This window comes from Phacochoerus africanus, unplaced genomic scaffold (assembly GCF_016906955.1).
Source record: "Phacochoerus africanus isolate WHEZ1 unplaced genomic scaffold, ROS_Pafr_v1 Scaffold_5, whole genome shotgun sequence".
Classification (NCBI taxonomy): Eukaryota; Metazoa; Chordata; class Mammalia; order Artiodactyla; family Suidae; genus Phacochoerus; species Phacochoerus africanus.
The window spans coordinates 321,317-463,877 of record NW_025927421.1 but is presented as its reverse complement, the minus strand read 5'-3'; the positions used below and the strand labels follow the sequence as shown (position 1 = coordinate 463,877).

Below are 142,561 nucleotides of genomic sequence, written 5' to 3'. Positions count from 1 at the left end.
CTCTAGGGTTGCTCTGGCCCCTACCAACCCACTGAGGCTGAAATCTGGTCCCTTTCCTCCCCCTGGGTTAGCTGAATGACCTTATTTCCTTTGACCTCCTGAGCACCTGATGCCACTGTCCACTCCTACTTTCTAGATGCCCTCTACTTCCCTGGCATCCTGATGCTGCTCTGCTTCTGACAGCTCTTTGCCCATTTCCCTCATGGATATCTTTTGTTCCTCAGGTCTGTACACTCTAGACTTCCTTCGGGCATCTTTCACAAGAACTCACTCCTTCTCTGTGTTTTCATGCCCTATGTAGGTTCCTGTCTTTCCTGACTCCAGGCTGCTATGTCTAGTCTGACCAAGATTCTGGGCTCCCAGGGCACGTTGGCAACTACTTCTAGACACCTTGGAAGAGATGCCTCTCTCTTGGGGCACATTCAGTACCATCCCTACAGTCAGCTCCCTTCCACTACCTCATTTCTGCCCGTGCTTTTGCCATTTTTCCAAGCTCCCAGGTCAGAAAACTTAGAGTCATCATTGTCTCTTCTATCATTTAGCAGTTTTGAAATATCCCCCGGCTTCTGTCTTTCCTGCTCCTCCCTCATCCCAGCCTACCATGACCCGGCTCTTATGCCTGGATTCCTGCCAAAGCCCCCCAGGTCCCCCCTGCCCCCAGTCTACCCAACGCTGACTCATCTTCACAAAACAGCATTTCTGCCAAGTCATTTGACAGAGGCTGGTCACCACCTCCTCAGTGGAGTCCAGATTCCCAGCACGGCGCTCACCCCGCCTCAAAGGCGACTCAGGCCCAGGGGACATCATCATGCACTGGTCAGAACCGGGAGGGTACCCCAGACCCCAGCCTCCTTGTGGAAGAAAAAGCGAAGAAATTGAGAGTTTCCCTACCTGAAGAAGGGAAGTTAAACATTTGAGCTTAATTTGAAAATCTAAAGAGTGACTCTGCAGACATGCAGGATCAGAAGCTGATTGACCCAGTGGGATATATGTCTAGAACCAGTGGACACAAGAAATCATAGGCTAGATTTTAGCAGAGAGAGACATCTAAAGATGAAATTGTCAGGAGTTCCTGTTGTGGTTCAGCAGAAATGAATCCGACTAGTATCCATTAAGATGCGGGTTCAGTCCCTGGCCTGGCTCGGTTGGTTAACGCTCCAGTGTTGCCATGAGCTGTGGTATAGGTCATAGATGCAGCTCAGATCCCAAGTTGCTGTGGCTGTGCCATAGGCCAGAGGCTGTAGGATCTGACCCTTAGCCTGGGAACTTCCATATGCGTGGGTGGGGTCCTAAAAAGCAAAATAAAAAAATTAAAATTAAAATTAAAATTAAAAAAGTAAATAAAGATGAAATTGCCTACACCTGTCTTTATATATATTCCAACAAAGACTGACAAACACAGGTAGGGACATTATAGCAGAGACCCACATATGGGGGTTGGTAGGACAGGAAAAATTTTCCTAGAAGGGCTTTAAAAAGTTCTCCCCACCCAGGGGTCCTATGCTGTTCTACCTGACTTCAAGACCCTGACCTTATGTCTGTATCCATCTTCCTTCTCCATGTCGTCAGCATGTGTCCAGGCAGGACAGGTTCTTCACTGCCCAAACACGCTCAGTGCAAGTCTCCAGGTGGCTTCCTGAATGAAGAAGGGCCTCCTGTTGATCCTTCAGACCCACTCACACTGCTCTGCTCTCTCCTGCCTTCGACTCAAGGCCCTCCAACCAATGACTTTGTACTGTCCTCCTCCTCCTCTCCCTCAAATTCTAAGTGTGACTCCCTTGTGACCTCATGATCTGATCATGATGCTTCTTTTGCAGTTTCACAGTATCTAACACAGACCCTTGTGCACACTAGCCATTAATAAATATTTGATCAGTTGATTGATTAAAAACTAGGACATACACATGTTCACTGCTCACCCTGATTCTTGCTCTGTTAGCCTCGCCAGATGAAAATTGTCCTTGAAAGAAAGACCCTGTCTGTGGATTTCCATCGCATACTGAATAAAAGCACGGTATCCAGACCCCGTCCCATTACACCCTGATCATAAGTTATCTTTTCAAACTGTTTCTTCAGCCCTCGCCACCATGCCACACTCTTTGCTCTGGCCATGATTAATTCCCACTGTTCCCCTCGCCTGGAATACACCCTTCCCATCTTAGTTCATCTGGAAAATTCCTACTCAACTCTTCACCTTCTCGGTGAAGCTATCCCTGATGACCTCTAAGGTGGCTCCTTCACCCCCTCCTCTGTGCTCCCACGACACTTTGGGCAGAACTCCATTACATCACTCACCATATTTCATTATAGTTAATTGTGTACACATCTGCCTTCCCCATCATATGATGTGCTTGCCCTTCAAGGGCAAGGACAATGTCTTACCCATCTCTCATCCCTCTAGTGCCCAGCAGAGTATAAGGTATACAATAAATATTTAATTAATAAGGGTAGCGGGAAGAGATAGAAAGAAAGGGAGACATGGAGAAAGGGATACAGAGAAGGAAGAAAAGGAGAGGAAAAATCATGAGTAGTGAGGGGGTTATGACAAGAAGATGATGAAGGACATAATGACTGGCCCACAAGTAATACGTGACTGAGAAGGTACTTTGTGAGACTTCATGGATCTGGAAAAAAAAAAAAGAGAGAGAGAGAGAGGAGAGAGAGAGGGATCTTGGCCTTCTCTTAGGAGCATCCACTGGTTACAGCTTCCTTGTATTATGGTCAATGTTGGAGCAAATCTCTCTCTCTTCTGGAACCCTGAGTTCCCTCTGTATAGAAGACTATAAACTCTTCCGGGGTTGAAACTTTAATGATTAACATGAGTACATGGGTTACATTTTCCTGGGCCTTTTTAAAAAAATTTTAAATAAAGTATGGTTGATCTACAATGTTATGTCACTTTCTGCTGTACAGCAAAGTGACCTAGTCATGTATATATGACACTTTTCCCCATATTTTCTTCCATCATGCTCTACCACAAGAGACTGGATATAGTTCCCTGTGCTATACAGTAGGACTTCATTGCTTATCCATTCTAAACATAATAGAATGTTATAGTTTGCATCTACTTTGAAGTCGCCAAGGCAGGATATTTCTACTCCAGTCATTGATGTTAGGAGATACTGGAAGCACGCTCATTTCATTTCTGGGAAAAGCACCATGACCAAGCTTCTGGGGGACCTGAGCCCCCGAGAGACACCCCACACCTAGTCCACACCTTTCGTGTTCTGTTCTGGTCCATCTCAGGTATGGGTCAGTGTCCCAGCCTCACTGCTCCTGGGAGGTTTCTGCACTGGGGACAGTTAGCAGCCACATAAGCCTTTGTCTCAAACCCGTAGTGGCTGATAGCTCCGGTTACATTAGCCATAAAGGAAACTTACTTATTTGCCCACTCCATCTCTCTCTCTCTCTCTCTCTCTCTCTCTCTCTCTCTCTCTCTCTCTCTCAATCTCTCTCTCTCTCTCGTAGTTGCTCATCCATGTTTACCTACCTCTAAAGTAGTTCCATGGATTTTTTTTTCAAAGTTAAAGCTAGAAAGACGTTAAAAGGTCCTATCTTGGGGCTGCAATGAAATAAGGGAAATTTCATCCCTCTGGATGACACTTGAGACAGTTATAAATAACTAAAATTAGAAATTTGGGATGGAAAGAGTTTGCCAGCTGTTATTCTCAAAGCCAAGAGTGGAAACAGGCCCTTTGCAAAGGGAGCAGTCAGGGAGGGTGATGGGGGTGGGGGGCACTGAGAAAATGGAGGTGTTGAATAAAGCTTGCTGGACTAGGAAATGAGACCTGGAGATAGAAACACTACCCAAACCTTCCTGAGGCCATAAAGACTCCCTCACATGCCTCCCCCAAGGGCACGTCCCACGCATGTGTAAATAACAGAAGGGGTTCCAGCGGGCTAAGTGGGCACAGGAGGAAGGGAGGCCGTTCAGACTGCACTCCAAGTATCTCAGGGCAAAGTCTGCTCAAGCACCTCTTTCCAAGGTTAGGATCTGGAGAAAATGTGCTCAGCTTCCCCATTGTTAAGCCTAAATAATTAAAGTGGGAAAAAGAAAGTCTATTCAGCAAGCATTGCTGGGAAACCTGGACAGCTGCATGCAAAGCAATGAGACTAGAACACACCCTCACACCATGCACAAAAATAAACTCCAAATGGCTGAAAGACTTAAATATAAGACAGGGCACCATCAAACTCCTAGAAGAGAACATAGGCAAAACACTCTCTGACATCCACATCATGAATATTTTCTCAGGTCAGTCTCCCAAAGCAATAGAAATCAGAGCAAAAATAAACCCATGGGACCTCATCAAACTGAAAAGCTTTTGCACAGCAAAGGAAACCCAAAAGAAAACAAAAAGACAACTTTCAGAATGGGAGAAAATCGTTTCAAATGATGCAACCACAAGGGCCTAATCTCTAGAATATATAAACAACTTATACAACCCAACAGCAAAAAAGCCAATCAATCAATGGAAAAATGGGCAAAAGACCTGAATAGACTGTTCTCCAAGGAAGATACAGATGGCCAGCAAACACATGAAAAAATGCTCAACATCACTGATTATAAGAGAAATGCAAATCAAAACTACCATGAGATACCACCTCACACCAGTCAGAATGGCCATCATTAATAAGTCCACAAATAACAAGTGCTGGAGGGGCTGTGGAGAAAAGGGAACCCTCCTGCACTGTTGGTGGGAATGTCAACTGGTACAGCCACTATGGAGAACAGTTTGGAGATACCTTAGACATCTATACATAGAACTTCCACATGACACCGCAATCCCACTCTTGGGCATCTATCCGGACAAAACTCTACTTAAAAGAGACACATGCACCCGCACGCTCATTGCAGCACTATTCACAATAGCCAGGACATGGAAACAACCCAAATGTCCATCAACAGAGGACTGGATTAGGAAAAAGTGGTATATATACACAGTGGAACACTACTCAGCCATAAAAAAGAATGACATAATGCCATTTGCAGCAACATGGATGGAACTAGAGAATTTCATCCTGAGTGAAATGAGCCAGAAAGACAAAGACAAATACCATATGATATCACTTATAACCGGAATCTAATATCCAGCACAAATGAACATCTCCTCAGAAAAGAAAACCATGGACTTGGAGAAAAGACTTGTGGATGCCTAATGGGAGAGGAAGGGAGTGGGAGGGATCGGGAGCTTGGGGTTATCAGACACAACTTAGAATAGATTTACAAGGAGATCCTGCTGAGTAGCATTGAGAACTTTGTCTAGATACTCATGTTGCAACAGAACAAAGGGTGGGGAAAAAAAACGTAATTGTAATGTATACATGTAAGGTTAACTTGATCCCCTTGCTGTACAGTGGGAAAATAAAATAAAATATAAAAAAAAGAAGTAGAAGTAAACAAACCAAAAAATAATAATAATAATAACTAAAAGTAACCGCCGCTGAGGGCTTTCTCTATGTCAGACGCTGCAAAGTTCTTGACATGCATTTACATACTCCTCAAACAAACAAATGAGGCAGGTCTTATTGTAGATCCCAATATAAAGATGAAAAAACTGAGGCGTGGGGAGATTAATAGATTTCAGCGCACCTGTATTTCAAACCTGAGTTTGTCTGTCTTTCTACATGGGCTGTCTGAAGACTCAGTAGCAGCCTTCACATCTTATTGTTCCCTGGGACTGCAGACATGACCGTGGGCTTTCTCCCCTTCATGGTTCATTCTCCCCCTCATCAGACTGGGGCAGAAAGACCAACCATCTTAGGATGGTCAACTAGAAAGTTAGCCAACTACCCATGCCCATGGACAACACCTCTGATTCGTAAGGTTTTCTTACGTGTGTTCTCTTTCGGCTATCACAGGCGACTAAATATCTAACCAGAGGGAGGTTTCCTTGTCTCTAAAATGAGCATAAAATCACCTGCCTTGCAATCATCAAAGATAAGACGATTATGGGAAAGCCTCTGGAACAGCATCAGGCAAAGAATTTACTTTTTCAACAAATATGAGGTCCCTTCCAACTCTCTCCAAGTGGATGGATGCAGCAAGGACTTCGGTCTCACAACTGCATTTCCACCTGGCCAAGCTTCCTCTCTGGAAACAAGCACATCTTGGCACCCTATGCCTCTTCTCTGGCTTACCTTCCTCCCTTCTCCCTTAGCTTCCCCTCTTCCACCCCAAATGCCTTGTAACTGCAAGTCCTAAATGGATTTACAATGCGGTACTGTGTTTTAGGGCAAGAATCTAAAAGAAAGTGTTCCCGAAGGTCCTGTTGTGGCTTAGCAGGTTACATACTGGACTAGTATCCATGAGGATGCAGTTTGATCCCTGGCCCCACTCAGTGGGTTAAGGATCTGGCATTGCAGTGGCTACAGTGTAGGATGTCAGCTGCACTCCACTTCAACCCCTAGCTTGGAAACTTCCATATGCCACAGGTGCATCCCTAAAAAGCAAAATAAATAAATAAATAAATGAAAATAAAAGAAAGGGTTCCCATGGTGGCTTAGTAGGTTATGAATCTGATGCTTCCTCTCTTGAGGATGCAGGTTTGATCCCTGGCCCCACTCAGTGAGTTAAGGATCCAGCACTGCCAAAGCTGTTGTGTAGGTGACAAATGAGGCTTGGATCCCACATTGCTGTGGCTGTGGTGTAGGCCAACAGCTGCAGCTCCAATTTGACCCCTAGTCTGGGAACTTCCGTGTGCCACGGGTGTGGCCCTAAAAAGAAAAAAAAAAATCTAAAAGAAGATCCAGGTTGGGATTGGGCAAGGGATATTTTGGGGTGACAGCTTACAGAGGTCTTTGGGGAGGGAAGGGCTCAGGTCACTAAGAAAAGGCACACAGCACTGAGAGTCTGACAGGTGAGTGCACACAAGTAAATCAGGGATGAGTATGTACACAGATGCACGCACACACACGCACACACAAACACACCAGCAAGGGCCTGGGTAGAGCTCACTTCCAACAGTAGTAGTCTCAGCAAATGAGCAGCTTCTCAGGCAACCTGATTTCTAGGAAACACTCATTCTTTTTCAGGGCCTGCATCAAATATGATCATATATGATTTCTTATGTGGCCAAATGTGTCTGAGGACCTCCAGTCCCCTCAGCTGCCCCTAAGGGAGTTCCACAGGTCCTTAGGGCTCTATGACTTACACTCTGAAAAACACAGCCTTAAACCAGAGAAAAAAGAAATGCAGCGTCTCAAGGTCGGGAGGCAGAGGGACCATGGTTGACCTTCAGATCACACAGTACGGGCAGTTGCCAATCTGGCTTTGGAGGGGTGGGTTGCCTGGGTCTTTAGTGACTCGGTGGAGTCCCTGCACCAGTGCTTGACTGTTGTGTCCACAATTCTTGTTTGGGGAGAGACTGATAAACCCCTGTTTATTTGAGCTACTTCATTTCGATTTCCTGTTACATGCAGGTCAACTTGGGTCCTAACTGATCCGTCATTGCTATCCATTCCTCTCCTAGCCTCCCACATCCCAGGCTTACCTCCCTGTCTGATGCTCACTCTGTCACCCTGGACCTCACATCTCTTATTCTCTCCCCCTGCACAAATCATTCAAAAATGGCTTCACTGCCATATTCCTCGCAGTATCCCTGGGTCTCCGATCCATGCTTGGCACAGAGTAGGCACCCAATGAACATTTCTTAAGCAGACAAATGAATTGTCTAGGCAACCCTGCCCTGCTCCCATTATCCTGTTCAACCTCCATCTCAAACCCTGACCCCTTGGCCCTCTCCTATCTCGTATTTCTTATTGCCTATGGAAGACTTCTATTTGGTTGACCTTCCAACCCCTGCAACAAAACTTGTCTAAAGCAGAGCTTGTTATTTTTCCTTCTAAACCAGAGCCCCTTTCCACTTTCCCTATTACTGCTAGCAGCTCAATTAGCCTTAGGACCGCACAGTCATCGCTCTTCATTTTTCTCTTTCCTTGGCATTCACTCCCTGCCTGCTCTTTCTCAGCAAGGTCTTCCAGGCCCCGGGTTCTCCCTTTTCACAGCCCACTCCTGATCCAGGCACATGCTCCATGCTGGGAGCCCCAGGAGGTTTTGTTCAGGATACCACCAGGCATGGCTATTTCCAGTTCCCTGGTACAGATGTGCTCGATAGTGAGTGCTGGGTTCAGGTCCAGTCACAAAGAGCGCTCAGCAAGTGTGTGATGAGGGGACGAGGGAATGGATGGATGATCCCCTCACTGACTTCTTCTTGGGGAAGGGGGTCATCTATGCCCTATCTTCCCAAGGTGAACACAGTCATTTCAAGGATGGACTGGAGGCATTTCTTAATTCTTCAAGTTTCTTTCATCCTCAAAACCAATGTGACAACTTATCCCCTTGCCTCTACCTTCACACTCTCTGTCCCTTTCTCCTGATTCTGGACCACTGCCCTTGATGGAGTGGCATCCACATAACAGCTGCAGGGAAGGGGCCATGATAGGGAGTCTATAGTGATCTCAACAGTCTGTTTGTGGCAACAGGTGGTGCAATCCATCCACCTTCTCCTGCTGTTGTCTTTCCCAGCTTTTTTCTTCACCTCTGTCTAAAAAGCACTTCCAAGTTCCTCTTCCCTTCAACGGTCACCTTATAATTCTATATTCCAAATAAATAGATAAATAAAAAAAGAAAAAAGAAAGAAAAAATTTTCTCCATAGGCAAGGCCAGCTGACTCTCTTCACCACCCATCTGTAAATTCCAACCCCATACCCACTTAAAGTTGTCTTCACAGGAAGAATGGGGGAGAGGATTTTGCCCACCTTAGCATACTTTCTGGGTATAACTATGTGTCTAGGATGAGATTTTGGGTTCCCTGCACCCCCTACCTCCACACTGCTCAGCCCATCTTTGTTGACCAATGTGTACAGGGCTAAGACTCTTCCTAAGAAAACAAGTTGGGATTGGGATGTACACAGGTGACATTTATGGGGTCATTATGGAAGCCAGACTGCTGTGAGTAACTCCAGTCACTGTTCTGAGTCAATCTGGACATGGGACATAAGCAGAAGATGGAAATAGTTCTGCAGAGGATGAGGCCACCACTATGTGCACCCAGCTGGATCAGCCCTCTGGTGGCCAGCATGTTCTTCTGCAGAGGAAAGACTGTGTGTATGCATTGTTAAATGAGCTGCAAAGTTTCAGGGTTTAAGCAACTCTCCTTGCGTGCCCAGTAAAGGTGTCCCAGAGGAAGAGAAGAGACAAAACTCTCCCATTTCACAGATGCTCAGCCAACAGTCGTCTGGAGCAAGTTGTGGTGGCCACCCTTCAACAGGCCACTTAAGCAGAGTGATGCTGGGAACGCAGCCAAAAAGCAAGTGGCATCCACAGAGGAGGAGAGCAAAGAGATTCATGAGAGCACCAGTCGTGACACCCCAGCGCTGCCTGAGATGGATGAGAGGAGCCACGGGTGGATGAAGCACTGGAGGAAGCAGGATCACGGCCTCAAGTTCCCAGGAGTGACCTCTCCAGTACCAGGAACCAAGCACAGAGATGGCTGTGACCTCATTATACCCACACACAGTGAGGTGAAGGAGCATTCAGATTGTATAAGGACTCCTCCAGGTCAAGGTACATCAAACAAGCCCAAACTAGGGAGACAAGTAGGGAGAAAAGAAAAACAAGACCATGGGCTTCCAAAGCATGGAGCACTTTTGAGATGGCTGAGTGCTTGGATGGAGGCTTGGTTTGGTCGGGGTTGGATGGGAGAGGAAGGACACATCAGGAAGTGAGTCACTGGTTCCTACCCAGGCTACCCTGAGCCATCACAGTCCTCAGAGTTGTGGGGACATCAGGGTGGTCCAAAAACTGGAAGACTTGGAGACTGGTGACTCCAATTTCTCCTCCTTGTAACTGATGAGGCAAATGGACTTTGCACAAAAGGAAATAATTAAAAGTAGCATTGGGATGACGCGTCATGCAAGGCCCCCATTAGCCCATAACAATTCTCACTATATCCTCATGAGATATGGCGGTCCTCATTTTAAAGCTAAGAAATAAAAGTTCAGCTACATTAAATAATACCCAACAATGCATGCCTTGGTTTCCCTACACACCTTGCTCTGATGAAGAAGAATGTGTTGCAGGGGGGGTGGTTAATTATAAGAACTTGGTAGAATTCTAAGCCAGTCCTTTTATCATTAAGTATGATGCATATAAAAACATACACTATTTTTTTAAATCATCAAGTAGAGGGAGTTCCCCAGTGGCCTGGCAGTTAAGGACTTGGTGTTGTCATTGCAGTGGGGCATGGGTTCGATCCCTGGCCTAGGAACTTCTGCATGCTGAGGGTACTGCCAAAAAAAATCATTCCATACAAATTGTGCAGATTTTTTTTCCTTTTTTTAAACTTTTTTTTGGCTGCAGCTGCAGCATACAAAAATTCCCTGGTCAGGGATCGAACAAAAGCCATAGCAGTGACCATACAGAACCTTAACCCACTGAACCACCATGGAACTCTACAAATTGGGAAGATTTTTAAGGGCCGGAAAGTCACATAAAAGAGTGAGAAAATGTGAGTCAGAAAAATTCAGGAATGATCCAGTGCTTAGAGTGTGTTAGAATTCATCTAAAATTGTATATGTGTGTGAATCCCACCCATAAACTACTGAATCAAAATTCCTGGGGAACTGCCTGTATACACCAAGCTGTCCAAGTGATTCTGCTATATGTGAAAATTTGAGAAAAAATGACCTAGGTTACAGTTTCCCTTAATTTATAATTATCAAGACAAATGACTAACTAGTTCGTAAAAACCCACATTTCTTGATTGCTGTCATGTTTCTCTCTGATAATAACTGTGGAACTTCATGAGGACTTACTCCCTGCCATGTGGGTATAACCTGACTTAATTTTCACAAACGCCCCAGGGTGAGTATTATATCCTCACTTTATAAAACTAGGACCTAAAGTTCAGTGAGATGGGGTGTTTTGGTTGACATTAAGCATCCTGTTAACATGTGGCAAAGCTGAGCTCTGCCTCCACGCCCCGGTTCAGTCCACTGTACCCACCATCATCCCTCCTCCTTTGCAGGAGGCTGGGTTAGGATAGGTGGGAAGAGTGTCATGTGACTCACCCACTGCCTCAAAAAAAAATGAGCTCCATTCTTGGCACAGGTGTGGACATTTCTTGCAGCCTCAAAGAAAGGTTTTTGAGAAGAACCTGGTGAAGAGATGAGGAGCATATATGGCCTCGAAAAATGCCAGAAGGAACAGTGAGCTTGTCTGAGAAAAAATGATGAGAAATTAGAGAGGGAGTTTGAGGTGAAAGAGATAAGAGCAGAGTAGATGGAGAAAGGGAGGCGGGCTTGAGGAATGTCAGTAGTTTGGACCCAGAAACTGTGGAAAGTGAACGAGTGAGGTTCTGTGAAAGGGAAATTGGGTAGAAGGGAGAGGAAGGAATTGTCCTTACTGAGGGGAAGGGTTCAAGGATAGGGCTGCTGCAAATGAAGGGGGAAGTATTAGAGCAAGAGAGAGCTGAGGGGGTGGGGAAGGGGGAGCAAGAGGTAGACCCTTTGGAATTCCCATCATGGCACAGGGGAAATAAATCTGACTAGGAACCATGAGGTTGTAGGTTCAATCCCTGGCCTTTCTCAGTGGATTAAAGATCTGGTGTTGCCGTGAGTTGTGGTGCAGGTTGAAGATGCGGTTTGGATCTGATGTTGTGGCTGTGGTGTAGGCCGGCAGCTGTAGCTCCAACTGGACCCCTAGACTGGGAACCTCCATATGCCACAGGTGCAGCCCTAAAAAGCAAAAAAAAAAAAGAGAGAGAGAGAGAGAAGAAGAAGAAGAAGAAGAGGTAGACCCATTACATCTAAGCCAAACTCAATCAAACCTATAATTGATAAATTTTAGAGACATACTCTAGTCCCATAGTTCTCAAAAGTTTGATCTCAGGATCTCTACATTCTAAAAAATTAGCAAGCAGCCCAAGAGCATTGTTTGTGTGGGTTACAGGTATCAATTTTTATTATATTATAAATCAAAACTGACACCTTTTATATATATTTATTCATTTAAAAGTAATAATGAGCTCAATCATGTTCATATAAATAACACATTTTATGGAAAATATTTTCCAAAACGAGTGAGCCAAGGGCCATTACTACACATTTGCAGATCTCTTTAATGTGTGGCTTAAGAGAAAACAGCTGGCTTTTCACACTTGCTTTTACAATTAGTGTGTATTGGCTGAGGTGTATCAAAAAAACTCTGGTCTCTTAATGTGGTGTATCACACTGACGGGTTTGCAGATATTGAAGAAACCTTGCCTCCCTGGGGTAAATCCCGCTTGATCATTTTAATGTATTGTTGGATGCAGTTTGCTAGTATTTTGTTGAGGATTTTTGCACCAATGTTCATCAGTGAAATTGGCCTGTAGTTTTCTTTTTTTGTGGTATCTTTGTCTGGTTTTGGTATCAGGGTGATGGTGGCCTCATAGAATGAGTTTGGGAGTATCCCTTCCTCTGCAATTTTTTGAAATAGTTTCAGAAGGAGAGGTGTTAGCTCTTCTCTAAATGTTTGATAGAATTCACCTGTGAAGACATCTGGTCCTGGACTTTTGTTTGTTGGAAGGTTTTTAATCCCAGTTTCCATTTCAGTTCTTGTGATGCGTCCTTCATCTTTTCTATTTCATCTTGGTTTAGTCTTGGAAGATTGTACTTTTCTAAGAATTTGTCCATTTCTTCTAGGTTTCCCGTTTTATTGGTGTAGAGTTGCATATAGTAGTCTCTTATGATCCTTTGTATTTCTGTGATGTCTGTTGTTACTTCTCCTTTTCCATTTTTAATAGATTTGAGTCCTCTCTCTTTTTTTTTCTTGATAAGTCTGGCTAAGGGTTTATCAATTTTGTTGATATTTTCAAAGAACCAGCTTTTCATTTCATTGATCTTTTCTATGATTTTCTTGGTTTCTATTTCATTGATTTCTGCTCTGATCTTTATGATTACTTTCCTTCTACTAACTTTAGGTCTTGTCTGTTCTTCTCTCTTGAGATGCTTTAAACGTAAAGTTAGCTTGTTTATTTGAGCTTTTTCTTGTTTTCTGAGGTGGGCTTGTATTGCTATAAACTTTCCTCTTAGCAAAGCTTTTGCTCCATCCCATAGGTTTTGGAGTGATGTATCTTTGTTGTCATTTGCTTCTAGGTATTTTTTAATGTCCTCTTTGATTTCTTCAGCTCATTGAAGCACTATTTGCAACAGCCAAGACATAGAAACAACCTAAATATCCATCGACAGAGGAGTGGATTAAGAAGGTGTGGTACATATACACAATGGAATATTACTCAGCCATTAAAAGGAATGAAATACCAGCATTTTTAGCAACATGGATGGACCTAGAAATTATCATGCTAAGTGAAGTCAGCCATACAATGAGACACCAACATCAAATGTTTTCACTGATATGTGGAATCTGAAAAAAGGACAGACTGAACTTCTTTGCAGAACAGATGCTAACTCACAGACATTGAAAAACTTGTAGTCTATGGAGGAGACAGTTTGTGGGGTGGGGGGATGTGCTTGGGTTATGGGATGGAAATCCTGTGAACTTGGATTGTTATGATCATTATACAACTACAGATGTAATAAATTCATTTGAGTAATAAAAAAAAGCTGAGTTTGGATATGGATCAAGATGTTATTTTATTAGAACTTTAGCAGGACTGTGTGATTATTGCATGATGAACAAGTGGTGGACAGCAGATTAAGCAGAGGGAAGCGTGGGAGATTTGGCCAGTCCCTTTAAACAGCCTGATTCTGGTCATGCATAATTTCCTGCCCCATCCAGCAGGGGACCCTCAGTTGTGGTTGAATGAATTAAATTGGGAATTTGTCACATTGCAAAAAAGCAAAAAACAAAACAACAACAACAAAAAACCTCTAGTCTCACGGATACGTAATTGGAAAAAGGAGGAGCATATTTAATCTCCTTTTCCAAGAATTATGGGCACTTTTCTTTTACATGACCTCACTCTGACCCTACACAACAACGGTAGTTTTTTAAAAGTTATTTCGATGTGGAATCCAAAACCACAGGAACAAGATTTTTGTACTTTCTTACTTTATTTATTGCTTTTTTTTTTTTGCTTTTTAGGGCCGCACCTGTGGCATATGGACGTTCCGAGGCCAGGGGTCAAATAGGAGCTGTAGCTGCTGGCCTATGCCACAGCCACAGCAACACCAGATCCAAGCCGCATCTTCGACCTACATCATAGCTCATGGCAACGTGGGATCCTTAACCCACTGAGTGAGGTCAGGGATTGAACCTGCCACCTCTTGGTTCCTAGCTGGATTCATTTCCACTGAACCACGCCGGGAACTCCACCTTCTTACTTTGAAATGCATTGACCTAGTTTGCACCCTGAGTGGATGTTTCACCCAAACGTGATTTGTATCACACATCGGTCATTTGGAACATGTTGGCTCGGGGACCTTGCAGATCTTCAAAATGTACAATAGAAAGCCCACTGGACACTCGTGAGCAAGTGAGAAAAGCAGGAGCAAATGATTTTGAAATAGCATTGTCCTCAGAGACCCCCTGAGAGGGCCTCAGGTAGTCCAGGGGTCCTAGACCGCACTTTGAAAATCATTGCTCTTGTACATGGAAAAGTGTCCTGAGAGTTGCCCCTGAGGCAGAGTGGGTTAACAGTTGTGGCATAAGTTGCATCTGTGACTTGGATTCAGTTCTTGGCCCAGGAACTCCATATGCCCCAGGTAAAGCCAAAAAAAGAGAGAAAGAGAGAGAGAGCAAAAGAGAGGGAGAGAAAGAGAGAGACAGAAAGATAAAGAGAGAGGGAGGGAGGAGGAAGTAAGGAAGGGAGGAAGTAAGGAAGGAAGGAAGGAAGGAGGAAAAGAAGGAAGGAAGGAAGGAGAGTCCTGAATTAGGAATCAGACAACCTGAGTACTTGATCAGATTCTGCTTCTCATTAGCTTGGCCATAGCCCTGAACTTCTCTAAGCCTCTTCGGTCAAACCAGATGACATTGTTTCTTAAAAACGCCCCATGAATCCCCTCCACCAAGCCTATACCTCATTCTGTCTGAAATATACTCTTCTCCACCCAGTTCTCCAGTTGCCACCTGTCACCCTCATTCCGTCTGGAGGCCCAGCCCCTTAGCTGCCCCTTCTGTGACACATTTCTGTTTTTCCCTCCCAAGGCCTCTGCTGCCTTCTTTTGGACCTCTCTTGGGGATCGTACCCCCCTCCACTCCGAGTGAAAATGGCCAGAGTGCTTATCCTGCACCTCCACCTCTACTCCCCCCCACCCACGCTGTGAGTCCCTGAAAAGTGGAGACCACTGGTCTCATTCACGTTCGTGTCCCCTTCGGCTACGAGCCCTGTGCCTGATGTGGAGGTAGGCATCCTGCGCAAGTGAAATTAATTGGTTAGCATGTTTCAGAAAGATCTATCTGTAAGGCTGAATGGATATTTATGGGAGAAGAGGCAGGGAAGAGGTGACTGGGAGGTGAAGGAAGAGGAATGACAGTGAATGGAAATAATGAGAAGGATGCCGAGAGGAGAGGTCAATGTACCAGCCCATAGGTCTCACAGCGAAATAAAGACCTGGGACAGGATCGGGGTGTGGTGAGAAGATAAGAAGGACGTTTTTATGATGGATTTGAAGGGTAGAGATGGGTGGGATGCTTGGGAAATGGCATTCTGTTAGATTAAGAAAACCAAAGGCTACTTTGCATGACAATCCTGAGAGGCTAGTGGGCTGAGAGGGCTGAGACCTGGGGCAGCACCGGGGTGGATACTTTCATGAGTGAGGGGCAGGGACAGTGGTCAGAGGAAGCAGGTCCATGTGGCCATGTTTCTCATTCTCTCTGCAGTTTCAAGGATGCTGCTGGCTCCCAGGCACCCAGAAATCTCTGCCAGCTCCCACTCATCTGGTGAGGAATGAGCCCACACAGGGCAGAATTAGAAAAGAGCTAGACACTCAAAACCTCTATTTTTTTTCTCCTCAAATATTTGCGGAGAGGGAGTGTGGCATGCGTACAGGAAACGCAGTGCTTATTGCTCATACTACATTAAAATTCAGATTGGCTGGTGCAATATCCCCAGCATAACTGCTCTGTACTGATATTTTTATAACTCTTAATATCAAACAAATTGCCTCTTCACTGAGACAGTTTAATGTGACGGGGGCTGTGCCCGCCAGCTTCCTCATGCCGGCCCCATAAAGATCACCGTTCTGTTACTGGGGACAGAGGAGCCATGAATTTCTTATAAAAAATATGGCTGGATTATGCAGAGTAAATCTTGGACCGTATTAAAGGAATCACGGTGTTTTAATTTCTTTTCTCTCCCCACCACATCCCCCGCCGCATCTTTTCCTACTAATAAAATGAAGTGAGGAGCCTCCAGATTGAATCAGCTGTGAATCATCTTTTTTGGCAGAGGTCCCTATTCTTGTCATATTCATGCCTCTTCCCCAGTCATCAATGGATGCTTTCTGCCCCACCCACCCTCAACAGATGTCACCTCTCTCCCTCGTGATCTGAGGGGGAAAGAGATTTGCATGGATTTTCCTAGGAAACCCCTACCAAGCTGTCAACTTCAGGGTCAAGAGAGTCTTTCTGTTTGGTCAGGTTTTGCCTCAATGAAAATGGCACAGTAGAAAGGGAACCACAGATGACATTCTAGTCTGCTTCCCAAGCTCATTCCATCAGAAACCCCCTTTACTACCACCATGAACTCTTACACCATCTCAAAAAAACAGACTTATTAAACAGTTGGCTCTCCCTTTCATGTATTCATCCAAGACCTATTCAAATGTCAATCAGAGCAATCCATTTGGGATAATAAGTATTCACCAACCCAGCTGGTATATCAACCCAAAGCAAAGAAATAGACATTGTATTAGCCCAAGATGCTTTATGAGAGGTAATCCCCATATTTTTCAAATATTGAAAATAGTTCATGGACTCCCCCCTCCCCACATTACAGCCTCAGAAAGCCGCTCAGGACACAGAGGTTTACAACAAGTGATGTAAGGTGTCTGCAAAGGCCCAAGACATAGATTGACTGGAAGGGTTAGGTCACAGAGATCTCAGGACAGGGCATGCAAATTGCCATTTGTTTATAACAAAAAGTGCTGATGTCAGCAAGAACCCAAAGAGCAAATAATGAGATTGTTTTGCCTCGTCTTTCAGCCCTCCTAAGACCAACACGCTCCAGACTGACAGACAAACATAAAGACGGACACCTTGTTTTTCAAAGAAGGGAGGTGAATCTCTACCTCAAAAATACCTGGTTACTATGGTTACCTGTATAGGGTCCCTGAATTCTAAATTTTTCTGCAACATCTTTATGCCTCTAATCCCCTAATCCCTTTCTTCTTTTCCGTTCATATGCTACTGGACCCTTTTCATACTAGACTCCTAGGATGATCCCCCCCTTTTCAAATGTAATTTTAGGACATTGAAATTAGCATAATTATATAATTATAATTTGGCTCAATTTAATAATAATCAAAATGAACAAAAGGTATGCCTTGTTCAAGAAATAGTACACAGAACATTCATAAATAAACTGTGTCCAGTTAAAATTATATCTTAGAAGAATATTTAATATCATAAAAAAGGTATGCACAATAAAATACTCCGTGGACATAGAGGATCAAAAGTTGTTGTACCATATGACACTTTTTCTTTTCAAACTCAGAGAAATACCAAACTATAGAATTAACAGATGATATTTATTTTGTTATTCGTGTTTATTTTCTTAATGTTCAACAACAACAAAAAATAAAGTATTTATTTTATATATTTATCTTTTGGCCATGCATGTGGATGTTCCTGGGCCAGGGATCGAACCCGCACCACAGCAGGAATCCGAGCCACCAATGCCGAATCCTCAACCTGCTGAGCCACAGAACTTCAAATGTATTGTTTTTATTTATTCTTTTTTTTTTTACTTTTTTTTTCTTTTGTTGTTGTTGTTGTTGTTGTTGTTGCTATTTCTTGGGCCGCTCCCGCGGCATATGGAGGTTCCCAGGCTAGGGGTTGAATCGGAGCTGTAGCCACCGGCCTACGCCAGAGCCACAGCAACGCGGGATCCGAGCCGCGTCTGCAACCTACACCACAGCTCACGGCAACGCCGGATCATTAACCCACTGAGCAAGGGCAGGGACCGAACCCGCAACCTCATGGTTCCTAGTCGGATTCGTTCACCACTGCGCCACGATGGGAACTCCTATTTATTCTTTTTTTTAAATTGTTTTTAAATTAAGGAAAAATATAGCTTGAAAAACTGGCTCCAGTGCACATCTCATTGGAGCTGAAAATGGAGTCTGGAGTTTGCAAGCCAGTCTTGTGTTCCTGCAAGTACTCCCTTCACAAATAGTACCAAGGCCCTGTGGTGAGGCAGCCCCAAGGTACCAGGTACTGCAAGAAAACCCAAGACCTACCACCTGCCGTCAGGGAGCTTACAGTTAAACCCCTCCCTGCCTTAGAGGTGAGACCTGGATGAGCCGGTAGGTCCTGAGTGCGCCTGTGACCAGGACACAAACCTAGTTGAGCTCCCCTGGGATCTGGGTATGGCTGAAGTAGCCTGGACCTCAGATGGGGCCTGGAGCGACTCCCCCGCATGCACCCACCCACCGCAGCCCGGGTCCAGGACCTTGAGACACCCGCCCACTCACCCCTACTTCGGTCCCCTCCCCGCCCCTCCTCCCTCTCTCGTGTTGGTTTCTAGGGAGCACCTCCAAAGAGACCTGCAGCTCCACCCCCAATCTGTTGCTGGTGCCCTTCTCCAAAGGTTTCTGCGCTTTTCAGCGCCAAGTCCTGGGGAAGAAAGAAAGGCGGCCCTGGGGCTGGAAGTTCTTCTGTTGGTGGGAGGGGGGGGTTCCCTGGAGTCTGCGGCAGATGGGGGAGGTCCCAGTGGGGCGCACGTGGATGAATTTCTGGGAGGAAACCATGTACCATCCGCTCTCGCTCGCTGCCATCCAGTGTTTTCTTCCCCCAGTGAGTCTCTTAATTTTGCTCATTTATCTTAAAGAGCTCCGTAAGCGCCGTGGGCTCTGGTGGGGGGGCCCGTATGGGGGCTCCGACACCCGACCCCCACGCCTGGCTCCCAGAGGAGCCATCCAGCGCGGACTAAATCTCATTTTCCTACAAATAGTTTGTCAGAAGCAGCAGGGCAAGTAATAAATCACCGAGAGCGAGAGCGGAGAGGGAAAAGGGGGAGGCCGGGCGAGGGGAGGGCGGGGCCGAGGGCGGAGGGAGGGCTGCGAGCCCAGATGCCGGCGGCCAGGAGGGAGGGGGCGAGAGGGAGGGGAGGGGAGGGGGCGAGAGGGAGGGGAGGGTGCGGAGAGGGGCACTGGGGAAGAAAAACACACAGAAAAGGAGGGAAGGAGATAAAGAGACAAAGAGTGGAAAACCAGGGAGGATGAGGAACGGAGAAGGGGCGAGCACTTGGAGAGAAAGCAGGGGGAGAGGGAGAAGGGGCGGGAAGGAAGAGAAACTGGGCAAGAAAAGGAGGGAGCAAGGTAACAAGGGAGAGGAAGGAAAATGAGATAAGAAAATGAATCCACAAGGGTCTTGAGATGTCTGGTCAAGAGGCAGACATGAAAAAAGATGGTGAGCAGAGATGCCCCAGTTCCTCTGCCACCTTCCGGGTCCTGGGCTGTTGGGGAACCTGCCATCTGACTCCCAGTCCTTCTCCCCACCTCTGTCCTGGCTCCCTGCTCCAGGTGGATAAATGCAGGATGGAGGGGTCATCCTGGTCCAGCCTGGAGAGAAAAGCTCCAGTCACTGCAGGTGTGTGTGTGCACACACGCATATTACAGGGAGAGAGGAAAATCTACATCCTCATTATTATAATGAAGCTGTGTGGCCTGAGCAAGCCACCTGACTCCTTATGTGCCTTAGCTTCCTCATCTAGAAAATGGGAATGATAATCCCTATTTCCAGGCTCTGGAGGACTTGGAAAAGGTAACCCACAGGGAAAACCATCCAGCACACAGGGCGGGCTGTTGATTAGGAAAAGGAGCCTCCTTTGAGTGTCTGTGGTCAGTGAACTTGGCCTGGCAGCCCTGGAGCTGGGACCTTCGGAATCTGCACTGCCTGGCCACCCCTACAGCCTGTGATCGCCAGCCAGGCACTCTGATCCTTCAGCTGTCAACGCAAGCACACTCCAGTGCTTTCTGCACTGCCTTTGGTCTCCCCCAGGAAGCTTTGAACGCTGGTGAGATCATCATTGTCAAGCTCTCTGGGCTTCTGCTGCAAGAGCAACCAGATAAGGGGGACCACGAGCTGCCCGCCTTCCACTCCATCCCCAAGCCCAGTTTCGGCTTCTCCTGCTGTTCACCTCCCCCTCCTCCCTAGCTGCTGAGATGGAGCTCACTTTCTAGGGGATAACTTGGATACCTTTATAGGAGGAAAGAGGGAAAGGGTGCCTGTGGGAGCCCAGGTCGTGAAGGCTAGACTCTTGTCTGTGTGGGTCACAGAACTATCCCCAACACCTAGCACAGCAGTGGCACATAGTGGCCTCAGAAACAATGGAATTCATTTAATATCATGAATATGTATTCACTCATTCATGCTTTATGGCAGTAAAGAAGCTGTTGTGATTGCATTTTGTGGGATGGGCAACCAAGATACAAAATCACCAGTCAAGGAAGGGGAAAGGCTGGGATTTGACACACATGCCCTCCCCCGCAAAGTGTGTGTTCCTTCCACTGCAGGCCAGGGCTCAGCACCCTGCCCATCTACATTACTCTTCAGGGGGTTCCCATTGTGGTTCAGCAGTAATGAACCTGACTAGCATCCGTGAGAAAGTGGGTTCAATCCCTGGCCTTGCTCAGTGGGTTAAGGATCCAGTGTCGCTGTGAGCATCGGTGTAGGTCACAGACAAGGCTCAGATCCCCGTGTTGCTGTGGCTGTGGCCGGCAGCTGCAGCTCTAATTCTATCCCTAAGCTGGGAGCTTACAAATGCCATACCTGTGGGATGGCCCTAAAAAGTCAATAAAAATAAAAAAAAAATTACTCTTCAAACAGCCTGTGTTGATCTAGGGCCTCCTGATGCCCAGGGTTAGAGATGGCATAAGGTCCCAAACCTGCGGTCCCCACCCTGCCTTCTCTTTACCCACTGGATCTGGACACCAGACGCTACAGGGGGCTCATTTAGGGGGAATCCTTCCTTTCTGGACTCTGCGCCATTGGCATCATCCTCTAGCCCTGATCTGCAGACTATGCCACTGTCATACAGACCCTGAGCCCCCAGCCACTGCCCAGTTTGGAGCTTGGAGGATGAGGTCACATGCCCCAGATCCTCTCTCCCCTCAGGGTTTTGGACTTCGTCCATGCCTGCTCTGCTCCTGTGCCTTCTGACCCTCCAGTGAAGTGAGCTTCCTCTAGGGACCCCACATCCAACCCTGGCAAGGAGCAAAGCCCAGGGGAAAAGAGAACTCAGGTCTTCTCTCTGCCATTTACCAGCTAGATGACCCTGGTCAATTGTTTTCACCTCTCCAGGCCTCAGGTTCCTCAACTGGAAAATGGGGATAGAAATAAAATCTGTGCCTAACTCCCAGAGCTGTTGTGAGAATCAATTAAGGCAAAATCTGGAAAGCACTTTACAAATGGGAAGGCCTAGGACTCTGCACCTCCTCGTCATGGCAGACCCCCAGCTCTCTGCCTGACGGCCCTGCGCTCCCAGCCCCACGTGCACATGACCCTGAGGCCTACAGATGACAGCCCACCCCTCATGAGGAATAATTACACAGCACCATTTAAAATCCAGATGGAGCTTCATTAGTGAGTCAATTTAGAAAAGGTAGATTAAAGCAGTGGCTAGGATCCCTGGTAGGATTAAAGAATCGAGTTTTAAAATGCCAGCTCTACCACTTAGTAACAGTATTAGGAGTTCTCTTTGTGGCTCAGAGGTAACAAACCCGACTAGCATCCATGACGACTCGGGTTCAATCCCTGGCCTTGCTCAGTGGGTTAAGGATCAGGCGTTGCCATGAGCTGTGGTGTAGGTTGCAGATGTGGCTCAGGTTCGGCATTGCTGTGGCTGTGGTGTAGGCTAGCAGCTGCAGCTGTTTCAACCCCTAGCCTGGGAACTTCCACATGCCTGTGGAAAAAAAAAGAAAGAAAAAAACTATATTAACCTTGGACACTCATTGTACCTCTCTAAACCTCAGCTTCTCCAACTGTAAAATGGGATGATAATAGTACCCACCATACAAGATAGACAATGTATATAAAATAAGCACCCAATAAATGGCTACTACCATTATTTCCCCTTATTTTTTCTTTTTATTATTTTTTAAATTAACATATAGTTGATTTATAAAGATGTACCACTTTCTTCTGTATAGCAAAGTGATAGTCATATATATATATATATATATATATATATATACACACACACACACTCCCTTTCTTATCCCCTTATTTTTGTTTTGACTCCTCAACAATAAATCAGTAAACAAACTATGTAGCTTCCAGCCTCTTTCTCAGCTGTCCCAGTGCTGGTACCTTGGTGCCCGTCCTTATCCTCTCCTCTTTCAGCTGCAGCCTCTCCTCCCAGCCTGCAAACCACCCACTCAGCTCTGGTCTGGCCTCATGACCAAGGTGAAAACCCGCTTGGTGTTCCCAGGATGCCAGACAACAGAAAAAAGAAGAGGTGACTATAACAGCCATTCACAATGATGGGGTGGTGAGCAAGGTTGGAGAGGTAATGTGACCTGCTCAAGGGCATGGGGATGCCACAGTCAGAACCACGGCTAGACTCCTGGACTCCTGGGCCCATCCTTTCCATTATCCCACCCAAAGCCCTTGTGGGATGTTAAATTCCTCACAGCCCAGACCTGGCTTCCAATCTAACAGCACCTGCTGCCTCAAAGCCCTTGGCAAGGTGCCCACAAAACCCTGCTCTCTCCCAGTCCATCATCTTAGCCCCTTTCCCTCACCCTAACTCTTCCCTCTACCATCCTTCCAGCCTTCAATTCTCACCCACACAATCCGTTTAGGACTCACCCATGGCCGCACCAGGCTTCCCACTGGCTGTAGGAACCAGAAACAGGTGCACGGTCTCTGCCTTCCAGGAGCCCCAGTGTAGTGAGTGCCCGGCCTTCTGGCCCTAGCCAGCTCCTTTAGTCCCTAAAGCCCACTTCCTCCAGGAAGCTCTCCCAGATTGACACCCTGGTGGTGGAAGACTGCTACCTAAGTCTTTGCCAATCGTGCTGTTCCTCTCTGGAAATTCTTTTTGTTTTTGTTTTTGTTTTTTATCTTTTTGTCTTTTTAGGGCTGCACCTGTGGCATATGGAGGTTCCCAGGCTAGGGGTCGAATCAGAGCTGCAGCTGCCAGCCTACAACACAGCCACAGCAACACCAGATCCGAGCCACATCTGCAACCTACACCACAGCTCATCACAAAGCTGGATCCTTAACCCACTGAAAGAGGCTAGGGATCGAACCTGCATCCTCATGGTTCTTAGATTTGTTTCTGCCATGCCACAATGGGAATTCCTGTAAATTCTTTATATGGGGGGTATTCCTATCTCCTTTTGAAAATTGAACTTTTCTCCCTGTTGTATGGCTCACAGTTTTTAAAAATTAAAGTTTTGAAAACAAAGACTCTCTTGTCTCAGGTTCCTGGATCTAGAAGCCCACATCGCTGTTAGACTGCATTTTAAGAGCTGAGGTCAACCTTGGTTCCCTGCAACTCACCAGGAATTAAGGCTCAGAAGGCTACCAGCAGGAGGGGGTAGCCAGCCCCACCTAGGGGAGGAGGAGAAAGGCACAGAACCTCGCTGACACCATCCAAGAGGAGACAAAGCAACAGCAAAGGAGGAAAAAAACGTTTCTGGATGTGGAGAATCTGGGGAGAAACCACCTCTGATTCTGCTCACCTTCAACACGCCCTTCCTTGGAGGAGCAGCTAAAATGGCCCACCCCTCACCATAGTGCTCTGATTCTTACCTGCCCAGGGGCTCCTTCTATGGGAACACCCTACTCTGCATGCACCTGCCAGGGAGGCTTCGTGGATTCTGTGTAGGAGTTTTGCACACTTACATCTGTGCACAGCTTTGCTTCTTCTTCTCTGTGGTTCAGCTTTGCGGTTCAGCTTCCAGAAGAGAAGCCAGGCTCTATCAACCTCTGTATCCCCTCCCTCCACAACTTCCTCCCTGATTTATTGCCTGTTACTTAGTAGGTGCTCACTAAATGTTTGGAAGGGAGAGAGGGGGGAGAGGAAAGAGAGAAAGGAAGAAAGAAGAGAGAAGGAGAGAAAGAAAGAGGAGAAGGAGAGGGGAAAGCAGGAAGGAGGATCAGGATATGCTCTCAGGTGGAAAAAAAAAAAATATTCTGTCAACAAAGCCGGCTCTGTCTGTGCGTCTCCTCTCTGCCTCCGCTGCCCCACCCCCCTACCCCGGCCCCAAGCATGGATAAGGGGACTTGGGAATTTTCTATCATCACCCTGGGTGTAGATCCCCACCTCCCCAGCACCCTGGGTAGAACCCAGCACTTTATGGGTCACACTGAAAATGTGTTTTTGATGAGAATTAACAGCTGCAAACTCCTTTGGATGATTCAGAGTCTCAGGTCAGCAACCTTGAGTAGGATCCAGTAAGATAGAAGAAATCCATCAGCACCCAGCATCATTCCTCCTTTTGGGTACAGAGGTTGCTGAGCTAAGAGGGAATGCCGGCAGCCAGGCAGACCCGGATGATGGCTGGAGGGCAGGGAGCTCTGAGCTGGGGTATTAAGACTGGAGTCTGCTGAAGTGCCAATTGATGCAAATGCCCTCCTCTATTTCTCTTTTTTTTCAGGGAACTGGGGGAATCTCAGCTCCCCGTGGTCATTTCTCCCCAGCAGAGGAGGAATTAGCTACAGAATGCCCTGGTGAGAAGGGCCCAGGAAAGGGCTACACCAGAGCCTTAAATGCTCGGGCCAGAGCTGCTGAAAGCTGGCAGCATGGCCCTGGACCATTTCAGTTAGCTGAACTTGTCCTCAGCTCGAAAACCTCTTTTCCCGCTCAAGGGGGTCCCATGTCCCATGTTCAGTCTTTACATACTGTTTTGTGAGGTAAGAAGTTTCAATGAGATATGGAAAGATGGATGGTTTTGTTTTGTTTTGTTTTGTGTGTTTTCCAGAAAAAAAAACCTTAGGCTGTGATTTTTTTTTTTTTTTTGTCTTTTTAAGGCCGTACCCGCAGCATATGGAGGCTCCCAGGCTAGGGGTCTAATTGGAACTGTTGCTGCCAGCCTACGCCAGAGACACAGCAATGCCAGATCCAAGCCATGTCCGCTACCTACATTGCAGCTCACGGCAACACTGGATCCTTAACCCACTGAGTGAGGCCAGGGATTGAACCTGAACCTCATGGTTCCTAGTTGGATTCCTTTCCACTGTTAGGCTGTGATTTTTATTTAAATTCAAAACTAATTTTTGGAGTTCCTCCTGTGGCTCTGCGAGTTAAGAACCTGACTAGGGTCCATGAGGATGCAGATTTGATCCCTGGATTTGCTCAGCGGGTTATGGATCTGGTGTTGCCACATGCTGCAGTGTAGTTCACTGATGACTTGGATCAGGCGTGGCTGTGTTGTAGGCTGGCAGCTGCAGCCCTGATTCAACCCCTAGCCACAGGTGCTGACATAAGATGAAAAGGAAAAAAAAAGAAAAAACGAATTCTTCTTCCACTTCTCATACTTCTGGTTTTTCCTCAAGTGTTGCCAACCGCATGATAGTCTACTCTGCTCTCAAACTCACTCAAGAACCTGGTTACTCTTTGTCACACATGTTCAAACATTCTCCACCTGTTCAATCATTCAGCAAAGGTCTCACTGGGCACATACCATAAGCAAAGCTACAAGGGAAACAAAGCTGAGTGACACAGCACTGCCTTTAAGAAGCTTCTTTATAGGAGAAAGACATTAAGCAAATCAATTATTGTATTATGACATCATTCATTCCATACAAAATAATGCCCTAGAATATCAGAGTTGATCAAAACTTTAGAGGTCATCCAGCCTTTAAAATACCCAGTTCCAGAGTTCCCGTAGTGAATCAGAGGTTAATGAACCCAGCTAGAATCGATGAGGACACGAATTCGATCCCTGGCCCCTCTCAGTGGGTTAAGGATCCAGCGTTGCAATTCTGAAAAAAAACAAAACAAAACAAAAAAAAACACAGTTCCTTCTCTATCAGTCTTACAAATCCAATCAGAGCACCATCTTTGCCTTGCCACTGGCATTTGGAAGACCTATGTTCTGTGGCTATGGGAAAGACATCAGAGCCTCTTTATGAATCCTCTAAGAGAAAAGTCTGCCCTTCCATGGGCTTCCAAGTCCCTCTCTATCCTGCTGTCCTATTTAAGCCAGAGTTGAACTCACCAGTCCTCAGCTCCTTCCCCTGCTAAATGAGAGGGTTGGACAACATGACCCTTCCAGCTCTAACATTTTACAACCTATGATTAAGACCGAGATGACACTGCTCAACCTGCTGTCCAGAGTGTGACCCGCCAACTTTCATAAAAACAATCATCATTAACCTATGTTAATTGGTCAATAAAACCATCACAGTTTTACAGCATGAAACTTGGGACCTGCCAAGACTGGTACTACTGAGGAGCCAAGTGGAAGTTCAGCTTTAGACACAGAAAGAGCTAAGGGTGGAGTTCCCAACGTGGCGCAGTAGTTAACAAATCCGACTAGAAACCATGAGGTTGCGGGTTCAATCCCTGGCCTTGCTCAGTGGGTTAACGATCTGGTTTTGCTGTGAGCTGTGGTGTAGGTCGCAGATGTGGCTCAGATCCCATGTTGCTGTGGCTGTGACATAGGCCAGCGGCTACAGCTCTGATTCGACCCCCAGCCTGGGAACCTCCATATGCCACGGGAGCGGCCCTAGAAAGGCAAAAAGACAAAAAAAAAAAAAGGAAAAAAAAAGGAAAGAGAGAAAGAGATAAGTGTAACCGCCAGAGCCATGCTAAGACTCAAATTTATTTGGGCCGAGATGAGAACAGCTGAGGGAGAAACTAAACCAACATGTAAAGCCATCTCAGTGTTAGAAGAACATGGGCCGGTCAAAGGAGGTTTTCTGGGTGGGTAGTTACCAGAAGACGAATCCAGAGGGCTATTCTCCCATCCCCAACACTATGCCCAACCAATGCCTTATCATGAAACTCCATTCCAAGCCTCTGTATTCAAAGAAAATTAGTAATCATTGATGGTTTTACATTGTTGTCATTTTCTTTTTAATTTAAGCCCTGCCCCAAGAGAGCTATTTATTTTTAATTTTTTTATTCACTTATTTTTTTATGTTTGCTTTTTAGGACTGCTCCTGTGGCACATGGATGTTCCCAGGCTAGGGGGTGGAATCGGAGCTCACAGATGTCAGCCTACACCAGAGCTCACAGCAATGCCGGATCCCCAACCCACGCTGAGGATCAAACCCGCATCCTCATGGATACTAGTCAGATTTGTTTCCACTGTGCCACGACTGGAACTCCAGGAAATAGTTCTTCAAATAGAGGATAATTTTAGTTTGTCCTAGAGCTTGCTGGCTTGACTGCCGGGGAAGGGACATGGCACATGGATAATATCACAGAAGTATCTTCCTACTGACTATTCCTGGGTCCTTCAAAGACCAGCACTGTCACCTCTGGGGCAGGGAAGTTTGTGATCAGTGAATAGGGGCTGGGGTCTGCCTTCCAGCCTCATCTGACAGCTTCTCCCCACCCTCCCCTCAAGTGTCTTAAATCTGCTCATTATCTGCCCTACTTACGTTTGAGGACTCTCTCTCATGCCTGACTCTTCATTTGCCCCTTGGACTTGACAGAATTCTGCTGAACTCTCAGCTCACCCTCAAAACTATCCTCTTTGGTGCCGCTCTGTTGATAATCAAAGAGAGCTGTTTAATGTCACCAACCCCTACAGATGTCATACTGAATCTTGCTGAATTCTGACAATTCCAAGAGATCAGAACTGTCCTCACCATTGTATAGCTAAGGAAACTGAGATCCAGAGAGTTGAAATACCTTGCCAGGGTCATCTACAGGTAATTGGTGGAGCCAGGATCATAAAAAATGGGCTTGCTTCCAAAGCACTTTCTCCATCTTTAGACCCCACCCCATTCACACCCTGGCCAGGTCTACCTTGGCTCTCCCTCAAGGAGGAAGGAGATAGTTACATTCACTGTAAATTATCAGCAATTTCACCTTGCCAATGGAGAGAGGAAAATGGAGGTTGAGAACTGTGAGAGGCAACCATGCCAGTCACGAGCCAAAGGATCCAGGGAAAAAAACCACAAGAGGACAGCAGTGGGTTTGGAGGTCATGGAGGTAAGGAGTCAGAGTGGTGCAGATGAAAGTAGGCAACTCAAGCAAATGTAAGACATTGGAAGCTGCGGTGAGAGGCGGCTTTTAGCACAAGGCACATCCTGCCATGGGGAGGGCAGTTCATTATGGATGCTGCATGTGGCCAGACAGGAGGAGACCTCGAAGGTCAGCCATCCAGCTTCCATCATCCTGTGTTATCTCTGCCAAGAAGCCTCCCAGCCTAGTACAGAAAGCCAAAGTCACTGAACTTGTATGGATCATTAGACAAAGCCCCTGTATGGTGACTACCAGGTTACAGAAGGAAAATGTACATGCTTAGACCTGCAACTCTACATCTACCATTTTCCCCCCGAACATGGCAGAAATGTGGCTGCCCTGGAATAGTCAAGGCAGGCTCCACTTTGCTGAATCTTCATTCTGAAAAAAAGAGATTCTTCAGGTTACCTGCAGGTTGCTCAAGTTCAACTTGGAGGTGAGTTTTCCAGAATATGTCCACTGGATAAAATGAGGATGCCTGCAAATGTGCAACCAGATAAAATGAAGATGCCTGCATATGTGCAACCAGATAAAATGAGGATGCCTGCAAATGTGCAACCCAATGAAGCCTGGCAGACAGTGGCTACAGGTCATCTGCCCAGGCACCTGGAGGCGTACTTTTCACTTAACAGAACCCTGCTTATTCCTCTATTGCGGTATCACTAGCCCCAAAATTTCCAGAAACTTATGTTTGAAAGTTAAACAAGAATGTGACTGGTTGTATGTACATATTTAATTAATGCTTATGTAAGTATAAGACATTAAACACTGTCATATGTGTATTCTAGATGCTCAGCTAACAATACATAATATTTTTGGTGCTTTTTTAATTAATTTTTTTTTTGGCCATGCCCACAGGACATGGATGTTCCCAGACCAGGGATAGCACCTGAGCCACAGCACTGACCCAAGCAGCTGCAGTGACAAACAGATACTTAACAAAAGGGAAGTCCAACTGCTGTTAGTGTTTTAATGGAGTAATAAACAGTCTTCCCCAAGTACTCACAATGAACAAAGTACCTGATATGTGAAAAACATTGACAGGGCGCATTGAATATCCAAGCCATGAGGATGGATCTAGTTCTGCTGAGTTGTGATATTGTTCAAACCACTTACTCTCTCTGAGCCTTGGTTTTCCCACCTGTAACTCCGGGAAATTAAGGCCACTTCCTAAGCCCCACCCTCCCCAGCCTCTCCCTCCTGTATCGCCCCGCAGCACTGACTTTCTTGGGGAGCTTTGTCCCCACCAGGATCCCTCCCAGCACATGGCTGCTGCATTTCTCCACCTGCTCGCTTTTTCTCAATTCTCAGCCCACTTGGCATCCGTCGTCCTTCAGATCTCTGTTCAAGCGTCATTTCTTAGAGAAGCCTCACTGAGAACCAGCCAGGTCAAATCCTTCCATTAAAGACCATGCTGCACCACATTTATCACTAATGGAGATGTACGTGCATGTGTGTAATTATTTCATTTGTGCTTATCTCCTCCACTGGACTCTGCTCCTGAGAAGAGAGGCTATCTGTACTCATAACGGAACCCCAATAAGTAGAACATAGTGGGGGCTCAATTAATGCGTGTTGAGTGAAGGAATAAAAGGAATTAATCAATTGATATAAAACAGGATGACATCCACCTAATAATCATAATCATAATAGAACGGCTTACTCCCACCACCATACGCCCTCCCCCAACACAAGACTCTTACTTTCAGGTACATATAATCTCAAATTATAAATACCCGACCTTGTAAATATTTCATTCCTTCTGCCGGTGCCACCACCCACTATTCTTCTACCCAACCATGGTGTCCTGAGTGGACAGTGCCCTTAACGTCAGGTGTGAATAACTGTCCACCTCCCGCTAGTTCTCCACCACTCCCTTTCTCTCCATAAGTGTGGTGTGATCCTTCCCTCTTGGCTCCTCTCCCTCAGGAGAGAGACCTGTGCAGAAGGCCCTAAGTCACTTTGCTTATCGAATCAGCTGTGGTTTAGAGTCTTTAAAGAAATCTGTGTTTCCCTCTTTCCCTCTCCTGTCTGTCTTTCCTCCTCTTCATACCTCTCTTTCTTACCCTCTTCTTCCTCTAGCCATTCTATTTGTGAGGCAGAACTTGACCTTAATCGTGACTGATAAATGCCAGAGCAGTGCCCCAGTGATCCATCTGAATCAATGAGAAGGAGAGAGGAGTTAGATATAAAGAAACCAACTTCAAAAGTCCTCGAGCATGCCCCTCATCCTTCCCTGGAATTCCCACAAAAGTCTACCCCTTTGGCTTCCCCCAGTCTGTTCTATCTCTTCCAGAGTTCAGTATGCAGGGCCATGGCAGACACAGCATATTCAGCTTTCAGACGCATTGTTTAATGACTAAAGCAGCAAGACTATGATATTGTAGATGTGCAGGATCTCAGCTACACTGTAATTGGCCAATGCAGGGATGCTAAAAGTTTTAACATGGTTTCTATGCAAAAGGTCCAGACTCCCAAAATCCTTCATAACTTTCACCCTCCCTTCAGAGAAGTTGGATGCAATCATGCAGACGATCTGTTGCAGTTAAGGCCACCTAAACTGTAAAAGAATGATGGCAATATTAGGGCTTCAGCCTGGCATCAACATGGAGCTCCTAGAAGCACAGGTCCTGAGGTCCATGACCAATGAGGCTCATGCAAAGACTCCAGCAGCAATAGCAACAGCAGTGATACTTCTAAAATTCTGTCTCCACCCCCCTGAGGGTCTCCTTGTGCCTGGACCCTCCGTCTCTGGTAGAGCTCGCTTCCTCTCTCTCATCACCTCTCCTTACCACCCAGCGCTCAAGGGAGCCTGCAGTCAAGGCCAAGTTCCCCTGTGGTGCAATGGGATTGGTGGCATCTTTGCAATGCCAGGACACAAGTTCGATCCCTCACCCAGCACAGCTGGTTAAAGGATCCAGCGTTACCGCAGTTGAGGCGTAGGTCAAAACTGCAGCTCAGATCTGATCCCTGGCCCAGAAGCAGGGCAGGCCAAAAAAGAAAAAAAATTCACAACCCAATGGAGCACCAGCAGCCATCTTTCATGAAGCATCTCCTAAGGGTGTGTCATGCCCTTTTGCAAACACTGCCAAGCAATCCATAAGGCAGCAATGACTGTTCCCACTTTACAGAGGTGGAGACTCAAGTTAAGTGACAGAGGCTGGATGGGGGAGCAGAGGGCTAAACGTCACCAGCGGCCCTCTTCCCTCTATAGGCCTATACCTCCTGCCCCTCCCAGTCCTGGGAGCTGATGTGCATGCATCTGGGTCCCTTCCACGGGGGCGCTTTACAGAGAGTCCAGGGCAGACAAAGCCCAAATGGCGAGCCCAGCATATGCACACAGAGGGAAACCTGAGAAGAGCCCTAGAGAAAAACTCTCAGGAGTCCAATCAGAGGGGTGACGGCTTAGAGCCAGGGAACCAAAGAATAGATCCAGAGCCAAAAGCCAGGAAAGGTGAGCAGTAAAGAGCAGGAATCTCTAGGTGAAAGAATCAGATCTTGGCTGAGAAGTCTGGAGCTCTAGCAGAGCACAGATGTTCAGTCATGTCACCAATTTCAGTGCAACTGGGGCATCTAAGGAGGCAGGGCCCACAGCCCCTCCCAAGAAGGAGCAGCCCCTTTCAGAGCATGGAGGCGCACACCCCCTTCCTACAGTAGGTGGGGCTCTGAGATGTTATATCAATGACTTGAGTCCAAATTTAATGTGCTAGGAAGATTCACCTGTGAAAGATCCATGAGAGGTTCTAAAGGAGTTGAAGATGACTGAATAACCAGCCACGCACCTCCCCAGCCATTTCTGGACTGCAAGCTCATGTTCTGGCAAAGCAGGCCTTCCGGAAGCCGGATGGCTGGGCTGACTCTGGCCCATATTTTATCAGCCCACCCTGGTTTCTGTTGAGCAGCTAACCACTGATTATTGCCACTGACAGCCACTGTGGCCTATTTGTCATGGTCTCCAGAGAAGGAGAGCCACAACCTTCTTCACAAACTTATTTCAGCTTCTATGCCTCTTCTCTTCAGCCCCTCTTCCTGCACCCCCACTTCAGGAGGGGGTCACCAGCCCCAATAGTTCCTTCGTGGGCTAACAAGCCATTTTAACTTTTCACAATCCCGCCTTTTCTTTTTCTGCAGAATATCCAGATGTGCCTTCTTTTCCCCTCCAAACAGGGAACCTCTGGCTAAAGAGCAAGGCATTGGAGCACAGTGATGACAACTAGTGGGGGGCTGGTCTGGTGGCTTGACCGCTCTGAGTCATGGGCTCCTCATCTATATAAGGTAGTGAGAAATAGTGCCCACCACATAGGGGATAGGTTCCCAGAAGGAGGGAGACAGACCATCTCCTCCAACCCCCAAATGTGTCTGTTACTTTAGAGACCTGCTGTGGACACCTTTTCCCAGAACGTGGAGGCTCAAGTTGGGCAGTGAGAAACAATGGCCTGTGGAAAACAACTGCCTGCATAGATTAACCACTTACAAGGATTAACTGCCCCGTGTTATGGGACTCGACCCCCTACCCCTCCCTTGACCTTCCCCTCCTCCTTCTTCATCGTTCTTGCCACACATTCCTGCCATGAACTCCATCCAGCTGCAGATTCCCATCATGCATCCTTTATAAGCCTAGCACCTCCATGCAGTCAGAGTTGGAGCCATCCTGAGCTCAGCCCATGCCCTTCTGATGCCTTAGTAAATCTCTCTTGCTTTACCAACTTGGCCTTGTGCATTCCTCCCTCAGCAAACCTAACATAGGAGGTTTGGAGAATCGAGTACATCACACATACTACCTGGCACCAGGTAGCTGTGACCATCACCGCATCAACCTCCATCCACCGACTATAACAATGTCCTCCATATGGTTCATGCTTCACAATTGCCTGAGGGCTCTCAGGAGACTCTACTTGGCCCCAGTTTGCCTGATGCTTATGTAGGTGTGGCTACAGCGAGGTCTTAAAATACCTGTGTTGGTCTTCAATCCACCATCCAACTCTTTCTCTTAAATATGTATGCTGTGCAGCAGGTTCTAAAGCAGATAAAGAACAAACAGATTTAAATCTTGTTAACAAATATCCATTGTGACTTCCAACACTAAGCAAAGGAGCTATTATTTGGGAAATGCAAATAATGATAGACATGGTTCTTGTCCTGGGAGCTTATAAGTGATTTGGCAGAGATACCCAGTCACGAGACATGCACACACACACTCACATGCAAATGCACATGCATGCACATACACAAGTATACACACACACACACACACACACACACGCTTCCATGTCCCATAGCAAGAAGGCCAGACCAGGTTGTTGAATAAAAGCAGGTTTTCCAGTGAGGTTCCTGCCCTCTGATTCTCTGAGTTGTATGCAAGGTCTGTGGCTTCTGCCTCTAGTAGATTTCCCTGGAAGATAGGCAGTTTCCTTAACCAAGAGAAAGAGGTCAGGGGAAGAGAAAGGACCTGATGTCAAGGGGACACCTCTGTTCTTGTTCCCCGTGCTCTATATGCATTCCACTTATTTCATTCAGTCCTAGAACAGCACTGCAAAGCACTGCATCACCCCGATCCCTCTTCAAGCCTGAAGGACTTGTTCACCAGATTTCAGATCTCTCTGTATCTGCATTTGGCTGAAGAGAGCCAGCTCACCCAATGTCAAGCCCCTTATCCAGTGCGTGGTCAATATGGGGCTTTAAAGGCCTGGACTCTTCACTCCAACTCAGGGCAACTCTGTAGGTCTAGCCCGGCTTCAGAGCCCTGCTTGCCATGTAGCACAGTCAGCTTCTGCCTCTGCCTAGTCCTGCTTCCTTCCCTTCCTCTTCCCGTGCTGATCCCAGATGCTCTCGGCAATAAACTTCCCACACGCTAATTTCTATATGAAGAAATAGAGGCTCAGAGAGGTTCAATAACTTCCCCCATGTTACACAGCTCTTAAGTGGCAGAGCTGGCCCCAACCCCAAGTTAGTGTGCCAATAAGACTCTTATTTTCAGTGCATAAGATGAAACACTTTCCATTTGTCCTTAAACTCTAAAACTCTCTGAAAAGAACAGGATGTCTATTTCAGGCCAGTAAGAGTCCAAACGAGATCAAGTCTTAAGTCTTAATACAGATTTTAGGGAGTTCCCGTTGTGGCTCAGCTGGTTAAGAACCCGACTAGTGTCCATGGTGGTTCTATCCCTGGCCTCACTCAATAGGTTAAGGATCTGGTGTTGCTGTGGATGTGATGTAAGCTGGCAGCTGCAACTCTGATTTGACCCTAGCCTGGGAACTTCCACATGCCACAGGTGCCGCCCTAAAAAGAAGAAAAGTATAATAAGAACAAAGCAGATTATGGAGGTCCTGTCATGGCGCAGAGGAAAAAGAATCCGACTAGGAACCATGAGGTTGCGGGTTCGATCCCTGGCCTCTCCCAGTGGGTTAAGGATCCGGCATCACCAAGAACAAGTAGGTCACAGATGCAGCTCGGATCCCGTGTTGCTGTGGCTGTGGCAAAGGCCAGCGGCTGTAGCTCTGATTCGACCCCTAGCCTGGGAACCTCCATATGCTGTGGTTGCAGCCCTAAAAAGCAATAATAATAATAAAAATAATAAACAGATTATAACCACTCTGCCCCTCCCCCATTGAGAAGCCATCATTGACCATCTGTATAGGAGGCTTCATGAAAATGACAAGTGCAGGAAGACCTCACGGGAATTCCTGCAAGAGAAGAGCAAGCCTCCAGCACTGGGACCCACCTAGCCTCTTATGTTTGGTGTGACTTTAAACAAGTTACTCACCACATTTGGGCTTAGGTTTTCTCATCTATAAAATAGAAGTAGTAACTCTCCCCCAAAATTGTTTGGGGGATTAAATGGCATGATAAGTACTTTAAAACTATTTTGAAAGGCACAAAATATTCCAGTTCAGTAGGGATGCAGAGCCTAGAAAATGTGATGATAATGGGCATTTACCAAGAAACCCAAGGCCAATTCTATCCGCTTTGCAGTCTGCCTGGCCCAATTTGAGGCTCCCACGTTTCATAAGAGGCTGCTGATACTCTCAGGGCAACCTCAAAATGACTTTCCCTGTCCATCCTGAGCAGCAGGAGACGCTGGAACAAGCAGGGGGCTGGGTGTCAGGAGACCTGGATAGTAGTCCTGGCTTTCTTTTTCTTTTCGATTTTTTTTTTCTGTCTTTTTGTCCTTTTAGGACCTCACCAGCGACGTATGGAGGTTCCTAGGCTAGGAGTCTAATTGGAGCTGTAGCCACCAGCCTACACCAGAGCCACAGCAATGCCAGATCTGAGCCACACCTGCAACCTGCCAGGGATCAAACCCGCAACCTCATGGTTCCTAGTCGGATTTGTTTCTGCTGCACCATGATGGGAAATCCAGTCCTGGTTTTCTTAAAAATGAGCTATGTAACTTCAAAAGCCACCTCCGTTCCATCTGGGTCTGGTTTCCTCTTTTTTTTTTTTTTTTGGTCCTTTTGCCTTTTCTAGGGCCACTCCTGCGGCATATGGAGGTTCCCAGGCTAGGGGTCGAATTGGAGCTGCAGCCGCCGATCTACACCAGAGCCACAGCAACGTGGGATCCGAGCCGCGTCTTTGACCCACACCACAGCTCACGGCAACGCCGGATCCTTAACCCACTGAGCAAGGCCAGGGATTGAACCCGAAACCTCATGGCTCCTAGTCGGATTCGTTAACCACTGCGCCATGACGGGAACTCCATTCCTCTTTTTTTGATATGAGGAGATTGGACTAGATGTTCCTTAGTATCCCCTCCCTCTGAGGCATGAGGAATTCTATGATATCCAAGGTCTTTTATTTATTTTTTTTCATTAACTTAATTTTTTCTTGATTAATTTTATTACATTTATAGTTGTACAATGATCATCATAACCAAATTTTATAGCATCTCCAGTGTCTTTTAAAAGAAATGTTTTCCTCCACCACTCCACCCCTATTCCTAGCAACCACCACTTCCAGCCTTCACCCTGGGGGATGACATCTTTGCAGCCTAGGTCAGGGACCAGGGATGGCAGGAAAGGGACAACAAGACTGCCCACAAACTTAGGGTCACTCAGAGTCCCTGGAACTCCTGGGCAACATTAGCCAACACTGGTGGCTGTTTCTCAGTGGATATATGACTACCAAACCCTCACCAGGCGGGTCCGAGTGTGCACCAAGGCTGTTGGCTTCCATGTGCCAGCTGGTAGTTCATTTGCATCAAGCCTAATAACATGCTTAATGTTTCATCCAGCATCTCAAGAGCTGCACCCTAATCTTACGATGTCAAAGCAAACCCAACTGGAAGAGGAAAAGTGCTGGAAAAGAGTCGAGTGAGCACACATCAAAGTGATAGACGACAATTGTTTCAAAAGTCAGGTTGCAAAGTTAACGACCCAGGCGTTCTGCCTAGGTTCTGCCCACCTCGTCCCCGTGCACCTTGGCATGTGGGGCAACAGGGAGATGGAGCAGCTGTAACTCTCACCTGGTGGAGGGCTGGTACCCTTCTCCCAAAGGCCCACGCTGCAAGAGATGTGCTCCCAGAAAAAGAGGGTGGGTGTCTTGGTTTGCAGAGATGGAAAATGTCCCCATGACTGAAAAATCATCACCTACATGTTTCAGATTATATAGAAGGTTTTCAAAGTGATACCAGGGTTTCAGAAAGAAATACAGTGTATGTTTGAGAAAAATTGGAAGAGCTCTATTTCATTAATTTTTCCTTCATTTCTGTATTCTTTCACTCAAAATTCTTTGATAAGTACCTGCCACGTGCCATTTACTTGACTGTCAACTGAACTCATGGGAATCCCCATATGATTGGGAAATTAAACAGAAGGGTGATAATGAGTAACTTTTTGTAATCAATTTATAAAGAGCATTTTGCAAATTTACTTTGGTGCAGGTATTGTGGCAAAGGGACCATCAGATGCTTTGTCTTATCTATGCTGCTACCACCTTCCCGCACAGGTGACATTTATAAAAGATTCTGTGCGACTGCCAGAGGAAACGTATCCTATAAGTAGACCCAAAGTCATTTACAAGTGTCAGGATTAACTCCCTAGTTCAGAGACGGTCAAGGGGTCATTGAACACAGCAACCCAATTGACTGGGGCCCTGTGATAAGACGTAGTCTAGGGCCAATGTGGAGCAGTAGGAAAGGATGCCTTGGAGGAGAGAGGGGGTATTTGGCATCCTGGCTTTTCCATCTTTTTTTTTTTTTTCTTTTTATGGTCACAACCACAGCATCTGGAAGTTCCTGAGCCAGAAATTGAATTTGAGCTGCACCTGTGGTGCCAGGTGGGGATCAAACCTACACCTCCTCAGCAACCTGAGCCACAGCAGTCAGTTTCTTAACCTACTTCACCACAGCAGGAACTCCCTAGTTTTTCCATCTTGAAGGCTGAATCCCAGCATCCTTCAGGTCCACTGATCAGAAAGCTTCTCAAGCTGTTCATTTTCTCCTAAGAATGTATTTATGCCAAGGTCCAGGCTCTTTTTTAGGGGTGAAGATCTGAGCTGGAGAGATGAGCACACATCCTGAGCCGAGTGCAGAAGTGCTGAAGCCCAGATTGTCTGTTGCCTCCCTCCCTGGGCAATGGACCCAACAAAGGAAGCAAGCTCTTTCCTCCTAGGAGAGAGTAATGGTTACATGTAATATGGAGTAGACAGGAACCATTCCCCTGGGACTTGAAAAACCTGCCCCCACATTTGTCCAGGAGCTGACTGCAGAGGCTGCAGCTCTTCATGAGTTGGCTCCAAAGACATCTGTGCTCCTCACCTCGTGTCCGTGTAATTAACCACCAGTTGTTCCCACTATGTGGAACACGGGCCAGGCCACCTCTGCAACGTCCTGTGGGGATGGTCCAAGTCTGATTGGCAGACAATTGGCAGGCAGGTGAAACTCCTGCAATGCTTGGCTGAAAAGACTGAGGACAATCCAATGTTTTCTTCCCCACCTCATATCATCCCAATTGTCCTCTTCTGTCTCCTTCACAGCACTCCCCGGCCGGAATACTTGTGGCCAGCAGTACTCCTATACACTGACTCCACAACTCCTCTGAGGTGGTCCAGTTCAGCCCAAATTTCCACTTCTGGATGGAAAAATTTGGTCTGAATCCCTAATGCCATTGAATTCTAGTGTATCTAAGCTAGAAGAAAACTTTAAATATCTTGAGGGAAATCTCACTGTCATGCAGAAGAGGAAGCTTACCCTTGGTATAGCCAAGGACACACACCTGGCCCAGGCAAGACTGCCTGACTCCCTGGGCTGGTCATGGTCACATGCCACTCCCAGTTGATCCGCCCCCAGACCCTCTAAGACATTCAATTCACAGCAGTGTGGACCCTCATGATCTGCTTAGAAAGCCTCACTGCTACTTTAACTCTCATTTCTGTATCTTCAATACCAATCTCCTTTTTTTTAAATTGAAATATAATTGATTTACAATATTGTGTTAGTTTCAGGTGTACAGCAAAGTGACTTTTTTTTATTCTTTTCCATTATAGGTTATTACAACATACTGAATATAGTTGCCTGTGCTATGGCAGTAAATCCTTGTTGTTTATCTACTTTATATATGTACATTTTAGTCCCATGTTCCTAATTTACCCTCCGCCCCCCCCCACCATTGGTAACCCTATGTTTGTTTTCTATGTCTACGAGTCTGTATGTTTTGTAAATAAGTTCATTTGTACTATTCTTTGGATACCACATATAAGTGATATCATATAATATTTGCCTTTCTCTGTCTGACTTCATTTAGCATGATAAACTCTAGGTCCATCCATGTTGCTGCAAATGGCATTATTTCATTCTTTTTTTACACCTAATATTCCATTATATATATGTATAAACCCCATCTTCTTTATCCCTTCCTCTGTCATAAACATTTAGGTTACTTCCACGTCTTGGCTTTTGTAAATAGTACTACAATGAACACTGGGGTGGATGTATCTCTTCAAATTAGAGTTTTCACCTTTTTCTGGATATATGCCCAAGAGTGAGATTGCTGGATCATATCATAACTCTATTTTTGTTTTTTTGAGGAATATCCATACTGTTTTCCATAGTGACTACACCAATTTGTATTCCCATCAATAGTGTAGGTGGGCTTAACTTTTCTCTACACCCTCTCCAGCATTTATTATTTGTATATTTTTTATGATGGCAATTTTGGCTGGCATGAGGGGATACCTCATTGTAGTTTTTTATTTGCTTTTCTCTAATAACTAGTGATCCTGAGCATCTTTTCATGTGCTTGTTGGCCATTGGTATGTCTTCTTTGGAGAAATGTCTATTTAGGACTTCTGCTCTTTTTTTTTTGGATAGTTGTATGAGCTGTTTCTATATTTTGGAAATTAAGCCTTTGTCAGTCACATCATTTGCAAATATTTTCTCTAACCCTGTGGGTTGTCTTTTTGATTTGTCTATGGTTTCCTTTACTGTTATAAGCTTATAAGTTTGAGCAGGTCCCATTTGTTCATTTTTGCATTTATTTCTTTTGCCTTGGGAGACTGACCTAAGAAAATATTGGTATGATTTGTGTCAGAGAATATTTTGTCTATGTTCTCCTCTAGAAGTTTTATGGTGTCATGTCTTATATTTAAGTCTTTAAGGCATTTTGAGTTTATTTTTGTGTGTGGTGTGAGAAAGTGTTCTCACTTCATTGATTTACATTCAGAGCTCCATATTGCCCAATACCACTTGCTAAAGAGACTGACTTTTCTCCATTGTATATTATTGCCACCTTCATTGAAGATTAATTGACATTAAGTGCTTAGCTTTATTTCTGGGCTCTCGATTCTGTTCCACTGATCTATATCTCTGATTTTTGTGCCAATACCATGCTGTTTTGATTGCTATAGCTTTGTAGAATTGTCTAAAGTCCAAAAGGGTTATGCCTCAAGCCTTGGGGGTTTTTTCAATCAGGATCAGCACAACCTCTTATTTAAAGTCCAGACCTATTTTTTTCAGATATCAAAAGATTCCACAGACACACATGACAGAACTCTGTTGTCCTCCTTTTTCCTACAGCTATGCTGTCATCTGTGTCCCTGACTGTAACAATTCAATTCTGGGTATGGATCTATTCTGGGAGAAAATATGTACCTGCCACTTTGGTCTCAGCCAGGTAGCCACAGGTAAATTGCTGTGTGGGCTTCAAGTCAGACAGGAAAATAGATGGAAGACAACCAAGATGACTGGCATCCTCTGGTTGCCACATTCAGGGACTGAAAATCCCTTTCTCCCCAGATGACTCCATCTATCTTGGGGGAGGGGTGTTACAACCTAGTTCTGCCCAAAGGTGAAGTGTAAAGTCTCTGTAAAGTCCATACTACTAATTAATTCTATGTGACAATCTCACTAATGTTTAAACACGACCTCAGTTCCCCCAGACCAAACATCTCCTCTTCTCTTGTTCTGGTATCTCCAGGTCCCGGTACTCACGGGATCTAATCCCCAGACCACTGCAGCAACACACCCTGGTTATGCTCCCAGAGATGAAACCCCATGTACAGGACTCAGAAGGAACCTGGATGGGAAGAAGGAGTGTCACCTCCCATGTTCCAGCAGTGATGACCATCCCGGCAGCCCGAGGTTTTGTCAGCTTTCAGGGCAGCAAGTTCTGCAGGACCTCTTTCCAATTTTCTGAGAAAATGGGGCTCAGTCTCCATCAGCAACATCTCCTTCCTGTCCTCGGCCGGAACATCTTACTGTGTCTTCTCACAGCCTCTCCTACACTTTTATCAAAGTCCTTCTCAAATCCTTCCTCTTTTGTGGGTTCTCCTTGCTAGGATGAGGGGTGGATGGCTTCGCCTAAATACAATCTATAAAATAAGGGGACTGAGTTGGGTGATGAATAAGGTCTCTTCCAGCCCATCTATCCTGCCAAGTTAACTGAACCTCTGCTTCCTGTTTATTCTTCTCCTCAAATTATGATCAGGCCTGGCCCAGCACTATTGCTTAGTAAACCCTTGCTCATTAAATTGAATGGATGAACACTGAGCGATGGAATGGAATGGGGAAGGCAGGTGTTGATAAGGAGGGGGCCAATCATGCAAAAAGAGGCAGAGGCTTTTTCCCCAGAAAGTGACTCAAGGGGTCTAGGGCAGATGGGAGTGGCCAGAAGGGATGACAGATCTCAAAAGGAAAGAGGAGAGAGCAGTGCCTCATGGCTGTGCCTCTTGTTTGGGATTCTAGATTCTGGTAGAGATAAAAAAGAGGGATTGGAGGATAAAGGGCGTGATTGTCCTTAGGCCAGGAGCTTCAAGACCACAGTTTGAGAGGCACCCACTTCTGTGCTCTAAACCTCAGTTCCCTCACCTGAAAAATGAAAGACTTGGAAACCAGAGTTCCCATCATGACACAGTAGAAATGAATCTGACTAGGAAACATGAGTTGTGGGTTCGATCCCTGGCCTCACTCAATGGGTTAAGGATCCGGCATTGCCAGGAGCTGTGGTGTAGATCGTAGACATGGCTCGGATCTGGCGTTGCTGTGGCTGTGGCATAGGCCAGCAGCTACAGCTCTGACTGGACCCCTAGCCTGGGAATATCCATGTGCTGCCGGTGCAGCCCTAAAAAGACAAAAAAAAAAAAAAGACTTGGAACCAAAGTCTCAAACTGTGGTCTGAACTTCTTAGGAATGCAGAGTCCCAGGCCCCCAGGACCAAATCAGCCTTTAACCAGACTCCCAAGTGATGCCCTTTGTGCTAAAGCATGAGTGTGGTTATCCTGGACAAGCTCCCTGGGACCCCAAACCTGGCAACGGTCAGAACTGAGCATTGGGTCCCCAACAGAGTTCAAACCCTGCTGCACCCCCAAATCATCTGGGAAATTTTAAAATTTCATGTCCTCAAGGGGCCTTTGTGGGAGGACAGCTTATCCTGTATCTTGATTGGAGCAGTGGTTCTACATATGTACAAATTTGTTCAAATCCATGAAATGCATGCTTTGAATGAGTATATTTTGTTGTATTCAAATGATAGCTCAGTAAACTTGACTTAAAAATAGCACTAGATCTTTTACTGAACAGTAAAGCTGCAAGAAGGAATGTTGTCTTCAAAGATATCAAGGGAGTTCCCATTGTGGCTCAGCAGTAGTGAGCCTGACTAGTATCCAGGAGGACACAGGTTCAATCCCTGATCTCGTTCAGTGGGTTAAGGATCCAACATTGCCATGAGCTGTGGTGTAGGTCGTAGATGCAGATCGGATCTCGAATTGCTGTGGCCATGATGTAAGCCAGTAGCTGCAGCTCCGATTCAATCCCTAGCCTGGGAACTTCCATGTGCCACAGGTGCAGCTCTAAAAAGAAAAAAAAAAATATTAAGAATGTCTTAAGACATCGTCCTTTTCTCCCCTTTGAGAAGGGCTGTGCTCAAACATGAACGTGAGGTAGAGTTTTCCAAGGGGTCCAATCAGTGTTTCTTTACCTGTTTTTAAAAATGTTCCAGAGTTCCCTAGTGGGGCAGTAGGTTAAGGATCCAGCATTGTCACTGTTGTGGCTATAGTCACTGCTGTGGTGTGGGTTCAGTCCCTGGCCCAGGAACTTCCCCATACCGCAGACATGGCCAAAAAATAGATAAAATAAAATAAAAATATTCTCACCTATCTCCCCCCCCACCACACACACACACACTCCCAATGCCACAGCCCATACAAATAAGGTTAAAATTGTAGGTGTCTTTTAAACCTCTCCAAGTCATTCCAGTGGACAGCCAGGATGAGAACTACTTAGCACCTCTTGCAAGTGTCAGCCATCAATTTGGGGGGTTTCTCTGGGACTCTTGAGTACCCAGAACTGTGCCAAGGACAGGAGAGGGCAAGATGGAGGAACAGCATGGGGACACATCATGTCCCTGAGTAATTTACCATCTGATCTGGGATGCAAGACAGGAGCCTGCATCAAAAAGAAGTGAAATTCTCGGCGTTCCCTTCTTGGCTCAGTGGAAACGAATATAACTTGTAACTATGAGGGTGCAAGTTTCGATCCCTAGCCTCATTCAGGGGGTTAAGGATCTGGCGTTGCTCTGAGCTGTGGTGTAGGTAACAGACATGTCTCAGATCTGGTATTGCTGTGGCTGTGGCATAGGTTGGCAGCTGCAGCTCCAACTGGACCCCTAGCCTGGGGACCTCCATATGCCATGGGTGCAGCCCCCTCAAGAAAGACCAAAAAAAAAAAAAAATGAAATTGTAACAGAGGCAGGGCCACTGCCACAACCAGAGGAGCCCATAACCTCATGGGGGCGAGACAAGGGTGGAGCATTCCCTGGATCAGGCAGATACTCACCTGTAAGGTAGCTTGCAAGAGCCCTCCCCCTGCCTCCCATGCCACTCCTACTTTTAGAGATGAATAAGTGGAGACTCAGAAAAGTTAAGCAGCTTCTCCAAGGTCATGCAGCCAGGAAGGGAGGAGGTAGACCTTGAACCCATGCCAGCTGGCACAGGCAGAGATCTCCCCAATTTTATCAATATGCCAGAACCAATCAATTGCTCAACACTGTGATGCTCCAATCTGGGACATGGAAGGGAAAAGCAAGCCACAGCAGTGTGGGGCGTGTGTCTTGGGGTGTCTCTGGGTGACATCTACCCAGCTGGCACTCACAGGGAGAGGTGACAGAGAAGCTGGCACAGGTGCCTGGTGCCTCCTTGGAAAGAGGAACCACCACGTGCAAGGGGAATAATTCAGCTCCAGGAGGTGCGGGCAGGGTGAGCCCCACGGCCCCACCTCCTTTGCCAGGGCAACGTAGGACGTCAGACAACACTGCAGCCGCCTCATTATTGGGCTGCTCGGGCATTGTTCCTGGGACAATGGTTTCCGGCCAGGGCTTTGTGTGGGGCTGCCAGCCAAAGTTATTAACCACAGGAGCTGCCTTTGAGGGACATCCAAGGGAGGGGTGAAAGGTCACCCAGAGCAGCGAGGGGAGCGGAAGTGGGAGGGAGAGGCAGCACAAAAGAGAGGGATGAGCCCCTGTCCCCCTCCCCCTCCTCTTGAAGGAACCCGGAACAGAGCTGGGCCCAGGGGAGGCACTGGGAAGGCAGGGGATTGTCAGAAGGAAGTTCCCGCTGCTGCCTGGGGTGGTTGGCCATCCCCACGGGTCTTGGAGGTGGGAGCAGAGATGGGGACAGACTGCCCTGAACTGGGGTGATCAGACACAGGAGGTGGTCACAGCGGCTGGGCATAGGGTTTCTCCACTCCCTCCTGACCTGGGAATTAGGCCCTAGAGAGAGCTGGTGACCACCTGCCTTTAGTCAGACAGGGGAACTGGTGACCAGACAGGAAGAGGACTCCATGTAGGGCCAAGCCCCCATAATGGGCAGCACTGGAGACCCTGCCACAGGGAGGAGGCCAGAATCATCTGGAGGATGGCAATCATCTGGAGCCTCCATCTTCCCCTCAGGCCCCCTCCCACACAGTGTCCCGAGTTCCCATGACCCCAGCTTCCCAGAGATGCCAAGAGGCAGCACCACCCCGCAACCTGCCAAGCGCAGGGAAGGCAGTCTTTTCCTGCTTCTCAAAGGTAAGAAAGCTGGACTGCTCTTCCGGGGAGGCCACCACCCACTCGAGGCCTCTCCTCTTCTCTCCTGTCCCAAGAGAAGATGCATGGACCCGAATTTGCCACCCAGAGTAGGACCAGAAGGTCCAGAGCTTCAGGTCATGAGGCCGAAAGAGGTCCATGTCTTGTCCAAGGTCAGTGGGGTCAGAGATGGCGTGGCGGCAATCAGTTGAATTATAAGAGAAGCATTTGGAGTCCCTGTTGTGGCTCAGCAGGTTAAGAACCTCATGGATGCAGGTTGAATCCCTGGTCCCACTCAGTGGGTTAAGGATCTGGCCTCGCTGTGAGCTGCGGTATAGTTTGCAGACACAGCTCAGATCTGGTATGGCTATGGCTGTGGCGTAGGCCAGCAGTTGTAGCTCCAATTGGACCCCTTGCTTGGGAACTTCCATACTCTGGAGGCATGCCCATAAATAAATGAGTAAAATAAATAAATAAAATTTAAAAAATAAAAGAAGCTTTTACAGCTCTTTCTAAGTTTGGATAGGTCAGAGTTATGACAGGAAAGCATATATTATTCCACTCAACTTTTATCTTTAAGGTTATTCCTTTTTTTTTTTTTTTTAGGGCCACTCCTACAACATGCAGAAGTTCCCAGGCTAAGGGTCGAATCGGAGCTAACAGCTGCTGGCCTACACCACAGCCACAGCAACATAGGATCCGAGCCACGTCTGCCACCTACACTGTAGCTCACAGCAATGCCAGATCCTTAACCCACCAAGCGAGGCCAGAGATCAAACCCACACCCTCATGGACCCTAGTTCATTAACCGCTGAGCCACGAAGGGAACTCCTATCCCTTTCATAAAACTAAAAAGAATGTTTTGGTTCCATGATATGGAGGCTTGGAAGAGAGAACAAAAGAAAACCATCTAAGAGTGTGAGGAATCCGTGTGTTGCTGGGAGGGACTGGGGCACAGCAGGTTTGAGGGGCTGCAGTTGGAACAACCCTGGGAAATCCTACATCCCATCCCTGCTCTCCAGTTCCTTGTCCCAGATCCTGTTCCTGTTCCCCTGAGTCACACAGGTCCCTCCTCTTCTTCCCTCACTGTGTGCCCCCAACACCCCCATCAGCATCTCTCAGCCTTCCTCCTCCCTAGCTCCTGCTCCCCGCATGCCACACCCTGATTCGAGACTTCTGCATGGCGCCCCCTCCCCTCAGACCTGGTAGCTTGTCCCCCAACTCCCCTCTCCCACCCAGCACGTTCCAAGGAAGCCCCACAGGGATCACCCAGCTCTCCCCAGACTCACCCTAATTCCAGACACCCTCCACAGCTTTGCTCAGCTCTAGCCATCTCTTCCTGCCCTGCTCTGGGGGCTTCTTCTGGCTGAGGGATGGCTGCCCCTCATACCCCACAACTGCTCTTTCAGAAGCCAGACAGCTGACCTTAGTGGGGTAAATAGCCAGGGAGAGGCCTTCATTTTAACAAACCCATAGTGAGCAGATCAAACTAAGGTAAACGTGGAGTCTGTCTCTCTCTCTCTCCCTCCCTCCCTCTCTTCTTTGTCTTATGCACATGCCTTTAAACACACACACACACACACACATACACACACACACACACACGCATGATCATACACATACACATAAAGTCTCACACCACCATGCCACAACCCCCGCAAATGTTGCCTATGTTCCCGCAGTCGTTCTGGCCACCGTCCTTGTCTCTCCAGAGCCAAGGACACTAGGCCCCTGCCCTCAATCCTCTGTCCTGAAGACCGCAAACACTGCAACCCTGACCCAAAGCATATGGCTACCCCAAACTGCAGCAGGAAATACAAAAGGCTTTAGTTTTCCCCTCGGGAGGCTCCATCCTTGTGGCACCCTGACACTATGGGCCCACATGTCATGGGATGAACGGCTCATAGGGACAGGACTTAGTCCAGCTCATGCCCTGGGCCCACTCCAGCCCTCTCCTCACCACCCCAAAAGCCCAAACTTCCCAGAACCTGGCAATAGAGGAAAAGCCAACAACAACAGGAGGAAGTTGAGATGGGGAAAGGGTTTGGGGGAGTAGAAAGCAAATGAAATGTTAAAAAAAAAAAATTAAGCAATACTTGCATTCTCATTAGTAGGAACATGTGAGATGAAGCACGTTATGTTATTAGGCATTCTCTCGATTCAGTAAACACAAGCTGAATAAATTTATAAATATCAGCATTAAGTGAGATTTAACGGGGAGCTGTTTATCTTCTGCCTGTCAGGAAGGAGGCGATGCTCTCCGTGTAGGCTCAGCAGCAGTGCAGTCTCCACTTGCCTGCCCAGGGCTCCTCCAACAGCACAGTGAGAGTCTGGGTGACTTGAGGACTCTTCACTTCTCTGAGCGCAACCTCCTTAAATGCAGCCTTAATGTGACCTCCCAAGTCTGTTGGAGGGTCAAATGAGTTACTGTTTGGCAAGTGCCTGGCCTGTGGTAGGTCCACGGGGCTGGAGGAAAAAATCCCTAAGGCCATGGGCACTGCCAACCTAGTTGGAAGGAGACAGGCAGCAGGTGCAGGGCTGGCAAATTGGCCCAGCAGAGGATAAGCATTTGGGGAGCCTGGCTGTGTAGTATCCTGCTAACTGCAGCCACGAAGGGGAATTTGTGCAGGTGCCTCCATCTGGCTAACCCTCTGTCTCCTCCTGCTGTGTCCTGAACATCCCTCTGATGCCCCAGCCTATGTGACCATGGCCCAGGGAGGCCACATGCAGTGAGTACCAAGTGGTCAGAGAACAAGATCCCTGAGATCAAGGGGACTTCATGTGATGGCGGAGACCTGAACATTGGGGAGATGGGGGCCTCCACGCCTCTGCCATGCCTGAAATCTGCCCCTACCCCTTGCTTGCACCCATGCGCAATCTGAGCCTGTTCCCCAGCTCTGTGAATAAACAGCCCAGATTCCAAAGGCCTTCCTGGGCCACACAACATCTCCTGGAGCCATCAGCAACCTGTGCCAAGCCTGGACCTTGGGCTATATGTAGGCAACCATCTTACACACACACACACACAGTGTCTCTCTTTTGCTCTCTTTCTCTCTCTCCCTCATAAAATAAATTATATTACATATGACATAAAACAAACGTGCCCTCCTGGTCCATCTTGCTGTATATGATCTTCTACATGAAGACAAGGCGCAGCAACAGAGAGATGTTGACTATGTGATGGACACCAATTGTCAGCTATCCAGGGAGGTTCCTTTATTGAAAGAAGCCGTAACTTCCCAGCAGAGTCCTTGGGAACAGAACACACACTTGGGCTACATGTGAATGAGGAGATACACCCAAAATTTCATATCACCATGCACGACAACCCCTGAACTCTTCTTCTCTTCTCTCCTTCCTGTATGGGGCCCTCCAGGCCCCAAGAACCCACCCCTAAAGTTATCCTGAGATGCTGTGTGGCCAGGCAGTATTTCCACAGCACAGAGGGTGGATATCACGCATAAAAATGTGCAATGGGGAGTTCCAATTGTAGTTCAGTGGGTTAAGAACCCAACTAGCATTCATGAGGATACAGGCCTCACTTGGTGGGCTAAGGATCCAGTATTGCCACAAGCTGTGGTGTAGGTCGAAAAATGTAGCTCAGATCTGGGATGGCTCTGTCCGTCATGTAGGCCTCATTTGCTCCTCTGATTCTACCCCTAGCCTGGGAACTTCTGTATGTCACAGGTGTGGCCCTAAATAGACAAAAAAAATGAGCAATGGGATGGCACCACCCCTGAAACACACACACACACACACACACACACATACACACACACACACTCAAGGCAGGCAGGTCAGCTCGAGGAAGGCCACCTCTACCCATCCTAGGAATGGCCATCAGAGCCCCATGCTATCATTTCTAAAGAGAAATCGGAGCAGCTAGCATGCATGGGGACCACACAGGGGCCCCTGGGGAAGTCCCTGGAAGTCTCAGAATGTCTGCCTCCTCATCAATGGAGTGAAGGGTCATCTCTCAAGCCCCCACCAGCTGCAAATTTTACGTATGGCCATTATTGTGCTCTCTGGCTGTGCCATGAATGAATTTTCTGGGGGGCTGAGTCATAGAGAATAAGCATCAGCTGCTTATTTGCAGATCCTCGATGGCAAGGGTATTGGGTTTTATGGGAGATAATCACTCAGGTAAATTCCATCACTCAACAACATTTATAGAAAGCTGGCTATGTGTGAGGCTCTCTACTAGAGCCTCTGGGGGAAAAAAAAAAAAAATTGGAATTAGTTTGGAAATCCTATATCCCCAAACAAACAGCATAGGAGAGAGAGGGTAAGCCCAGGCCTCGTTGCATCTATAGTTATCTATATTCCTAATTTGTCTGCTACTTATGTTTTTGCTGTCATTGCTATGAGGGTCTCAGCCCGCAGAATTGGATATACATCAGACCTCCACAGGACTTAGTAGCCCCGGTCTAAAGCTGGGGCCGCAGTAATGGCAAGAAAGTACATCTCACTGGAAGGGTCTTACCTGCTCTTGTGGGAGTCTGACCATGTTCAGAGTGCCACAGTCTTTCTGGAAACCTCAGAACAATTGTACAGAGACTGATATAAATGCAGGGAAAATAAAAATTGGAAGGGTCATGGTATTATTACCAGTCATAGGGAAGCCAAGAGGAGAAACAAGTTGTTTCTTTGATCGAGGGACATGAGCGGGTGTGTGTGTGTGTGTGAAGAGAATGTGTAGTGCTTGGGATATATTACCTTTGAGGCTCTTCAGTGATTTCCAAGTGGCAATGCTTGCCCTGGGCTCGGGAGACAATCAGGCCAGGGAGATATATTTGTTATCTACTCGGAAGAGAGCATTGAAGCATGAAGGTTGGGAGTAGGCCAGGGGAGAGAGTGAGTTGAAAGAAGAGAATGTGACCGAGGCCTCAACATTAAAATGCACGTTGACCCGGAAATGGGGAGATAAGGTCAAGGCGTGGAAGAAGGCGCATGGCATCAGTACAGAAGACGGGAGGAGCCACAGGTGGGCACAATACCTGGACGTCAGCTTAGCAGAGATTCAAGGCAAAGAGAAAAGGTACTGTGATAAACACTGCAGGGCAGTCCCAAGGAGAAAGATGAAGGACAAGGATAGGGAGCAAACCTATTGAATTCGACATTGACTGACCCTTGGAAGAACAAGGTATGGCGAGAAACCCAACTATAAGAAGCCAAGAGAAGGAGTTCCCACTGTAGCTCAGTGGTAATGAACCGGACTAGTATCCATGAGGACTAGTTTGATCCTTGGCCTGGCTCAGTGGGTTAAGGATCCGGCTTTGCTGCAAGCTGTGGTATAGGTCACAAATGCAGTTTGGATCCCACATTGCTGTGCCTGTGCTGCAGCCAAGCAGCTGCAGCTCCAATTCGACCCCTGGCCTGGGAACTTCGATATGCCACAGGTTTGGCTCTAAAGAAAAAAAAGACGAAGCAGCCAAGGGAGAATTTGTTTTAGGAAGCTTTTTTATTAATCACTGATGGGGTTGAGCTCCTGCCATGTGTCCTGGCCATCTTAGGGTCCTTTTGCATTAACTGAATATTAGATCATTTTCTTAGGTCATTTTGCTGTTAAACTGTTTAGCTTTTCTTATTGGTTTGGAGGACTGCTTTATACAATGTGATTACCATTTTGTTGTTGCTGTTGATTAAAGCTATTGCAAAGAAGAAAAAAAAAAAAGCCAAGGAACGAGTTGGCACCTAGAACTAAAGATATATGACGTCCTTATCCCTGGTACCCGTGAACATGTCCTTATTTGGAAATAGGGTCTTCGTAGGTATAATCAAGTTAAAATGAGCCTTTAATCCAGTATGATTGGTGTCCTTGTAAGAGAGAGGAGAATGCGACATGAAGACACAGACACACTCAGGAATGGCATCTATGTGAATAAAAGGCAGAGACTGGAGTTCTGCTGTCACAAGCCAGGAGTTGCCTGAGTGGTCCAATGCTGAAAGAGGCAAAGAAGTATCCTCCCTTAGAGGTTTCTGAGAAAGCCTGAACCTGCCAACCCTTTGATTTCAGACTTCTGGCCTCCAGAACCATGAGACAGTAGATTTCTGCTGTGTTAAAGCACCCAATAAGTGGGACTTTGCCATGGCAGAGCTAGAAGATGAATACAGGCAGTGAAAGTAACTGCAAGACTTTGTTCATGAAGAGATGAAATCAAACACTTTTAGTAAGAGGAATGTTTTTCATGGAAACCTCTGAGTATGTTCACAGACTAAGAAGAAAGGAGTCCATAGAGAGTGAGAAGTTGGAAACTCAAAACAAGAGAAGAATGTATATGCCTATTATAGCTCCAAAAAAAAAAGGAAGAATGGTTACTGAAGCATGGAGGAGGCAGAAAGAGATTGAAATTAGAACCCAAGCGACCGAATTGGCCTTTAAGGGAGGTGGGCAGGGGGACTTTTTTCTTCTGAGGCCAACTGTCCTAAAGAAAGCAGAGCCCAAGGCAAGGATTGAAGTGCTGACACTTTGTTGTTGTTTGTTTTCCTTTTTTTCCCCCTTTTACAGCCACACCTGTGGCTTATGGAAGTTCCTGGGTCAGGGGTCCAATCAGAGCTGCAGCTGCAGGCCTACCCCACAGTCACGGCAACACCATATCCAAGGCACATCTGCAACCTATGCTCCACCTTGTGGCAACACTGGATCCTTAACCCACTGATTGAGGCCAGGGATCAAACCCGCATCCTCAGGGACACCATGTCAGGTTCTGAACCCACTGAGCCACCACGAGAACCCCTGAAGTGCTGCCACTTTATATGAGAGAAAGATACAAGCCCAGGACAGTGAGGGTAAGGGAAAAAATGGAAAGAAGGTGAGGAAAGATACAAATGAACCACTTGATGAAATGCAGTCCCGGGCTAGAGGAAGCTTCACAACCAACTGCAAAGACACACAGTAAGTCACTCGTGAAGCATGTTCGCTCAGCACGCTGGGCTTCCCAAGAAGAGCTGCAAAGAGAAATCAAAGCTTGTAAGTATCCACTGAAAGGAGGAGAGGAATTTATCTCACCATTCCCCTTTAGTCTCTTGCTTCCCACCAATCAAGATTTATCAAAAAAAAAAAAAAGTTTTATCCACCAGTGAGCAAATGCCCCTGAACTTCTGGATAGCCTCATTCAGTCTTTATCCACCAAAATGCCAAATCTCATGATGTGATAAAGTCTGCAGGTGGATGACTCTGAATGGGATGGATACCAAACAAGAGAGGGAGAAAGGAGGAATCCAAGAAAGCACACAAGATTTGTGGCTCATAAAAGCATACTTCATTGCACTTCCCGGATACTGCGTTTTCTGCAAGTTATTGTGGCAGCCCTATGTTGAGCATCTATTGACACCATTCTTCCAAAGGCATTTGCTCACTTCATGTCCCCAGGTCACTCAGGTCATTAATTTCGTTAATTGCCGCAGTCTTTCAAACTTCTCCATTATTATTACATCTGTTGTGGGGATCTGTAATCAGTGATCTTTGATGCTATTATTGCAAAAATGAAACACTGAAGGCTCTGTGATGGCTAGTGTTTTTAAATGAAGATGGGGAGGAGTTCCTGTCATGGCACAGCAGAAACGAATCCGACTAGCGACCATGAGGTTGCGGGTTCGATCAGTGGGTTCAGGATCCCGCGTTGCCATGAGCTGTGGTGTAGGTTGCAGACACGGCTCGGATCTGGCATTGCTGTGGCTCTGGCATAGGCTCTGTTGCTAATCAGCAACAGTTCTGATTAGACCCCTAGCCTGGGAACCTCCATAAGTCATGGGTGTGGCCCTAAAAGGACAAAGACACACACACACACACACAAAAAAAAGATGGGTACATTTTTTAAGACGATACAATTGCAGGAGTTTCCCGTCATGGCACAGTGGAAACGAATAAGACTAGGAACCATGACTTTGTGGGTTCATCCCTGGCCTCACTCAGTGGGTTACGAGATCTGGCATTACCGTGAGCTGTGGTGTAGGTCGCAGACGTGGCTCAGATCCCATGTTGCTGTAGCTGTGGTGTAGGTCAGAGCTCTGGCTCAGGTTGGACCCCTAGGCTGGGAACCTCCATATGCTTTGGGTGTGGCCCTAAAAAGCCAAAAAAAAAAAAAAAAAACCAGAAACAAACACTATAATTGCACACTTAAGAGACCACAGTAGAGCATAAACATAACTTTTATAGGCACTAGGCAACCAAAATTGTGTGTGACTCACTTTATTGGAATATTAACTTAATTGTGGTGGTCTGGAACTGAATCCGCAGTATCTCAGAGATGTGCCTGTTCACCAAGGAAAAGGGGAGAATGGATGAGTGGAAATATAGAAACTTTCAACTGGGAGAATTTGAGGAAATTGACCTTGAATGGTTATTGATGAGACACAGCTCAAGTAAACTACGGGAAGGGAAGGGGTAGGGAATGCAGTGGAGACCCCATAGCCTTAAGGAGGTAGGAGAATTAATTCAAGGATAATTAAAATAAACATTATAAATGTTATAGAATCCTAGAATTTCAGAGCTAGACCTCAAGAATCACTTTGCTTGGCTTACATTAAATGTGAGGCAACGAAGGCCTGGAGGCCATTAGTGAGAAGTAACCATGTACATTTACAACACTTACTCAGTGGAGGAGCCCTTTCTCAGTAATGAGCATTTTGTGATTTTTGTGGACAGTTTTGAAAGTGTGAGTTAAACCCTCTATCTGCTCTGCTACCAGAGCCCAGGAGAAATCATGCTAGTCAAGAGGCTGTCATCCAGACACTTCTCCACCTAGTGGCACCTACCTGACTTACAGGCAGAGTCCCGCCAGTGGGAAGAAACAGCAGAGGGACAGTCTGAGAATCTCAGAAGGATGCCTGAAGGGCTCAGACCTCCTGCACAGACCCAGACCAGCTTCTCCTGGACTTGCCTCTCCTTTGCCTCAGTACTCAGGGACTCGCGTGTTTGTTGTTCCCTTCCCTTCCCCCGGTACACACTCTGTTCCCCAACCTGTAGCATCTTTTCCTATTAAAGGAAATCAGACCTAGGGAGAAAGAAACAAACAAAACTTGTGATGTTTGGCCAGTGCTTGTCCTGGGCCCTAATTCTTTGAGGGTTCCCAAGATGGTGATTGGAAAGAAGACTTACACACGTACGCACACATGTGAGAAACACAGGCACTGAGACTCTATGTCTGATGGGCCTTCTCTTGCTTTTTCTTTGACTCTGAAAGATGAGTCTCACCAACTTCAGCCACTGCCCTCCACCCCACTGCCGCCACTTTCTCTGACTTCTCGCTAGGAAAGGCCTTGTGCCTTCTGCCCCGTGTCGCAGTCAGAAAGTCCGGCCAAAGCAGAGTCAACAGCTGCTGCCCTCAGAGGAACATCCCTGGAGTCTCCAGACTAGCTTCTGGGAGGCTCCCTTTTGGAATTTGATCCCAAGTCACACTGAAAACGCCAAGAAGCGTTCCTGCAGCTGTGGTGCTGAGTCCATTCCTGGCCCTGGAGCTTCCGTATGCCCCGGGTGTGGCCACAAAAATTAAAATCAAATGCCAAGAAGGAATTGATGTGTTGATTCACCAAATCTCCACATCAGGGCTAGAGATAGGTTTAAAGCTCAAAGGAGTTCATTTAGAACAAAGAAAAAGAAAATAAATGAAAAGAAAAAAGAAATTCTATTTGTCAGTCTAGCAGTGAAAATATTCTCTGAGCAGTCTGCTGACAAAACATTTTTAGGGCCAAGAGCAGAATTTCTCAGAGAAGACTGAAGAATGAATGCAGTCATAGTTTTCTAGCTACCACAAACTTAGCAGCTTTCTTTTAGGACTGCACTGGAAGCATATGGAGGTTCCCAGGCTAGGGTTTGAATCAGAAGTATAGCTGCTGGCCTACACCACAGCCACTGCAACTTGGGACCTGAGCCGCATCTGCAACCTGCACCACAGCTCACCAAGGCCAGAGATTGAACCCACGTCCTCATGGATACTAGTCGGATTCATTACCACTGAGTCACAACAGGAACTCCAACAAACATTTATTATCATACATGGTAACTGCAGGTCCAGAACCCAGGAGCTCCGTAGCTAGGTGCTTTCAGGCTCACGGTTTCTCAGACATTACTGTCAAATTATCAACTAGGCCTGCGTTCATCTGAAGGCTGGACTCGGGCTGGAAGATTCAAGGTACTTCCTGCACATGGTTGTTGATGGGGTAGGGTTGGGGGGAGGGGGCTCAGTCCGTGCCACACCCTCCATTTCACCCTCAGGCTTCTCTTCCTGAGTAAAATATCCTCTATATGCTTTTAATTCACCCTCAGTAGGGATGGTTTAGAGTCCCTTTATACTCCTCTGGTGCCTTCTGTTTCTGTTTCTCAGCCTCCTACCTTGAAGGTCTTTCTTAGAACTAAACTCATAACCCAGGTGTGGTGTGACTCAAAAAGAAAGTGGAGGGAATATTACCAACTTTATCTCGGATATGATTTTAATCCCAATGCCACCAAAGACTGTAAACTTTCCGTCAGCCATACACCTCCTGCAAATTGTACCTGCTAAACAGAGCTGACCCTTTGGGGTCATGCTTTTGGCTTTGGGGGTGGCAACAAGCTAGTCAAATGGCCCAGTGTTCGGATGGGCCTTTGGACTAATATTGTCACACTCCTCCCCAAAAAAACATGTGCGTTCTAATATACCTCTAGAGTCATAATGCCTTCATTGGAGGAGATACCTATTAAGGATCATTTCAATCAAGCTGCTCTCATGTTCTTTGTCCAGGAGGCCAAAGTCTGGGGATTCAAGGGACTGGTCCAGGCTCCTTGTGCCTTCCAGATGGGCTTTCCCACCCCCACCCCCAATCTCTGGAATCAGAGGGTCTGGGGCCAGATGCTGGCCCCAACACTCATAACTAGGAGACCCTCAGAGCCTCCCATGTCTCAGCTGTGAAACAGACAACATTCACCTTTCAGTTGTTGATGAGAGTGATCTGAGATAATGCTCCTGGAAAGTGCCCTGTGGGTGTTAGTTTTTGCCATTGCTTATGTCAGTCTCCCCACCACCCTCAGTTCAGTGAGGCACACATGGGCAAGAGAAATGGAGAAGGTGAGGGCGGTGGCAGGCTTACCCCACTGCAGGGTGCATGGCTGGGAAAATGCTAATGAAAGACTCTATCTTCCACGTGCTTCACCAGAGGAATGAAGTGCTAAATTTTTCGCTCTGAAACCCACCTCTAAAGGGAATCCTGAACTTAGCCAGCTCTATCCTGGGCCTAGAATGGTGTTGACCGACTGTCGGTCTGGGCTGGCTCCAGAAGGCAAAGGAATGCCTTAATTCCAGGGGCTTCACATGATAAAGTGAGTGGGAATGTTGCCTCCTTTCCTCCTGAGCATTGCAGGAGGGGCCAATATCATGACAGCCCCCTTGAGAAGACAACAGGATTATTAGTACCCCAACCAGTGAATAAGAGGTTCTGAACCTACATTGGGGTCCATGTCTTTTTCCTCCATGTTTAACATGGAAGGCTGAGTCTAATTCTGAGCCCACTTATTCGTTCTCTATTTGCTATCTACTCTGTATCAGACACTGCATGGAAGAAATCAGAGGAAAACACTGTGCCCCACCCAGTGGTGCCCATTTCCCCATCAAAGGATGTGAAAGGCACTTTGTAGAAAAGGAAGAGCTAGTTTATAGAAGTTGGGAGGTGAATCTTCAGAATCAATCTGAGAAAAGGAACCACGACTTCGCAGAAATAAAGAAGCCATCTCTGCAGCTCCTCTTCCTTATCTTTAGGGATGGAGCCTGACACTTAAAAGGGGGTTGGCCCTGCTCCTGTCTCTCTGGCCTTGAGACATTCGAGCATTGGTAGGAGGGGAGGGGGATATAGGACTGGTGATGGATGAGACTCCAGTGAGTGGGGCACTAAGCAGACAGATTATGGGGGGAACCTCAGATATTGATGAAGCCAGACCTCAGATATTGAGGCAGAGGCAGGGTTAGGGTCAGAAGCAAAGACCTTGATCTAGAGTCTCCCAGGTCTGTGTCTTACCTTCTCCGGAGCATGTGCACCTGTAACACATGCTCCCCATGGTGGCACTTCCTCTCCTCCTGAATAAGAAAAGCCATCTATGGGCTTAAGCCATCTATGTAACCTTGGTGAACTTGCCTGATGTGTCTAAGTATCAGAATCTTTTTTTTTTTTCCTTTTAATGGTGACACCCATGGCATATGGAGGTTCCCTGGGCTAGGGGGTCAAATTGGACTGAGAGCTGCCAGCCTACGCCACAGCCACTGAAATGCCAGATCCAAGCTGCATCTGCAACCTACACCACAGCTTGCAGCAACAAAAGATCCTTAACCCACTGAGCGAGGCCAGGGATTGAACTCACATCCTCAGGGACACTATATCAGGTTCGTAATCCACTGAGCCACAACAGGAACTCCAGAATCTTCTTTCTTATTTATTTATTTATTTATTTTAATGGCCACACCCACAGCACTTGGAAGTTCCCAGGCTAGGGACTGGATCCTAGCCACAGTTGCAAGCTATGCTGGATCCTTTAATCCACTGTACCCGGCCTTAGCAGCAACCTGAGCCACTGCAGTCAGATTCTTAAACCACTGCCCCAGGGTGGGAACTCCCCAAATCTTCTTCTTAATACTCACCAGTGTCTGGCATTGACTGGCAGTCACATCTGCTGTCCTCTGAACTCCAGTGTCCTTCAGGAGAAGCCTTCCTGCAGTTTTAGTCACCATCTACCTGACATGGAAATTCTTTGTGTAACACAATTCTCCTGCTCAGCAATCAGTTTCTTTAGGATAGGAGTTCCTGTTGTAGCTCAGCAGTAACGAACCTGACTAGTGTCCGTGAGGATGCCAGTTCAGACCCTGGCCTCGCTCAGTGGGTTCAGGATCAGGCATTGCTGTGATCTGTGGTGTAGGTTGCAGACACGGCTCAGTACAAGCGTTGCTGCGGCTGTTGCTGTGGCCAGCAGCTGTAGCTCCAATTAGACCCCTAGCCTGGAAACCTCCATATGCCAAGGGTGTGGCCCTGAAAAGTGGGGGAAAAAAAAAAAAAGATAATTGTCACCTGGCCTGAAATACCACAGGGTCTGGCAAACATAAATGATTAGAATATACCTGGCTTCCTCGTGGATTCAACAGACACACACACACACACACACACACACACACACACACACACACACACACATGACCAGCCCTGAGGCTGCAGAGACACAGAGGATCCTGCCCTGGCTTCAGGGACCAAGGCAGAATCATCTGTAAACGCTGCTTGGAGGGAGGCTGGGGCCACGCCCACATGGGCTTGGGAAGCTGCAGACCCTCTGCTCCCTCCCAGGGTGAGCCAGGCAGGGTGACCAAGGGGCCAGAAAGCTGGCAGGTCCCCGACTTGCCCTGCAGTGCGGGTCCCCAGGGGAGCGCGCAGGGAACCCAGGGACCATGGGCCTTCCAGGGCACCAAGCAAGGATGCGCCCTGAACCTGCTGGCTCATTCTGATATTGAGGCTGCATAAAGGGAAGGATTCCATGCAAATGAAGGCCAATGTAGCAGAAGGCTGAGTACCTTTCATTAAAGGAAGGCACCTGGAGCCCCAGCCCAGGGGAAGAGGGGAGGACTGGAGCAAGTGTGGGCACTGCAGGACCGGGAGGAGAAGAAACCCAAGGAGGGGCTCACCCTTTGCTCACAGCCCCTCCTCTCATGTCCAGAGCAGAGGAGGGGGCGACCTCACCTGGCCACCTTAGGGGCAAGGCCATGACGCCTGGAGAAGGGAGGGGCTTTTCTGTCCTTTGGAAGCAAAGTGTTCTGACTTTGTGCTGCTGGCCCAGCACCCTAGGACCCAACTCTAAGACCCCAGAATGGAAATTGTCTAGAGGAAATAATCTGCCCCAAGTGACCAGGCAAGTGAGAAATAGAGTCAGTCTTCCAGGACTGCAAGCATCAGGGCCCTTCTGCTGGCAGCTGGAAAGTCCAAGTAGCTGTAAGGCCAAGAGAGGCATTTAGGGGAGCCTTTCATCGCCCACACTATTTCTTCATCTTCATCGTCGTCTTCGCCTTCCTCTTCTTCTCCTTTTTCTTCCTCATCCTCTTCTCATCTTCTTCTCATCCTCTTCTTCATCCTCTTCCTCCTCCCTCCCCTTTCTCCTCCTCCTTCTTCTTCCCTAAAATTTGCAGAGCACTTAGCCCTGAGCCATAAACTTTCCTTTCTTATTTAATCCTCACACACCATTGAAATGTAGGTGTCCTTAATATCTGCATCTCAGCAACTGAGCCCCCAAGAGGGCTAAATTACATGCACAAACCCTGCAATAAGTGGCAGAGCAGAGCCTCCAAGACTATCCAACCCCAAAGTTCAAGGTCTCAGGCCCTTTTCTTTAGGAGTTTAGGGCAACCCAGAATGGCAGAAAGGGCATGTGCCCAATACCTTGGACAGCACCTGACGCATAGCTGGTGCTCCCCAGGGTAGGTGCTCAGAAACTGCAGTGCTTCTCCTCTCTTGCCCAGACTTCCCTTCATGTGGCCAGGGAGGGTGCCTTCCCCTGGAAGATGACTCTGGAGAGACAAAACATGGGGTGTAGAAATCCCCTGCTGGGCCGGGTGATGGGAAAGGCATCTCAGGTGCCTCTCGACCAACGTCTTTCCAACAAAGGGTAATGGGGAAGGATGAGGCTGTTCACCGTCTCTCCCTTTTTCTTGGTGGAAAGGTGTGCTAAGGGCTGAACCCATCATGAGCGCCCAGAACCCAAGTCGGTCCTGGTTGCCTCAGGTTCCTTGAATCAGATTCACCTCTTGTGTGTGTGTGTGTGTGTGTGTGTGTGTGTGTGTCTTTTTAGGGCCGAACCCTCATCATATGGAAGTTCCCAGGCTAGGAGTCAAACCAGAGCTGTAGCTGCTGGCCTACACCACAGCTTATGGCAATGCTAGATCCTTAACTCACTGAACAAGGCCAGGGATTGAACCTGCATCCTCATGGATGCTAGTCGAATTCGTTTCCACTGAGCCACAACAGGAACTCCAGATTCACTTTTTTTTTGCATTCGCTGCATACCAGGCACTCAAGAATCCTGCAGTGTACTAAGCAAAGGAATATTCCTTACTCACCTGCCTGTTAAAGTCAAGGTTGCTGTGGCCACCAAGCTGAATGCTACTTCATCACACCCTGTCTCCTGGCATCACCTATAAGGAAAAAAGTAAATAACCCAAGTAGTGTTGGATCCCTTACAGTCACTAAAGGCCTGTGAAGCAAAACCTGCCAGTGAGTTTTACGAGTGTCACTAAGGCCCAAAGCCCTGCAGGGCAGCTCATTCCTAGAAGGACAGTAACAAACACATTCTTGTTATGCAGGCCAATCCAATATTTTATAGACCTCATTTCCTTTAAGATTAGCTACAAGCACGTATGATAGGGATCATCACATCCATTTCATAGATGAGGCAATTAAGGCTCAGAGAGGTTAGGTAGCTTGCCCAAGAACTTTCAGCTTGAAAGTGGGAAATCTTGGCTGCACTCCCCTGACAGCTCAGAGACACTGCCCAGAAATCCACCCCTCCAAGCTGTCTCTGAGTTCAGCAATTTTCACCCTGACTTCAGAAGCCCCAAATCCTTGTCTACTGCTCGTCAGTTCTGTGGAGGAAGATCTTTCTCCAGGAAAGGACTTCATGGGGATTCCAGGACACAGACACAATAAGAGGAAAATCGTGGAATTTCTAAAAAATCAAAGTGAGTGATCAACAGTTTTCACCACCCAAAGCAAAGGCTGGAAGACAATGATTAATGCCAAAGTGTCATCAAGGGTCAAACAGTAACAGTTTGCAAAGTGTCCACCACTGCTTGTGGGGCTCGAAGCCAAGGTGGGCTTCCTTCTCCCCAGGTCTCAGAGGACAGAAGACACCCCTCCTCCTGCAGGGCCATTGTGACAGCACCCTCCCCGGTTTGATCCCCTGTAATTCAGGGCCCCCAAAGTTCTAGCAGTGATGGAATGGGGCATGGCTTGGCAAGGGGACCTGCATGTTTAGCACAATGACCTGATTGTGTGGCTTGTTTCAATTCAGCAGTGCTCATGTGGTCACATGTCCCCTGGACAGCAGGTGCTGTGACCTTTGCCCAGAGATTTGGAACCCTGAATGGCAGAACTGAATGCCAAAGAGGAGGAAGGTGGTCTGGCTGACTCCCACTGCCCCCTGGGATTGGGGGCAGGCCACTCCATGCATACCTCCCACTGACCCTGGCCAGGGCCTGAGCCCAGCCCCCACCCACATTCCACTCAGAGGATCATCAGCTGCCCAGAGCAAAGAAGAGAGAGGAAGGCAACCTCTCCAGGGGAAAACTTGAGGGCTATTGAGTTTCTGCTTCCACCACTAACTGCCAGGAACCCAGGAGGGGCGTGTAAGGCTGAGACTTTTGTTCAGTGTTTGTCCTTTTAACTGCTGTGCGCTCAGGTGCCCAGTGCAACGCCATCACAATAAGGCATTGTGTTTTCCTGCTGCTCGCATTTGTTCCATCAAATGCTCATGCAAGCACACATGTTTGCTGAGCTCCTTCTGGGTGCCTAGCACTGTCCTAGGCACCAAGGACACAGAAAAGCAAGAACATTGGATGGAAATGCACTGCCTTCAAAACCCTTACCTGCTCCTGCAGGAAGACAAGATAAGCAAATAAGAGACAGACAGAGCGTGTCAAATGGTAGAAATAAAAACAGAGTAGGAGTTCCCATGATGGTGCAGTGGAAACACATCTGACTAGGAACCATGAGGTTGCGGGTTCGACCCCTGGCCTTGTTCGGTGGGTTAAGTACCCAGCGTGGCCATGTGCTCTGGTGTAGGTCGTAGATGTGGCTTGGATCTGGTGTTGCTATGGCTGTGGTGTAGGCCTGTGGCTACAGCTCCGATTCGACCCCTAGCCTGGGAACCTCCATATGCCGCGATGTGGCCCTTTTAAAAAAAAAAGAAAGAAAGAAAGAAAAGAAATAAAACAGAGTGACAAGGATAATGGGGGAGGGGGGCTGGGGGACTAGGAAAGGGTTCACTGAGACAGACAGTGATGTGAGCCAAGACTTGGAGGTGAGAGTGCTAGCACCATGCTAACTGTGGAAGGAACAGCTGCAGAAAGTGAGGAACAGCAGGAAGAACAGAAGGAACAGCGGCGGAAAGATCCAGAATGAGCGCAACTTGGAGGAGGTGACGCAAGCAAAGAGGTCAGTGTGGCCAGAGAGAATAAAAGAGGAAACAATGAGGGAAGTGATGGGGTGGTGTGTGCTGACTGAGTAGGAATTTAGGGGTCATTTAGGAATTTTGTCATTTTCCCTGAGCAAGGAGGCTGCTGCTCACATGTGTCCCATCAAATACTCACACAAGAACACATGTTTACTGAGCTCCTCCTGGGTGCCAGGTACTGTCCTAGACACCAGGGACACAGAAGGCACTGAATATGAATCCGAAGGTATTGGAATCACATAAATACATACATATCATACACACACACACACACATGTAATATATAGCAATATGTTATTATATATAGCAATATATATTATATAGTATATTGAGTGGTCTTTGCTCAGGACACATCTCTAGGAAATCCGCCTCTGCGCTTGAACTTGAGAACCAGTATACTTTCCACTTCCCATTTAGTCCTTCTTTAAAGAGTTGGGGATGCCCAGGCCCAGATAAACTGAGTTATTTCCCCAAGGTCCCACATCCTGGTCCCAAGTCTGGTACCCTAACCTCCTGACTCTCAGCCAATCCTTAGTTTATATCCTAATAGAGGAAGATATCCCCTGTATAACTTTCCACGCCCTCCTCCATCCTGGTCCTCCTGGTGTTTCTCTGTCACTCAGCCACAAGTGTCCAGATCAGAGAGGGGTTTGAAGTCCCAAATCTTGGGCATCTTCAGGCTCTTGCCCCTGCCCCATCCCATCAGCCCATTGATGACAGTCTGGGTCCTGGACCAACATCTCCATTCTCCCTTGTCTGACCTGTTATCAGACAGAAAGTTCCCCTTGGCCATGGGGAGTTTTTGAGGTGAGAAGAGCCAGATCTGCCTGCACTGGCGGGGGGGTGGGGGGTACCCAGGGTCCAAGCCCTTCAGAAAACATAGGAAGTTAGGACAGGGTTGGCACTTATATTCAATCTGGTCTTCACGGGGCTGCAGACTACCACCACCAGACCAAGGGTAAAATTGAGAGCCACAGAGTTCCTGCCATGGCGTAGCAGAAACGAATCCTACTAGGAACCATGAAGTGTTGTGTTCGAACCCTGGCCTCGCTCAGTGAGTTAAGGATCCAGCGTTGCCATGAGCTGTGGTGTAAGTCACAGGCCTGGGAACTTCCATATGCCATGGGTGTGCCCCTAAAAAAAAAAAAAAAGAAAGAAAGAAAGAAAGGAATTGAGAGTGCCCAGGTGACTAGACACCGTTTCCACCTCCCCATCATTGCTTCTCTGCACCCCCACTGCTCCCATCATCCCTCAGGGCATTAAAGTATCACAGCCTCCCCTCTCTGCCTCCGCCTGCAGCCTGGTCTGCTCCTAACTATTCTTTACACCACACCAGGTAGAGCTTTCTGAAACGAGAATCTGGCCAGTCCTTTCCCTCTGCTAAAGTTCCTCTAGACACTCTCCTTTGCTTTTTAGGATAAAGTCCAAATTCCTTAATGTGCCTAAGGATTTGCATGAGCCCCCCCACACACACTTTCCCAGTCCTGTCTCTCAGCCCTCATCAAACCTGCGTGTGCACACACACACACACACACACACACACCGTATAATTACACTTTATTTCCCACTACAGTGAGTTCAGTTCCCCAACCATGCTGCCCCCACACCCCTGCTCCCCAAGTCTCTGGACCTTCACATGCATTATGTTTTTCTGCTCATGCCAGCAAATTCTACTCCCTCCCTTTCCTCTGTTTGCCTGGTGGGTTCTACCTCTTTCTTCTGATCTCTGCCCCTTGTTAACAGCCAGAATTCTATGAGGTGACTTCCAGATTCTGTGTGCCCCGTGCCTCCTGCACCCCACTCAAACCCCATCAGAGCACACAGCACACCTCCCTGCAAGAACCTGGCTATTTGTTCCATGAAGACACGATTCTTGTTTTGGTCCCCACTGTGTGCCCAGGTCCTGGCAGAGTGCTCAGCACTGAGCTGATGCTCAAGAAATATTTTTAGGAGTTCCCGTCGTGACGCAGTGCTTAACGAATCCGACTAGGAACCATGAGGTTGCGGGTTTGGCCCCTGCCCTTGCTCAGTGGGTTAACGATTCGGCGTTGCCGTGAGCTGGGGTGTAGGTCACAGACACAGCTCGGATCCCGCGTTGCTGTGGCTCTGGCATAAGCCGGTGGCTACAGCTCCAACTGGACCCCTAGCCTGGGAACCTCCATATGCCGCGGGAGCGGCCCAAAAGAAATAGCAAAAAAAATAAATAAACAAAAAATTAAAAAAAATTTTTAAAAAGAAATATTTTTACAACTAAATGTCTGGAAAGGAAAGGGTTGGGGGAGAGAGGAAGGATGAAAGGAAGGGAGGGAGGTAAGAAGGAAGGAAGGGGAGGAAAAGAGAAAGAGCTCTCCTGGTGAGATAATCCTGGCATTATATTCAACATTGTAATTGCTTCAAATTCATCACATTTCTTAACAGTTTACAAATCACTTTCACATCACCTGGCTGATAGGATGTGACTATTACATGCATTTTTTTTTTTTTACTAAGTATGAAGAACCTGAGAATCAGAGTGGGTGAGTGACCTTCCCAAGGTCACACAGCTCAGGGCAGAACTGCATCATACATCCAGGACTCTCTGGCTTGAAGTTCACAACTCCTCAGGCTCCAGAGTGGAGAGGCAAAGGACCAAGTGTGGGAGTCCAGCTCTCTCCTGAATTTTGAAGAAGAGACGGTAGCACTGAACTCAGTCACCCAATTTGCCTGTGAAGGGGGCCTTAGGATCCCGGGGGGCTGAAACCTACTCTCTCTTTGTTCCCTGATTAGTTTGGGACAGTCCAGAAGGCTCTCAAGATGACGAACCTTCCCCAAGCAGCGTTTGTCACTGTGTGGCAATGACCACAAAGCCTGGAGGGATTGGGAGCTTGGGCTTATCAGACACAGCTTAGAACAGATTTACAAGGAGATCTTGCTGAGCAGTATTGAGAACTATGTCTAGATACTCATATTGCAACAGAACAAAGGGTGGGGAGAAAAAATGTATACATGTAAGGATAACTTGATCCCCTTGCTGTACAGTGGGAAAAAAATAAATTAAAAAAAAAAAAAAAGAACATCATAGGATGGCAATGACCCTGGATCGGAAAACCAGCACCTTCTTACTCTGCCCGATGCTTATCTTCCTTCTTGAAAGAGATATTCAAGAGCAATGAAAAGAGAAGCCCAACCAGGCTTGTAGGAAGCCAGTTCATCCATGCCTATTTCAAAGGTGCCCACCTCATGCTCCTATGATCCCATTTCTCACTTTTGATTTCTCCGAGAATATATCTAAACATGCACAAAGAGTCCCCTGCAGAGTAATGCTGATCAGAAAAAAGATGAGAGATAAATATCCATCAAAAGGTTAGTTGCTCAGACTAGGTCCAATCCACATTTTGGACTCTGATGGAGACAATCAAAAGGACAAGGTAGAGCTATATGTCCTGAAATGCAAAGATGCTCCAGACACAGCGAAGTAAATAAAGGCAACTTGCAAACCTTACATCCCGTATGCTACTACATATACTAAAGCACACACTCCTAAAAGCAGAGGTCATTATTTCTACACTTACAGACATAAGGTATGAAGAGAAAAGGTTTGGAAAAGCAAGTATTGAATAAATTAAGAGGATTACCTCAGGCTAAAGGCTGTAAGAAGGGAGACATTTGTCTTCACTGCAAAAATTATTTATGATAGATTATGTGCTGAAGCTAAAAGTAAATAAATAAATAAAAAAGAAAAGGAGGAAAGACTCTGGCTTTTCAATGAATCGGTAAGTGGCAGCTCAGCTGGGAGGCTGTCCCACGTCTGTCCCTCCAGGAATGGAGTCTTATATTCTGACCTCCACCTTCTAGAACATGGGCACAGAGTCTGAGAAGAAAGCTCTCAGGCTGAAGGGTGTGGCAGCCCCTTCAGGGTGCAGAGCAGGTCTCAGGCCCCCCAGGGTGGGTACACACCCACAAATGGGGCTGGAAAGGGATGAGCACATACCTGGGAACCCTGTGCTTTGGTGTTGCAAGTTCAGTGTTTCTCCCAAGTGCCTTTTGGAATCTCTCAGTGTCTCCTGATATCCTGAGGATGGTGACAGTGACACTATCCCAAGGTCCATCTCTTCCTTTATTTTTTGGCTATACCCTTGGCATGTGAAAGTTACCAGGTCAGGGATCAAACCTATGCCACAGTAGCAACCCAAGCTACTGCAGTGACAGCACTGGATCCTTAACCCACTGCTCCACAGGAGAACTCCTCTCTATCACCTGTATTGTGACTAGTTTTACTTCTAGTCACTGACCATTACTGAGCATTCACTGTGCTCCAAGGGCTCTGATTTAAACATGATCTAATCTGAGAGAAGTTATTAGTCTTACTGCTCAGACTCAGTTACTTTGGCTCAGAGAGGTTGGGTGCTTGGTACGAGGTCACACAGCCCATGCAGGAATGTGCCAGGATTCCAGCTTTGGGCATCAGATTCCTAGCCCTGCACATCACCGTGACTCCAACCATTTCTCTGCATTATGGAAGGATGGGTACCAGGGCCGAGTAAGAAATGATCTTTCTCCAGGACTCTGGGCTCTCTCCTGGGGACTGAGTAAGCAGGAGGGACATGATTCTACTTGGGAAACTGAAGTCTCAGAGCAACAGGATGAAAGTCCGTCAAGTGAGAGGGAATGTGATTGAAACAAGCAGAAATCATCAAGGCCACAGCACACGTCCTGAGGTTCAAAGGAGAGAGGTGGAGGATAAAGGAAAGTAACTGCCACCTTACATAAAGATCATGTACCTAAAAATGGGAGGAACTGGAGTTCCTGCTGTGGCTCAGCGGAAACAAATCTAACTAGGATCCATGAGGATGCAGGTTCGATCTCTGGCCTCACTCAGTGGGCTAAGGATCTGGCGTTGCCATGAGCTGTGGTGTAGGTTGCAGACACAGCTCAGATCTGGTGGCGTTGTGACAGTGGCGTGGACTGGCAGCTACAGCTCTGATTCGACCCCTAGCCTGGGAACTTCCATATGCCATGGGTGTGGCCCTAAAAGAGAAACTAAATAAATAAGTAAGGGAAGAACTTTTTTTAAAAGTTCAGTAAAAGGTATTTGTTTAAGGTCTGAGGATCTCAAGTATAAGGTGACAGTAGCTGATAACCCTGGATTATATAGTTGAAATTTACTAAGAGTAGAACTTAAACATTTTTACCAGAGTTCCTGCTGTGGTGCAGTGGATTGAGATCCGGCACTGTCTCTGTAAAGGTGCGGGTTCAATCACCAGCCCCATACAGTCGGTTGAGGATCTGTTGCCACTGCTCTGGGGTAGGTTGCAGCTGCGGCTCAGATTCAGTCCCTGGCCCACTTCCACATGCCGTGGGTGTGGCTGAGAAAAACACACAAAAAAACATTCTCACCAAAATAAACAAATACATGAGACGATTAATTAAATGATTAATTAACTAGACGTGGGAATCCTTTCACAATGTACACATATATCAAACCACGACGACATATGCCTTAAACATCTTATGATTTTGTCAATTATATTTCAATAAAGCTGGAAAAAATAGGAAAAAAGAAAGAAAACGTGTAGGTGGATGATTAACTTGTTGCTGCAGCAAATGCATTCTGTGTCTGCACTTTGCCAAGTGTGTGGGAATCCAGTTAGGGAGAGAAACAGGACTCTCCGTGACCCCAACTTAATTTTTTTTTTCTGTTCTTTCATTCACCTGGCCTGTCCCTGGGTCTAGGAAGCATAAGCCTCATTACTAGGGGTCAAGCTTCCTCCCAGTAGGCCATTAGTGGCCCTGGAAACTGATCAACAAAACACTTATTCTAGTTCTTTCTCTTTTCTTTCTTTCTTTCTTTTTGTTTTGGGGGGGGGCACACCCACCACATGAAGAATTTCCTGGGCCAGGGATTGAACCAACACCACAGCAGTGACAAGGTTGGATCCTTAACCTGCTCCAGTTTGGTCTAAACCTTTCCTGGAGCTATTGCTGCTGTCCATGCCCTCTGAACACCCCATTGGGTCAGGGAGAGCGTACTTAGTAGAGGCCTGAGATAAGCCCGAGTTCCGATCCTGTTTCTATCACCCATCAAGGCGAAGGCCCAGAGCAGCCTCTGTGCCCCTGTTGCCTCAAAACTCAGCTCTACTGGGTGCTATGGAAAACAAACAGGGTTCTACGTAAGGCGCTCAGCAGTTCCTGGCATTTAGTAACATTGGATAAATAAGAGTAAAGGTAGCTGCTATTGTTAGAAGGAAATGCCACACTCAGCGTTCCCTCAGCATAATGCTCTGTCTGCCCCTTTACAGTCACCAAGGAGGGCCACCTCGCTGGGACACAGGAGCATGAAGGCAAAAGCGGGGGTCCAGCGCCCGGCTCCTCCAAACACCAGGTGGGCAGGAGCCATAGGGCCTGCAGTCAAGCACAAGAGGTCTAAAGGGAGGAGCATGGCAAAGTGCCTGGATCACTCAGCTCAGAATCTGAGAAGCCTTCCAGGGGTCAGGCGGGGGCAAGAGGCAGGTTAGCACTCACTCTTCTCTGTCCTTCAGTTTCTCCCCTCTCTCCCTACCCTGCCACCAGGGTCTCTGGTCCTTTCATTAGGGCCCTGGGTACCTAGAGGGTCAAGGTAGGCCACACTCTGTCCTGTGGTTTGTGCCAATGGCAGGAACCTCTGGCCTTAAAAGCCACAGAGAACAAAGCCAGCCCTGAGTCGGATGAAAAGCCCCCATCTGGCTTTTTTCCTTGGCGACTCCCCAGGAATGGCTGTCAGGATGGCCGCCCCCTCCGGTGCCCTGGCGGTGGCCTGGGAGGATTCCTAGCCTGACTCCCTGCTGCTCTGGGCTCCCTGAGGGACCGGGCCACAGGGAGGGCATTCCTGCCTGGTGAGGTGCTCTTTTCTCCTGTGGCAGGAAAGTTTTCTGGCCATGGGAGGCTGACCTCACCCTGGCCACTCCCTGGGATCCAGAACCTTCCTTCCTAATGGGAGGCAAGGCGGGTTAGGTGTTGGAGAGTGAGGGAACCAGGCAGGGCTGAGCAGAATTTCCAGCACTTAAAGCAAAAGGCTGGGGTCACTAGCACTTATCTGGACGTGGAGTCAGCCCCCTGCCCATTGGGTAACCTTGGACTCACTACTCACTTTTCCTAGGGATCCGTCTTCTCGTCTGCAAAGTGGGTTGCCATTTTGTAACTTTTCAAAAATGATTAAAAGGGGAGTTTCGTGGCTCAGCAGTAACAAACCCAACTAGTATCCATGAGGACATGGATTCGATCCCTGGCCTCGCTCAGTGGGTTAAGGATCCAGCATTGCCATGAGCTGTGGTTGGAGATGCAGATCCTGTGTTGTTCCTGTGGCTGTGGTGTAGGCTGGCAGCTGTAGCTCCGATTCGACCCCTAATCTGGGAACTTCCATATGCTGCAGGTGTGGCCATAAAAAGAAGAAGAAGAAGAAGAAGAAACTATTAAAAAGAAAAAAATTCTGACCCATGTGATCCCATCTCTACATTGGTCCCTTCCTCTCCTTCTGTCACCTTTCTCTCTGTTTTCCCAGTGAGGTTCTTTCTTACTCAACCCTGAAAACACTAGGTCTACCCCCCAGGAGCACAGGTGACTGCCCCCAAAGAGCTCGAGGGACATGTGCCCCGGGCACAACTCCCACCCCCACCAACTGGAAAAATGCCACAGGTGGCTTTTTCCAAACTGCTTTCCACTTTCCTCTCACCTGCCAGGACCTGTATTTCTATTTCTGTGTTTTGAAAGCCTGAGGGTGGGGGTGGGGGAGCTGGGGTAATTAATGATTGATTCTCGGGCACAGCTGCCAGGAGGCCTCCAGGCAGGCTGTTGGCCATTTCCTGAGGTGTGGGGACAGGGTAGAAATCCGTGTGGCTGTGGCACAACCAGACAGGTCTTGGTTGGAGCAGGGGGAGCGCTGGGGGCGGGGTGGGGGGGTTGTCCTGAACACTTCTGCCCCCTCCAAATGGTACAAAGTCAGGGGGCAGAAGCTCTGCCCTGGAGCTGGCCCTCCCCCTCTGCCACTGGCTCTGCTCCCCTCTTTCTGGGCCAAAGACTATTCATCACTCCCCTCATAGACACCACCCCCCTCCCCCTGCTGCTGCTCTGGTAGCCCCCGCACCCACCCTGCACCCAGGGCACCAGCACGCGCTCACTGGCCCTTTCCTGCCCAGCAGCTCACCTGTCCATCACCCAACAGCTTACGGGGCTGTTTGAAGAACTCACCCTGCTGCTGGGAAAGGATGAAAAGAACCGACTTCTACAGCAAAATTTTAGAGGAGTTTTAACTCTGCCCTTCTTGGAAATATCGCCCTGCCTTTGTTGTCTAATAATAATTAACTTTTGTCCAGAGCTGTAGCTTTCAAAGGGCTTTACGTCGTTTGTAATGCTATTCATCCTCACAGCAAGCCTAGGAGGTGGGACTCCCCCCCTCCTCCCCCCCACCTCCTACAGAAGAGGAAACTGAGGCTCAGAGAAAGGAAAGGGTCCCATTTCACACAGCCGGGTGGGAGCACTAGCCTTCCAACTCAGAGCGGAGAGCTGCTGTTTCCTTCCCAAAGGATGCACTTTAGTCCCCGGCTTGTTTACTGTGTAGGGGAAGGTGGCAGGACAAGTAGGCAAGGAGGGTTGTCCAGGGCAGGGATCTCTTCCAAGCCTGGCCTCTGGGCAGCTGGCACTGAGAAACTGCTGAGACTGACCTTCAAAGGGACCTGAGGTTCTTTCTCCTGGGATCCAGGGAATTGAGCAGGCAAAAAGCCCCCATGGACCCTACTGGGGTTCAAGGACCTGAGCCAGGAGGAAGCAGGATTCTGGCTGCACAGTGAAACACCCACCCTGGAGGCAGTTGAAACACTGAGCTTATTAAAGACCCCAAACAACCTTCCTTCCTAGCTTTTCAGATTTCTCCGAGGACCGTTCAGTATTTTAGCCCCCAAAACCCCACATCTCGGGAACATCCTCAGCCTCATCTGTGAAAAACCCTATCACCAGCTCAGTGGATTTCAGAGGAATTGCAAAAAGAAAGATCACCTTTGAAGCTTCAACAGATTGACCTTTAATGTCAAAATCACAGAACACTCCCTGGAGTTAGGCCACTGCCTGAGAGGTACATTAAACTCTTTGAATGTTGAACTGCAAGAATTTTCCTTTTCACAAAGAAACATTCAGATCTGTCAAAATGAGGAAACTAGGGTCACTCTCTCTTCTCGATTGATTTTCATATTGGCAATGAATTAAATTTTCTTGGAGAAACATAGAGTTAAAAACAAATTGTAACTGGGTTTAAATCACAGGTTGCCAGATAAGAGTCTCTGTGTGAAAGTCTCATGGACATCAAATCTGAGAAGGGCAAGAGAAGAAGCTGTTGGTTTTTAAAAGCATGTTCTAAATTTCCCATTGCTCTGAGCTCCTCTTAGTCAGGATGCTAAATTTATTTTGAAATTTTCCATCAAAGGAAGGCTTGCAATATTGATACATAACTAAAAGGATCCCAGACTTTTTTATTTTTTTATTTTTCTAATTTTATTATAGTTCATTACAATGTTCTGTCAATTTCTGATGTGCAATAAAGTGATCCAGTTATACAAATATATATACATTCTTTTTCTCACATTTCCTCCATCATGTGCCATCACAAGTGATTAGACATAGTTCCCTGAAACTATACAGCAGGACCTCATTGCTTATCCACTTCAAATGCAATAGCATCTACTAATCCCAAACTCCCAGTCCATCCCACTTCCTCCTCCTTCCCCTTGGCAACCACAAGTCTGTTTGCCATGTCCATGAGTTTGTTTCTTTTCTGTACATAGGTTCATTTGTGCCTCAATTAGATTCTAGATATAAGTGATATCATATGGGGATATTTTTTAAGTCACAGGAAAAACTATGATAAAAGCTATTTTTATAATTATACATATAATCATATGTATGTGCATATATATATATAAATTTCATATATAAATGTGTATATATATATATATAAATTTCAACCTCTTCATTTTGTGAAGAGTTGGGATACTGGTTAATAACCAATTCCTTGGCCATGGTTGAAAAGAATTAGGATGTCACAAGGCACCCAGGCCTGTTTTCCCACACTAATGAGCAGGCAGGCCCAGACCATGAGGGCTTTCTTACTGTTTTTGGCTTGTTACTTAAGAAGACCTTCTCTGTGGATCATCCTGGCCATCAGCTACGTCACCTGTGGTCTGGGGAAGGGGCGCTCTCAAGTGTGAGGATGTGTTGTGGGGGCTTTTTCATATTATGTTTTCATATTTAAATGAATGTTTTTAAAAAAAGGAACTCACAGGTGGGATAGGAATGTTTTGATAACTTACTTTTGTCCTTTGAGAACTTTTGCCAAAAATGGGGAGGATGAGGGGGGCTTGTTTCGTTGAGCAAGAGGAAAGCACTGGGCAGAATGAATGCACAGGTCTGCAGGTTATCAGTACCTGTCAGCCCCTCAGCTTGGGCAGACCTTCTGAGGTTGCCAGAACTGTTTGGATGAAGGCTTATCAGACCCAATGTGGAGCACTTGCCTCCCTAGCAGGGAGGGGAACCAGGGTGGACAGTCGGCTTCCACACTCCACAGCTCCCCTGCAGACACAGGGCTGGTGCCAGAACAGCACGGGGTCAGTGGGACCTACCCCTACACAGATGTCCACTTTCATCATGACGCCACTCTTCCTTCCTCTCTTTCTGGAGTGGAAGGGAGGACTGACCAGAGAAGGATCTAGACATTTTGAAACCACAGAGCAATTTTTTTGTTCATTAGGGCCGCACCTATGGCCTATGGAAGTTCCCAGGCTAGGAGTCAATTTGGAGCTACAGCTGCCAGCCTCCACCACAGCCACAACAATGCGGTTTCCCAGCTGCATCTATGGCTCTATGACCTAAGCCACAGCTTGTGGCAACACTGAGTTCTTAACCCACTGAGTGAGGCCAGGAATCGAACCCACATCCTCATGGATACTAGTCGGGTTCATAACCCACTAAGCCACAATGGGAACTCCTGAAACCACAGAGCAATTTTAAGTAATAATTTTTGAGAAGCATTTATGACAATAAAGCATAATTGTTGTTTTGTTTAGAAACATGTATAGATGTGGAGGATCCCTTTCAGGACAGACATATCCTTCCTCTTTTCACAATGTGATTAATTTCTGCTAAATCCAGAAAGGAGAAAGACTGGGTTTAAGAAGGAAAGGAATCAACCTGAAAGATAGGGCATTTTTTTTTTCTTTTTTAAAGAAAAGTTGTATGTGTTCACATAGGCACAAGCCCCCTGTGTCACCCCAGTTGCCTTGTCCCTTCCCAGCCTGGAAAGCTCCAGCTCCAGAATCCCAGAGCAGCCCCTCCATGCCAGGACCACCCACTATACTCACCTGTAACCCCAGAGCACCGCCTGAGAAGGGGAGCACCCAGGCCTTGTCCCACGGCCCTGCTGATACTGCAGGACCTTGTTCACTCATACCTTCCTCCCTGTATCTGCCTCCCCAACACAAGAGAAGACCCGTGAGGGAGACAGGGGCCGGCTTTCACCCCTACCAAGGGCTTCCATCCCCACCCAAGGGAGCCCTTCTCACCCACACCCAGGCCTCCGTGGCCCTAAGGCTAATGATTCCCAAAGGGTAGCCAGAGGTTAGCCTTTCTAACACCCTTCCGCGCTGAGCTGAAATCGACTCTCCTTGCCTGTCCTCCAGACTCTTATTCCAAGTTCCAAACCCTCAGGGAGCAAGAAAGGAGGCTGGGGGCTCTGTGTTTGGAAGAGAAAGGACTTCCTGGGGAATCGGTTCCCAATTTGTATTACCTAGCAGTGTGAGAGGGGAGCTTGGCTGGTATGGAAGGAATGGGTTCCCAGCCAGTTTAGGAATTTGCCCCCAGGGGGTGAGGTCCACCTCAGTGATGGGAAGGTGGGGGAGCATTTCTCCTCCAGCCCACCAACAGGCCAACAGGCATCTACTTTGAGAACCAGGAATAAGAACAAGTTCCCTCTTACAAAAGAAGAGGAGTGAGGGAAGGCCTTGGGGTGCACAGAGCTGCCATGTCTCTCACATCTGGTGTCACCCACCCCAGAGGGTGAAGCAGAGACCCTCTTCCTCAGGTCCTGAGGCCTTCAGCTCCCACTCCTCAGCAATATCCCCAGGCCTGAGTTAGGGCTCAGCTGCCTCTCTCTCGTCTCTCCACTGGAAACAGAAGCTCCAGCGAATGTTTCTAACTCCTGAGTCCACTCAGCCATGTCCCCCTTGCAAAATCCTCCCCTTCCCGCACCCCCCTGCACCCAGCCAGCCAATCCGCGGCCTGCGAGCCTCTCCAGACCCATCTCTCCGGGCCCTGGCGGGATAAAACCAGTCGGCGATGCCGGGTGGATGGGAACAAACTTCGGAAGGAGGAGAGACGCGGGGGCCCAGGGCACCCTCGCGGGCGGACCCGGGAAGTGAGGGCCTGTGGCCGGCTGGCCAGGTAGGCTGCTCAGGGGTTGGCTGAAAGCTGGCTGGGAGAAGGGGGGGTGACTGGAGGAGAGGGTCCCCGGAAGCCTGGCAGCCTTTTCTCTCTCAAGTTAAACTGAATCAGGCTCGGACGGCAGAGGCGGAGGGCACCGGGCTGGAGTTTGGGGCTGCCCAGCCGACCCTGGTCCCAGAGCCTCCCCGCCGGCGCATGTGTTAGGCCAGGCTGAGGTTGGCCACACTTCGCCTACAAATCCTGCGACTCCTGCTTCGCGATGAAAGCCTCAGGGGTAGGGCCTGGGGAGGAGATCCAAGGCGGCGGACAGGGAGTCTCATGCCCCTGCCCCGGGTCTGTGCAGGGCAGCGGCGTGGTGGCGGGCGCGGCGGGGACCTGCGTGAGGAAGCCCTGAGCCCTTGGCGGGCTGCGAGCGACTCCCCGGCGATGCCTCACAACTCCATCAGATCGGGTAAGGACGCGGAGTGGCCGGGAGCCCCGAGCCCCCGCGTCGCGTGCTCCCCTGCGTGCGCTCGGGTCGGTGGGGCTGGGGAGCGGACGCTCGGGCTCGCGGGATCCCTCGCGTGGGGACGCAGCTGGGGACGCCTGGGGCCTGGCTCTCCGCGGTAGCCGCCTCGCCGGTCTCAGGCCCTGAGGTGCCCTCCGCCCGGCGGAAGCGCCCCGCCCAAGGCTGGGTTTCTGCGGACGGCATGGAGCGGTGAGGGGCTCTCCGTGCGGTCTGAGGGGTGGCCCTCGCGCCCCACCCGCGTCTGGCCCTGCCCATCAGAGTGAGCATCCTGCTCGCTCTCAGGCCCTGCGCAGTGTCCGTGCTGGACTTGCAGTTCCCCTACCCTCGACCTCTAAGCCCGTGTCCCCGGGTGCGCGCAGCTCTTGCCCGTGGCTTTCCGGGTGGGACCCCGAGCCCCGCGCACCTCTCAAGCCAACAGGAAAGGAGAACCCCGGGAGCCGAGAATGCACCCGTGGACTCTCGGGCTTCTCCTTGCCCAGCACCAAGCAGGCGGTGACCCGCGCGCGGGTCGTCTGGCTTGAGAGGACTGAGCTGCCCGCGGGCAGAACCCCACTATCCAGCGGCTCCCGGACTCAGGGCCTTTAAAAGCGCCTGGGTTCCCTGGCCACGGCCCCTGCTCTCCCCACCTCCTGGCCCAGGCCGGGGTGGTCTGTGCCAGGAAAGAGCCGCAGGGTCGGGCGGGTTGGCGCGGTGGACACGGCCACCCGGGCGCTCAGAGAGTGTGGACTGCAGGCAGAAGAGCGGCCCGGCCCGCGGTGATGGATGGAGCCAGGCCGGCCGCGGGGAAGGCGATTTATGGAGCCAGGGCGCAGCGCTATCGATTTGGGCCGGCGGAGTGAGAGGAAATCAATATCTCAGATGAATTCTCCGCGAAAATGAAGTCCCGCTCTGCAAACGGGACATTTGTTATAATAAGGAGGGTCGGATCGGGCGCGGCGCGAGGCTGAGATCTCAATTTAGCCCCGAGCGCGGAGGTCCAAGCTGCGCCGCGCTGCCTCGGGTCTGGGGGCCCAGGCTTCACCCGCCCAGGCGCGGGAACCCCCCGGGGCGCCGGAAGGTTTCACCTTTGGGTTCGCTCTACCTGCGGAGACAGTCAGCAACACGATCCCTCCCCACTCCCGTCCCCCCAGGGTAGCGGGGCAACAGCCGTCCTGGCCGCCTTCTGCAGGGGCCAGGCCTCCAGAGGTGCAGAGTGGAGACCTCACAGCCCTTCCCAGAACTGCGAGGTCGGCGAGTCGGGGGTTGGAGCAGAAAGCCCGGTACCCCTTTCCAGACGAGCCAGGGCGCCACGCCACCTCCATGACCACTTTTTTGAGACCAGGACCAGTAGTCTTCAGTCCCATAGTCTTTAGCCAAACGGCTGTATAAAAACAGACTTCGCCCTCGCCTCGGGATCAGGACGGTTTCCGAGGCCAGGCGCGCGTCGCCTGGTGCTGGATCGCCTGGCGGGTCCCCGTGCTTCTGCTCCCCTGGCTGGTTCTTTCCCCCACCCTGGACCTTCCCCTGACCTTTCTGGCGGTGAGAAGTGCAGGTGTTCTCGGACCTCGGATTTACCGTGCTGGACCAGACCTTTTCCCCCCGGTCGCTGTTCGAGAAATAAGAGGATGTCACGGTCCCTCGGGTTGGCTTGATTTTGTTTTCGCTACTGATTTTCATTATGGAAGCACTCATTAGGATAAATGGAAATAAAGAAGGAAAGAAGAGAGGGTGCAATTTATTTTTACTTTATTTTTAATCAGCAACAGACCCAGACGGTGAGAAACCGAATTTCCATTAGCTCAGACGCAAATCGCCCTTAGGTTTCTGGAGGGAGCCGTCCGCCCCCGGCCCAGCCTGGGGCAGAGGTCTGTTCTCTCTCTTGAGGAGGCTGAGGGTCTCCCCGCTAAACAAAGAAAGAAATAAACCTGAGATGCACAGAGGATGAGGCTTTCTCATTTAATTTAATGCTGATAAATCAAAGGAAATCACCTAAAACGTAGCTCAAACAATTCAAGGCTGTCGACTCTTTCTTTCCTAAATGCTCTCTAAACAAACCTCAGCAAGAGACACTCTGTCTTTCTGATCAATTGACTTGATGCCATTACTTACATTTAGAGCCAAATGCATAAGATGAGCCCTCCTGTTTCTAAAGCCCATTTCTCTCCTAGGTCTCAGAGGCTTCCCCCCTTTCCCAAGATACTACCATTTCTGAGTTCGGCTTTGCGGGGAGAGCTTCCCTTGAAGCTTTTCCTGGAGCAGGATCCGGGGCGCAGGTGGCCGCGGGCCTTTTTCGCGGGACCGAGACCGAGCGCACCGCTTCCAATAATCCGGACGCTGGAGAAAAGTTTCTTGAGCGGCTTCTGGCCATCCCAGGCTCCTGCGACTCACCCTGGGCTCACTCTTGGCCCGATATTGCTTCGCAGAGAGATCTTTAAAAATAAAAATACATGTTTTTTCTATAGTTTTATTCTGAAGGGGTGTGAGAAGGAAAGAGAGAATGATTCTGAATTGCCGCTGGTCACCAATGAGCTGAATGTTCCCTAAAATCCGCTGGGAATTTTGTAGCATCAGGGAACAAAGATCCTCCAAAGCAAAAACTTTTCTTTTTAATAGTCAAAGATGCATGAGAAACGCCACATAAATATTAAAGTGTAAATAAAACTCCATCCGTGAGGAAGAGAGTTTAGTAAAAAAGCAAGCAGGTTGTGGAGTTAAAAGTTACCCACAATAACTTCTGAGAAACCTTCTCCCCAAGCTTCTTAAAACAGATCGTTGAAGAAGTCCAATGAGACTTTAGAGGAACATACCTAACTTTCTTGGATCGCAGATATAAAGCCCCCGTTCCCTCTTCTTAGTTTCCAAAAGGAGCCAAGGGGGCCTAGCGTTATTTTCCTCCTATTTCCTATTTTCTTGCCTGGATTGAAAAAGAAGATCTTGGGTTGAGTAGAGAGGTATTGGGGTTCTTGAATTCATCTTTGTTTCAAGATAGTACATCCCCCCACCTCAATGCAAGTTAATTAGGAGATAATTTAGCTACCTTGTGAATTAGTTTTAAGATGAGTATCTTTTCAAGCTTTGTCACTTTAATTGCCCCACTGATTGATAAGAAGTAATTATTTCTAATTGACACTTTTTTGATGTCTATTGGAAGAATTTATTTGGGACATTTTTGGGTGGAAGAAAACTTAATTAATTTTATCAGTCTATACCCAAAAGGGCTCAGCATAATTTTGCTAAAGAGAACAGAGGAGGTAAAGGAAAACAACATGAAAATCAATCTCGGGATTTTAATTATTAATAGATATTTTGGTTCAAAGGAGAACATCTACTATTCTAATAACATCTCAAAACTTTCTATTTATGGTCTGAAATCTTGAATTTTAATATGGTACATGCTTTACTGGTTTGCATTTTCCAGGGGATATACTTATGATCCCTGTATATGCGGACTTCATCTTGGAGGTTACTCAGCTTTGTAATTAATTTTTGTGAAAAGTAAGATCAGTAGAACTCAGTACACTTAGAATAAATGGCATCCTTTTTGTAAGAGCTAATCGTAAGAAAGATTTACTAATAGTCATCCTTGTTCTGTAATTATTGATAGAGTTGGGTATAAAGGTGAAACTTTACTTATGGTGACATGCCTTTTCATACCTAAACCTCAGACCTCAGAGTAAACAGTTTAATCATTCACACCCTCCAGAATGCATTGCTGTGAAAGAGAAAGAAGGGAAAAAGGATAAAGAGAAAAAGGAAAGATGCTGAAAGGAGGCAATGGGGGAGGGGAGGCGAAAAGGGAAGTAAGTGGCTGGAGAGAAAAAAAAAATGAAAGAAGTCATTTCAGAAACGAAGGTAGCCAGGTGCATGGCAGCTTTGTCATTCAATATAAGAAAATTAAAACTCTGGTTCAGAACACCATACTACAGAACACCATCCCTTTGAACTAACCTTATCTTAACCACAACCCCTAACCACCACTTTTTTATGCATAAAAAAAAGCAGGATCTTTGGGGAGCCGCCTGGTCTGGGTCTTGGGTGTCTAGATGTTGAAGTTTGTATTTGGTGTCCATGAAAAGGAAGCAAGAAAATACACAAGGTACTGGCAGCTTATAAAGCGATTCGAGTGTTGTTTATTTTTATTATTAAAGCCCCTGTGATCTTCCCTCCTCGTTGTGTATCCACGAACTTTTTGTGGATAGACTTGTGACTCATTGACATAGGAAAACACTTCCACATTAACCCAAAGTGGAGACACACGCCCCCGCACACGCACACCCAGACGCGCCTGAAATCAGAGCAGCATCAGCAGACAAGAGGCTCTCCTGTCAGGTTCATTTAAGCCAGTGCCTTTTTCCATCACTTATGTATAAAACCTTCCATCACTTATGCATAAAACCTTGTCTGCTTTTAATGCTGTTTCTCCCAGATTACGTGGAGCCACAAGAATGAGGAAACATTTTAAATGAAAAAGAAGTTTAAGACGTACAAACAGCAGATAATATCGCATACCAAACTCACTATTAGTGAAACTGAAAAAAATATATATAAATAATGCAAAAAAAACCAGCAAGGGAGAGTTTAGTAATGGAAAATTCCCCTGCAATTAAATGAAACAATAATTTAGTGGAGATATGCCTGAATGAATTAGCATTTATTAATTGGTTCTCATAAAAACAATTTGTGTGTGCGTGTGTTTGGGGGGGTAGTGTTGAAAGTATGGATTTTTCATAGGAAAAGTTTCTCAAATATTCATATGAAATTATGTAGTGATCACAGTGTATTTTGTGAAAAAAATCCCAATTTTCTCACTGGCAAAATTTCACCTGCACACAGAGGATGGGGGTAAAGAAAGCGCCCCTTTTAGATCAAAAAAAGGAAGCTGGTCCCCTCTTCTCTTGGGACACTTGCGGGCGTGAAACTAGTGGGGAACACGTGGGCAGAGTCTGTTATTCTTAAAAACATCCCAACTGGGTCCTGAGTGGACTCCCAGGTGACCCATCTCCTCTGGGACACAGCTTACTGAGGCCGAGGAGGAGGAGGAGGCGGCTGGCTGCTTTGTGGCTCTCTCCCCCACCCCACCCTATCAGCCTGCTCCAGCATCCTTGCCAGCGCCAGCTCCAGCGGCAGGAACTGCAGTTTGTAATCTCAGCAAGGAGCTTGCTAGGGTTGACTGGTGCAGGGATGTGTTTACTTTCTCTCGCCACAGTTGGTCTGTCTTCAGTTCTAAGTATTTTAAAGCTGCTCTATTTATCCGTTCAAGAGGTGGCAAGTTCTCAGTTGCGCCATGAAAGCTTTGAGCTCCGAGGTTCTGAGTACACAAAGAGCCAAAAGATAAAAGAAATCACTTCGTTTAGGGAAGAAAAAAAAAGATGATTTTCAAAGGAGGGGGGCAGGGGAATGGGCCCCCATTTAAGATGGCAGTTTGCTTTTGTTTTAGTCGAGGCATGGGGCAAAGCTGAGTCACCAGCTGCCAGGAGCCCTCACTGGCTTCAGAGGTAGAACTTGGGGGTGTGAAACACCCTCCAAAAAGAGAAGCATGCAACCCAACTGGGCACTCAGTGATTCTTTTTGGAACACCTCAGCCAGGTTCTTTTGGAGGCAGAGCTAAAAGGTGTGTGCAATGCCCTCTGGCACCAGAGCTGCCAGGGAAAAGGAGAGCAGAGAATAATAGCCACAGATCTCCTTGTGGCTGAAAACTTCACCCTCCTGGGTCAATCCCAGTTTCCCCAGTCCACAGCCAGTGACCCTGGGATAGAGTCTCTGAGTCAGGGTACAGTGGGCTGGGGTACAATCTTTGGTCAGGTCACTTTTAAGTAGATCTTTGTCATTATGTCCTGAGGTCTAGAGTTAGGGCTAACAGGCCTGTCTGAGTTTCTGAAAACCCCTCCAGATCCCACCCTTGGCCAGGTGGGCCACTTGAACAAATGTCTTTTATGTGGGCCATGGGTCAGAAAAATCTCCACGGGAATGTTTCTGTTTTAAACTCACAATTCACGTCACGGAGTCTGGACTTTACTTTGACTGGGGCTCCTTCCCCAGGAAGGACAAAGGGCCTGGGTAGAAAACAAGCGTCTCCTTGCTGAACCATGTCCAAGATCAAGGGCAGGGAAGTCAGGAGTCCTCCAGGGACATGTGGGTCCTGTTTCTGTGTTGACTCCTAAGGATCCTCCCCTAGTCCTGAATGCCAAGGATCACCCAGGCTCAGCACAGCCAGCCCACAGCCGCTCCAGCTCTGCTGGGCCACCTTCCTATCCAAAGAAAAGACCCGGAACACAAAGTGCTGAGCAGGGCTCATGCCTACAGCTCTGCTGGAAACTGAGGCCAGCGCGCTTGGTGAGGGGGCTCGAGGGCTTCTTTGATTGTGACAGGGAGGGGCTTCAGTCTCTCGTCTTTGTTTCCTCATTCGTGTCCCCAGGGCTCAATTAAAACAGATCCCTTTTCAGGGCCGTTCTCAGTCTTTCCATCTGCAAAATGGAGACCATGCTCCTTATCTGGATGTCCCTCCTGGAGGGTGCAAGGCAGAGAGAGACAGGAAGCTTTCTTTTAACAACACTCACTCTCAGGCTGCCATGCTTCTACCTGCAACCCCCCCCCCCAAAAAAAGGGAGCTATCTCCAGGCACCTCCATAAATTGCAGGCCAGCAAGGGAGCTTACTTCCTGACAGTTTCCAAACTACACTCAGCCTCCCTGCCTGGGTGCATTTCAGAGACTAAATTAGTTAATGTGATGGAGACAGCTTCAGAATTTCTGGGAAGACTTGCCCATCAACCAGGGGTGGTCGACAAACGCTGCATCCCTGGACAGGTGGAGTGCTTTTGAGATGCTAGACCATGTTGCCCCAAATTTAAGTCCATTCTCTTTGCTGCCTCCGGGGTGTCCCTCTCACACAGGGGTTCAGAATCAAGCCATTTGGGCCTTTGATTCCACTGGCACCAGTAGCTTTTGGAAAGGGGATTAATTTTAATGTTGCCCCTTTTTGCTATGGAGGGTAGCCTCCCAGCTCCTGGCTGGTGGCATTTCTCTGATGCAAACCCATCTTTGGTTTAAGCAGAGAGAGGTTGAGAGAGAAACCACTTCTTCCCTCCATCCTTTTTAAATTCTTCTTTTTTCCATCCTCAGCTCTAGTGCTTATCCGTGTATTCTTCTGCACTTGTTTCCCTAAGTGGCCTTGGAGTGACCTGAGTCGTTAGTGCTAATTAGTCCACCGGGACATACTGTCGCTGTCAGACCAGCATAGCAGAGAGGTCGGAAGCTGGTTGGGTGATACATCTCAGAGAGAAACGGCTTAATTTGCTGCCATGGTGTGAACTGCATGTTTGCACACACCAAGGGCCCACTGTGTTGGATTTTGTTGCATTTTGTCAAAATGCATTGCATTTTGACTCCCCAGCCTCTCTGGGAGCACAGCAGGACTATTATTCCTAGGATCAATTCAGGAGCCATGAGGTGTCCAGAGGGCCAGGGAATTTTGAAGTCACTGTGAAGCCAGGGCGGGCTTCACAACCTCTGCAGGTGGAGGGAGGGGCTTCACCTCGGAGGCTTTGCCTGTGAACCAGACTTTGTTGCTTTCTCCGTGTGTGACGTTAGGCAAGTTTATTGTCTCTCTGGGCTCAAATGCCCTCTGTATAAAATAGGGGATGTTGCAAGATTTCTAGAAAGTACTGAAAGTAAACCCAGTATCCTCCCCTGGCACATAGCAGCTACTCAAGAATTTCCCCCTGCTCCATATAAGTAAGGGTCCCCAGGGAGGAGAGGCTCCCAGAATCCTCCAGGGTATATGTCCAAACATGCCGCTGTCTTAATACTTCCTGTGAAAGTTTCTGTAACTTGAGACCTAGAGTCAAAATTTTGTTCCAGTTAAGATTTAGGGCAGACCTCTTAATATTCCACCTGGACTAAATAATAGGCCCACGCCATAGGGGTATTGGATTAAATGATTCAGGAGAAGTGCTGACTCAGAGCCCCGGGGCCATGATCAGCTGCTACCCCAGCGCACCCTGAGAAAGGATTCCTTATTTCATTTACTCAGAAAACCCAGTCATAGGGGAAGCAGTAGACTCATGATAAAACGGACTGTTCGTGGACATTATGTTGGCTTCCAGAACATTCTAGATTTTCAGTAGAATTGTTCTTAGAGGAATGACGAGCCAAAGAGGGTGTGCATCCATGCTGTGTGTAGCTGAGGTAGAACTGAAGGAAGATGTGCCTTGAGCACCAGTCCTTAATCAACACAGAACCACAGGTTTTTATTTTAAAAGAATAAGAATCCATGAATCTTGGGTCTTCTTCTCCCTTCTCCCTCTGTCCCTCCAGCCCCAGCTCTACCTCCTGTCCTCTATTTTCCTACTTGGTGTAATAATAATCCAGCTTTGGCACAATCGCAAGCCCTGGTTGACATTTAAAAGTCTGCGATTAGCTGAGCATCAAATCTAGGACTCCAGGTCTGTTTCACCCTTTTCCTCCAACCTGAGATTGTTCTCGACAACTGTCACAACGGAGATGACCCATCCTCTCAGGTGGGTGTCTGGCTGTGACTTCAGTTGGCGGAAGAGGATGGGAGGGAAAAGGCGAGGGCAAGAGAGGAGCTAGAATGTGGGGGTCAGCATTTTCATTCAATCCCACGAGCCCTCACGGATGCCACCCACTATGTGCAGGGTGCTAGGCCAGTGGCAGTGACATCAGCTGCCAGGGTAGTCCAGGTAAATCACAGCAGGGAGAGGCACCTTTTCAGGGCCGAGGGATGAGGTCTTGTGATTCCCTTTGAAGGGGGGAAGACCAGAGCACCAGGAAGGAAAATCATCAAACAAAATCATTCAAGGACTAACAACTAACTAGCCAGGAGGTGGGAGCACCAAAGGTCATTCATCATCAGCAGCCACCCTGGCACAGCCATGTCATCACCAATGACAGATAAACCTCCTCTGGCCTTTGGGGGTCTGCTCCATCCCTGGAGCACTCACGGTTCCAGAAAGGCAGCGTATGCGGCCATGTCGGATCAGCCAGCTCCATGGCAAAATGTTGCAGAGTTCTAGGTGCCAAGGCTGTGGACACCGGCCCACTTGGGTCAAGTCAGAAATGCTTTCTAGACACGTCCAGTGCTTAACCCTTGTGTCTTCAGAGATTTGTGGATTTTATAGGACTTTCCCCTCTAGACAGAGTAACAAGGCCCAGGTCCTCCCAGGCCCCATGTTCTCTGGTGATGTGACAATGCCCCAGGCTAGGAAGACACCCCCGCCCTGCTGCCCCATCTCCTGCTGGCCTCCGAGTGGGCTGGACAGGTGTCCCCAACTCAGGGCTCACCCCCTTGGGAGTGGCACTGCACCCCAGAGTCCTGCTGGCAGCCACACATTGCCGTCCTGTGCACTTTGTCACAGGTGCTCTTCTCAGAGCCTGGCTACGTTCCATTGGCTGGAAGGCGTCCATTTCCCCAGGCGCACACCTTGCCCCCACCCACGCTGTTCTCCCTCGCCGCCCCACCCCCCAGAGGTCATTCTCTCCCACCATGTACACCCAGCTGTGCACAGCCTCCTATTGTTTGCAGACTGTTTTTTGTGTGTTCACCACCCATCCCAGGTAGGTGGTGCCCGCCTTAAGTCCAGGGAGCCTCTTTCCCCCTGGAGGGAGGACAAAGGGGGTGCCAAAGTGGCTGGACTTTGGGGGTCCAGGGCACATGGCTTGGAACCCCCACTTGACCACGTACACCTGTGTGATGTCGGGGCCCTTTCCCTCAACCTGGGAAGCAGACTCATGGTTCCCGCCTCGGCCTCCGTGGACCTCGTGTCTGTGCAGCACACTGCCCAGCCGTCCTCAGCCCCTCAGCTCAAACGCCACCTCCCCCTAAAGCCTTCTGAGATTTCTCTCCTCCTCCCCAGGGTCCCTGGCCCTTCCTTGTCAGGACAGGTTTTCCAGCCTACTTTGTGTAGCAATGTCCATTTCAGAGCCCCCCACCTTCTAGGCTTGAGGATCACACATCACAGGAGCTTCCAAGATTTCATTACACCAAATAGTCCACCTAGACCAGGAGCTGTTCAAGGCCAGAGGGACAGGCCCTGTCACCGTATTTGACTGACAAGGAGCCAGAGACCCGGAGAGCTGTGCCTCCCCCAGGCGTGTGGCAGAGCAGCCGCTGATGTGGATAAGCAGGGCTCCCAGGATGCCACGCTGCCTTCCCGGGGGTGGCATGGGGCAGAGTGAGCCCTGAGCTGGGGGATGTGGAAAAGCCCTGCTGATGGGACTCAAAGCCAGTGAGAACTGCCAGGACACACAGACAGGAGTGCGTGAGCACACACACACACACACAACACACACTCTCATACATGCTTAAAGCCCAGTGAGAGCCTCCAGGATATGCAGACACAAATGCACACACACACACATTTACACAATACACACTCCCACACATGCACACTCACACAATATATACTCCCATACAGACTCAAAGCCTAGTGAAAGCTGCCAGGACACAGACACAAGTGCACACACATACACACACTCGCACAACACACCAACATACAGAGATACACACACTCACACAACACACCCTCATACAGTACACACACTCATACATGTACTCAACACACACTCCCATACACACCAAGGTACAGACACACACGATGGAGGCCAGGTCTGTGGTGAGGCACAGGGTGTGAAGTCTAAGGAGCCCCCACTCTTGGGCTCATTGAAGAGCCAGGTCGGCCCCGAGAGCCAGCACCTCTGTAAATTCTGTGCCCTGGACGCCTGGCTGTCCAGGTCTGCTGTCTGTGATACGCATACACACCTACCCAGTTATACCCGCACTCATATACACCTGTGTCATACATACACACAAGCATACACGCGCATACAGTACTCACCCTCTCACACACAGAACCCCACATGTGTGTGCAGAACCCAGTCCTAGGTCTGTGGGCAATCAAGAGGAAACCCCAAGATGTCCCTAATTCAATTACAGGAGCAGTTGACGAGCCCTGGCTGAGTTCACAACCCTGGACGTGGCAGGGAAATCGGGGTCCCAAAGTCTGGGGAACCTGCCCTGTGCTGGGGATCAACCCTCGTCAGTCTAGCATGGGTTCACTGATGGTGACCGCCCTGTGGTTGAAACCTGTGCTTTGAGATCTCAGCAGAGAACCTCACTGTCCAGCCACGACCCTTGCAGGCACCCCAGTTAAATTATGGGGCATTGGTGGCTGTGGGGCCCGGAAGAGCCCTCGTTGTCAAATGAGACCCGGGGATTGTCAGTCATTTGTTCGGGTCACTTGTCTGGCTGCAACACTTGGGATCTGGGGTTCCTGTGACTCTTCCCAGATGGGGACAGAGTTACCAAGCCAGTAGGCCACAGCAGCAGGACTCACCTGGTCTAGAATCTGGCCTTTCGGTCCCCGAGGATGACCATAAAACAGCGGATGGCTGAGGGCTGTCACTCGAGGGCTCCTCTGCCCAAGACATGAGAATATCCTCGCTCAGAAGCCCTGGGAGCTCTGCCCTGGCCCTTAGGAACTCACACACCCTTGTACAAAACCTGTGTGGAGAACAGGAGCAAGAACCACAGTCTCAGGGATACCAACCCCATGCTTTTTGCAGGGAACTGATTATTATGAACATGTGGTACATCAGGAATGTGCACTTGGTCAACAACTGTTTGTATATTTTCATAAATCAGGGATACTCAAACAGTGTTTCCTTGCAGAGCTAGCAGAGGTGCCCACTCACTGATATAGTGAAACAGTTAACAGTGGCAGGAAAAAGGACTTTCATGGATGAAATACCTTTGAGTTGAAGGTGTATTTTTTAAAAATGTAATGGCCCCTACCTCACATTTTCCTTAAGACCTAGGCTCTGATTTAGTAGCCCCTTCTAATTTTCACTATGTCGAGCTTACTGTTTTGTGGCATTCTTGGCAGAACAGGGTGTGTGACCCTCCAGAAGCCCTGACTCCTGGAAACAGCTGGGGTTGATGTGAAGCCGGAATTGCATGATGCCCACCTAGGGGCTATGATGTCCCCATCCTGTGAAATGATGAGGTCTTCGTGCCTGCATCAGAAGGCACCCTGATCATTTCCATCACCGAGAATTTATGTTGCCACCATCCAAAGAAAGAAATCAGGTCCCTGTGCCACCTCCTCTCATCTCCACTTTTCCTGATAAGCCCCCTCCTTTCCAGGCACATGGTATAATATAGCACATGTGTGCTGATCATTTAAGAATCCAGTGGTTTTGTGGGTGGTAAGGACACACCCAGAAAAGGTAGGCTTCTGGGTCTGGGTCTCCTGTCACCCAGCATTGTTGGGCATGCATCCTCTTGCCCAACCCACCTTGTGAAGTTGCCCCTTTGTTTCATTCTCAGCTTCCCTTGCACACACCTGGAACCATGGCACCTCTGCTTGAGATTTTCTCTGAAGATCCCGTCATCCGTGGAATTTCTATCCAGTCACCTGTCTTAGTCGGCTCTAGCTGTTACAGCAAAATGCCGTGGACTGGGTGGCTTAAACAACAGGCATTTATTTCTCACTGCTCTGGAGGCTGGAAGTCCAAGGTTAAGGTGCCAGCATGGTCAGGCTCTGGTGAGGGCTCTCTTCCTGGTTTGAAGATGGCTGCCTTCTCACTGAGTCCTCCTGTGGGCTCTCCTCAGTGCAGGACCCTGGAGAGAGAGAGCTCTGGTGGCTCCTCCTCTCCTGAGAAAGGTGCCAATCCCATCATGAGCGGCCCACCTTCACGACCTCATCTAACCTGCATCATCTCTCAAAGGCTTTATTTCCAAATCCTATCACACTGGGAATAAGCATTTCACTGTATGCATTTGGGGGCGGAACACCAACATTCAGCCTATAACACCAGCTGTAGAAATCATATTTTTCTGCTTCTCAGCTGCACATACTATGGGGTCCACTCTCCGGAGCTGCCTCTTTTCCCTGTCCTGTATGGTCCTATGACAAACCTGTCTCCTCTCCTCCTGGCCTTTTTCTGTGGGTACTCCGTATGGACTCTGTGTCTGGATCATGGCAGGTTTTACCCCATCTCCTAAGATGTCCCTTCCATCTCTGGCTCTAACTCCCAGGCATACTTGCACTAGCCTGGCAGTGCACACCCCTCCCTACCCCCAAACTGTCTCAATTACTCCCCATTCTTATGACATGTTCTCCCCAATCATGTATCCCCTGGCTACAGAAGCCTTGAATTCTAACCCCCAAGCTGTCTCAAAGGGCCTTGTGACTACTATTCAGTTCAGTAAGTAAACATCCACCAAGCCCTTCAGTATAGTGGGCGCGGAGGTAGGCTTCAGGGTTACAGGACTCAAGAGACCGCCCCTCTGCCTTCATGCTGACATTCTAGAGAGAAAAGAAAAGCAAATTAGACTTTTAGCCACCAGCAAAGAGAGGAAGGAAAGGCTTTGGTCCAGAGAGACACAAAATGCTGAGCTGGTGGGAGGGAGGAGGCGTGCTGGGCTGTGACTGGTGGTAGTGGGACCCTGCCTTCAGATGGGGCAGGAATCCACCAGGGGCCCTGGGAGGGACCAGCAGAGCAGGGATGAGACATCCTGGGAGTGTGTGCAGGCTCCCAAGTGCAGGGTCAGCCCTTGGCAAGGGGGACTGCGATAGGAAGACAAGTAGAGTTCATACATACTCTGGGGGGCTGGGATCAGAGAAGCCACTGAAGGTGTCCATTCTAACCCTGCTGTCCATCAAAGCCTGGGTCAAGGGCACTCAGTGTATATGTGAATACCTGCCTCAACTTCACACTCCCCTTGACACTGATTTCTGTATTCCTTTTATTTCTCTTGCTAGATCCACGGACCTATTTACTCTGTCCTACCTGGGCTTTGTGATGTTTTTATTCTGTGGAACAGCTTGGCAGTAATCTGTGATTGCTAGATGAGTCACATTATCAAAATGTTCTGATTTCGTGCCTTTCCCAGCCCTGTTCCAGAGAATCTTAGCCTGGTGATTTTCCGAAAGAATCTTAGAGTCCGGCTCACCCTCCCTTTGAATCCAATCATTAACTGGCATCTGTGGGCTGGTGTACAATCCGAGAAGATTCTATCCCACCCACTTGACCTCATTCCTCACTATTTCCGTATGCAAACCCATGTTCCAGCCAACTAGTCTTTGTTTACAAAACATGCCGTGTACATTGCCACCTCTTTGCATTTGCCCTCTTGGTGGCAGCTGCCTGGAACCTCGTCCCCACCCCCATGCCATGACCAAGCTCTACTCAAGTTCCACGTCCTCCACCAGACCCCCTCTGATGCCCTCCATGTTTAGTGACCATCTCATCTGACTGCCTGCTGCACCGACATCTGAACTAGAGTAAGAATTCTTTTCATTCTCTCCATAGCCCAGCACTTTTCCTAAAATCCTGTATGGAGGGAGTGGTCTGCAAATCTCTAGGGCAGTTTTCACCTAATCCCCCAGTAAGACTTTCATTGTCTTACTTGTTGACCTACCTCAGTCCATTTGAATTTTGTAAATGAAGTTTTCCCAACATGAAGTATACTTGATCTTTTCACATGATAATGGCTGTAATGACGCTTCTATTTTCTCTATAATAAGTGGCCACTCTGGGTCTGAGGACAGAGGGAAAACAGCCATTTGGGGAAACTGAGGCAGCCAGGATCGCCCAAAGATGCCCCCACTAGGACACCTTCCTGATCCTGTCACATCTTGCTGGCTTGAACTCAGATGCAGGGTGGCAAGGCAGGGAACAAGGGACCACTGGAAGTCACACACACTGGCAGGCAGGGGCAATACTGACCCAGCAGGGGGCCTTCCTGGGAGATATCACTTAGGTATCACTGGGCAGGGTGGTTGACCAGATTTAGGATGCATCTGGGAGGACCAGTAGGTATGAGATTCTGTAGGCTAGGGAAAAAAAAAATTCCCTGAACAGTATCTGGCACATAGTAGATATAGGCTAGATGTTTAACAAATATTTGCCAAATGAAAAAAACTTTTTGAAAACTTGCTCTATACAGATGTTTCTCGAGAGTGGTCCCTAGTGAGTCAGCAGAAGCTCCTGGGGCTCTGTTCATAAGTATGGGGCCAGAATTCCCACTGTGGCACATCAGGATTGGTGGCCTCTCTGGAGCACTGGGATGTGGGTTTGATACTGGAGCACAGTGGGCTAAGGATCCACATTACGTAGGTCAGATCTGATCTCTGGCCCAGGAACTCCAGATGCCGAGAAGCAGAGAAAGGAAAAAAAGAGAGAGAGAGAGAAAGAGAGAAAGAAAGAAGGAAGGAAGGAAGGAGGGAAGGAAGGGAGAGAGGGAGGGAGGGAGGGAGGAAGAAAAAAAAAATGCGGGTCCCTGAAATCTGTATCCTTCACAGGCTTCCCATGACGCTGCTATAGATCAGCATCTGAGAACCATGGGTCTAGAATCAGCCCACCTTAAGCCCCACCAGAGGTCTCTCCACATGGAGCCTCTCATGCCAGCCTTCTGAAGAGACAGCTCTTCTCCCTGCCCTCCCCCCTCAACCCCCCAGGAATTCCCCATCTGGCTGTGGGAAGAAGTGGGTCACACTCGGGTGTGGTCTCAGCTCTGCTCCTAACTGGCTGTGCACAAGCCACTCACCTTCCAAGTTGGCGTCTTCTTCTACAAGATGGGCTCAAATTGGGAGTTCCCATTGTGGCGCAGTGGAAATGAATCCAACTAGCATCCACAAAGATGCAAATCCGATCCCTGGCCTCACTCAGTGGGTTAAAGGATCTGGTGTTGCCATGAGCTGTGGTATAGGTTGCAGATGTGGCTCAGATCCAGTGCTCCTGTGGCTGGGGTGTAGGCCAGCAGCCGTAGCTCAGATTCGACCCCTAGCCTGGGAACGTCCATATGCTGCAAATTCGGCCCTAAAAAGACAAAAAACAGACAAAAAAAATGGGCAAAAACTGCCACCCCCTTCTCTCCCACAGAGTTGTGAAAACCCATCCCAGAGTTGTTGTGAGGTAACCAAGACCCAGTTGATATTTGTGGAATTGGATTAAATTTCAGAATCACTTGCCTGACGGCAGTTTGAAAGGGCTCAGCAAATGGTAGGTGAGTTCAGACCCAACCTTTAGACTGGATCCAGAAAGCTCTTGAAAGGAGGAGAAGCCTGGAAGTCTTAGTGGACTGAGGGGAACATGGTCTGGCTGGGCAAGCGGGATGGACGCTTATGAGAGGCTTTGCTGTGTTGATACGTCGATGCTCTTGCATTTAAGAACAATTTGCCGCAGGGTGGAAGGATTGGAAATGGATCAGGATGGTGGCTCTGTGGGCAGATGGCGAGAGAAGCTGGTGCATGAAAAGAGGGTCAGATGCTAGAAAGCCTTTGCTTGGAGCTTGCTTTCTGCTGAGAAGTCACTTGGGGAGGCAGGCAGACACCCAGAAGAGCAGCCCAAGCTGGTTTCCCCAAGCCTTCCATGTCCTGCTCAAAGCTAGAAGCTTGTTGACCTGCACATTTGTTTCTGGGGCTGCCTAACAAAGTACCACAATCTTGGGAACTTCACAACAGTATTGTCTGGTGGTTCAGGAGGCTGGAGGTCTGAGATCAAGGTGGGCAGGGTTGGTTCCTCCTGAGGGCTGAGAGGGAGACTGTTCCACACTGCTTCTGGGGGTCCGGCCATGTGCTGGCTGGTTGCACCATGACTCCAGGCTTCACATGGGATTCTCCCTGTGTCTCTCCCTGTGGCCAAGTTTCCCCCTTTAAAAGGCCATGGCCACTCTGGATGAGGGCCCCCAATGGCCTGATCATAACTCGATCATCTGCAAAGACCCTATTTCCATATAAGGTCACATTCTGAAGTACAGGGGTTTAGGACCACCATGTGGGAGTTTGGAGGGACCTGACTCAAGGCATAACAATCTGAGTGTTGCAGCTGGTTGCTCTGGCTCAGAACCCGGCCCCCCACCGCCCCTGCCTCACTCCAGGTGCCACCAGCTATAGGAGCCCTGGTTTGGGACTGACAGAGGGAGGAGAAACCAACACATGTTCCCTTTGGAGCCTTTCTTGCTGCTCGCAGGCCCGTACCCCCACAGAGGAAGGGACTCTGCTTCCCAAACCCAGGACCCTCAGAAAAGAGTTTCAAGATTGGATTCAGGAGTTCCCATTGTGGCTCAGCAGGTTAAGAACTAGGATCCCTAAGGATGAGGGTTTGATCCCTGGCCTCACTCAGTGGATTGAGGATCCAGCATTGCTGCAAGCTGCAGTGTAGGTCATAGACGGGGCTTGGACCTGGCATTGCTGTGGTTGTGGTGAGGGCCTGCAGCTGCAGCTCTGATATAACCCCTAGCCCAGGAAATTCCATATGCTGTGGGCGTGACCCTAAAAAAAAAAAAAAAAAAGTGTCCTGTTCACCACATAAGAAAATCAAAAGACAAGCAATCTGAATAGAAGACTAACACTTCTTCAGGGTGTGCCTGGGCTCAGAACAGATTCTGTTCAGTCCCCTCAGTCTTCTTTGCATTCTTCCAAGACGGCCCCAGTTGAGACAGTGCTGAGTTCCCAAAGGGCCCACTTGGGAGGATGGGAACTTAGGTCAGAAAACTTGAGTTCTGGAGTTCCCTGGCGGCTTGACAGGTAAGGATCTGGCATTGTCACTGCAGCAGCTTGGGTTGTTGCTCTGGTGCTGGTTTGATCCCTGGCCCTGGAACTTCCAGATGCCCCCCCCCCCCAAAAAAAAGTGAGTCCTGCCCTGGCTATACTGTGTGTGACATAGACAGGTGGCCTCCCTGGCCAGAGACAATCTCAGAAGTGCCCCACAGTCTGGCCCCCCCAGGATGCTCCACATGCGTCTCCTCACTAGCCGTCCCCAGAGCCCCTCACTCCAACGTACTGCGGGTCACGCACAGCCCACGGGGCCCATTTTGTGCACGTCCATCTCCTTTCCACTTGCCACCTCTGGGCTGCTCCCTAGTAGTTTCCTCCCTGGCAAAGTTGCCCCACGGTCCCCACAGAGCTCTCACTGTGCCCCCTTCTGGCAGTTTTCAGCCCGAGGGCAGTCCCAGGGTTGTGGATATCAGGACTAAAAGTACAGTAGGAGTTCTCATGTGGTTCAGCAGTAACAAACACAGTTAGTATCCATGAGGACTCAGGTTCAATCCTGGCCTTGCTCAGTGGGTTAAGAATCCTGCGTTGCTGTGGCCATGGCTGGCAGCTGCAGCTCTAATTCAATCCCTAGCCTGGGAACATCCATGTGCCATGAATGTGGCCCTAAAAAAAACAAAAACAAACAAACAAACAAAGGGCAGTAAAGACTGTCTGCTCCCTCATGCCAGACGAGGACACCGAGGCACAGACAGACAGACCAGCAGGGTCCCCCGGTGTCGGAACCCAGGTCTCCTCGACCTCAGCAGTGTCATTTCCTCCCCTGACACCACCGCCTACAGGCTGAGTCTGTCCCCCTCTGTGCCTGCCTGTTTTCCCCAGAGGCTTTTAGTGTATAATCCACTTTGCAGCCATGCCAGTTCTGGGGAACCAGCTCCCCACAGCTGTGGAAAACACAGACACGCAGTTTTGTCACAGATTTTGTTCGGTGTGTCAGGCTCAAAAGAGCACTTCTTCATTTGTTTCTACCAGTTTCACTCCTCAGGGCGGCCAGGCTCCTTCCTGTCCCCACAACCAGGCCTGAGGACTCTGTACACACCCCCCCCCACACACACACACACAAAGGACCTTTCTAACTATGTCTAGTGCTCAAGCCCCCTCTCCAGTCAGTCACTTCTCTTTTTTTTCTTTCCTTTTCATTTTTTTAATTAAAGTATAGTTGATATGCAATTCCTTCAATTTCTTCTGTACAGCAATGTGACCCAGCGACACATACACATACATTCTATTTTATTATATTTTTTGTCTTTTTAGGGCTGCACCTGCGGCATATGAAAGTTTCCAGGCTCGAATCAGAGCTACACCTGCCGGCCTATGCCACAGCCACAGCAATGCAGGATCCAAGGCGACTCTACAACCTACACCACAGCTCATGGCAACACCAGATCCTTAACCCACGGAGCAAGGCCAGGGATCGAACCTGCATCCTCATGGATACTAGTCAGATTCGTTTTCCCTGAGCCACGACAGAAATGCCTTTGTATGTGTGTGTGTGTGTGTACTATCTTCCCTCATATTCTAACCCAAGAGACTCGGTGCAGTTCCCTTACCTTTGTTAAGGTCCAGGAGCATAGAATCTCAGTTTGAGAGAATCTTAAAGATCATTTAGTTCAGCCCTCTAGGTGAGGCAAGAACCCCCTTCTCTACTTTTGTGATTCCACTTATATGCCAGATGCCCACGTTCCTCTGGTGTCTCCATCACCAAGTGACCCCACCTCAGCAGCTGCCCCTCCCCACCTTTCTCCCCACACCCTGCATTCTCTTCCCCACCATAGAACCTTCTAGCTACTTCTCTGTTTTCTCCCCTGCCCATCTCTGGGTGAGTTTTAATCAGTGTCCACAAGCCCCACATTTATAACACGATAACTCTGAGGGGTAGAACCTAGTAGAACGTTATAACCTATGTCATAGGAATATGGATTATATATGATCCACCTTCATCCCCACCACACACACTCATACACACACTCATACACACAGAAATGCGCGCACACACACACACACACCCCACGATAAATATTCCACGAGGTTCTAGAAAGACTTGAAGGAGCTAGTGCTCGTGGATGGAGTTTAAAACTTTAATGTTCTATAAGGTGTCAGAGATGATTAACCTCTAAGTTTCTCAAGGGCAAGAACTATGTCTTCAACTCAGAAACCATCTCCCCACATATACACGGCCTGGAATATGATTCAATATAGAGTGAGTGCTCGTGGAATTAAAATCTAATGATCTGAAAACTGCTTTAATATTGACCTGTTTAAAAGAAAAACAGCATTCATATCCTCAGGACTCTGACCCTGGGAGGAATGAAGGGTTAGCCCAGTGGTTTGTGCAGATGCTGGACTTACAGGCACGGGTTCAGTGGGTGCTCACACCCCTGCCTCACGTTCTCCACTCTCCCCCAAGGGCAGCTGCCCTGGCCTTTTCTACTGCAGCCCCAGATGTGTGAGGCTAGGGGTCTGGAGGCACCTGAGAGGCCCACCGCAAAGGCACTGACAATGACCTCTAGGGACCTCCAATAAACGCTGGGAAGTTCCATTCACAGTCTCTGAACGGAACTTCATGTTTCATCAATTAAATCATAAATATATTTATGACCTTGCAATAAATATTTATTGACCATCTACTGAGTGGATGTCAAGTCTTGGGCAATGGCCAGAGGAACTTTTTAAAAATACAGACACCATGCCAAGAGATTCTGATTGAACTGACCAGAGGTGGGAAGTGTCTGTACAGCCCAGGTATTTTAGCAGGCAGCCAGGGCAGGACATGCCGCTCCCTTTCCTGCAAAACAAGCCTGTCCAGACAGGACATTGCACCTGCCCACAAGAAACCCAGAGTCTAGGGGGCAGGCAGAACACCGGCCTCAGGAAAGGCCAGCTATGAGACAGGTGAAGGGCTGCGGAACAGGGTGGTGGATGGGAAGGTTGGGATAGTGTAAGTTCTTGAGAGCCGGCCCAGGGGGGCTTTGTCACTGAAACATGATGGCCAGGGAGTGGGGTGCCTTTGAGCCACCCCAAAACCACAGCCACAGAGAGGAGGCTTCGCCTGTTCAGGACAGGGAGGGAGTGTGTTTCCAGATGGGGAAACAGAGGAGAGACAGCGCCCACTCTTGGTCACAGGGAGAAAGTGGCCTGATGCTGTTCGGTTTACCAGGACATTCTCAGTTGGGATCTGAGAACGCTGGCGGAAGCTTCCAAAAGTCTTTGAGACAGCCCCCAAAGGGAACCTAGCCAGAGGACCCTTGTATCCTGTGCCACTTGCCCCCCACTCTGTAGCCTCTGTGTTCCAAGCCTTCCAGACTGGCTTGGGGAAAAGGCAAGGCTTCTTATCCAGCACTTTTCTCAGGGAGCTTAGAGGTCTACTGACATTAACAAGCTCCATCCCTGGACACCCACGCCCTGGGTCCCTTCCTGGGAGGGAGGTGACAGGGTTAATCTAGGGGCTAAGGGAGGTGGAGAAAGGCCTTGAAACTTCACGGGGAAAGCCAATCGGATTAATAGAAGAAGAGAGAGGGGGGTAGACCATTAGGAAGACAAAGAGAAAATCATGCTGGAGCAATAGAAAGGGAAATCTAATATCAACTAGGGAAAAATAAATGGAGATTAGGGCAAACAAATTAGCTTTAATGGGTTCAATGCTAATACAAGAATAACAGCCGAGCTGTGAATGCCTTTGAGGGGAAGATGGGATGAAGAACCAGAGCAGTCATGCAGGCAATAAAGACAACGCAGGAGGGGGCATTGGCCGAGGGAGGAGGGGGGATGGTAGAGAGAAGGGAAAGCTCAGGGTGAAGAGCTGGGGGTGCGGTCTGCTGTCCTGGAGGTGAGGGACAGATGGGGACAGGGAAGGGGCTGAGAGGAGCAGAGGTGATCGGCAAGGGATGGAAATAGAAGCAAGCAAGACCATGGGGAGAAACTGAGGATGGAGGAATAAAAACCAGAGCAGGAAAGACTGGGATGGATGGAGACAAAGAGAAGGGAGAAGGATAAACCCACATGGGAAGGGGCCGGCGAGGGCATGTATACAATGGAATTAGGCTCCTTCTACAACTAAAGAAAGTCTTACCAAAAGAAAAATCAGGCCCCAACCAAATAGAAAAACCCCACGAGGACTCAAGTGGCCTCTGCAGTGCAGCCATGCTTGGGAGGTGACCTGAAGATGGCTTTGCCCTCAGAGAAGGATCTGACTATCCATCCAGAAGGACCACAGGCTACCAGGGGCCTGACTCTCCGTTCTGCCCCTATGTAATGATGCAGCCTTGGGCAAGTTACAGACCGTCTCTGCTCTCATCGCCACATCTGTAAAATGGGGATGATGTGCTGATATGAGAAGAGAAGGAGAAGATGCTTAGCTTGGAGAGCTCAGTCTGGCTCCAGTGGGCACCCCTCCTACCATGCTGGCTGCCAGCCTTGACTTGTGGGGTGGTGGTAGGAGAATACTGAAAATAGCCCTTGCTTGCTTCCTTCTTCCCTCTTTCCTCTTCTTCTAAGTCCAACATTGCTAAAATACCAGCCACATTTGGCCCTTTCCTAGCTGAAGGTGAATCCAGAGGAATCCTTTTTACACCTGATCCCGACCCCGTCTCCAGCCTTCCCAGCCTCCCTCCCTGTTGGAGATGAAAGGCTGGGGCTACTAGAGCTGGGATGGGGTAGGAGCACAATGAATAGGTCCCCAAGGTCAAGGATCCAATCCAGGCCACAGCTTGGACAAGTTGTGACCTGGGCCAGAGCTGAGGCAGTGCTGGATCCTTGACCCACTGCACTGGCGGGGATCAAACCTCCACCATCTCAAGGACAACTCTGGATCCTTAACCTGATGCACCACAGTAGGAACTCGTGAAGAAAGGCTTTTTAAATTATCCACAGTAGGTAACAAGGACCTAATATACAGCACAGGGAAATCTACTCAATACTACATGAAAACCTAAAATGGGAAAAGAATCTGAAAAGGAATGGACATATGTATACGTGTAACTGAATGAATCATTTTGTTGTACACCCGAAACAACATTGTGAGTCGACTATATTCTGATAAAATTTAATAATAAATATTTTTAAAAAATAATGAGGCTAACATCTCCCACCCTCCAAGCTGATCTTTAACACAAGAGCATCCGAGGAAGCCTAGCTTCTTCTTACCTCTGATTCCAAGGGCTCTGGGGGCCCTCAGATTTGCCAGGACTTCAGCGTGTAGGAGGTTGGTCTTCATGGCCTCACTACCTGGGGGCCTCATAGGCTGCATGAAAATACATGGAGGCCCTGTGAGAGAGTGACCAACAGATCTGGAGAATGAATCAACAAGAAGCAGCCCAGGAATCCGTGTATAACCTCCTAGTGGGGGATTCCAGGAGAAGAAAGAGGAGCTGGGATTATTTCCTGCCCCTCAGGGTATCCTAGAACCTTGCCCTTTGCTCAACACTAAGAATTTGTGAAGAGCAAGAGCAGAAAATGATCCAGGCAGGAAGAGGGGTAGATGGGGTGGGAGGGCTTGGTTACCTGCTGAGAAATAAGTTCCTTCAATTGAAACCATTCCAGGGAGCTCCTGTTGTAGCTCAGCAGGTTAAGAGCCTGACATAGCATCTGTGCAGGTTCCATCCCTAGCCTTGCTCAGTGGGTTAAGAGTCTGGAGTTGCCATAAGCTGTGACGTAGGTCAGAGATGCAGCTCAGATCTGATGTCACCGTGGCTGTGGCATAGGCCTGAGCTGCAGCTTTGCTTTAACTCCTAGCCTGGGAACTTCCCATATGCCACAGGTGCAGCCCTAAAATGAAAAAACAAAAAACAAAAAACAAAAAAAAAACCACACTAGAACCCACCCGTCTTGATCCCTGAATATCCCAGGAGCCTGGAACCATGCCTGGCATGGAGGCAGCAATAGTCAGGTGGTAGTGGAGAATGTTTGTCTGAGTGCTGTACACACACACCTGGGAAGAGAGGTGAAGTTCATGCCAAGGTCATAGTTTAGAACAGGGGTTTGAATGTAGGCAGTCTGTCTCCTGAGCCTGCTCTCTTAACCTCTAGCCTATATAGCTTCCATGGATGAAAATAAATGAATAAATGGACATCAGGGCTAAAGGATAGATTTAAAAACTGCTTGTCAGTTTGTGTTTCTATGAGGGACAGATCCGAGGGCCACAAGGCAGGCTGTAGAAACCTAGAGGCTGATACGAGGCCTTCCCCTTGTCGCCTGTGGTTCTTGTCAGTGTTGCCTCAGCAACAGCAGGTGATCCAGAGCCCAGCTCTCCCAGGACCAGCCTCCAGTGCCCCTCTAGGTACCAGGAGATGCCACCACCTTGGAGGTCCAAGCCCCAGCTCCCTGGGCTCCTCCTCCAAGCATCAATGTTCTGCTAACTCCAGCCTCATCCCTCTCTTCCCTGGGTCCTCAGAACTGTGGCTTCTTCCTGCAATCACTGTCACAGGGTTACCCCAGTGCTCTCTGTGCTCTTACAGCCTCTGACACCCAGATAACTCCCTCCATTAAAGCCCCTCTGTTGAAATACCTAGAATCGGTTTTGGGTTTGAGTTTATTTTTGTGCATGGTGTGAGGGTATGTTCTAGTTTCATTGATTTACATCCAGCTGTCCAGTTTTCCCAGCACCACTTACTGAAAAGACTGTCTTTTTCCCATTTTATATTCTTACCTCCATTTTCAAAGATTAATTAGTTATAGTCATCTGGGTTTATTTCTGGAATCTCTCTTCTGTTCCATTGATCCATACATCTGTTTTTATACCAGTACCACACTGTCTTGATTACTATAGTTTTGTGATATTGTCTGAAGTCTGGGAAAGTTATGCCTCCTGATTTTCTCCTCCCCCCCCACCCCCGCACCCCACCCCAGGGTGACTTTGGCAATTCTGGGTCTTGTACGGATCCATATACATTTTTGGATTATTTGTTCTAGTTCTGTGAAAAAATGTCATGGATAATTGATGGGGATCATATAAAATCTGTAGATTGCGGAGTTCCCGATGTGGCGCAGTGGTTAACGAATCCGACTAGGAACCATGAGGTTGTGGGTTCAGTCCCTGCCCTTGTTCAGTGGGTTAATGATCCGGCGTTGCCATGAGCTGTGGTGTAGGTTGCAGACGTGGCTCGGATCCCGCATTGCTCTGGCTCTGGCGTAGGCTGGTGGCTATGGTTCCAATTAGACCCCTAGCCTGGGAATCTCCATATGCTGCGGAAGCGGCCCAAGAAATAGCAAAAAAAAAAAAAAAAAAAAAAATCAGTAGATTGCTTTGAGTAGTATGGCTATTTTAACAATATTAATTCTTCCAATCCAGGAGCATTCTATTTCTTTGACTCTGCTTTAATTTCCTTGATTGAGGTTTTATACTTCTCAGCAGAGGTCTGAAACAACAGGGTTCTAGGACTGGTTTGGTCACTTGTTCATGTCCTTGGCCTTGAACCCAGAGCACAGTGCCAAGCTCCTTAGTGGTGAGAACTAAGGAAGCAGTTTCTTTTTTACCTACAGGACCATAGCAGACCAAGGGGAAGCACCAATCAGAAGCCCTGACTCAGAAACTTCTCAAGGGGGCTCCTGAGTCTGGGATGACCAAGTTCCCAGGAAGCTTTTGCAACTAAACTATGTTCCTCCCTAGCTGGAACCTTCTCTCATGGTTCTTTCCCTCAGTGCCTGGTGAAATCTCCCCACTAGAGCTGTAAACCCCTCATCATTCTCCATAAGCCTCTATGGCCAGGATTAGAAGGAAAAGGCTTCCCATGCTGGAGTCCAAAGACTTGCACTGGTGGCAGTTTTCTCCTTGGTGTAAAATGATGATGGTAGCACTCATTTCACAGGGTTTTCCTCCCAAACCAAGGCAGCATTTGAGCCCCACAAGTATCCTGCATTTCAGGTTGACCCTGAAGGTCAGATGTAAAAGCCAACAGGAAGGGCCCTGCATTCGTCCAGGGCTCCTGCAGAAGGAAGGCAAATCTCTTTGCCTGCACCATGTCTGGACCCCCTTTTTAAAAACAACTCATGTCTAAGAGTATATATCTTTGAAAGGGACAGAGTTCTACTGAAGGCAAAATGTGTGGGCTTCATTCAGCTTGTTTTGGACCTGCTCTCTTTCTTCCTTCTCCCTTTTTCCCTCCCTTACCTCCTTCCTTTTTTCCTCCCTCTTTCCTTCCTTCTAGTAATCAACTCAACCAGAATTTATTAGATACATGCTCTGCATCAAGCCTTGTACTAGATACTAGGGTTTGAGAGATAAAAGAAGCCACATGCAGGCACATGACCTCTGCAACATGACACAACCAGTATAAAGAGACCCTTATATTCTGCTACATGTAGTGGTAGAGATCATGCCCTGGCAAGTTTAAAAGGACCTGAGAGAGCAGGCAAGGAAGGTGGGGAAGGCTTCCTAGAGAAGGCGGCTTCCAGAAACTGGAAGCTTTCTTCAACACAGTCAGACTTGGGTTTCAGATGTATTACTCCCCAGCAAAGTGTCCCACGTGCAGGTGGAGAGCAGAGACCAGTGAATCCAGTTGACTACTTAACCTCTACTGACCCTCATCCCCAATTATCTGTCACTTAGAGCGTTTTCTTGGATCACCAGGAAGGAATTCCATGTCTTGCCCTCCACCCCATTATTCTTCAATAACGCATGCTATTGTATCCTTTTTTAGCATCTATCCAAATGATAATTGCACATCTATTGTGTGTTTACTTTTAAAATATCAATCTCTTCCTAGATTGGCAGCTTCACGAGGGCAGAGATCAATTCAATGGACTCAGTTCTAGTAAAGTAGAGCTGCAGGGCCCTTCCTTGAGGGACAGGGCGGTTAGTAAACCTGGCGAGATTCCCAGGCCACCCCAAAGCAGGCTCTGTACCACCGGCTGCAGTCCAGCTGAGGCTCAAATACTCACCTTGACACTCTTCGGGGCTAAAACGAGAGTCCACAGTAGCAAGTAGAAAAGGTCCCAGTACAACCCATTGAACTATTGTCACTTTTGGGCTGGACAGTGGTGTGAGGAATCAGGTGGAAAGTAAAAGAGGAAAAAGTCTCTTAGGATGAGATGTGGGAGTCTTGGCATGATGAATCCACTCCACAACCATCTCAACAGCCCCTCAGATTTGTAAAGCATCTTTCTGCCACATGTACTTACCAGAGGCATGAATTGAACTTTGGGGACAGGTGTCCTGTAGACATAGACAGAGCCTCCAGACCTTGAGCATTCATAAAGGGATGAAAACAGGTTAAATTACTGTCCAATGCAGCCAGTGCTGGAACAGACTTGGGCCGAGGATTATGGGGCACAGGGAAAGGGTCCTTGTCTCAAGTCTGGGTGCTAGAAGAGTTTGGGGCATGACCTTTCTCTTTTCCCCCCACCATCCCTCAGAGCCCTATAAGGAGTGAACAAAGACCAAAGGAAGTCCTAAGAGCTCCCAAAATTGTCCCTTTTCCAAGCACAGGATTCTGGGCAGTGGGCTTTCCCCAGAGCTTTCCAGAGTTCAGTCCGCCACTGCAGGTTCAGTGCTTTCTTCCCCCAGGCCAGTTGGAGGCCCCTTGGCCTAGGACTTCACACTCAGAACCCACTTGGTCTGGTCCAGCCAGGCCGTCTCACCTCCCTCCTCCACCCCCACGACTCTTCAGACCATGCCAAGGGCCTTTGCTCAGGGAGCGTCAAACCTCTTCCTCATTCACACCTCCCCATACCCCACCTGTCAGGCCAACCCAGGGCTCCCACTCGTTTCTGGTGTCCGGCCTCAGAACCCACCCATCCACAGCCACATGGATAGGTGGTCAACATGGTAGGCGGCTGGCACCCACCACCCCCCCAGGGCAGGAAGGAAGGCTGCACCCACCTCTAGGTACTTGGTGGTGACTCGAGGAGTCCACTCCCCCACACCGGACACAGGAGGGACAGAAGCCCTTCTGTTGTGGGGACTCAGCTCCAAACCTCAAACCATCAGGGCCATCTCCATCTGCAGCCAGCAGCCTCTTTCCAAATTCCCATCCTGCCTGTTCTACAGTCAGTCAGTGTCTTCCTGTCTCCAAAGAGCACCCAGGCGAGGTGCGAGGATTTGCCTCTGGTGGAAGCTTCTGCACTTGACCACTGCCTTGTCTCTTTTCCTGCAGCTTCCCTCCGACCACTGACAGGCTCCCTGAGCCTCTGACTTACCTTTTTCAAGGCATCTCTGGAATTTAAAAAAAAAAAGGGGGGGGATACAAATGGACTTATTTACAGAACAGAAACAGACTCACAGACTTTGAAAATCTTATGGTTACCAGGAGTTCCCGTCATGGCTCAGCAGTTAACGAACCCAACTAGCAACCATGAGAACATGGGTTCTATCCCTGGCCTCTCTCAGTGGGTCAAGGATCTGGCATTGCCGTGAGCTGTGGTGTAGGTCACAGATGTGGCTTGGGTCGTGCATTGCTGTGGCTCTGGCTGTGGCCAGCAGCTATAGCTCCTACTGGACCCCTTAGCCTGGGAACCTCCATATGCCGAGGGTGCAGCCGTTAAAAAAAAAAAAACAAACTTATGGTTACCAGAAGGGACAAGTGCAGGGTAGGGGGTAGATTGGGGGTTTGACATTTGCACACTGAGGTCTATGGAATGATTGGCCAGTGAGGACCTGCTGAATAGCACAGAGAACTCTACCCAGTATTCTGTGATGATCTATGTGGGAAAAGAATTGGAAAGAGAATGGATAGTGTACATGGATAACTGAATCACTTTGTGGTGCAGCATAAATTATTACAACCTAGTCAATCAACTATACTTCACTAAAACTAAAATAAAATAAAAATTTAATTTAATTTTTTAAATTAATTTTTAAAATATTTAATTGATCAATTGATTGACTTAATTTTTTTTAAAATTAAAAAAAAGAAATTTCTCCCTGAACAGGGTGATTCCTAGTTTATCTGATTATATCCCCCCAAAGAGTTTAAATTCCTCAAGGACCAGTTTTCTCGTTTTATTAAAGGCCCTCTCTTCGGTGCTTTGGACCTGATTCCTGGTAGGCACTGGGTACATGGGTATTGAGATAGAAGGAAATGAAAACTGTAATATACAGATAATAAGAATTATTATTCGAAGAAAATGGGGCTAGGTTGGGGGCTGTCAGTTATTTTCTGAAATTCTGCTTACCAGCCATTGCCTGGCTTAAACCAGTGGTTCTCAAAGTGTGGCCCCAGACCAACAGCATCAACGCCATCCAGGAACTTTTCAGCAACGCCAGTTCTTGGTTCCAGCTCTTCCTACTGATTCAGACACTCAGGTCATTTGACCTCAGCCGCTCGTGGGTTTGACAGCCCCCCAAGTAACTCTGATGCCCAACCAATTTTGAGAACCACTGCTCCAACCCAAGCTCGGCCGTGACATTCAACCATGCAACTTTTAAACATTAGGAACACTTTACACTTTTATCAACCAACCAATCGCTTCTCCATCCTCACTCCTCCTTCTTTGCACATGTCTTCAAAGAGGTCAGCTGCAGATGCCGCAAGAAGTTATGTTTAGGTCCCATTCAACAGATGGAAAAGCTAAGGTTGAAAATAACTCCAACTTTCTCAAGGGATAAAATTATAACAGACAGGAAATGGAGTGTAATCTTTCAAAATAGTCTAAAAAATAGATTATTTTAAAACAAATTTAAAATAATGATAACCCTTGGGAGAAAAAGAAAGAATGACCCCTCAAGAGATGTAAAGGAAAAAACATTTTTTTTTTTTTTCCAGAGTTCCCGTTGTGGCGCAGCAGAAACAAATCTGATTGGGAACCATGAGGTTGTGGGTTCCATCCCTGGCCTCACTCAGTGGGTTAAGGATCCGGCCATGAATTGTGGTGTAGGTTGCAGATACGGCTTGGATCCCACGTGGCTGTGTCTGTGACATACGCTGGCAGCTGTAGCTCCAGTTAGACTCTTAGCCTGGGAAACTCCATATGCCACGGATGCATAAAAAGCAAAAAAGAAAAGAAAAAAATTGTTTTAAGAATTTAGGCAACTTTACAGAATAAAAAAAAAATTGGTAACAACAACAAAAAATTAAACAGGCAGAGTCAATGCAGGAATCTGGCCCAATGCACTTTGCACAATAGCACAAAGTCACAGAAGCAAATAAAATAAGATAAAGCAGCAGAGAATCCATGATCTTTCCCTTCACCAACGCTGGCTGATCCAGTAAATAACCTTTCAGGAGGGTTCCTGAGGACTTGGGTTTCTAAGGCTCCTGATCAGTCCTTCAGGAAGATTTAGGACAAAGGCCACACAGCTTCAGTGGAGAAATAGGGTAAATTTTTTTTAAGGCACAATTTCCAATTCATACCAACAAAATATAGCGTTTGGTTTTCTAAAGCTGCTACTTTTCTAGGGTGGAAAATTTCAGCTGTAGGAACCCTTGCTTCCAGATGGAGAGGGCCTCACACAAACTTCTAAGTTCTGATGACCTAAAGTTCTGGAAAATGGGGACAAAGCTGGGCTGTTCAAGGACTTGTCTGCTTGGGTGGCTGTCTGGCGCCCCCTTGTGTTCAGTATCTGGACCCAAAAGATCGAAAAAGCCGCATGGAGGAAGAAAAGCCAGGGGCAAATGTCAAAGCCAAACAACACAGGATGGCCAGGTGACCAGGGAGAAGCCAGCAGAGTGGGCTCAGGAGTGGGTGCGGGGCCCTCCGCCCAAAATCTAGGATATCTTCACAGCCCTGGTGGAAACACACTCACTAGGACAAGTTGCCCGGAACCAGATAGACAGGTGGAGCATTTATCAAGCTCATCCAATTACCTCCACCAGGGAGATGGACCATCATGTCCCTCCCGCTGGGTGTTTGGCCAGCGGGCTTTCCCTCCTGATTTAGAGCCCAGGCCAGAGGCGCTTATACCCTTAAAAAAAAAAAAAAAAAAAAAAACACAGCAGAAATTGACTGCTCTGCTGAAGGCAGCTGGGGTCCCTGAGGACACACTGCAAGGCAGTTCTGAATGTGCTAAGTCAGTGGGTGGTAATGGGTACAGTATGCCCAGCAGAGGCACTTCCCATCCCTGGCTGTAAATAGTCCTTAAGGGGCTCACGCAGAGGGCCTGGCATTGGTCCTCCTCCTCTCTTCTGGCTCCCCCTGCCTCCCAGCCCCAGGGCTCTGCCATCCCAGCCAGATCACCAAATCATCCTCCAGCCTTGGACCATAGGGCCGATGCCAAGTTTCCAGAGTTATGGAACAGGGCTCACCAGCAACCCTGATGGGAGCCTTAATCCTTGATTAGACCCTGGCTTCTCCTCATATGAGCTGAGTCACATATCTGTCATATACTAATCATAAAACTCTCTCAGCCCTACCTAGTCTCCTCATTGGCAAGAGAAAGATCTCAGGCCCGAAGTTAGCCCAAGCCGAAACTGGATCTGGGGATTTTAGAGAGTTGCACATGTTAATAAATCTAACAGACACCTCTGGCCTCTAAGCCTTTGCACGTGCTATTCCACTGTCCAGAACAGTTTTTGTCTTCATCACTTTCTCAAGTCCGACGCCTCTTGATCTAGCTTAGAATTCTTGGGGACCCCCTCTATGGTCCTCTGAGCCTAGGCTCAGTCCCCTCTGGGGATTGCCGTAAGCCCCTGCATGTCCCCAGTCCCAGCAGTGGCCATGTCGTGTGGTCATTGTCTGGCTAGACCTTCCTTTGAATCCCAGGAGGCAAGAGCAGGGATCACATCTACCTTATCCCTGCAGCATCTGCAGGGCCTGGTATGGCACCTGGTACACACTGGGCTCTCAATAAATATGTATTGAATAGTGGATAGGCTCAGAAGGAAACACAGGCAGGGGCCAGGGGGCAGAGGCCAAGTCAGGAAGCCAGCTAAGGAAACACACACACTACAGGACGTGTCCATGTTCTGTACTTCTGCCCACAGCCCGACATGCCGGTTTTGGAACCCCCGGAACATGGGCCAGTGACATCTCTGGCTGCCCTTTCAGTTCTCTTAACAGAGCGCAGGACATTCAGACCATGGCTCAAGCCCACTCTGCCCCAGCTCAACCAGAAAAGCTCTGCTTTTATTCTTTTGTGTCTGTGTTTCTCAGTGTGATTGTCCTTAAAAATCTGGCTCTATGGAACAGACTTGTTGCCAAGAGGGGGGAAGGATTGGGAGTTTGGGGTTAGCAGCTGCACACTATTATACAGAGGATGGATAAAGCACAAGGAACTATATTCAATATTCTATGATAAATCAAAATGGAAAAGAATATAAAAATATACATATAGGTATAATTTTTAAAAGTTTTTAAAGTTTTTATATTGTAGTTGATTTACAGTGTTCTGTCAATTTCTGCTGTACAGCAAAGTGACCCAGTTATACATTTATATACATTCTTTTTTTTCACATTATCCTCCATCATGTTCCATCACAAATGATTAGATATAGTTCTCTGTGCTGAATTACTTTGCTATATGGCAGAAATTAACATAACATTGTAAACAACTATATTTCAATAATTTTTTAAAAAAAAAAATCTGACCCTGTGGTTCAAAAGAATAAGGGAAACTTAAATACCACCGATTTTATCCTATGACCTCATCCTATAGATGAGGAACAGAGAAGAGAGGGGATTTTCCCCAAGGTCACACAGCTCAGCATCAGAGTAGGAAGACCCTGAATCCTCAACTCTTTAGATACTTTCCAGAGGAAGGGAAGGAGCTGGTGGTGGGGGCTGTCACTTGGAGGGAGGTGCTGAGGGTCTGAGAGGGGACTGAGCAGATGCAAAAAATCCCTAGATGGGGATGTACCCCTCTGTGACGTCATTCACAACCAGCCCTCGTCCTCCTCAGAGGCAGGAAGCAGGAGGGGGTGCAGCGGGGGCGCCAGAAGGTATGACCGACCGTGGGAGTTCAAGTTCAGGGGCTTTGAACACCCGCGACCCCCACGCTGGCTGACTTGCTGCCTGGCCCTGACAACTGTCCCCGGGGCTGCTGTCTTTCAGGCCATGGAGGGCTGAACCAGCTGGGAGGGGCCTTTGTAAATGGCAGACCCCTGCCGGAAGTGGTGCGTCAGCGCATCGTGGACCTGGCCCACCAGGGCGTGAGGCCCTGCGACATCTCCCGCCAGCTCCGAGTCAGCCATGGCTGTGTCAGCAAGATCCTTGGCAGGTAAGCACGAAATTCACCCCTCACCCCCCTCCCTGCTGGGCATGCCTTCGGAGGCCCACCTCTAGGTCAGCCTCCCCCTCCGGAATTTTTTCAGAGCCCTGGCTGCGAAGTAGAGCCTCCCGGAGAAAAATTCCGGGAATTGGGTCCAATCCCCATGTCCAATTCCCCAGGACCTGAATAGGAGGTGGAGGTGCTTCTGGGCCTCCCACACCTGCTGCTCTTCTGTGGTTTCTTGCCCCTCCTGACTCCTCTGTCCATTTCTCCTTCCTCTCATGTCCCCTTCCCTCTCTGTCTCCTTTGCCCCACATCCCTTTCTTTTTGGCCTCACCCACAGCATGTGGAAGTTCCGCAGGCCAGGGATCAAACCCGTGCTACCGCAGCAACCCGAGCCATAGCAGTGACAATGCCAGATCCTTAACAGGCTGAGCCACCAGGGAACTCCCTGTCCCATTTTCTAAAGGCTTCTCTGTTCCTAAAGCAGAAGAATCTTCACAAAGGCCCTCCCCCCCCTGAGATAGAGGAAAACACAGGCACTTGGGGACACGTGATCAGAGGTGGCTCCCAGCATGAGGAACTTCTGCGTTTGTGCTTTTTAGATGGTAACTCCCAGGGCACCTCCAACAGAAGCACGGGGATTGCTCCATGAAATGCAGATCCTAAGCCCCAGGCCAGAGTCCAGCAGCACCTTCTCTGGTAGCCAGACTCAGATGCTGTGATTTTTTAATGAGATGTGCAGGCGACACTTATGAACACCAACAGAGCAGATGTTCAGAGCCCTGGCTGCGAAGTAGAGCCTCCCGGAGAAAAAAATTAATGTTTAGGTCCCAGTCCATATCGGCTAAGCAGAACTTGAGGGGAATGAGCCCAAGTTTCAATATAGTGTTAAGCCCTCCTTGAGTGACCCTCAAAGATTTTGAGAGTGATTTTCTGAAGCCAGAGTTGAGAACTGCTGACCCAGAGGTTCAGAAGGGACTAGGAACAGTAAAGCTCTGGACTGACACAGCCTGGAAAGCCACTCCCAGCGGAAGTGCCCACATGAGGGGGATTGGGGGCTTTATGTCAGCTCGGTGTACCTGTCTCCCTCACCCAACCTGCAAGTGGATCCAAGAGGAGCTCTGGTTCCAAGAGGTCAAGGCCTGATCTGTTGTTGAACATGGACAACCCTGCCTTCCTGGCCAGAAATGTAAAAGAAAAGCATGGTATCCAGCCGTGGTGGGGGAGGGGTCCTCCAGTATCCTAAGGAGGGGGCCAGCGATGGAGGAGAAAGAGCCAGATTTTATCTCATGGCAGAAGATGGCAGTTTCTGGAGTTCCCATTGTGGCTCAGTGGTAACAAACCAACTAGTATCTGTGAGGGCAAAGATTCGATCCCTGGCCCCGCTCAGTGAGCTGCCGTGAACTGGGGTGTAGGTCACAGATGTGGCTCAGATCCTGCGTTGCTGTGGCGGTGGCGTAGGCCGGCGGCTACAGCTCCAGTTCAAGCCTGGAACATCCGTATGCTGTGGGCGTGGCTCTAAAAAGAAAACCAAAAAAAAAGAAGAGAGCAGAGTTTCCACCAGGAGGGGAGGTTGGCTATCCTGACACATGGATCCAGCAGCTAGTTGGGGGATGGGAGGTGGGGGGAGACAGAGAGCACAGACCCTGGTAGAGAAGGCTCAGCTTAAGGAGCTAGACACGGCCAGGGCTCCAGGACAGGCTGGGGGTCCAGAGTCCACGAGGAGCAGCTTCAACCTGAACCATGTAACCTGGTGGAAAACCAGTGGTCAGGGGTGTGTAGAGGAGGTGGAGTGGGGATTATGGAGAACAAAGGTACACCCAGCAAGACAGGACAGAGGACCCACTGACCCCAACTGACCTGCTGGGGAGGGAGGGACAAAACAGGGATGGCTGAGAACAGCAGGTCATGCTTCAGCCAAGAAAAGTGGGACGGAGAAAAGCGTCACTTTGAACCTGGATGTACACATAGAGCACATAAGGCAAAACGTTCCTTCTTGGAGGGGAGATGTTTTGTGCCCCATAAGGTAGCCTCTGCAGGTGCTCAGGTGCAGGCAGAGGGCCAGAGGGATGACAGGAAAGAGAGAAGACAGGTGTCCTGGGTTGAGGTCTTCGGGAGAGAGTTCTGGTTTGGCAGCAGCATAAACCTACCCATGCAAGGGAAACAGGCAGTGCTTGGAACACCGTGTTGGAGGCCAGCCTTGGGGCGTGATTCACCTCCAGGCCCCTCCCCAGAAGCCTCAGAGGGGTACAGGGGAACAAGAGAGTCAGGCTAAGTTCCCACCCAAAGACCCCACCTGCTTATTGGGTAATTCTCTGGGGGTTCTCTATTGGAGTAGGTACTACGAGACTGGCAGCATCCGGCCTGGAGTGATAGGGGGCTCCAAGCCCAAGGTGGCCACCCCCAAGGTGGTGGAGAAGATCGGGGACTACAAGAGGCAGAACCCAACCATGTTTGCCTGGGAGATCCGAGACCGGCTCCTGGCCGAGGGCGTCTGTGACAATGACACTGTGCCCAGTGTCAGCTCCATCAACAGGTGAGAGGGCCACGGCAGTCAGGGGCTGGGGCACCTGGGCTTGGGGGAATCAGGACAGAGACCTGGGAGCCCCTGTTGTGGCTCAGCGGTAATGAACACGACTAGTTTCCATGAGAATGTGGGTTCAGTTTCTGACGTCGCTTAGTGGATTAAGGATCCGGCGTTGCCGTGAGCTGTGGTGAAGTTTCAGACATGGCTCGAATACCATGTTGCTGTGGCTGTGGTGTAGGCTGGCACCTGTAGCTCTGATTCGACCCCTAGCCTGGGAACCTCCATATGCTGCGGGTGTGGCCCTAAAAGGCAAAAAAAAAAAAAAGAGGATGTAGGCCTGCAGAAGGGCCTGGCTTGAGTGGAACAGAGACTGGCAAGGGGCGCGAATGCTGGAGAGTCAAGCCCAGAAGTGCCCAGGGGGGCCCAGGTCAGGTAGGGCGGCTACATGCCTCCCACCTCCTCACTGTGGTGCTGGCCCCCTCCTCTCCCAGGCCCGCTCCTAACTCCCCACCACCTCACCTGAGTCCCCCACCCCATTGGACTCTTTGCAGTTTCCTTCCTCTAGCACCAACCACATCCTCTTTCATTCAAAAAAAGAAACTTCTTTTTGCATTGATCCTTTCCTGAGCGAGGCACAAGACCCCTAACCTGGCCCTCATTCAGGCATTCACTCGTTTGTTTAGTCATCGCATGATTCACTCATTACCTCAATCAAGCATTCACTTGCTCACTCAGTCATTCTCACACACATAATTTATTCAAGTATAGGCCCTGGGAACACACAATTCTTGTCTGAGTGGAGCTTACCGTCCAGTGGGAAAACAGACACTAATCAAGTACTAATTAAGGGCCCCCACAAACAGCTGTAAAAATGCAGCTCTGTGTCCCCCTAAAGAGAGAAATACGAGGGTATTGAGCTGGGGTGGCTTAGTTTAGGGAGGTTATGAAAAGATGCCCCTGAGTAAGAAATAACAAATGAGTTAACCACTAGAAAGTGGGGAGTGAACAGAGCTCTGAAACAGCACATGCAAAGGCCCTGTGTCTAATAGGACCTTATTACAAGATCTCAATACAAGAAGCTGAAAGACAGCTAGTAGGTATAGAGGAGGGGAGCATGAGGTGGGCTCAGGTGATGTCAGCAAACGCTGCACTTCAGAGGCTGCTAGTCGTGCTGTGAATTCTGGCCTCTGATCTATAAGCGATGGGAAGGACTTGGGTAGATGGTAAACACAAGGCTGACTTGTACCTCAGGAAGCCCACTCTGGCTGCCACAGACAGGAAAGATGAGAAAGGGCCAAGAGCAGACAAGGGTGGGCCTGTGAGCAACCCTGGACAGAGAGAGCTGGTTGTGATCATGAACGTGAGATACCGAAAGAAACCGATGCTGGAGAGACTTACAAGGTTAAACCCTCAGAACCTGATGATTGGCTCCATGGAGGAGGGAGGGAGGCAGGGGCCAAGCCCCACCTGTATTTCTGCCTTGAGTGACCAGGAGGACTAATCATGAAAGGGGAACAGTGGGAAGGACCAGGTGTGGGGATCAAGGTCATGGGTTTGAGTGTGGACAGTTTGAGTGGGATGGCCCAGGTGGGATCACAAAAGGACAAGAGGGACACCCAGGAGCCCTGTTTCCTGTTCTTCTTTTTTTGGGGGAGTCGGGGGGCATACCTGCGGCTCATGGCATATGGAGGTTTCCGAGCTAGGGGTGGAATGGGAGCTGCAGCTGCTGGCCTATGCCACAGCCACAGCAACACGGGATCCGAGCCAAATCTACAATCTACACTACAGCTCATAGCAGTGCCGGATCCTTAACCCACGGAGCAAGGCCAGGGATGGAACCTGCATCCTCATGGATACTAGTCAGGTTCTTAACTAGTAGCAGGAACTCCTCCTGCTCTTCTAAGGACCCTTCTTCTCTTCCTTTCAGAATCATCCGGACAAAAGTGCAGCAACCATTCAACCTCCCCATGGACAGCTGCGTGGCCACCAAGTCCCTGAGCCCAGGACACACACTGAGTGAGTGCCCAGGGCCCTACAGGCACACTCAGCCCCTGGTGCATGCACACACACACACACACACACACAGGCCCATGTGGGCACACACATCAAGTCCCACACAGACACGCCCACACAGACAAAGCCTTGCTGGGATCCCAGGAGGGGTGGAGACACTTCAGGCAAGGACCCTGGCACTAACAGGTCCCCTGACCCCTCCGCACTGGCAGCAGTGCTCTTGGGCGTGTCTTTCCCACATCCTGACCCTTGTCTCTCCCAACTCCAGTCCCTAGCTCAGCTGTGACGCCCCCAGAGTCTCCTCAGTCGGATTCTCTGGGCTCCACCTACTCCATCAATGGGCTCCTGGGGATTGCCCAGCCTGGCAGTGACAGCAAGAGGAAAACGGATGACAGTGAGTGCTGCAGGGACCAGAGGGCAGATTGGGGGCTGGGGGGAGGGGCAGTTTGCTGAGGTTCTGATGGGACAGAATCCCCCTTTAGGTCTTAAAGATAGGCCTATCTTTAAGAGGCCACAGCCCTGAGGCCAGGGAGCCTGGTCCTTTCCCACCCCCAGTGCCCAGTTTGCTCCACAGTCTGGCCCAGGAGATGGGCCAACAGGCCCCCTGAAAGCTTTCTCCCTGCCTGGGGACACCCGCCAGGTGACCAGGACAGCTGCCGGCTGAGCATCGACTCCCAGAGCAACAGCAGCGGGCCCCGCAAGCACCTGCGCACGGATGCCTTCAGCCAGCACCACCTGGAGCCACTCGAGTGCCCTTTTGAGCGGCAGCACTACCCGGAGGCCTACGCCTCCCCCAGCCACACCAAAGGCGAGCAGGTGAGAGCAGCCACGCGCGTGCATGGGAGGTAAGCCGGTGGAGCAGGGGCGGAGCAAGGCATGGTCTCTGCAAGCTCGCTCAGCAGCCTGCTGTCCTGCCATGAGGGCAGCTAGAAATTGCTGAATGGGCTCAGGGCACGTGCTTCCTGCAGCTCCAAGCCTCAGGCATGCTAGCATCTTCCTCCTCATCCTCCCAGCAGCCCTCATGCCTTCCCTCACCCATAGCCTCTAAGCTTAAGAGCAAGGCAACCAGCTGTGCCATCCCCGTGCTGGCGTGGCTTCCCCAGACGGCCGGGTAAGATCCCACAACAATAAAGCCACAGCTCCAGCTTTTACACCATGACTTCAACCAGCACCTCCAGCCCTGCCTCGGGCCCCTCTCGCCTGTGCTCCCTCGCTCCTGCCTGGCTCATGCTCCCCATCACGCCACTCATGTTCACACCTCTCTGCCCCGGCACAAGGTGTGCCCTCCTCGCGGAATGCCTTTCCTCCCACTTCTCCGCCTGGAAAAATACTGCTTGGCCATTATTCGGCAGTTATGACTCAGCTCCAGCATCACCTGGGCCCTGAATCCCTCCCTGCCCTCCAGACTCGCTTCACCCCTCCCCCTGGCCTGTGCTTCTGAACATCCAGCAGACCGCTCCCCAGAACGTACCGGGTATCCTAACCATCGAGTGGACAGAGACGTAGAGACACGGCAGATTTCTTAAGGAGAGCACAGCATCTTGAGACATCTTTTTTATCTCCATCACCTAACACTGTGCCTCTCTTATAATACCCCATAAAAGCATACTGAGGGAACTCCTATCTTGGTTCAGTGGTAAGGAACCTGACTAGTGTCCACAAGGATGCAGGTTCAATCCCTGGCCTCACTCAGTGGGTTAAGGATTCAGCATTGCCCTGAGCTGTGGTGTGGGTCCCAGACGCAACTCGTATCTGGCATTGCAGTGGCTGTGGCATGGGCCAGCAGCTGTAGCTCTGATTTGACCCCTAGCCTGGGAACTTCCATATACTGCACATTTGGCCCTAAAAAGTAAAAAAAAAAAAAAAAAAAAAAAAAAAAAAAAAGCATATTGAGTGAATGTGTTGAAAAATCCAGCCCAGTAAACAGCAAGGGAAGTTTTATTTCAAGTGCTCAGGACAGGTGAAATGGCTTCGCATGGGCTGGCATCTATGAAAAGCTGGCAGAGATGCCAAAGGTACCCCCACCTCTGTCCTGAGCCCAACAAGAGCTCCATGCCTCTGCCCTAACTTCCAGGCCCGCTGGTCTCTCCCTCCATTATCTTCTCTCCACACAAGAGTTGCAATGCCTCTCTCTCTCTCACCCTGCCAGGCCAGCCCGCTGAGGATTTTCGCTAGGGCAGTGTCTGCTCATGCTGTCATTTGATCCAGGAGTGAGGGGAGCCTGTACACCTTTAAGATCTGAGTAGGACAATGGTTACGATGCCGGTAATCAGCTGAACCATTGCCAGTGACCGTCTGGGCTGCTGGACTGGTGCCAGCCCTGCAGCTGGGCAGGCAATCTGCGTCAGCGATTTTATCAGCCTGGGCTGTGGCACCCAGGCACAGTGCAGAGAAAGCTGGCCGTCAGCAGTCCTGGGGAGCGGGCCAGGCGTTCATCCACGAGTCAGCACATCACCCCCCTGGGCGGGGGGAGGGAATGGGGCCGCAGCAGTGGCCCGCTGTGTGAGAAGGGGCCTGCACAGCCCAGAGCCTGGTAGGATAGAGAAACTCCTGCTGCTGAGACCCTGGCTCCATTCCTAAGCCTCCCAAGGGAGCCTGCTTGATTACAAGGAGCCTGCAGCAAGCTGGCAATGTTGAGTCTTGAGCTAGAGGGACCTTAGGGGCCACCTAGTCCAGTCTTTCCATTTGTGCAGAGGTGACCCAGGGCCAGAGAGCGCAGAGAGCGCTTGGGGAAGCAAAGCCCTGTGGAGCTCAGGCCTCCCAGCTCCGGTTTCACTCAACCCAGCTCATGGTCATCAGCTTTGGATATGGTGCTTCTACCTGAGTTCTTATATAAAGACTGGGGAAGAAAAAAAAAAAAAAAGAGTTTAAAATCCAGAACTACTACAAACCGTCACCCTACTGATGAGGAGACAGAGGCTTCATTGTGTCCATCACTCATTCATTCCCTCCCTCGGCCAATCATTCATGTCCCTCCTTGGTGCTGAGGGGCAGGGAGAACCCAGCCTGTGCCCAGAGCTCCTCGTGTCCAGGCCCTGGCCTTCCTCACCCTTGGTGACTGTCAGCGCTGCTAAAGGAAGACTCCATGCTCTCCCACTGAGCACAGGAAGGCCCTCTGGTCCGAGGAGCCAAGGCAGCAGCACAGGTTCTCACCCTTGACCTTAGGATGGGGCGAGGTCATGGCCATCTTTTCTGTAAAATCAACAAAGGGCAAAGCCTTCAACAGAAAAGTCCAGTGGCCTCATTTCCGGTTGGTATGCCACTACCAGGCATAGTCAGGAGTCTACGAAGCACTCGTGCCTGTATTTTACAGGTGCATCAAGAAGCAGATCAATAGGAGTTCCTGCTGTGGCTTAGTGGGTTCAGAACCTGATTAGTATCCATGAGGATGTGGGTTCAGGATCCGGTGTTGCTGTGGCTGGCTGGCAGCTGCAGCTCAGAACTTCCATATGTCATAGGTGCAGCCCTAAAAAGTTAAAAAAAAAAAAATCAACAGATTATGACTATTACAATGACAGAGTCCAATAATTGAGTAGCTTCTGGAGTTCCCATCGTGGCTCATCAGAAACATATCTAACTAGTGTCCATGAGGATGCAGTTTCAATCCCTTGGCCTTGTGGTTTAAGGAGCTGGCAATGCTGTGGCTGTGGTGTAGGCTGGCAGCTGTAGCTCTGATTTGACCCCTAACCTGGGAACCTCCATATGCCAAGGGTACGGTCCTAAAAAGACAAAAAAAAAAAAAAAAAGACTTGAGCAGCCTCTGTCTCTTTGCATAACTCTGAAATAGCTGTTTATTGAGTACGTGTCACCCAGCAGTCTGTGCTAAGCGTTTAATGTAGGTGTATAAAATCTCATTCCATCCTTGCATCAACCTTGTGAAGTATATTCTGTCCTCCCTGTTATACAGGGAGAAGATCAAGGCTCAGAAAGGTCAAGGAGACTAAAGCCACTTGGTCTGGCCACTGCAGAGGCAGGGCTCAAACTTGCCCAAGTGCCAAAACATTGTGCCCCCTGCACCCCAATTCAAGTTCAATCCCAATAAGAAATCCATTCATCACTGGGATGTCTGAGCCATTCAGGGCAACACCCAAAGTTTCTCACTATATAGGTTTGTTTTTCATTGAATTGCCTCAATTTTGGAAAGCTGTAGGATTTCAAGAAGGTATGTGGTGTCAAATCAACCCCTCCATAAAACATCTTAAACTCTTCTTACACTGTCTAGAAATTAAGCCTTGTGTTCAATTTCATGAAGCCAGGCTCTAAGCAACTCCACCCTGCCTAGAAGCAGCCTCCCTCGGGAGGCAAGGAACCAGAGTACCATTTAGTTAGTAATTGCCACTACACAGTAATGGTGCCTTTGTGGCCTCCAGAATTGACTGTGTCTTCTAAAAGTCCCTGGCACGGGAAGGGCTGTGGCTCCTAGGAGAACCCAACTTGATGGAAATTGTTGAAAGCAATTGCCTTTCGAGGAGCAGTTATGTAACCATGGAGCAGGCCTTGATTTCAGTTTTGCCCACTGGTTGACAGGGCGCATGGTTGACATGTGTGACACATGGGGAGCAGGTGTGTGCTGCCTGGTGCCCTGGTGGAAGAGGGGTAAGGTGAGGGGTGGCGTACCCTTGCCTTTAACTGAACAAAATAGTCTTGGGGGGAGCATCACAGGAGATGGCTCTGCCCATGTCAGGGGAAGCCAGGTGGAGTCTAAAAGCGAGGTTTTAATGAAGAAAACTCCCAGGTAGCTGACAAAGAGTTTTTGTTTTTTTCTTTTTTGGCTGCCCCTTGGCATATGGAGCTCCTGGGCCAGGGATCCAATCTGAGCCATGGTCATGACCTAAGTCACAGTTGCAGCAATGCCAGATCCTTAACCCACTGTGCCAGGCTGGGGATCAAACCTGCATCCCAGCACTCCCAGAAGACCCAATTGTGCCGTGGTGGGAACTCCAAGAGTTTTTCAAACAAAATTAACAAAATTAACCCCATGTATCATCTTCAAGTTGAACCTGCACATTTAGATTGGCTTGGATTTGGAGTTTCTCCTGGGGGAAGAAATCCACCTGTTCTGCTGGGGTATCAAGTCTGCCATTTTACTGACGGAGAGGGTGTCTGGGTCAAGATCCAATGTCCTCAGTTTAATGCCTGTTTCATACACACCCGGTCATTTATTTATCTCTCTGGGCTTCAAGCTCTCAACTTATAAAACAGACATAATATCGCTCAACCACACCCCAGGGCTCTCGGGGGCCATGCCTCAGAATAACACAGGCAGTCTTCGCAAATGAAGAAGTGGTCAGAAGGCGCTCCCGTTGTGGCTAGTATCCGTAAGGATGTGAGTTCAATCCCTGGCCTCACTCAGTGGGTTAAGGATCCGGGTTGCTGCGGCTGTGGCTCTGATTTGACCCCTGGTCTGGGAACTTCCATATGCCACAGAAGCAGCCGTAAAAAGGAAAAAAAGAAAAAAGAAAAAACTGGTCAGGATGTTATCAACTGCAGAGCAGTGGCTGAGAATGTGGGCACTTGGCCCAGACCCCTGAGGTTTGAATCCTGGCTCTGCCCCATGAGAGTGTGGGGCAAGTTTCTGGACCTCTCTGCATTTCCAGTCTGGAGAATTAAATGAAAGAATGCAGCGAAGCACTCTGAAGGGTCCCACTTGCCTACTGCCCCCACCCTGCCCTGCATCCAAATAGGGTCAGGAGACCAGAAAGGAGCCGGGAGTCCAGCCGAGGTGTGGTCCTTGGGAGCAGAAGCTCCATTCTGTGCCTGGCCCGCAGGCCACCAGCTAGGGCTCCAAAAGGGAAAATCCTGAGCCTGGGACTGGGAGAAAAACAGTAAGGCTGTGGGTCAGAGTGTAAGAGCCCAGGAAACAGGCCAAGGGGAGTAAAGAATGAGTGGGAATGGGGACAGTGAGGAAGGGCATGTTCCTTGGCGAGAATGGACAGTGGGGTCTCTAGGTAGGCCTGCCGCCCAGAGCCTCTGTGAGCTGACTTCTTTTTGTTCCCCAGGGGCTCTATCCGCTGCCCTTGCTCAACAGCGCCCTGGACGACGGGAAGGCCACCCTGACCCCTTCCAACACACCCTTGGGGCGCAACCTCTCTACTCACCAGACCTACCCCGTGGTGGCAGGTACGATGCCCAGAATCTCCTGGGCCACGCGGCCAAGCTGCGAGGATGGGCTGAGGGGCAGAGCTGGCTGATGGTGAAGGGGAAGGTTTTAGGGTGCTGGGCCGGGAGAGGAGAGGGGGGCTGTGCCGGCTGGGCCTCCAGGTAGGTCCAGAGGGTCTCGTCTTCTATCCTCAGCCCCTCCTCCTCCTGCCCCCCGTCCCTGCCGCGGGGCGCGCGCAGCCCGCGTCTACGCTAGCGGAGGCACAAAAAGGACGTAGAGCGCGCTCGCCCCTCCTCCCCCGACCTGAGGGACACCGCGTAGCCCCTCCCACCCAGCCCCTCCCCCAGCCGCAGGGAGGAGCCCACCCGCCGCCGCCGCCGCCGCCGCCGCCGCCGCAATCCCCAGCCCCATACATCTCATGGCTTGGATTGTGCATGTTCCCACCCCGTCATCTCACACCCCTCTCTCCTTGTTGTCTCCCTCCCTCCGGCAGATCCTCATTCACCCTTCGCCATAAAGCAGGAAACCCCCGAGGTGTCCAGTTCTAGCTCCACCCCTTCCTCTTTATCTAGCTCCGCCTTTTTGGATCTGCAGCAAGTCGGCTCCGGGGTCCCAGCTGGTGCCTCGGTCCCGCCCTTCAATGCCTTTCCCCATGCTGCCTCCGTGTACGGGCAGTTCACGGGCCAGGCCCTCCTCTCAGGTACGACAGGGAGGTCCCGGGCCATGTAGCCATGCGGGGGGCGGGAGGGGGGTTTCTCAGGGCCGGCCGCCAGGCCCCTGGTTTTGGGTAAAGCCCTTTCTCTGGCCCCCAGTCCTGTCCACCATCGCTGATTCCTCTAGCGACTCTTGCTGTCCACCATCGCTGATTCCTCTAGCGACTCTTGAAGGTACAGCAGAGCCAAGCTGTGGGAGGGGCAGGCACTCTGGGGGTGCCTGGAAGTGGGGTGCCTGGCTGATTTCCCGAAACCCGAGGCTCCATGGAAGAGCAGGAAAGGCCAGGAGCCAGGTTCCCTAAAGCTGTGAAAACACACGTGGTCTGGGTAAAACATAGAAAAGAAAAAAAAAAAAAAGAGAGAGAGAGAAAGAGAGAGAAAACTTTGGAGGGAGAAAAGCCTTGGCTTTGCGAGCCCAATTCTGGATCAAATTTCTAAAGACAGAGGGTCAGTCCAGTTGGGTCTCCATAGCGTAACCGTGGTTGTGCCCAGCTTCACGGTGTCACCCTTGGAGGACATTCAAGCAGAGTGACTCACTGACCCCAGCGGTGGAGAAGCAGGGACCTCTGGTCAGGACCCTCACTGGCCTCAAAACATTTAAAGCTGGAAGCGCCTTGGGGGCATTTAGAGCAAATCTCTCCTTACACTGACGGGAGAGGGAAAGGGGCCTGGCCAAGGCCCCTGAATAGGACCAGGGGTCCAGTAGGGTGAGGGCTCGGCCTGCGTGTGCCCAGTGGGTCAGACCCCAGCAGAGCTGGGTCTCCCTGATAGAAGAACATCAGGCAATCTAGCCAGGGTCTGAGCAGCAGCTGAGTCAGAGGTGTTTGGCTTGGGCAGGAGAAGGCCTGAGGGGGAGTGAGGGTGGGGGACAGAGGCCCCTGACAGTCTTTCGATATCTGAAGGACCATCACAAAGATAGAATCTTCAGATGTGGGCCCAAGGCATTGAACCAGGACTCACAGAGGAAGCCAGGAGTGGGGCAGACCAGACCAGGACCAGTGGATTTTCAAACTTACTGGACCTCAGAACACTCTTGTGAAATGCAAGCTTTGATGGGAGCCAGGTCTTCAAACCAGGCAGATGAAGAGTTGCTCTGTCTGAAGTAGGGGCTTTTTCCACTGAAAGCCCTTGAACTTGAAAATCACTGCACCAAAGGAACCAGACCTCTCCCCACCCAGAGGGACCACAGGGTCACCTTATTCAAGTTCACTGACCCTTTCTTATATCTGTCTCTACATTTTATATCTGTCTGGCACCTAGGATTTTTTTTTTTTTTTCTTGTGCATCCCTGCATCTAATGAGGGAGGTCCTCTCAGAAGAGGTGGGCTCAGAGGTAAAGGCTTCATAAAAGAAACCCAGTGTGTGGGCAGAGGCAGCATTTAAGGATCTTAAGCAAGAGGAAAGTGTTGACTCAGAGTGCAGAATTTCAAAAGAGGGTGAAGTCAGCGGAGATGGGTCATTTGTTTTGACCAAAGTAATTTAAGAAGAAAAATCTGTGAGCTGAGTGATGTCAGCCAGAGAAAATGGGACCGGGACAGGAGGGGAGGGAGGCAGAGGAGGAGAAGAAACTGCCATCCACAGTGGGGTGGACCAGCCCAGGCTTCGGGCCTGCCTGCGTGGAGATGGGGAACAGCTCTTCACTTCCTGTGGGAGCTCTGGAGAGGTTTGGCAGGACCAACCAGAGAGGAGAGGGCATGATGGAGGACACTGGGAAGCCGATAAATCAGAGCACAGCCTTGGGTGGTGGTATGAGGTGTTGCTTTGAACAGCCCAGTGCAGACTCCCTGTCCCAAAGCCCCCTGCTCCCTCCCCTTGCTGTCAGCCTTTTTCCAGCAGCAAGCACCCCCTGTCAACATGCAATCAAATCAGGGGGATGCTTCCAACTTCTATGAGCTCTTAGTTTAAAGGACATGCCCTCTCCGGACCACTGTAGGCCTGGGAGGTCACCTCCCCACACACACACCCCATGGGACAGAGCAGCTGACAGCAGACACTTGGTGGTCATGCAGGCAGGGGTGCCCCAGAGCCAGGCCCAGGTGATGCTGAAGGGCATGGTGTGATCCCCGTGAAAGCTGTGGAGGCCAGCCTGAGGGCTGAAGAGGCAGCACAGAGGCAGGGGCTCTGAGAAGAGCAAGTGGTGCCCAGGTTTGGCAGGACTGGGTCCAGGAGGGTCGTGAGAGCAGGAGGCAAGTCAAGGCTGCAGTTCATAGAGCTGGACCAGCCCCGGGGCTCAGACACGAGGCCCATGATGGCTGGCATCCATGCTGAGCCCAAGCGTTGGCCTGGAGCTCCTGCAAGTCTGCGCACCTGCTGCCTCTAGTCAAGACTGGACACAAATATCTACCATGTGGCTGACCCACGGTGAGAGGGCCAGGGGGACGTGGCAGCGAGAAAGCAGATTAGGAAGGAAATGATCTCAAGAGTCTGGAGGCTGGAAACCTATTCAAGGAAGAGATGCACTTGAAGGGGAGTTGCCTTTGTGGCTCAGCGGTTTAAGATCCCGACTAGGTTCCATGAGGATAATATGGGTTCGATCTCTGGCCCCACTCAATGGGGTGGCTGTGGCTGTGGTGTACCTCCAATTCAACCCCTAGCCTGGGAACCTCCATAAGCTGCAGTGTGGACCTAGAAAGACAAAAAAAAAAAAAAAAAAAAAGGAGGAAGGAAGGAAGAGAGGGAGGGAGGAAGGAAGGGAGGGAAGCCAAGACCCAATTGTTCTAATCCCCCCACTTCCCATCATATGTCCAGTCCGAAGACCCAACTTACTGGCTGAGAGCAGCATTGAGGCTGTCCTTGTTCTGGTGGTTCCAGGGCTGACTCCACCTCAGCTGGTGAGAAAGCCCTGACTTTGGTTTTATCATCAAAGAGTCCGTTACACGCCTCCATCCTTTTGTGCAAAATTATATTTAATCCTGCCAAAGAGATGTCTGGATTGCCATAAATTCTCCTAGCTATCAGAGCCAGATAAGGCATTGAAAAGAGGTCACATGGAGGGCAGACATCAAAGGGGGGCAGATAAAGTGCTCTGAAGTCACCTCTACCCTCAGAATTCCTCCGAGTCATGGTTTTCTGATCCTGGTCCCTACCCATATTTAGAGTATTTACCAATCTATCAAGGGTGCTAGTGTTTTCTTCTAGAGCCTCACCTCTCAGCCAGTCAACAACAGCTGTATCTACATCCGCTTCTTAAAAATAAGACTGTATTGGAAGTATATTTAAGAGCAGAGGAGATGGAATTACAAACCAAAGATAAACTTAGGCTGAATTAAAAATTAATTAGGTTAGTCTGGGTTGAAGTGCGTCCAGCTCATGGCTTCTGTGATTTCTAAGAAGGTCGCAAGGTTCTTGGCTTTGGGTGAAGAGATTGCATGTTTAGGGAATTGAAGCAGTCTCTTGGGAACTGATAGGAAGGTTGGTGGTATGGGGTCCAGGGGAAGGCCATCATGAGGACAGTCGCAGCAGGCTTTTCAAAAGGTCAGGTTTCCCTGGGAGAAAGGCTGCAGGAGCCTCTTCCAGCCTCTGACTCAGAAACCTCTGTCCCACTGGGAGAAAATCAGGGGGACTAAGAGGAGATGAAAATTAAAATCCCAAAGTACTGGGAGGCTGACTACTAGAATATTAAGGCTGATGAATTCTTCTTCCAAGAGCAGTGTGGGAGCAAGTTCATGTGGGATGGGACGCACGGGGCCACCTGTGACTAAATTAAATTGGGGCTTCAGGGGAGCTTGTGCCCTGGTACTCTGCCCACTGAGCTGCAAAGCTCCCTTGGCATGTGACAATTGATAGAATGTGTCCATGGCACTAATCAGCATGCACCTGTGGCATGAAACCCTGGCTCTGAATAATGCTGATAACATCATGGTCATAGTAATAAGGTGCATGTGGCCGCTCTTATTCTTTTTTCCCTATGTTGCATGGGAAACTGAGGCTGGAGGCATGTAAGATGCTGGTCTCAGGGCATCTGGAAAATGGGTGGTAGAGGCAGAATAAAGACAGATCCTCAGGTTCGTAGCCCCTTCCTTCTGGAGGAAGGGCAGAGGTCCAGTAGGCCTGGTCTTGTTGGTTGACACCCCAGGCTTGGTTCCAGAAGCCCATCCCAGTCTATCCCCATCTTGATTTAGTGTCTGGCCTTGCTAATTAAGCGCTCTTACCTACTGCTGTATCTCCAAGTGCTTGGAAAAGTACCTAGGACATGAGAGTTGCTCCATCAGTATTTGTTGAATGAATAATGGTCTTCAGGGCATCTCTAGGAATAGAGATAAGGAGTCAGTTACTGATATGTTGACAGTATGCAAGCTTTCGTGGGATATCATTTCCCTTTCATTATTATGAGGCACCCCCTGGAGAGGCTGCCAAGGACCTCAGGGGGACTGATGGGAGGAAAGTTGGACAAATATTGCACTGGAGCGTATGTGCTTGGTAAGTGGGTTGATGCAGAAGTCCTAGGAGAAAAAGCAACTTCCTGTGTGGAAGAGGTAAAGACGTTCGGGTAACACAGTGGCTCTCATTCAGAGGTGATTTTGCCCCTCTAGGGAGATCTGACAATATCTGAGGCATTTGTGTTTATTAAACCGGGTTGAAACTGCTCAGGGCATTTCATGGGTAGATACCAGGGACCCTGCTCAGCATCCTAAAATGCACAGGACAGCCCCCCACAGAGAATTCCGGGGTCCCAAGTGTCAGTAGTGCTCATAAACATCACCAGGAACCAGGATGACCAAACAATATCATCATTCAAACTGGGGCATTGGAGTTCCCGTCGTGGCACAGTGGTTAACGAATCCGACTAGGAACCATGAGGTTGCGGCTTCAGTCCCTGCCCTTGCTCAGTGGGTTAACGATCCGGCGTTGCCGTGAGCTGTGGTGTAGGTTGCAGACGTGGCTCGGATCCCGAGTTGCTGTGGCTCTGGCGTAGGCCGGTGGCTACAGCTCCGATTCAACCCCTAGCCTGGGAAGCTCCATATGCCGCAGGAGCGGCCCAAGAAATAGCAACAACAACAAAAAAACAACAAAAGACAAAAAAAAAAAACTGGGGCATGTTGGAGTTCCCGTTGTGGCTCAGTGGTTAACAAATCTGCCTAGGAACCATGAGGTTGCAGGTTCAATCCCTGGCCTTGCTCAGTGGGTTAAGGATCTGGCGTTGCCATGAGCTGTGGTGTAGGTTGCAGATGTGGCTTGGATCCTTCGTTGCTGTGGCTGTGGCGTAGGCTGGCAGCTGCAGCACTGATTAGACCCCTAGCCTGGGAACCTCCATATGCTGCAGGAGTGGCCCTAGAAAAGGCAAAAAGACAGGGGGAAAAAAAAAAACTGGGGCATGTTGAGAGTGAAACTGGCATTATTAATAAATGTGCTGGGACAGTGGTCACAACCTCGGCAGGCCAAGATATATTGTCGCCTTGCCAGGAATCCTTGGGTGAGGGAGAATGTGATGGGTCTGCAGGACGTGGGGTAGTGGAAGAAGGGATGTGGGTGAAGGACTGTGGTTGTTGGCACGTGGTGTCAATGGAGAGAAACTCACCAGGCCAGTTAGTCAGTTAGGCAGGGTGTCCAGAATGGGGGCCTTTTCTTTTCTTTTCTTTTTTTTTTCAGGGCTGCATCTACAGTATATAGAAGTTCCCAGGCTAGCGGTCAAATCAGAGTTGCAGCTGCTGGCCTACACCACAGCTCAAGGCAATGCTGGATCCTTTACCCACTGAGTGAGGCCAGAGATTGAACCTACATCCTCATGGATGCTAGTTGGGCACATAACCCACTGAGTCACAAAGGGAACTCTCAGAATGGGAAGCTTTGACTACTTGATGTGGAGGAGAGGCAGAGCCAGGGAAATCAGGACTTCACAGAGCAGACTCTGTGTCACCAAGGCAAGGGGATCACCCACGAATTATTGGTAAACGAAAAGAGAGATGGTTGTCTGTTTTGCTGAAAATGGTTCTTTTCAGGAATAAGATGGACAGATGTCAATGGCGCACAGTAATGTGTAAACACTGTCTGTCTGCCCGTATCTCCTTTCTAGGTCAGGAGTAAGCAGTACGTTTCATGACTGCAATAGGTCCTACTCACCTGAAAGGCCAGGTTGAGGAGCAGGAACCCCTCCTCTGGCTCAGTGGGAAGGAGTGCGGCAAGTGATTAGCAATGTCTGCCACAGGTCTGCAAAAGGAGAAGGATGGGCCAACAAGCCTCCCCTTCGCCATCCCTACAGGGGGCCTTATTCTTGGGTCTCCTCTAAGCTGGCCCTGAAAGGGAGTGAGCTCTGAGTCCAGCGGCCTTTCCGTGTGTTTACTTAGGCCTCTGTGTTGGCTGCTATGTGGATGTGATAGGGGACCCCAAAGACCCAGAGGACATAGCCCCCAGCCTCCCTCCAAAGCCATCACACTGTAATGGGTGGAATATGATTCATATAAAGAGCATCATTGGAGGACAGGGCACAATACAAGACTGCAGAAGCCAGTGCCCCCTACGTGGTGGAGCCAGTGGCCTGGTGAAGGCCAGCAGAGGAGAAGGGAGCTTGGGCTCAGAGGAGAAGGGAAGAAAGAATGGCTTGGAAGAGAGTGGGAACAGCAGAGCAAGGACTCGCAGAGCCTCAGGGGAGCAAGACAAGTACAGGAGCCCACAATCATCCCCTAATGACCCTTTGCTGTATTTTCCAGGGCGAGAGATGGTGGGGCCCACGCTGCCTGGATACCCACCCCACATCCCTACCAGTGGACAGGGCAGCTATGCCTCTTCTGCCATCGCAGGCATGGTGGCAGGTAAGGGGAGGGGCTGGGCAGAGGGGAGGCATTGTAAAGAGGAAGTGGTGGTCCCAGGTGGAGCAAGAGGGGACAAGAGGTATCATGTGCCCCACCCCTAGACTTCCCGAAGGGCATAGGAGGATGCATCTTCTTGGAAATGCCTGGAGAAAAGACCTGAGTGCAGTTCTGGCTCCTCAGCTCTTCCCAGCTCAGTCCCCTTCTTCCCAGATGCTCCCATATTCCCCACCATGATGAAACCGGGAGGGACTGAGACAGACTGGTGTCCAGGTGGGAACTCTGCCATTTCTTGTGGTGATGAGTGAGTGAGGCTTGATGGAGAGCCCTCTGGGGGCCATCAAAACACTCTGAGCTATGGGAGTTCCCATTGTGGCTCAGCAGTAATGAACCTGACTCATATCCATGAGGATGTGGGTTCCATCCCTGGCCCTCACTCAGTGGGTTAAGGATCCGGCGTTGCTGCAGTGTTGGTCTCAAATGTACCTTGGATCTGGCGTTGCTTTGGCTGTGGCCTAGGCTGGCAGCTGCTGTTCTGATTCGACCCTTAGCCTGGGAACTTCCATATGCTGCAGGCGTGGGTCTAAAAAGAATAAAAACAAAAACAAAACAACACTCTGAACTAAACCTAAGCCCAGCCTTCGAGTAACTGTGGTCTCCCAGTTATTCAGCTCTAATGAGTTTGCCCATGCTGTCAAATCCGAACATGAATGGTGTTGGTGAGGATGGTGATGAAGATGGCGGAGCCACAGCCATGTTCACCCCATGCTCACTCGAGCCTGCACAGACAGGACCCATGGCCTGGGTACCCCAAAGGTACTCCTCTAGAGTGTGAGGTGAGCGGTGCCTTTCCCCCCATCTTCACTTGGACTGTCCTGGAATTTTCAGGGAACCAAGTTACCAGGATCTTGGACACTTGAGGACAGTGGGTTTCTTTAGGTGCATCTCACTCTTTTAGGAACTGTAGAGGAAGGATTCAAGGATGGATAGGGTAGAATGGAGCCCTTTCCACTGGTCGGAGAGGCCTGAGGACTTGGAGCATCTGGAAGGGGTTCTGATGAATCAAGGTGTCTGTGACCCCCTTGCCAGCCCTGGGCCAGTGTCTCTGGCTCAGGATATTCACCCAGGCCTGCTTCTCTGCCCTCCTCCCTGCCCCTGCTGACAGGGGTGATTCTCTGCCAGCCACCCACTCTGGGTGCCCTGTGCCAGGCAGGTGGGCTGGGCTCTCCCAGGCAGAGAGAGGGGAGGGAGGAGTGAGGGAGGGAAGGGGCCTCTGAGCTCCTGGGAACCCGCTGAGCTGGCACTTGTTGCTGCCTGGTTACCGTGGCGATGTGCTTAATGCAGCGTTGAAAATACAGAATACTGACTCCTCTCTCCCTCCTGGCCCCGGATTCCCTCCCTCCCTCCCTTCCTCTTCTGGAGCGTGAAATGAGATTGGTCAAGATAAAAAAGGAAAAGATTCGGTTATTTTTTTAAGAGTGTGGATAATGGGGCCTCTCAATCAAAATCCCAGGCTCCAGTCGGCTCCCCCCCATCCCCCTTCCAACCTCTCCACCTCTCCCCGCCGGCTGCTTAGGGGAGGAGGAAGCTGAAAGCACAGGCTTTTCTCTTAATTATGACTCATTCCCCTGAGGGCAGACCCAGGGCAAGGGGTTCCTGGGGCCCAGAATCTGACCTGTGAGGGAGCTGGAAGGCGAAGGCCTCTCATCAAAGGCCCTTAGGTTGTTTCCATAAAGACCTCATCCTGAGTGGGTTTCATGGAAAAAATAAATAAATAATACAAGTACAGCATATGGACTACAAGGGAATTGCAAGAGAGGGCTTTCCTGGCATGGTGCATGGGCTCCCAAGAAGTTACACGCAAATCAGTTTTCAGAAAATGGAATATTTGGAGTTCCTGTTGTGGCTCAGTGGTTAATGAATCCGACTAGGAACCATGAGGTTGCTAGTTTGATCCCTGGCCTTGCTCAGTGGGTTAAGGATCTGGCATTGCCTTGAGCTGTGGTATAGGTCACAGACGTGGCTCCCATCCCATGTTGCTGTGGCTGTGGCTGTGGCTGGCGGCTATAGCTCCGAGTGGACCCCTAGTCTGGGAAGCTCCATATGCCGTGGGTGCAGCCCTGAAAAGACAAAAAGGAAGGAGGGAGGGAGGGAGGGAGGGAAGAAAAGAAAAGAGAAAAGAAAAGAAAAGAGAAGAGAAGAGAAAAGAAAGGAAAAGAAAAAAAGAGAGAAGAAAAGAGAAGAGAAAAGAAAAGAAAAAAAGAGAAGAAAAGAGAAAAGAAAAGGAAAAAAAGAGAAGAGAAAAGAAAAGAAAATGGAATATTATTTAAATGATCCCCTGGTTCCTAAGAACTCCATGATGCCAGTGAATTCTTAAGGAATTTTTTTGTAGGAAAAAAATATTTGTCCATCTCTTACCAGTGGTCACAATTTCCTACTTGACTGAATGGGGATTCCGTCCATTAAAATCAATAAACCTTCACTGAGCATCTACTGTGTGCTAGGTGTATACAAAATGCTCATAGCAAGGCATACCAATGGCATTCTTCAATCAATTGTGGAAGGAAGGAAGAAATCATTTATCACATACTTTCTGTGCACCTGGCCATTCATAGATATGTTTATTTCTCATTAATCTTCACCTTAAGACTGGGAAGCTGGAATGATCTTAGTTTTATGGAGATAAGGAAACAAGCTTAGAAAAACAAAGTGGTGGGGAGTTCCCGTCGTGGCGCAGTGGTTAACGAATCCGACTAGGAACCATGAGGTTGCGGGTTCGGTCCCTGCCCTTGCTCAGTGGGTTAACGATCCGGCGTTGCCGTGAGCTGTGGTGTAGGTTGCAGACGTGGCTCGGATCCCGCGTTGCTGTGGCTCTGGCGTAGGCCGGTGGCTACAGCTCCGATTCGACCCCTAGCCTGGGAACCTCCATATGCCGAGGGAGCGGCCCAAGAAATAGCAACAACAACAACAACAACAAAGACAAAAGACAAAAAAAAAAAAAAACAAAGTGGTGTGCTCCAGGTTATAATCATACTAAGTGGCTGGGTTGTTCCACCACAGTTCTTTTTATTTCAAATCTAGGGTTCTTTCCACTATGCTACACTGCCTCCCACCACACCAGAAGCAGTGATACAAGCTGTAGGACCAGAATACAGATTTCTCTTGTCCATTCATCTTCTGTTTTGCATGCTAATTGTTGTGTTGTTGTTTCTTCCACATTAACACAGTTAATAACCCCCTTACCAGTCCCGGAGCTGAACTGACAACCCTAGATAGATGATCTCTCCAGCTTCATTCATTCCTCTTGATATTTTTCCATGCATCCATGCATCTTCACATCCATTCTTCCATCCTTCATCCTTCCTTCATCCATCCTTTCTTCCATCTCTCCATCCATCTACACATCCGTCAGTCTGTCTTTCATCCATTCTTCTTCCCTCATCCATCCTTCTATCCCTCTATCCATCCATCCATCCATCCTTCCATCCTTCCATCTATCCATCATCCACGCTTCCATCATCCATCCTTTCAACCATTCACTACTTTTCATGTAAAAAATAGTGGTTGAGGAACTATGGTATGAGATGCTGGGGATGTAGTCGTGAATAAGACAGGTTCCTCTATTCATGGAGCTTGCAGCCTAATACTGGGGGAAAAAAATATAGTACAAACAACAAATAGATAAAGAAGGTAACTTCAGATAGTGATAAGCACTAGGAAGACAGTCAAATGGAATGATGTAATAAAAAGCCACAGGGAGAGAAGATAAATACTTTCGATTGGGTGATTAGGAAAGGCCTCTCTGAGAAGGTGTTCAGAATGGTCAGCCAAGTGATAAACTGGGGCGGACCATCCCCAGTCCAAAAGAACAGCAAGTGCAAAGGCCCCAGGACAGGAACGAGTTTAGCATGATCACACAGAGAAAGAGGGTGAGTATATCCAAGAACGGTGAGTGAGAGGAACAAGCACTGCAAGATGAGGAGATGTGGGGAGTGGATGGGTTGAATTTTAAGACTACTCATGCCACTGGGAAAACAGATTATAGAAAGTCAAAAGAGGAAAACACAGAGACCGGTTAGAGAAGGGACAGTTGCAGTTGTTCACACTAGACATGGCAGTGGTGTGGGCCAGGGAAGTAGCAGAGGAGGGGGGGAAAGAGACGTGGATGGTGGCAGCAAGGAGGTATGGGGGGGATTGGAGGAAGAAGAGGAAGAGCATCAGGCATGTGGAAGTCAGGTGTTCCACTGGGTCATGTTAGGATTGAAACACCTCCTAACTACCCAGGTGAATACATCAGTAGGCACATGATGAATGTCTGAAGTTGGCAAAGAATCCTGACTAGGGTGTACACAGAGCTGTTATTTAATATCAAGGGATGACACAAGATCACGAGAAAGAAGGTGTGGATGGAAAATCACAGAAGGCTCACAAACCAAGCCTGGGGGTTCTTCAACATTCAGAGGGGTAGCAGCAAAGGAGCCAGCAAGGCCAGAGAAGAGGAAAAGTCCCTGGGTTAGGAGGCAGCCATGAGCGTGGGCATCGTGAAACCCAAAGGTGTGGTGGGAGTGACCAACTGAATCAAAATCTGCTGAGAGACTGGGGGCGGTGATGGACATGAACAAAACCATTGCAATGATCGGGGTAGAGGTTGTGGGAGTTTAAGGGGATCAGCATTGGCTCCTTTGGAGGGGGGTGAAGAAGGGAGAGCAGAGAAGGGCTGGTAGCTGGAGAGGAATGTGGGAAAAGAGGACTTTTAAAAGAGAAGAGAGCAGGGCATGTTTGCTGGCTAAGGTAGCAATGAGTTGGAAAGAGAGAATTGATGAAGAGTGAAGAGAAGGGCTAAATTGGAGGAGGCAAGTCCTGAGGAAGATGGGTGGGACAGAACGCAGAGCAAAGAGGATGGGCTGGCCTTTCACAGGTGCAGGGATGTCTCTTCTGCTGTGGCTGCAGGTGGGTTTGCAGAGCCGATGGTAGGTAGATGCTGCTCCCTGGAGTGTACCACCTCCTGAGCCCCATCCCCTACCCCACCTTCTGTATGAACCTAGCAGATAGGTCCTCTGTCATTGTGTGTTCCATCAAAGAGCATGTGAGTGAGTGAGTGAATAAGTGACACAGGCAGAGGGCAAGCACCTTGTATTCCCGCCTCTCTTCCTGTCCTTTGGAGCCAGCTGTGGGCTGTGGTTGGCATTGGGCTGGGAGCAGAGGGGGGAATAAAGGCACGAGGTCGCTTGCTGTGTAGCCAGTGTAGAATCGGCTTCCTTCTAGGGTACACTTAACCCAGGGAGGTGTGGGGTGTCCCACTGGGTACAGGAAAGAGCCCTGGAGTAGGCATGGGGGGGCCGGGGGACTGGCACAACCTCTCATGGAGCATGTGGCCTGTGGCAAATGTCTTTCCTTGAGCAGTGGTGAGGTCATTTATTCGCTTCCTTTCTTTCCCTTTGCTTTTTTTCCTCCCTGCCCTCTTTTTTTTTCCGCTTTTTAGGGCCACACCTACGGCATATGGAAGTTCCCAGACTAGGGGTCAAATTGGAGCTGCAGCTGCCGGCCTACACCACAGCCACAGCAATGCCAGATCCGAGCCACATCTGCAACCTACACCACAGCTCGTGGCCATGCCAGATCCTTAACCTGATGAGCGAGGCCAGGGACGATACCCGCATCCCCATGGATACTAGTCAGGTTCATCATCTCTGAGCCACGGTGGGCACTCCATCCCTCCCTTCTTTTACATGTATTTTTTGTGTGTCTGACTTGCCTTAGACTTAGTCCCTGCCCCTAAGGAACTTCCTGTGTTACTGCCTGTTGCCTGCCATTCCTCCTGTGCAGCTGTCTCTTTCTCTGCCAGGGAAGCGGCCCCCACTGGCGCCAGTTCAGTCTTTAAACTGGTTGGATGATGGCCGGTGTGAGGCTCTGTTGAGCTTTATTTGAGCATCCATCTAATGGAACAATCATAAGAACCAGCGTTTCTTGACTGCTTTTTATATTCCAAGCCTGGTGCCCATAAGCATTTGAAGTGCGTTATCTAACTGAATCCTTGCCAAAACCCTATGAGTTAGGAATAGTAATTTGCCCCATTTTATAGATGAGGAAACCAAGGCTCAGAGGGATTCAGTGACTTGTCCAAGGCCACACAGCTAGGAAGTGGGCCATGAAGAGTTGACTCCAGGCAGGCTGCCTCCAGAGTCTGGGAGAGACCAGGAGCCCCAGAAGGCACTTGGCTCAAAGGAGCAGATGGAATCTGGAAGGCAGTGTGGACCATTCATCGGAGCTCAGGGCTGGCAGGAACCTAGCTTTGGGGATGGAATTGTTTCCTAAGGGCATAAATGGATTATCTGAAATTTAGAGTTAAGAGCCTTCCGGTCAACCTCTGCTCTGCCATTTCCCAGGTGTGATTTGAGGCGAACTCCTTAATCGTGCTGTGCTCCGATTTCCTCTTCTGTAAATTGGCCCTATTAATGAGCGCTTCATAGGAAGACTAGGAGAATAAGGGGGAGGAGTGTGTGGGAAAGGGGTTTGCCTGCTTTAAACTCTGTCCTGAGTCCCACCAGTACTTGGGGTGGTCTGCTCAGCTTGGTCATTGTTATTTAAAGGAATACCTTTTTTTCTTTTTTTTTCTTTTAGGACTGCACTCACAGCATATGGAAGTTCCCAGGCTCAGGGTCAAATCAGAGCTGCAGCTGCCAACCGACACCACAGTCATAGCAGTGCCGGCTCCCAGCCTTATCTGTGACCTACACTGCAGCTCACGGTAATGCCCAGTCCTTAACTTACTGGGCTGGGCCAGGGATCAAGCCTGCATCCTTATGGTTACTAGTCAGGTTCTTAATACTCTGAGCCACAACGCAAACTCCTGTAGGCCACCAAGTTTATACTTATTGAGTCCTTCCATGATCGCTAACCCCCCCCTCACTCACACTGGCCCCTCCTGGAAAGGCTTTATTTATTTATTTTATTTTATTTTATTTTATTTTATTTTATTTTATTTGGTCTTTTTGCCTTTTCTGGTGCCACTCCCATGGCATATGGAGGTTCCCAGGCTAGGGGTCCAATCGGAGCTGTAGCCGCCGGCCTACACCAGAGCCACAGCAACGCGGGATCCAAGCCGTGTCTGTGACTGACACCACAGCTCACAGCAACGCCAGATCCTTAACCCACTGAGCAAGGCCAGGGATCAAACCTGCAACCTCATGGTTCCCAGTCGGATTCATAAACCACTGAGCCACAATGGGAACTCCTGGAAAGGCCTTTTTACAGAAGGCCCAGGCAGGTAGAATTGGTTAGAACCTGGGCCCTGGAGTCACAGCACAGCTTCCAAACTCCACCAAATCCTCCAGCTGTGTGAGCTCCTGCAGATCCCCAAGCCTCTCTTTCTTCATCTGGAAAATGGGTGTAATAACAACGCCTGCCTCCTGGGGTTTCTCTGAGGCTGAGCTTGTCAGGGCTGTACCTCCAGAACCTGATAGAAAGGGCATTGCCTAGATGATGCAGACGGAGGGGCTCTGGAAGGGCTGATGGAGGGCCCTTCCCAGCTCTCACTCTCCAAGCCCTGGCTCCACCTGTCCCCTGGGATGCCAGTCCTGCAGGCCCTTGTCCCCATCGTCCCCAGCCTTCCATTGATGCTGTGTACCTCATGGGGGGGGGTCTCTTACCTGTGTGCCTCCCACAGGAAGCGAGTACTCTGGCAACACCTACGGCCACACCCCCTACTCCTCCTACAGCGAGGCCTGGCGCTTCCCCAACTCCAGCTTGCTGAGTAAGTCGCCCTCTGCTGAGCAGGGCAGGTCAGGGGGGCACGGCTGGGCCAAAAGTTGCCTGAGAGCTGGGAGGCCCCTCTAGGTGGAGGGCCTGGGGAGACAGGTGTTGTCCATAATGCAGGCAGGTAGAGAGAAGGCAGGGTACCAGCTTGTCTAGGGGAAGAGGCAGAAGGGAGAGAGAGTTCCGTGCATCGCTCTCCCTTCTCCTTCCCAAGGACATGTTCATGAACTCTTTGCTTTGTGTGAGATTCAGGGCTTGGGCCTTGGGAGGGCAAGGGTGGACTCCTGAGAAGTCTTGGAGGGGGTTCCCTGCCTTCCGGGACCCAGGGTCCTACAGCTGCAGACTCTGGCGCAGGTGTGCCCTGCCTGCGTGTGGCTGCCCCCTGCCGGGGAGCATGCTGATTGCAAACAATGCCATCCTGTCATTGCCATCTAAGTGTCCATTCCTGTTCCTCAGACCCTGCCCTCTCCTCCCAATACCCCGAGATGTTCCAGAAATGACTAGGAGTCTGATTGACCTGGCTGGTGTTTACCAGATGGGCTCAAGCCACCCTTCTGTTCAGTTTAGCCAGAAAAGATGAGACCGTTGAGATATTCCTCCTCCAAGAAGCCTTCCCAGGCTTCCCATCCTGCAGGTGTGCAGAGCCTCCAGGTGGGGGGGCCCTCAAATGCTCATCCCCCTTGCCAATCAGAATCCAATTCCCCCTCTTCCCCCCAGTTCCTAAGAAGAAGCTTCTGTGACCTCACACCTTTCTGGCAAGACTGGAGAAGGCCCCAATTATGCCCAGTGTACTTGGCACTTTGGGGTTCCAGATGTAACTGCTCCCTCTGGTCCTCTCCCTGATACCAGATGGTTGAAGGTCAAAGGAGTTGTGGGGGAAGGGCAAGGAGCCACTGTTCTCCTTCTGGCCAGAAACTCAAAGGTGAGGCCAGAGGAGGAGGAAATAGGGCCAGAGAGGAGTTAATCTTTGATGGTCAGATAGGCCAGGAGGCTCAATGATTAACTTGTGCTGTCTTAAAGGTTAGCAGATGCAGGGGAGGGCTGTGGTGCCATTTCCCCTCCTGATCAGCAGTGATGTTCTTATTTTTCTTTAACGTATCCAGGTTCCCCATATTATTACAGTTCCGCATCAAGGGCGAGTGCACCGCCCACCACCGCCACGGCCTTTGACCATCTGTAGTTGCCATGGGGACAGTGGGAGCCACCGAGCCACAGGAGGACTCAGTCTGGGACAGGCCCCAGAGAGTCACACAAAGGAATCTTTATTTATTACATGAAAAATAACCACAAATCCAGCATCGCGGCTCACTCCCTGTGTGGTGGATTTAATGAACCGTGAGAGACAGGACGACTCTGGAGAAGGCCGCACTGTCCTCCAAGACTCCTTAATGAGGGCCCGGGAGTCCCAGGAAGAGAGAACCGCCCCCCCCCCCACCCCCGTTCCAAAGAGACAGAATTGGAGGAGCGATGTGGAGAGAAGAGGGGACAGCAAGGAGCTTGGGGGGGATGGCACAGGGACCCACGACAACAGCGGGCTTGGGGGCCACACAGGCGCCTTTGTGGCTCCACCGTCGACCCGCTCTAGCAGTTGTGGGCTGGGAGGGCTTCTGTCCAGCCTACCAACCACAGGGGCGCGAAGGCCCTCCCCACCAACCACTCAGAGTCACCTTCTCTATGCAGCTTGCTAGGCTCTTCCTGCCCCTCCCTCTGGGCCACGGGTTGAGGACTGGGTCTGGCCAAGCAGGAGCTCCACCTGGTGGTCACCGCCCTCGTAGCCGCGGCTGTGAATGCAGCGCCATCCCAGGAGCCCCTCCCCCATTACAGACCAGCCTATTGCCCCTAGAGACAGACATTCCAAGGCGCCCGGGCTCCTGGGGGTGGGGTGCGGCCCAGGCCAGGGCGGGCCAGGAACAGCACCTGGAGACCTGCCTCTGCTCCCAGCGGCCCTGTCAAACCTGCTGCCGAAGGCGAAGCCCGCAGCTACCCAAGACACCTTAGGATGACGCCCCCAAACCTGCCGTGGAGGTTCCCTCTCTGGCCCCACAGCTCCTCCCCGCCCCCAACCCCCAGGCCTGACTGTAAATACTGTAAATGAGGCTCTGCTTGAGTCAAGCTTCCCTCTTCCTCTCAGTGAATTGTCTCCCTGCCTTATTGGTCTTCTCTTCCTTGACGCTTCTTTCTTTTTTTAAAGATCACCCACCATTGCCACATGACTCAATAAACCATTACTCTTGGTCTCCAGCTTTGGGATTGGCTGGGGAAGGAGGTACCCCGAAACTGGGCTTGCTCCAGAGAACCTTCGGGTCCAGGGGCCAATGAGCTCACTTTGGAGCTGGGAGTGGAAAGGACCCTGAATGCCCATTGGCACATGCCCTGGCCCTTGAGATTTGTGACTTAGCACAGGGCCTCTGACCCATAGAGAAGTTCAAGGCAAACCACATATTCCCAAGCTTTGATTGCTCCTATAATGAGTAAATGCCAGGATAAAATAAGCACATGGCCTGGGGCCTGGCCAATCGCAGACTCCCCACAAGCAGTTGCTATTTTTATTGACAGGAAGCCAGAGAATCAGCTAGGAAGGATGGTGACAGATCAGGAACAGCTCTCCCTTGGAGCCCACCTAAACAGCACCTAGGATCCCCATGGTGGGAGAGGAGGGAAGGGAGGACATTTCCTGGCCTCTGCTGCTTGGGGGCCTCACATAAATTAAGTTGGCATTCGCCCCATTTTACATATGGAGAAACAGAGGCTCAGGGGAAAAAATGAAAGAACTTGCCCAAGGCAGGAAGTGGTAGTCAATCCAGTCCTCTTGGCTTAAGCCCAGGACTTTGGCCCAGTGCCACAGGGCCCTCGGCCAGGGGTTCTAGACCCAGGGGAGGTCCCAGGACTGCCATTGAAAGCCATTTCTTTGGTGTGCGTGTGTATGGTTCCCAAATATTTGCCAAGACTTCAGCAATTGAGAAGCTGGGGCTGGAAGGGGCAAGGGAGCCACTGTAGAAACTTAGGACAAGCCCTTCTACAAAATTTTGGAGAACAGGGTGGAACTTACAATGGTGACTTCCAAAGGCTCTGCCCCCAAGAGGGTGCATGACTGGCATCTGTGTGGACCCTCTCCGTGAGGGACCTGGCTGGACCAAGAGGCGGGATGCCCAGGTCAGTGCTGACAGCCAGGCAGATGACAGCCGAGGTCGAGTTCAATGGCGGAGGAGAGTCCTCACCCACCCAGGCATTCCCAGGCTGGGACAGCAGAGGCTGAGAGCTCTCGCCGCCCTGGTCCTCCCAAAAGAGAGGCCAAAAGTGCTCAGTGAGGATGACATAGGAATTGTGAAACCACGGGGGAGGGGGGGGGGACTGTCCCACAAAGAAGTCCAGTCCCCAGGGCTTCCTAGGAGATCAGAGGTAAGGCTCACTTTTCAATTACAGGACTTCCTTCCAGCCATGAACATGATCCCAAACCTCCAGGCTCCTGAGCCCCCTCAGACACCTGCCACACAGGAATCGCCTGGAGATGGGGCCCCAAAGATCCTGCGGAGCGATCCCTCGCATTGCAGCCAAACCCTTTCTAGGAACAGCCTCTCAAAGCCCCGAATAACAAGGGACTTGGGCTGTGCTTTGGCTGAGCCTCCCAGGACACCCTGCTTGGGGCAGGTGTTGGTGCATGCGTGGTGGGCTCTGGCTGGTACCTCTCCAGAGGCTCCGTCCACAGTCAAGTCACAGATCTCCCTGCTGGGTTGGAAACTACAGTCATCTACATGCTGCCAGAGAGAGATGATCTGAGGGTCCCCAGTGTCAGGAGTGGTGTTGGGACAAATAGGGATGGTACATGAGGGGTCACGGAAAAGGAGTATGGGGAGAATGATGGGAGGACAAGGTCTGGGGGCCAAGTAGCTGCATGGGAAGTGGGGGAGGGGTGGTTTGCTGTGTGGCGCATCCCAGCTCTGGTTTCTCTGAAGGCAGGAGAGAGCGCTGATGGAACTGGGGATGAGGGCTGGGCCTGAGGCATTGCCAGGGCGATGAGGGCCCAGGCCCCCCGCCGCCCCCTGTTGCCTCCTTGAACCATTCCTCTCATGCCCGGGTGACGAGGCCTCCTCAGATTTCCAGGCCACTCTCCCTTGTCCGGCATCCTAGCCCCTCCTCCTCCAGGCCAGCCCAGCCCCCCACAGGGTGGTGGGTTTGCTGCTGGGAGACAGAGCAGCTGCTTGAACCCTGCCTCGGTCCACGAGGGGGGGAAATGACCCATCTTTCTAGGGAGGGCTGGAGCTCCTGCAAACCTCTGGCCCCTACCCCAGGGCCTGTGGGGGTAGGGGGTAGCTGGGATTGCTGCTCCAAGGTCAGCCCCCAGGCTGGTTCTGGCTCCTCCCTCACTCCGCCAACATTCTGCCTGCCCTCGGTTGGTACTAAAAACCATGTTCCTTCTGCCCCTCATGTGCCAGACACATACTCAGACCACCTCTGATGAGAGAACTAAGTGACCACAGTGTACAGATGGGGAAGTAGAGGCCAGAGAAGGTGAGGGGCTTCCTAAAATGTCCCCTCCCCCACCCGCCCTCCTGCCTCCTCCCCAAACACACAGCTTTCCCGTTTAAGTCTTCTTAGGCTCGTCCTTTGGGAGTGGGTGCCGGAGAGGAGGCTGGAGATCTCTAGCCACCCTAGTCAGTGGCCTTGAGCTTCAGAAGGATAGGGGTTCCCTCCCTGCCCTCCCTCCCCTCCCCCATCCTCAGACATTCCAACAACCCTTCAATTAGGCTTCATTTTTGTCAGTTTACAAAACGCATTCATACCCATTTTTGTCTCTGATTCTGAACATTGGCCCTGTTTTGCACTTGGGGAAACTGAGGAGCAAGAGATGGCTTCATTTTTCAAGGCTATTCAGAGGAGCAGGGACCACAGCCCCACCCTAATCTAAGATGAAAACTACATCAGCTGGACATGGCCAGGCTTTGGCAGAGGCCTCAGGCTCCTATGGCTTTGTGAGGATTGCCAGTTACGTGGCCACCAAGAGCACTGCCACACACTCCCGACTTCAGGGATGATCCTGGATGAAAGGCCCAGGGGACAGCCTACAGGTGGAAAAGGAGCCCTGGGGACGGAAGAAAATGCCAGGTCAGCCTCCGTCCTTGACCTTGAGTCCACCCCCCAGGCCACCCCTTAGCAGCCTCTCTCCAGCCTTTAGGGTCTTCAAGCATGTCCACCTGCAGGGAATCTGGTTGTTCCTCTGCCTCAGTTTGTGTGTCGCCCACAGGCAGGGGGGGGGGTGGGGGTGGGGTGACCTGGCCATGCTGCCCACAGCTCTGATTCTGGCAAAAGTGCCCCATTCTACATGCTCCAAAGGCTGCCTCCTCTCTCTCCCTCTCACCTTCTCCTTTTTTCCATCTCCTTTAAGTTTCTTACTCCCACCCCTCTTCTGCTAAGTCCAGAACAACTACGCCTCTGAGAGAGCTATGGGAGAGAGAAAGTGAAACGTTCAGAGGACTTAGAAGTCCCACATCCATTGCTCAGGAAATGCTGAAAGCATCTCTCCTCCCCCATCTCCTTCCCGTCTGGTTTCTTACTTTTCTCGTTACTTTATTCTCTTCCTCCAGCTCTTGAGGGCACTTGTGACACAGATGCTGGGGGGCCTTATCTCCTGATGGCAGATACTGATCCCCAAAGCCCCCTGCTCTCATGAGCATGCGAGCCTGTGCACACCCATCCCCCATCCCCCACCTCCGCCCCCAAACACACACCTACATCTCTAAGCCCTTCAAATGGAACCAGGTGCTTGGCTTCCTGGAGAAAGCAGGCAAGGCTGGTCCCCTCCCAGCCAGCATCCTCCCCTGGGCAGCCCCCCTTTTCCTTCTTTTGCAAAGCAGCAAAGGGTAAGCCCCAGCTGTGGAGAGGCAGCCCGAGATTTGGGGCAGATTTGGGGTGAGGTCTGGGTCTGGTGGGTGGAGGGAAGTGGAGCTTTGTGTTGCCAGAGAAGGGAGGTCGGGGCCCAGCTCCCCTGCATCTGTGCCTGGTGGCAGCCGGCCAGACTGTGGAGTGAGGCGCTGCCTGCAGCCTCCCAGGGAAATGTGATTTCCCCTTGAGTGAAGCGGACTGTGCAGTGTGGAAATTGGCTCTTTTCTGAGCGAGTGGCGGCTGTTCTGGAGTTGGGGCGGGCTGGGGCCCGCGGGAGGCCGCGCTGGCCCCCGGAGTGAGCCGGGAGCAGCCATGTGCTGAGAACTCATTAGGGATAAATCAAACTAGTACCAGCGTGAAGCCAACACCCCCCCCCCAACACCGCACCTCCTGGTCCCCCCTTCCTCTGAGACCCCCCCTCCCTCTCCCTGCAGCCAAGTCATCCTTCCCTGTGCAACGGGAGCCCAAGCCCACACGCATGCACACAATCACACACACAGCCCCTCCTGCTGCCCCAACTCCAGGGGCTGGCCTGGAATGAGAGACGCATGTGTGTACAAATAAATCTTGTTTGTTTGATATGCGTTTGCTTTTTACAGGGAAGGGGAGGTGAAGCTGGATACTAACAATCTTGGCCTAGGAACTCACATTCCCTCCACCCTAACCTTCCATTGCCATGGAGACTGCCTTTTCACTACATCAGTGCCCCTATAGCCACCCTGCCCCACCTGCGAGAGGAGTGCACCCTGGGAGGCCCAGCCCAGAGCATCCCCAAGTGGCTCCTATGGCCCAGTCTACGGGCACGCCACCCCGCCCCCACCTCCGCAGGGGACTTCACTGAAGCAGGCAAGACATTGTCCCTGCACAGATGAGCTTGGTCTGTATGGAAAATCATGTCCCCACCAAAAGGAAGAAGGAAAAGAAAGAGAAGAAAGTTAAGAAAGAAGGAAGGGGTTTAAGTTCCTGTTGCAGCTTAGTGGGTTAAGAACCCGACTAGTATCTATGAGGATACAGCTTCAATCCCTGGCTCCACTCAGTGGGTTAAGGATCTAGTGTTGCTCTGGCTGTGGTGCAGGTTGGCAGCTGCACCTCTGTTTCAGCCCCTAGGCTGGGGACTTCCATATGCTCCAGATGCTGCCCTAAAAAGGAAAAGAAGAAGAAGATCAAAAGAATGTGACTATTACAATGGCAGAGTCCAAGCATAGCTAAGCATAACTCTGAAATAGCTATTTATTGAGCATGTGGGGTCAGGGATGGGGCAGTGGCCATTAGTTGAGTTATAAGAGAAGCGTTTGGAGTTCCTGTTATGGCTGAGCACTAATGAATCTGACAAGTATCAGTGAGGATGCAGATTCCATCCCTGGCCTCACTCAGTGGGTTACGGATCCTGCATTGCTGTGAGCTGTGGTGTGGGTGGCAGACGAGGCTAGGATTTGGCATTGCTGTGGCTTGGGACTGTGGTGTAGGCTGGCAGCTGCAGCTCTGATTTGACCCCTAGCCTGGAAACTTCCATATTCCACAGGTGCAGCAGAAACAAACAAACAAACAAAACAAAACAAAGCAAAAGAGAGAGAGAAAGAAAAGAAAAAAGAAGGAAGGGGCTTAAGACCTTTTGTTCTCAATGAGGTTTTCCCTGTTGAAAGTGCAGCCAAGCCCTCCACAGGACCACCCTCTCTGCCGATGAGGAGGAAGAGGGCCTGTTCTTCTGGGGGCTAAGTTTGAGAGCGTTAGTGGAGCTGTTGCGGTCATAATAGCACCCGAGTTGTCCTCTGACCCCTCCTTGGAGACAGTAGCCAGTGCTGTTGTGTTGCTCAAGAGCCCAGGCCCGGTATGGGACTGTGTCCTTGCCTGTCACCTCCCCATCTGCCACCCCAGGGAACTCCTCAGCTTCCTCGGCTGTAAAATGAACAGCTCAGGCCAGAACGAAGTCTGGCCCTAACATCAATAGTCCCCTGGCTCAGTGAAGCCATTATGGGACTCATCTGACTGGTTCAGGTATGATGCCCTCTTTCCCCCGAATTCCCAGGTAACTTTCCATTAGGCAAACACTGCATTTCCATATGTGGAATCTGGTTGCTGTTTGGGGTGGGGATGGGGTGGCTTCTGGTGCCCCACCCACCTGCCCAGGGCACTAGGGTCCTGCCTCCCCTCCGGCTGGACTAAAGCCAGGCTTGTAAAGGATTTCAGGCAGGGGCATAAACCCGAGTGAAATGAATTAGCCACAGTTAAAATAGGCAAAGGCAAAGAACTCACATTCATTGATGAATTTACTCATTGGGAAGTAGTTCATGCAACACCTACTTTGTGCCAGACCCTGCCAAAGGCACCTAGAAGGAAACAAGATGCACCCAATGGGATCACACCACCACTGTTGCCACCCAAAATAACAACACAACCCCTCAGCGCTTAGAAATGGGATGCTCATTAAAATTGCTGTAGAGTAAGATGGAAAAGAGATAAAGGCCAAAGAAGAGATATAAAGTGCTGTCTGGTTTCAGGTGGTTTCTGCAAAATCCCTCATGTCCCCCTATCCCCAAGCCCTTCTCAGGCATCCATTGCTTCGCCAAGTTGCAAACTCTAGGAACATCAAGTGCAAACCCTAAACCTCAGGCCTAAGAGTCAGACTCCTTTTCCTGGAAAAGGACTAGTGTCCTGAGCTTCTGCCTGACACAGAAGGTGTCAGGCAAAAGGATTCACAATATAAGCACCCTTTCCTAAACCCCCTTTCACCCCACTGCAGCCACTCACTGCTGGCCTGGTCCCTGCCGAGCTGACTGGACCAAAGCCTGGGTCTTGCTCTGAGCTGCATCTTTGTTCCTACAGGGGACCAGTGAGGGGGTGTGTGTTCAAAATAAACCACAAGCTCCCTTCCCTGCAGTCTTGGCTGGCCCCCGTCTCACCATCTCAATAACCCCTTGAGCCTAGCTCCCTGACCGCAGGTCCAAGGACAGAGGGAAGAAGGCGGAAGAGGTTCCTGGGTGGAGAGGGTGGGGGGAGAAGCCCAGGAGGGGAGGCAGGTGAAAGGAACATGGGGCGGAGAAGCCACTCGGCTGTGGGCCCCACATCTCCATCTCTTGTGTTCTTCCTCCCCACAAGCTCCAGCTCAGGGTGGTGACAGTGACATGGGCCTTGGGGACAGGCCTCCATCATCTCTCTACCCATGCACATTTCCATCAAGCTCTACTTGGGGGATGGAGGCAGAGGCCTTTAGAGGCTGAAAAGCACTGGTGGCAGGGGAGGGGGAGCAGGTGCCTTCTCCCAGCAGTCAGT

General features: G+C 49.4%; 1 protein-coding gene and 2 long non-coding RNA genes across 12 annotated transcripts; 1 reads left to right on the top strand and 2 right to left on the bottom strand.

The window, feature by feature from the left end:
• Positions 1 to 51,501: 51,501 nt before the first annotated feature.
• On the bottom strand, positions 51,502 to 70,217 carry LOC125119308 (uncharacterized). Its single transcript, XR_007133066.1, has 4 exons — positions 70,135 to 70,217; positions 59,866 to 59,940; positions 57,412 to 57,505; positions 51,502 to 51,754 (listed from the first exon to the last, which is right to left on the bottom strand). It is a non-coding gene; the product is annotated as an uncharacterized LOC125119308 (long non-coding RNA).
• Positions 70,218 to 74,311: 4,094 nt separating this feature from the next.
• Positions 74,312 to 135,652, top strand: PAX8 (paired box 8). 7 transcript variants are annotated; one of them, XM_047766144.1, is made up of 12 exons: positions 74,312 to 74,414; positions 74,758 to 74,865; positions 107,398 to 107,563; positions 109,896 to 110,093; positions 112,012 to 112,100; positions 112,366 to 112,491; positions 112,738 to 112,913; positions 118,097 to 118,217; positions 118,770 to 118,897; positions 125,558 to 125,659; positions 133,323 to 133,409; positions 134,515 to 135,652. In XM_047766144.1, exons 2-11 carry the CDS (start codon positions 74,841 to 74,843, stop codon positions 133,407 to 133,409), a joined length of 1,218 nt encoding a protein of 405 aa, XP_047622100.1. In that variant the 5' UTR covers positions 74,312 to 74,414; positions 74,758 to 74,840; the 3' UTR covers positions 134,515 to 135,652. The 7 variants fall into 7 exon arrangements, with proteins under 7 accessions (XP_047622100.1, XP_047622098.1, XP_047622099.1 ...); XM_047766142.1 differs by having other exon boundaries at positions 118,691 to 118,897; XM_047766143.1 differs by having other exon boundaries at positions 109,893 to 110,093.
• On the bottom strand, positions 76,641 to 102,647 carry LOC125119310 (uncharacterized). 4 transcript variants are annotated; one of them, XR_007133070.1, is made up of 7 exons: positions 102,293 to 102,647; positions 101,593 to 101,653; positions 97,621 to 97,717; positions 88,084 to 89,462; positions 87,262 to 87,539; positions 86,254 to 86,420; positions 76,641 to 77,330 (listed from the first exon to the last, which is right to left on the bottom strand). It is a non-coding gene; the product is annotated as an uncharacterized LOC125119310 (long non-coding RNA). The 4 variants fall into 4 exon arrangements; XR_007133068.1 differs by having other exon boundaries at positions 87,262 to 88,227; positions 89,343 to 89,462; XR_007133069.1 differs by having other exon boundaries at positions 89,343 to 89,462.
• Positions 135,653 to 142,561: the final 6,909 nt, after the last annotated feature.

What these genes read in the sequence shown, in the direction of transcription:
- PAX8 (XM_047766141.1), top strand. Translation starts at nt 74,841, where the DNA reads ATGCCTCACAACTCCATCAGATCGG. An exon ending in GTCAGCAAGATCCTTGGCAG is followed by an intron (nt 107,564 to 109,892) that starts GTAAGCACGAAA and finishes TCTCTATTGGAG; the next exon opens with TAGGTACTACGAGACTGGCA. An exon ending in AGTGTCAGCTCCATCAACAG is followed by an intron (nt 110,094 to 112,011) that starts GTGAGAGGGCCA and finishes TCTTCCTTTCAG; the next exon opens with AATCATCCGGACAAAAGTGC.